At 41.3% G+C, this 144,179-nt stretch overlaps 2 protein-coding genes and 1 long non-coding RNA gene across 5 annotated transcripts in view; 2 read left to right on the top strand and 1 right to left on the bottom strand.

Annotated features, from left to right (window-relative positions):
- CDK17 (cyclin dependent kinase 17) overlaps positions 1-55,322 on the top strand; it is a 167,361-nt gene extending 112,039 nt beyond the window's left edge. For all 3 annotated transcript variants that reach the window (XM_054028505.1, XM_054028525.1, XM_054028515.1), the window contains 14 exons: positions 5,831-5,964; positions 31,694-31,819; positions 36,532-36,588; positions 37,919-38,033; positions 38,673-38,767; positions 40,812-40,874; positions 44,198-44,321; positions 48,153-48,273; positions 48,821-48,918; positions 49,265-49,370; positions 50,313-50,355; positions 51,985-52,075; positions 52,626-52,703; positions 53,152-55,322. In XM_054028505.1, coding sequence (XP_053884480.1) covers positions 5,831-5,964; positions 31,694-31,819; positions 36,532-36,588; positions 37,919-38,033; positions 38,673-38,767; positions 40,812-40,874; positions 44,198-44,321; positions 48,153-48,273; positions 48,821-48,918; positions 49,265-49,370; positions 50,313-50,355; positions 51,985-52,075; positions 52,626-52,703; positions 53,152-53,189 — 1,289 coding nt within the window. In that variant the 3' untranslated portion in view covers positions 53,190-55,322. The remainder of the gene's footprint in view (positions 1-5,830; positions 5,965-31,693; positions 31,820-36,531; positions 36,589-37,918; positions 38,034-38,672; positions 38,768-40,811; positions 40,875-44,197; positions 44,322-48,152; positions 48,274-48,820; positions 48,919-49,264; positions 49,371-50,312; positions 50,356-51,984; positions 52,076-52,625; positions 52,704-53,151) is intronic.
- Positions 55,323-62,951: 7,629 nt separating this feature from the next.
- Positions 62,952-125,817, bottom strand: ELK3 (ETS transcription factor ELK3). The gene is made up of 5 exons (XM_054028496.1): positions 125,416-125,817; positions 95,348-95,556; positions 76,591-77,388; positions 69,265-69,387; positions 62,952-64,640 (listed from the first exon to the last, which is right to left on the bottom strand). Exons 2-5 carry the CDS (start codon positions 95,552-95,554, stop codon positions 64,542-64,544), a joined length of 1,227 nt encoding a protein of 408 aa, XP_053884471.1. The 5' UTR covers positions 95,555-95,556; positions 125,416-125,817; the 3' UTR covers positions 62,952-64,541.
- Positions 125,818-136,616: 10,799 nt separating this feature from the next.
- Positions 136,617-140,978, top strand: LOC128830644 (uncharacterized). The gene is made up of 3 exons (XR_008443628.1): positions 136,617-137,123; positions 138,828-138,923; positions 140,546-140,978. It is a non-coding gene; the product is annotated as an uncharacterized LOC128830644 (long non-coding RNA).
- The last annotated feature ends 3,201 nt before the right edge of the window (positions 140,979-144,179 follow it).

Genomic DNA, 144,179 nt, shown 5'->3' with positions numbered 1-144,179 from the left:
CACCATGCAAACACAGAATAGTAAATGTAAGCTCTTTGAGTCAGGGACCAATCTAAATAGACAAAGGCTGGGGCAGGGGGTATAAAACAGAAGCAGAGTGAACAATGTGAGGTATCAAATGCTCTGTTAGTTCTGTGGTGTATATGTGTATGGAGGTTTTTTTGGTGAGGGGGAGCTGTGTTAGTTAGGAAAGGATCAGCTAAATGGAAAGAAAAGGGGATAGGTCAAGGGAAAAGGGGGCAAGAGCGGCAGGTATGGGGTGAAGAGATGGAGGGTGGGGGAAAGGTTGGAGCAAACAGGCAATCGGCACAGGGCAGAGAAAGTCCAGTTAGAACCACAGAAAGCTTTTTGAATATTGCAAGTATCAAAGGTCCCTACCTTGGCTGCTTCTGCTCCTGGCAGCAGGAGTCTCCAGCTGGCTCCATTCTGCAATTTTCTCCTAGGTTCACAAGGGGGAGGCACCCCGTAGTGCCCCCTATGCATGCAGTGGTATCTCCTCCACAGTTCTGAGTCCAAGAGGATGCTGAGGGGATAGGTGGCACTAGCTCAGTCCCATTTCACCCCTTCCCCCCTGGGCAGCAGTCCACGCTTTGGTTTCTTCTGTCTCTACTAGCTGGAGTCTCTGGCTGGTTGCTATCTGCACTTTTGCAGTGTCATGTTTTTCTTGTGCTGTCCCTATTACTGTAGCAGCAGAGAAGTACTGTACATCATGGTAATCAAATAGCAATTACTTTTGTGACCTTTAATTGTCACACTGCTATCACAGAAGAAGCACCATGCAGGAGTTACCCATCATCTGCATGGGACCCCAGTAGGTCCATATACAAGTTTGTCAATCCTTTGTTTGAGTGAGAGTTTCCTCACCATACAGTAGAATTTAATTAATATGAACTAGGTTTCCGTTCCATTTCAGAGAGAGAGGGGAATCCATTAGTTTTGAAACTTTACTAATGGAAAGCACTGCTCACCACTCTTACCAAGTTACCAACTCAATTTGTCATATCCTTGTTATTGTTTAAAAAAATAAACAACTAATTGAAAGGTACGTTGGTTGGTTAGTGTATCTTGGAAGGAATCAAATGTGGAAGTCAGTGACTTTCAGCAGCCGGACGGAGGGTGTAATAATGGAAGCTTGAAAGAGGGTGTCATGACTTACTACTGACTGATAATGGATATTAATTTAGCTCAGTTGGTAGAACTTTCCCAGTTCAAATTTCTTCTGGGATGGATTGCTTGCAAATTAAATGAGGGTATTCCTTCCTTTTAATTGCACTTCCTCAATTCCCATCCTGTATCCTAATTACTAGTCTTTCATGCCAAGATTTGATTATCAATTTAGCTGTTTTAATATTTCATTTGCTTATTTACAATTGAGTATGTACAAAAAATTAACATGAATAGCTAAATAGAGAGTTGCTGCAGATGTCAGTGAGCCCAATCTGATAAAAAAAAAATCCTATTTCTATCACAGAAGTCTTGAAGACCATAGATGCTGGTTTTGGGACATACCAACCTATTCAGAGCAAAGGTTAGCCCAAATAGGTTATATAGCCCAATGTTATTTGATCACCTTATGAAACTTGTCAAATGCATGCATACAGAGTGATAGTTAAGGTTAACATTAACATTCCTGGCTTTTCTAGTTTTAAAACCTCAAATGTAAGATTGCAGTAATTTTTTTATTGAACACACAAAAAATCCTCATTTAAGGGTTTTATTGACAAAAGTATGCCTTTATACCATAATATAACAAAGCCAAGGTTTTCAAAAATAGAAGCCTAAAATGTTCATATTTAGGGCATGTCTACACTTACCTCCGGAGCGATCGATCCAGTGGGGGTCAATTTATCGTGTCTAGTGAAGACTTGGTAAATCGACAGCCGAGCACTCTCCCGTCGATTCCGGTACTCCACCGGAGCAAGAAGTGTAAGCGGTGTCGACGGGGGAGTGTCAGCAGTCAACCTACTGCAGTGAAGACACCACGGTAAGTAGCTCTAAGTACGTCGATTTCAGCTACGCTATTTTCGTAGCTGAAATTGTGTGACTTAGACCGATTTAGCTCGCCCCCTCTCCAGTGTAGACCAGGCATTAGGCACCTACTATTTTTATTAATGACATGGAAGAAAACACAGTCATTGGTGATAGTTTGCAGATAACACAAAATTTGGTGGAGTGGTTTGAAAAGAGTAGGTTACGGATACAGAGCGATCTGGATCACTTGCTAACCTAGGCACAAGCAAACAGTGTGCCTTTTAACATGGATGAATGTAAATATATACATCTACGATCAAAGAATGTAGTAGGTTATACTTATACAATGGTGGACTCTATCCAGGGAAGCAGTGACTCTGAAAGAGATTTGGGATCATGGTTAATAATCTGCTGAACATAAGCTCCCAGTGTGATGCTGTGGCTAAAAGGGCTAATGCAATCCTTGGATATATAAACAGGAGTAGGAGTAGAGAGGCTGTCTCAACTCTGTATTTGGCACTGGCGCAACTGCTGCTGGAATATTGTGTCCATTTCCGGTGTCTGCAATTCAAGAAGGATGTTGATAAATTAGAGTGGGTTCAGAGAAGAGCCACAAGAATGATTAAAGGGTTAGAAAACATGCCTTACAGTGAAAAACTCAAGGAGCTCAGTCTATTTAGCTTCACAAAGAGATGTTTAAGGGGTGGCTTGATTACAGTCTAGAAGTACCTATGTGGGTAATAAATATTTAATAATGGGCTCTTCAGTCTAGCAGAGAAAGGTATAACACGATCCAGTGGCTGGAAGTTAAAGCTAGACAAATTTAGACTGGAAATAAGGTGTAAAATTTTAACAGAGTAATTAACCACTGGAACAACTTATCAAAGGTTGTGGTGGATTCTTCATCATTTTTAAATCAAGATTGGACGTTTTTCTGAAAGATCTGCTCTAGGAATTATTTTGGGGAAGTTCTATGTCCTGTGTTATTCAGGAGGTCAGTCTAGATGATCATAGTAGTCCCTTCTTGGAATCTATTGATAATTATGAAAGTTCTGAGACCAACAGTTATACTGCAGATAATATTTTCAATAATGCCTTCACATCCACAAGCAATAATTTTTCACATAATTCATTATGGACTGTTTTAAACAAAAAAGCTACCAACTCACCAGAAGGAGTGATATATAGAGCCCTACAAATCCATTGATAACCGCTTTACATCCACAGACCATTTTTGTGGATCGGTTGTGGATACAGATTTTGTATCCATGCAGGGCTCTAGTGATATATATTCTACGGATATGTCTATACTGCAGTTAGGCCACTGTGGCTGGCCCATGCCAGCTGACTCTGGCTAAGGCACTCGGGATAAGGGGCTGTTTAATTGCAGTGTAGATTGGGCTTGGGCAGCCAGAGCTCTGGGGCCCTCCCACCTTGCAGAGTCATGGAGCCTGAGATCCAGCTCAAGCCCAAACGCCTACACCATAATTAAACAAACCCTTAAACTGAGCCCCACAAGGCCGAGTCAGCTGGCACAGGCCAGCCTCAGGTTTTTAATTGCAGTGTAGACATACCTTCACAGACTCATGAAAGGGGATTAACATGGACTGAGATGCTTGCTCACCTCTTTGGAAAATCTAGCTGCTGATTTAGTTGCCTGATTATGTAATTAAGATTCTAACGTTTAGGCATCCATTTCTGAAAGTCCTGAAATATCTTTAGCTCACAACAAGGTGCCTCTAGGTTTTGAACCTGAGGTAAATATTTGTCAAATGTTTCCTGCATGCTACCTCGTTATGGAAGAAGAGCAGCTCCTTTACTTTCATCCAGTCCAAATCATGAAGGTGAAATATGACTGTGAACATACCATAGTAGCTTGGATTTTATTAGAATCCAACTTATTCATGCATTTCCATATCATTGCTAAATTCATCCCCAGGAGACAGTTCATCTTCATGTCAGTATCATGTTTTTTATGAATCTGTGTGTTTCACTGAAGCACTTTAAGCCTAAATCCACATTCTATTTTGTGTGTGAATCAGCTACTCTTTTTATACCAATTTTCTATCCTGTAAAAGGAACTATAGCAGGGGTTCTCAAACTGGGGGTCAGGACCCCTCAGGGAGTCACGAGGTTATTACATGGAAGGTCGTGAGCTGTCAACCTCTACCCCAAATCCCGCTTTGCCTCCAGCATTTATAATACTGTTAAATATATTAAAAAGTGTTTTTAATTCATAAGGGGCGTCACACTCAGAGGCTTGCTATGTAAAAGGGGTCACCGTAAAAAAAAAAAAAAAAGTTGGGAACCACTGAACTATAGAGTCTCCTGGTCTGAAGAAGAATTTGATCTTTTCAAAACTTCAGTCTTGGCAGGTTCTGGTCACTCACTCACAAATTCTTTTCTAGGATATGTTCTGGGACGCCTTTTATGATAACCCTTACTTCTCCCAGAGAAAGGCCAACTTTCCAGCACACTGATAGATGGAGCATTCTCCCATCCTTTGTCTTCTATATTGTTGTAATAATTTAGAATGAAGATCAACAATATCTTCTAATATTTTGGGGTGAGATTGAACAGAGTTTGCCTGGCTTTTTGAGATAGCAGAATTTTGCCTCTAAAATTAAACAATTTCTGGGGGGCCCTCCAATTCTCTTTTGTAGTCTGGGGAAAATCTGTTCTCAGGTTATCTTTTTGTGTGTTTTGTTCCTAGATTCAAAGAGGCTGCCTCTCTATCTTTTGAGACACATCCTTTATTGGATTGTTTGTTCCCTAGGATTCATTTGGGCACAGGCATTTTTACTATAGATCTTGGGAGGCAGTGGTGGGCTACTGGATCCTTTTCCAGGTTCAGTGTCCTGTTGGCCTTCAGAAGGAAGCTGCTGCTCTCCTGCCTCCCTTATACCTCTCTCTTCTCTCTGTCAGTAAAAGCATCTTGAACTACTTAGTTCTTTGCCCCATTTCCCTGCTGGAGCTGAGCATTTTTGGCCTGGGAGATATAGCCATTGGTTCATGTCTATTTTTTTAGTGATTTTTCTGTAGGGGCTTGAGAGACAAATATTTTATGCAGTTTACATAAAAATTGCACACATCATTAAAATAGGCAGCCCATTACATAAATCTTCCCCAAGTGAATCAATTTCAATTTCTCCTTCCCCACCCTCCAAGAAATACGTAATTACATCAAGTTCTCTGCAAAATCCATTTATTCATCCTAAATCTGTATTTAGGCACCTGAACAGAACTGGCCTGATCTTTTCAGAGGTTCTGAGCACCTGAAGTTCCCATGCTTGGACTTCTGAAAATGAGGCCACCCGTTTTTGTTTTTTTTTTCCTCTCTCTTTAAATATGGATTTACATGCCTAATGTTAGGCACACACATTTGAATATTTTTGCCTTAGGCATCACATTTTCTAACTAATGAGGTCTCCGATTTTTCTCTGAACTCTCAGGATTTCCCTAGAAAATGGAATTTTCCTGTTCCAAGAATAGCACAAAAAATAGAAGTGAAACAAGCTCAAGAATTTGAGGACTCAAGGGCTATGGGGTGGGACTGGAACTATGTCCGTCTTTGTGTTTGGAACATGGATAGCACATGGTGGGTGCTACCACAGCTTAAATTAGAATAATAATGGAAAATTAATACACATTTATGTATATATGCATGGTTTATTGGGAAAGTATTTTTAAGACTTTATCTTTTTATGCTATTTCTGAGCCATAAAAAGAGAATAGCAAGAATAGTATTGTGATAGTGAGCCTCTAGATCTGACAGGAAGCAGTACATAATAAAGGTTACAATGCTTCTCCATATATAAGATTTGTTTAGAAGAATAATGATTGACTTTCTTTCATTTAGATATAGTACATGAAAATCTGAAAATGGGATCAGATGGTGAAAGTGACCAAGCTTCTGGAACATCATCTGATGAAGTCCAATCTCCTACAGGTGTTTGCCTCAGGAACCGGATACACAGACGGATCTCTATGGAGGTAATCAGTTTTCCCATAAGGACCCAGTAAATTAGAGCCATGGGAATTGTTTAAATTGCTTTATATAACTGCTTGTTTTCCTGCCAGTTCACTTTAAAGCAGATGTTTGTATTCAGCATATGAGGTTGTATGATAACAGTAGTCATGACATTAATTTTTCTTCCTGTTTGTCAGTCCTGGAACTTGAGTAGATATCCCTCACAATGTTTATAATCTGTTCAGTACAAAAAATTAAATATTGTTTTTTAAAAAGCTTTTGATTTTTTTTTTAGAAAAGCAGAGAATCCATTAGCACACTCTCTTACATACGAAATGCTAGACATTTAGTGTAGGATTGGTCTTTAAAGTGCTGGGAGATCACATGAGAAAGGCTTTGCAATAAGTACAGGCATTCTAGAAGGAATTGAGGTGTTGGGAAACAAATGAAGAAAATGTGACCATTAGATTCTGAGACATTCTCTTTATATGTTCAAGTAGACGACTTCATATATCACTTTTCAGGCTCTTTCATATAATGCTGCTTTCTAATCCATGTGAAACTTCAGAAAGTAAACACAATAGGGATGTTCCTGACTGTGTCAGCCTTTTTCATTCTTCCTGTTTTTAGTGTACGGAACCTTACAGGACAGTAAACAAAAGGAGGAAAAAGTACTTTATGAATAACTGTGCACATAATTTCCTTTATTTATGAGACTCATTATGAATACTAACCACCCTTGCACTTGCTTTGTTGCCCTTTCCCCGGGCAAAAGATAAACAGAACTTTTCACTTTTTTTTTTTAAATAAGTGTAACAGCTTTGATTATAGTAATACCATTTTGGCTGGAATATGTAAAGTTATTTGACTGGTTTCATTATAAAAATCTATTCTTGGGGTTTTAAATCCCCATAATTTTTTTGAAGCATTATATAAAATGCAGGAGTTTGGAAAATATTTTTGGATTATCTCTCACTGAGTTTGTGTGTCAAAAATAAGTACTGCAAGGCATTTTGTTGTGTTTGTATTATTCTTCATTTGCACTGATTAGTTCATTAATCATCACACACACTTTGTGGAGGGAGTTATTTTGTCTTAAAAATCCTTAATGTATTTGTTGTTAGTGTTGTAACTTTATGAGCCAAGATTAGGCCCGATCCAAAGCCCATTGAAATGAAACAATTAATTTAGGCCTGGTCTGTACTAAAAAATTAAGTTGGCTTAAGTATGTCGCTCATAGGTGTGAACCCCTCCTTGAACAGCGTAGTTTAACCAATCTGACTCCCAGTGTAAACAGCACTAGGGTGATGGAAGAATTCTTCTGTCGACCTAGGTAACAACTCTGGAGGAGGTGGATTATCTGTGCTGACTAGTGAACCCCTCCTGTTGACATAGGTAGTGTCCACACTGAAGCGCTACATTGGTGCAGCTATGCCACTGTAGCATTTCAAGTATGGACAAATCCTCAGAGGGCTTTGGATCAGATCCATTGTGCTTTGAGTTAAGCAGAACACAAAATAAAAACAGTAGTATAAGAATTTACATGTAGAAGACATTAGAGAGACAAGGTGGGTGAAGTAATATCTTTTATTGGACCAATTTCTGTTGGTCAGAGAGACAAGCTTGCTGACTGTTTCCCAGACCTGAAGAAGAGTTCTATGTAAGCTTGCAAGTTGGTCTCTCTCACCAACAGAAGTCGGTCCAATAAAAGATAATGCCTCATTGTCTCTCTCATATCCTGGGACTGACATAGCTACAACCGCACTCAGGTAAAAGATATGACATGCTGGGGAAATCTGGAGGAGGGAGAGATTTTGTTTAAGGTTTATTAATACTATTGTTCATTCTTTTATTTCCTGTTTTCTCCAAAATATTTTTAAATAGGAATTTCCCATATGTAGAGCCGCACTTCTGCTAAGTTTTCACAACATTCTTTTTGAGTTTTACCTCCTCTCCCCCTCCCCCGCAAACCTTTTAACAAAATAAACGGCCCTGTAATAGCTTTTAGCTTGTACAACAATTGTAATATTATACTGTCTTAGAAGCTTTGAAAATATTTTTTCCTTTCAGATTGTCAGTTCCATCTGACAAGCATTTGTTTCCTTATTTTTCTCCCAATTCCAAATACTTGTTTCTAATGCAGCTGAAACCAACATGATGTGGTTTATTTCTTTGTTGACTGGCACAATCAGAGAGGTCAGCATAGTTCAGGCAACTGTTTCTATGCATCCTGTGAACCAGACTTTCCTCCTAAAATGTTACAGTAATGACATGGTGGTTTTTAAAGATAAGTTTTTTAGAGTGACCTTTTGTAACTAAAGAACAGCTGCTGAATTTTAACAATGATTTTAGCTCTGAATTTCCTTGATTTTTGTGAGTTAATGTTAGAAACTTATGTTTTAAGTGTACTTGTTAAGTAGTGTTTGGAAGGGGGAAGTTTTTTTACTCCATGTTTATGCAGTGCCTAGCAGAAGGGGAACCCTTTGGGCTGCTATAACAACTGTGGTACAAATTGAAATAAACACTCCCATGCAGGGAAACTTTCTGTTAAAAATTCCAGTGGTGCATTTTTTTGTTTGGTTTTGTTGTTGTTGCTATATGACTCTGACAGGCTTGTAATAAAGATTTGTAATTACAATACCAAATCTTGCTTGCCTTACTTGTGTGAGCATTTCCAGCGAAGGGCTCCTTCATGTCCATAAGCTGAACAGGATTTGACTTATGGAGTTTACTAAAATCGGTAGTATTAATTTGATTCAGTGCCCGGAGAAAGGGAAGAGAAGCTCTCAGTCTGTTTTAGCAGTTATATTCATGTAGGTTGACCTGCATCTCTTTACTATGCCTGTAGGTAATAGCAAATTCAATTTTATGCATATTTGATAGACTAGAACAAACAGAGTATCGGAGACATTCAGCATAATTGAGATCTATTGCAAATTATATTCATATGGTCACACTATTGTTTACAGGAATATATTTAATAAAATATAAGCTGATATTTCTCTCCCCTCTGCTCTTTCTAATGAAATTTGGGGTTGGTATTCTCAAACTGAGCACACCTTTCTATTTTGTGCAGTTGATACACTGTGTAGTTGTAATATGGTACATAGTCTTTCATAAATATAACCTTGTTTGTTTCTGTGTATCAAATAGACAAAAGCAGTTCTAGGTTCTTAAAGTAACTGATCATTTAAGGCTGAGAATCTGGACTGACAGGCAGGCTGGCCCTTTTATTTTTTGTTAAGGCTAGAATGTCAGCTCTTGTTTTTCAGACTTAACTGTGAATTTACTCTAGTGTTGTGTAGTTGCACTATATATTTATATGCAAATTAGCCATCCATCATGAAAACAAAAGATATATTCTATGCATGTTTACTGGAAAACATGTGCAGTCCAATACTTAGTGCATATTAATAGTGAACATAGCTAACATTTGAGATGTTTTCCTGTTCCGATTATAAATGTTTGCATAAAATATATGTTAACAAATTTAATGTTGCTGATTGCTGGAGATTTCATTGGCTGTACTGTTAAGCAAGCAGACCACCCCACCACTGAAGGAGATAATTAACTGAATACAATAAGTTTTCCTGTAATCATAATAGGATTGGTATAAATATGCTGTGAATATGACAGCAATTAAAATTCAGTAACAAAAATTCACATCTCCCCCTTCATATTAGAATAGTCATTGATCTTGGGTTGAGTCATCACAGCTTGGGATCAGGTGATAAAATTGTTGCTCTAATTTAATTTAATTAAAACTAAAACCATCAATAAGGTTTTGACACATTGGGAGGATAAGAGGGGCAGGCAGATTCTCTTGCCCAGGGTAGTTGAAACACTGAGTTCAGATGTGCAAGGTTGACTTTTATTTTTATTGATTTACATATGCAAAGATCTGCCTAGAAAGATACAAAAGGGCAGAATATACAGTGCAAATATAACCTGCAAATCCATGTAGAATACTTTATTTTATTCAGCACCTCAATGTATGTAGAGATATGTTTATCTCTAAACTTGGAAAAAATATATGACAACTCTTTGGTGAAAATGATAAAGCAATATAAAGTAAAGAGAGAAATGTGAAGGAAAGGAATGCATATTATTATATTACTATCTTAGATCTGAGAGACCAGAATCTGGTCAAATAAAAGTTCACAATGGCCACCTTCAAAATTAATATGTCTCCTGCCTCTAAAAGGGACAGGTCATGTGCTAATAGGTTACCAAGGGAGGTTGTAGAATCCCCATCACTGGAGGTTTTTAAAAACAGGTTAGATAAACATCGGTCAGGGGATGGTATAGGTTTACTTGGTCCTGCCTCAGCGGGGTGGACTAGATGACCTCTCAAGGTCCCTTTCATCCATACATTTCTGTGATTCCCTTGAAAGCAAGCAACAAAGGGGTTACCGTATTGCATCCAGATTATAGATGACCTTAGGCATTTTTGGTCCTCTGGCAGTTGAAGGACATTCTTCAATTAAGAATGACTTACTAACACCTCCCATTCAAATGAAATGCCTGTAAGCTGCATGGAAACTTTTAAAAAACACCATAACAGAGGCTCAAATTAAATGTATACCCCAAATATAAAAAAATAGAGGACCAAAAAAAATGCTACTATGGCTTAACAGTAGAGTAAGTGAGTTGGTTAGAAACAAGAAGGCATCCTTTAAAAATTGGAAGTCAGATTCTACTGAGGAAGATAAAAAGGAGCATGAACCCTGGCAAGTCAAATGTAAAAATATAATTAGGCAGGCCAAAAAAAGAATTTGAAGAGCAACTACCAAAAGACACAATTTAACAGCAATATTTTTTAAAAATACATCAGAATCAGGAAACCTGTCAAACAATCAGTGGAGCCACGGGACAATTGAGGTGCTAGAGGAGCACTCAAGGAAGATAAGACTATTGCAGAGAACCTGCAAGAATTCTTTGGATCAGTCTTCACTGCAGAGGGTGTGAGGGGAGAGTCCCACTCCTGGGCCATTCTTTTTAGTTGACATCTGAGAAACTGTCTCAGTTTGAGGTATCAACAGAAGATGGTTTGGAACAAATTTATAAATTAAACAGTAATAGGTCACCATGACCAGATGGTATTCAGCCAAGAGTTCTGAAGGAACTCAAATGGGAAATTGCAGAACTACTAACTGTGGTATGTAACCTATTGCTTAAATCAGCCTCTGTACCAGATGACTGGAGGATAAGTAATGTAATGCCTTTTTTAACAAAGGCTCCAGAGGCTATCATAGTAGTTACAGGCTGGTAATCCTAACTTCAGTACCAGGCAAATAGGTTGAAACGATAGTAAAAAACAGAATTATCAGACATATAGGTGAACACGATTTGTTGGGGAAGAATCAACATGCCTCACTAATCTATTAAAATGTTTTGAGGAGATCAGTAAACAAGTGGACAAGTGTGTTCCAGTGGATATAGTGAACTTTGACTTTCAGAAAGCCTTTGACAAGGTCCCTCACCAAAGGCTCTTAAGCTAAGTAAACAGTCATGGGATAAGAGGGGGGTTCTCTCATGGACTGGTTAAAAGACAGGAAACAAAGGATAGACGTAAATGGTCAGTTTTTGGGGTCCCCACAGGATCTATACTGGGACCAGTGCAGTTCAGCATATTCATAAATGAGCTAGAAAAAGAGATAAACAGGGAAGTGACAAAGTATGCAGGTGGTACAAAATTACTCAAGATAGTTAAGTCCAAAGCTGACTGCAGAGAGTTACAAAGGAATCTCACAAAACTGGATGACTGGACAACAAAATGGCAGATGAAATTCAACGCTGATTAAGTAATTCACAGTGAAAAACATAATCCCATCTGTACATACAAAATGATGGGGGTCTAAATTAGCTGTTACCACTTAAGAAAGAGATACTGGAGTCATTGTGGATAGTTCTCTGAAAACATCAGCTCAGTATGCAGCAGCAATCAAAGAAGCTAACAGAATGTTAGGAGCCATTAGGAAAGGGAATAGATAGTAAGTCAGTAAATATCATAATGCCACTATATAAATCCAGGGTATGCCAACAGCTTGACTACTGTGTCCAGTTCTGGTCGCCCCAACTCAAAAAAGATATATTAGAATTGGAAAAGGTACAGAGAAGGGCAACAAAAACGATTAGGCATATGGAACAGCTTTCATATGGAGAAAGGTTAAGACTGGGATAATTCAGCTTGGAAAAGAGATGACTGGGGATATACGATAGAGGTCTGTAAAGTCATGAATGGTATGGAGAAAGTGACATAACACAAGAACTAGGCGTAACCCAATGAAATTAATACGCAGCAGGTGTAAAACAAACAAAAAAGAAAATACTTCTTCACACAATGCAGTCAACCTGTGGAACTCATTGTCAGTTGATGTTGTGAAGGCCAGACGTATAACTGGATTCAAAAAAGAAATAGACTCATAAAGGCTAGGTCCATCAATGGCTATTAGCCAAGATGGTCAGGGATGCAACCCCATGCTGTGAGTATCCCTAAACCTCTGACTGCCATATACTAACATACAAATGTTTTGAAGATGATGGCAGTCCTTCAGAGACCTGGTATCCCAAAAGTTAATATGGTTCAAAATGAAATGCAGGGCTCTGTGGTTTGCATAAATAAGCAGGGAAGCACTGTGCTCTGCCTCCTGTGTTGGGATATCCTGCAGGTGTTGGAATGGACTTTGTCTCACAAGGCATTCCAAGTTATCATGTATCTAGCAGGGAAAGAGAATACAATCACTGACAGACGGAATTAATCCTTAATAGAGCCTCACGAGAATTAGAACTGGTGGATCAGACCTTTTTTCCAGTGGGAGACAGCACAGGTGGATTTCTCTGCCACATATGAAAATAATGCTATTGGTCTTTTGCTCACGGCACTAAAACACCTTATTGGCAAGGGGAAGGAAACTTCTGTATGCTTTCCTACTATTCCCTCCATGTAGCAGAGGTACTTGCAGTGCTCACTAGGAGCATATGTTTAATGAACCTGTTAGTCCCATACTGGACTAGACAGATATGACTCTCAATGTATTGCTGACTACTAAAGTCTATTCCATTAGATAGAATTTAGCTTCGTATTGTCTCTTAAGACCAGGGCACATCAATCTGTTCCAAATTCTGAGTCTGCTCCCAACAGGATAGAAAATCCATAGGTATGGTATATTTGAACAGGTGGTTCTCAAAAGCCATCTACCAGAAGACTCTGTGATTCCAAGTGGAAAAACTTTGCAGTGTAGTGTAATCAAGCCTACTTTGAGACCCCTTTACTTGATTCTCAGAATCTGCTGATCTACTTGTTTCACCTGGCTGAGTCTAATGTAAGCACTAGCTATATTTGGCAGCTTCTTCAGCCTTTCATGAGCTAGTTGAAGGTAGACCAATATTTATGCAGCCTTCTGCCATCAGGTTCCAGAGGGACTTAATACTTTTGAAACCCTTAATTTAAAAGCTCCCTGTGTCATAGGATATTAATGTGGCCCTGACAAAGTTGATGGAAACTCCTTTTAAACTATTTGGCTTATGAGTTTAAGTTCCTTAGATGAAACATCTTTTTCCTGATGGCAATGACTTCAGCATGCAAAGTGAGCAAACTCCTGGCCCTAGTGACCCATCTTTTACTAGATTTTTGCAAGGGTAAGTGTAATCTCATCCAAGATTCCTCTCCAAGATGATGTTGGAAATCCAATTTAAAGAGTCTTGTCATCCTTTCAACATTTGTCACACCTACATTTCCATCATAGAGAGGTCCTTCTCCATATACTCAATGCCAAAAGGTCCTTGTGTTTCTGTTTGATGATTAGAGCCCGTAGGAAGATCACCAGTTTTTGTTTTTGTTTGTTTTGATGCCAACACTGTAGGCAAAATCATTACTATAAGGATCATTGCCTAAATGGGATGTCTTAAAAGCCTGTCACTTTGCTGTGACCTGACTGGCCCGAGACAAGGAAGCTATATGTAAGGCTCATTTGATTCAGGACAAAGTTGCAACCTCAGTCTTCCCTTTCAAACACAAATGTCTGTAAAGAAGCTTCATGATTATCTATCTACACAATATACAAAATTAATATTTGGATGCATCCTGCAGGAGGGGATACTATTGTAGACGTGGTGATCCAGAACTCAGAAGATCACTGATGCCAGACTCTCCCATCCCCAGAAATTTTCTTCTATTTTGAGAAGTTCCATGTTTTCAGTTGGCCAATTTTTGCACAAGATTTTCCTTCTGTTTCTGCCATCTTGAATGTTGTGAATTGGCCTTGTTATTGCTTCTTGTTGCAGTTTACTCTAATTTTTCTTTTGGGACATCTGTTGAGCTTCTTGTTCACTGAGAATGAGAATCTTGCCTAGAAGAGAAGAAAGAGGTATTTACTTTCTAATTCTTTCAGGATTCTCACTTACCCACCCACCTCCCTTCAATGTTTGGACCTTGCCTTTTTTGTGTTGTTTTATTTCTCTAAAATCTTGTTTTAATTTTTTCTCTGAAGCATGTTTTTATCTTATGCTGATCATCTTGCCTTGTCTTTTCTTTTTGGGAACTTTGCCTCCCACACAATCACAGGAACTGATAAGAATATTCAGAGTCAAGCGCTTAAACACAGCAAGGGATGGCACATCATGCCTGGATTGTTTTTTACCCTGCTACGACTGCCCTCCTAAAGTCAGAAACCTTAAGAACTTAGGAAGTTCAGCCTGATTTGTGATGAGGAGCTAATACCTGAATTTGAGAGAATCCTGCAATATAATTTAGTCAGAGAAACACAACTACATTTTTTTTTTCATTTTCTTTTCGTTGCATTCATTTGCATGGAGTCTGAGCTCCATGAACTTACTAAACAACAAAATAATAAAAACCAGTCCACAGCATCCATCAAAAACTGGGCACAATTTATAGCAAAGGTTTAATGTAATTCTGGATTTTTTAACCTTAAACTGACACTTGTAATTGAGCTTTATTGCCTACATTTGATCAGAGTTCTGGTATTTTTATATAGTGTACTATATAACTTTTTCTCTGATTAAAGCCTAGATCATTGAATTAATTGAGGGAGCTTGTACTTATGGAATGCAGCTTCTGAATGACTGATTGATGTAAGCAGTTCCAGTCATATTAATACCAGTTTGTTACACAGTGTAAGCATATATCTATTAATCCAGTGGCTCTCAAACTTTTTTTACTGGTGACCCCTTTCACATAGCAAGCTTCTGAGTGCGACCCCACCTTATAAATTAAAAATACTTTTTTATATATTGAACACTTTATAAATGCTGGAGGCAAAGCGGGATTTAGGGTGGAAGTTGACAGCTCGTGACCCCCCCATGTAATAACCTTGTGACTCCCTGAGGGGTCCTGACCCCCAATTTGAGAACCCCTGTATTAATCCAAATCTGTGAATTAAAAAGAAATGAAAGAATCTCTCTTCCCCGCAGAATGAATATGAAACCGTGAAATCCTTGCTGATCTTAAACACAAAAAAGAAACTTACAAGAAGTGGAAGATTGGACAAATGACCAGGGAGGAGTATAAAAATATGGTTCAGGCATGCAGGAGTGAAATCAGGAAGGCCAAATCACACTTGAAGTTGCAGCTAGCAAGGGATGTTAAGAGTAACAAGAAGGGTTTCTACAGATATGTTAGGAACAAGAAGGTGGTCAGGGAAAGTGTGGGCCCCTTGCTGAATGGGGGAGGCAAACTAGTGACAGAGGATGTGGAAAAAGCTAATGTACTCAATGCTTTTTTTTTTGCCTCTGTCTTCATGAACAAGGTCAACTCCCAGACTACTGCACTGGGCAGCACAGTATGGGGAGGAGGTGACCAGCCCTCTGTGAAGAGAGAAGTGGTACAGGACTATTTAGAAAAGCTGGACGAGCACAAGTCCATGGGGCCAGATGCACTGGATCCAAGGGTGCTAAAGGAGTTGGTGGAAGTGATTGCAGAGCCATTGGCTGTTATCTTTGAAAACTCATGCGATTGGGGGAGGTCCTAGATGACTGGAAAAAGTCTAATGTAGTGCCCATCTTTAAAAAAGGGAAGAAGGAGGATCCGGGGAACTAAAGGCCAGTCAACCTCACCCCAGTCCCTGGAAAAATCATGGAGCAGGTCCTCAAGGAATCAATTTTGAAGCACTTAGAGGAGAGGAAAGTGATTAGGAACAGTCAGCATGGATTCACCAAGGGCAAGTCGTGCCTGACTAACCTAATTGCCTTCTATGATGAGATAGCTGGCTCTGTGGATGAGGGGAAAGCAGTGGATGTGTTATTCCTTGACTTTAGCAAAGCTTTTGATACAGTCTCCCACAGTATTCTTGCCAGCAAGTGAAAGAAGTATGGACTGGATGAATGGACTGTAAGGTGGATAGAAAGCTGGCTAGATCATCAGGCTCAATGGGTAGTGATCAATGGCTCCATGTCTAGCTGACAGCCGGTATCAAGTGGAGTGCCCCAAGGGTCAGTCCTGGGGCCGGTTTTGTTCAATATCTTTGTTAATGATCTGGAAGATGCCGTAGATTGCATCCTCAGCAGGTTTGCAGATGACACTAAACTGGGAGGAGTGGTAGATACGCTGGAGGGTAGAGATAGGATACAGAGGAACCCAGATGAATTAGAGGATTGGGCCAAAAGAAATCTGATGAGGTTCAACAAGGAAAAGTGCAGTGTCCTGCACTTAGGACGGAAGAATTCCATGCACTGCTACAGACTAGGGACCAAGTGGCTATGAAGCAGTTCTGCAGAAAAGGGGGGTCACAGTGGACGAGAAGCTGGATATGAGTCAACAGTGTGCCCTTGTTGCCAAGAAGGCTAGCGGCATTTTGGGCTGTATAATTAGGAGCATTGCCAGCAGATCGAGGGACGTGATCATTCCCCTCTATTTGGCATTGGTGAAGCCTCATCTGGAGTACTGTGTCCAGTTTTGGGCCCCACACTACAAGAAGGATGTGGAAAAATTGGAAAGAGTTCAGCGGAGGGCAACAAAAATGATTAGGGGGCTGGAGCACATGACTTTTATGAGGAGAGGCTGAGGGAACTGGGATTATTTAGTCTGCAGAAGAGAAGAATGAGGGGGGGATTTGATAGCTGCTTTCAACTATCTGAAAGGAGGTTCCAAAGAGGATGGATCTAGACTGTTCTCAGTGATACCAGATGACAGAATAAGGAGTAATAGTCTCAAGTTGCAGTGGGGGAGGTTTAGGTTGGATATTAGGAAAAACTTTTTCACTAGGAGGGTGGTGAAGCACTGAAATGAGTTACCTAGGGAGGTGGTGGAATCTCCTTCCTTAGTGGGATAGCTCAGTGGTTTGAGCATTGGCCTGCTAAACCCAGGGTTCTGAGTTCAATCCTTGAGGGGGCCATTTAGGGAACTGGCGTAAAAATCTGTCTGGGGATTGGTCCTGCTTTGAGCAGGGGGTTGGACTAGATGATCTCCTGAGGTCCCTTCCAACCCTGAGATTCTATGATTCTAGAGGTTTTTAAGGTCAGGATTGACAAAAGCCCTGCCTAGGATGATTTAGTTGGGGATTGGTCCTGTTTTGAGCAGGAGGTTGGACTAGATGACCTCCTGAGGTCCCCTCCAACCCTGATATTCTATGATTCTATAAAAGCATAGTTGATATTGGGTGTTAAGCTGCACATAATTGGACTTAAAAATCTTATTAAATATATTGCTAAGAAGAAACCATTAAAAATACATATTTTTGCCATTCATGTGAAATTTGTTCAGACTTAATGGAGACTAGTTTTGACTTTGAGATTTTTAAATATTATATATAGCTATTATTTGAGGGATATTGGAGTAGTTTTGTTTCAAGATTTTTCCCATGTCCAAGCAAGTAAAACCAAAAGTGTGTGTTTGCATTTTGAGTTTCATTTAATTATACTAAAGTGGCCACAGTTACTTGAGATGTTGAAGGTACCTCCTTAAATTCTTTGCAGCGAGGCCTTTGCTTAATTGACTTTTGCTAGTATATATTCTAACAGGAAAGTCTGATTCTGGTGTTATAATAGAAATTAAAACTTTTGGTTCTTAATACTACAGTAGAACCTCAGAGTTACAAACACCTGGGGAATGGAGGTTGTTCCTAATTCTGAAATGTTCATAACTCTGAACAAAATGTTATGGTGGTTCTTTCAAAAGCTTAAAGTTAAACAAGCACAGAAACAATTTCCTTACCTTGTCAAATCTTTTTTTAAGTAGTTTACATTTAACACAGAATTGTACTGTATTTGCCTTTTTTTTTTTTTTTTGTCTCTGCTGCTGCCTGATTGCATACTTCCAGTTCCAAAATGAAGTGTGTGGTTGACCAATCAGTTCGTAACTCTGTTGTTCGTAACTCTGAGGTTCTACTGTATCAGTACTTTCTGGGAATAGTTTGACAGTCTTCTCCTAAGATCCTCACATCCTGAAGCCAACAAAAAAACGAACCCAGTATATATTGGTTTATAAATTTGCAGGGGAGTGACAGTTTTTATGTTGAGTGGGTCATTCTTAATCAATTACATTTTCTAAGGAATGGTGTGAACTGTGAGGCTGGGTGACAAAAGGTCTGAAAAATTGGTTCACTAAGCATATAAGTGAAAATCGGAAGTCATAATTTAATTAAAGCATTCAACATCTCTGAGTCTTTAGGACCTAATTCACAAAAGCATCCTTATTCAGGAAGGGCACCTCAGCCCATGCTTAAAGTTACTACTTTCTTGAATTGGGGTCATAGTTTGTTAGGCTGGTTGGAGAATCATCCATACGGACCTGAATTGATTTGCATGGTGATGATAATTTGTAGATGTTTTTTTAAATTTTCTAGTGAGATTAATTCAGAAATTACATAACCGTCTAAGAAAATAACCCAAATATGTGAGGTCCACGACCACATATTTGAATTATTTAATAATTACTGTGTTAAAAAAGAAGTGGGCTTCAGAATATAACTTTCATGTATTTTATTTCATTTAACAGAACATTCAGTAGTTGCATTTAATTTAGCTGGTGCTATCAGCAAAGTGAAGTCATATATGAGATCTAAAACAATCAGTTGTAAATCATTCTGTGTAGGAGAAAAATTCATTTCCTATATGATGGAAGTGTTAGTCACTACCTTTAGTTGGGAGTGTGCCTGACCTGGGAGGATATTGTAGTGAGCCAATGTAGTGTGATTCATGTTTCACCATTTCCTGAAGCCCATGGTTAGATAAGCATTGTATAGTTACTCATTAGATGCTTTTATTTATTTGGCTTTTTCAAAAATTAGAAAATACTACTCTCTTGTGGATTTATTCATCATTCTGGAGGGGAAGTATTATCTAGATGTTAGCTAGTGTCAGATCACTCTTAATGAGTATCATATTTTCATTGCCTTCCTCTATACCAGTGACAGATATTTGTTGTGCTTTTAAATTATTATTATTTGTATTACAATAGTGCATAGAAGCCAGGGGCTAATTGTGCTAGGAACTGTATAATGTAATAGAGACTAAATGGATGGATGGATAGATTTAAAAAAAAAATCTTGCAGTTGGTCACAGTAAAAAGATTGGGCATTACCAAAATATAAACATATACCAATAAGACAACAATTTGCATAGACAACCCTCCCAAGATATTAAACCAATCAACTAAAATGCCTATTTAACAAGTTTTTTTTTTTTTTTTTTATAAAAAAAACAAAAACACACACAAAAACCTCTGAAGATTGCACATTGTCTGGAATGAATGGTTTTTTGTATGTGTAGATTTTGGTTTCTCATTTCAAGGCTGCAAAATTTACTAAGTCTAGAGCACTATAACTAAACAATAAAAAATATCTGTAAATCTGTTCTCTGTGGTAGTCTTTTCTGCTAACTTTTGCCTCTAGCAAATTTATTATATGTCAGGTTTCTTTAGATAATCCATTTGGCTGTATGTTTGCCAACTCTGTCATGTTACAAAAATGCAGTGAAATTTGATGAGGCAGCCTTCAAAAACAACTCAATACTGTATAGGATCATAGCAAAGAATAGAAATACGGTATATGTGTGCAGAAGTATGATATAAGAACAGGAGTACTTGTGGCACCTTAGGCTTCTACATTCGTGTCTCGTCTCTCATTTGTACAAATAAATATTTTTCATTTGTTATTTTGCTTTCAGTCTGCATAACATTAAATAGCATATGGTATAGTATGTCCTTTTTTATTTGTAAATTGTTCTGGGTGTGTGTAAATGTATATAATAGAAATAACCAGGCTTTTAGGGTCAGCTTGTTATGAAGTTGAACCGTGTAGAGTAGACAAATTATTATGTAGTTTGTTTAATCTCATTAAGTGTTCTTCAGTGAACAAAAGCATTACTGAGCAGCTTGTGGCTGCAGCTGACATGTTGTCTTGCTGATACTAGCTCTAACTAGTGAGATGGCTGATTCAGGCTGATACTTACGCCCACAAGAGAACAAATCATTTTTGTTTGACCTATTGTTGATTACTTGGGCAATCATACTGACATCTATGGACTTGAAAGTACAATTCTTTTTCTTGGTGGTGATGGTAAAAAGCCTCAGTGATCAAATCCCAAAGTTCATCCTGAAATGTGAACATGGCATTTCATCTATTTGCTTGGTCTGCCAACATGCACTACAATGGTCTGGAAAATAAGTGCCTTATCTGTCTGATTACTGTATGTAGCCTAGAACCCCAAACAGTAAGAATTGGGACTCTAAAGAAATTACCAATCAAAGGCAACATAAATCTCTTTGTTTGAGACTAGATAGTTTTGGATAGTTAGGCATTTTCTTCCATTAACTTCTTCCCTATAACTTGGTCCTGCTTTTATTTTCACCTCCTGTTACGTATATGACAGGAAGAATCTTGAGCATTGTTACTTTAAAACTCCAGTTGTGAGCACACCCGTGGGAGGCACAAATGAAAGGAACAGTGCTGAAGAAATACTGTGTCATTCTAGTAATTGAGAAATTGACAGCATTTGCAGCCCAGTGTCTCTCAGAGAAGATTATTCATTATTGCCTTCTACCGCCAGTCTAACAGCAAGCAAAAATTTGCAAGCTGGTACATTGGTGGAAGACAAAAATGAAAGTAGGCTGGCTTTTCGTTTCTCCCCCTTCCTACTTGAGATGCAGCATGTGACATAGTGGGAGTTGGAATCCGGAATTCTGCAACCATGTGACTCTGTGGTTTCCTTTGTCATTTTGTTAATAATATGTAATATTTCTGATCATCAATAATGTCTTCTGCATTGTATAAAACAGAAAAACACTGTCCCCATTCTAAAACAAAGTACACAGGGTGATCAGAAGATACTTTAACATAACAGTGCATCTTTTAAAAATTAAATATTTTACACTAATAGCATATTCTAATCTATAGATTTTAAAGCAGTCCAAGTAGCTCTGTAAGCTTTAGTATTTCTTTTTTTACAGATGGGATAATTGAAGCCCATGACAAGTCTTGCTTAAGGCTACATGGTGAATTGGCATAAGTCAGAAATATAACCCAACTCTTCTAACTGCCAACCCTATGCTTAAAAACAGTTTAGCACTGCATCTTTGGTAGATTAAAGTTATTAGACTTTATGGAAGTGTGCATATTTGTGGCAGGATTTCAATGACAGGCAGGAAGCCTGATCCATTAGGTGAAAGGGAGAGATTTCCCAGCATAAAGTGCAACGTAGAAGAAGGCTCACAGATCCAATTACGAGGATAGTTGGGAAATTTGTGCTGAGCAGGGACAGGGGGAATGGAGATGAAAGAAGCAGTGAGGAAAGGAGTCGGATTGTATATAGCTGAATGAGAAGTAAAAGTTTGAGTTTGAGAAGGAAGGCAAGAGAGTGCCACTGGTGACGAGACTCTTGAGAAGGGAGTGTCCTGACTGAATGGCCTATGAGGAAGTTGTACAGTATGCAGTGTTGTTGTAGCTGTGTTTGTCCGAGGATATTAGAGAGAAAAGGTGGGAGGCAATCTCTTTTATTGGACCAGTTTCTGTAGGTTAGAGAGACAAGCGTTCAAGCTTACACAGAGCTTCTTTGAAGAGCTCTGAGTAAACTCAAAAGCTTCTCTCTCTCTGAACAGCAGAAGCTGGTCCAATAAAAGATTATTACCTCATCCTTTGTCTCTCTAATATGAGGAAGTTGATATTCAGAGTAGCAGTTTGGAGTGACTGAAGAGAACACAAAATGGGAAAGCCAGAGAGGCCAGGTTTTTTCTTTCTTTTTTTCTAACTTGTTTGAAACTACAGGAGCTGTCATTTTTTATATTGCCTAACTAGAATGCTGCACTTAAATCATCACTGCAGATATACCAAGTAGGATCAAAAACAAGTTTTTCAGCTTCATACACCCCGAAGCAAGGTATTCTGGAATAACCCGGGCAGATGTATAAGTCTACAGCAACTTGTGAATTTAACATTATTGAAAGGCAGATCAGAGAAATAGCTTGGTATGAGGAACTCAAGTATTCAGGAGTTTTTATTCCAGACTAGGTACTGCTGGGATAAATGTAATTTTGGTGCCCTACCAAATATTAGAAGTGGTCTGTCACAGTTCAGGGCAACCACACCTGTATTTCCACTAATAGGGAACACACTTTCAGGCATCCAGCTCCTCAGCTGTTGCCTCTCATGGGTGGAGATGCACATCTATTTCCCTTCTGACTGGAGTATTTCTGGGCTGCACAGTTCTCTGCTTATACTGTGTTGTCTCCAGCAGAGACAGCCTGCCCAAGCAGAACATGGTTATTGTCTCTTTAGAGATGGTTAACAAACGTAAATGCTACAGTTATAAGGTACCACACAGAACTTCCTTTGCAAGCCTACTTTATTTTTAAGGTAAAAAGCATCAGAGAAAACATATTAAAAACAGTAAAAGAAACTACCCAACTTAATAGAGTTAACCCCCTACCCTAACATGGATTCTGGCAGGAGCAGTTCTTCAAACCCCAGCCCCGGGGGGATTCCCTGTGGTTACAAGTTCATCACAGCTTCAGCTCAGAATTAGCACCCCCACGACATGTTTGGTCCACCCTTTATAGAGTTCAATGGGGTTTGATCTGGAGTTTCCAGGAGCAGGTAATTAGTAGACAATGGGTATCCTTCCCAGGGTGTAGCTTGACAGGGGAAGTGGGTCACTTGCATTCCTCAGGTACTTCTGGGAAATCCACTTCACAGGTATTGTTCCAAAAAGGCCTTTGAAGTTCCTAATACCTTCCAGCGATTGCTTTAGTCAGTTTCCTAGAGAAGGTACATATCTACAATTCCATAATAACACATACACAACTGCATTTTTAATACAATACACTCCAAAGATGTTAAACTTCATTCAATAAAGTTTAACTTAATTCAGTAAAGTTCATTCTAGGTATTGCAGGATATTGTCGGTCTGTCACAATCTACACTTAATTATTGTTACGATTCTATTCCATTGTTAAAGCATGATTGAGAATACACACAATGCATGAAGACAGGAAATGCAAGATAAGCAGAGGGAAGGGGGGGAAAGCGCTCCTTCATATTGTTACCTTTAGTGAAACAACTGGCATATAGCATGTTTTGGAGATAAATTCAAAGAAGAATGCATAAAACAGAACACACTGTTGCTCATGAGCGCATAAATACATGCTCTGGTTCGCCAGTATATTACCATCCAGCAAACTTAAGTGACGCATCTTTTGAGAATCACTCAGATTTTTCTTTTAAAGTACAGTCAATCTGTAGTGAACACATTTTCTTCTCTTTTTGTCCATGATCAGCGATTGCTTCTGAATTTATTATTTGTAAGGATAGCCCCATAATTTTAAAATGTTCCTCAGCCTGATCATTTAAAACAAAATTAGACTAAGCACTACTTGTCTGTAATAATACCATCAGTGGGTCTCATCTTGACACCAGACCAGGCTATATAGATTTGTTTGAGTGCTGCAAGAAAATAGAATTAAACTGAATTTTAAAAAAGGTCAAAAAGTAATTTAACTTTTTAATGTGAACTGTTAAGGCATACAGGGCTGGAAACTGAGAAGAATTGCTGAAACACCGCAACAAGAACATAATTCAGTATTTCTTTATATCAAAAATCCATTGACAAATATAGCAGATCTATTCTTAACAGCTGACCTGTTTCCAAACCAGACTTACTGGCCAGTATGACTTGTTCAGTGATAAAATATCCCTACGGATAGTTATGGAAGAATCATAATTGAGGAACTATCATCTTCAAGCAATAATATCTGGCATACAAATTGAAGTTAGTTAAAGGTGACATGCAAGGAAAATGCCATTACATTAACCTCCTAAGGTGAAGATTTTTCATTTTATATATAGCATTCATAATCTACATCTTGTCTCTGAAGTCTAAAATTTTGAATACCGGGTGTCTGGAAGTTAGGAATTAATTGAGAATATTTCTGTGCTCGCTGTGTAGATGGAGTAATCTATTGCCATCTTTTAAAATACTCTACGATCAGATGAATCTTGCTTTAAAAATAAATAAATACATACATAAATTCATTTATCCATCCTGAGATAGGATGTCAAATTCTGGTTGCCTTACCTTTGAAATTATAGCAAAAGTTCAAAAGCTGAAGAGAGAGGATGTGAAATAGGTTACAGAGAGAGTGGAACTTGTATGATGGGAGATGACTAAAACTGTTTTAACATTGTGTAATGGAGATAAGTTTAAGGAACAAAATTAAGGTACTCAGAATTATAAAGAACATAGGGAAAACCATCAGTCCCCCTGTCATTAACAAAAGAAGGGGGCAGTTAAAATTTAAAAGGTAGAGCAAATATTAAGGCAGTGATTATTTAGCATCCACTAGATAGCTATTGATCTTTCCATACAATATTTAAAACTTGCGAAAGATATATATATATATATATCTTTCTTTTATATATAAATGAATAAATTATATATATATATATATATATATATATATATATATATATATATATACAATATTGCTTTTGGAAGTTTAACATATTGAGTAGGAATTTGCTTTTATTTACTATTGGACAATTTCACATATAAACATCAAAATAATGTATTCTTAACAGATAATAGTGATTTTAAAACAGAAGAAAATGGAAGTATTTTAATTCTCCCTCACCTTAGAATTGTTTGCTTACATATTGGATACATATTTCATTACACAAAATCCATGTACAGATAAAAAGCCACAGTCAAAAATAAAAAAAAAAAGGTATATTTTTGGTCACTTTTGTGTTTTCTTTTAGAAAAATTTGCTGTTTAGGGACTTATGTGTATAAGGGAGGTGGGTTTTTTTTTTGTATTGGTATTTTTCTGTCTGAGTCAGTCATTAGCCTTCACATGAGTACTTACTTACAAACCCATGCTACCTGTATTAAGTATTGTTGGCACACTGTACACCAATTTAAAGTTCACAGTTCAATAAAGTTCATTGAGACTAAGAGTCTCGTAGCTCCTGGTTTTAAAAAAAGGGGTGGGGGAGTAAGAGAGCAATTTTTTAAAAGTTCTCTGCAGGTGTGTTCTTGTAACTACTATACTGAAATATTTTGTTTCCAGTTCCATGTTCAGCTCCCTTCTCTGTCAGGTGTGTGTATGGTGGGGGGAATTGAATCCTGGTCTTCCCCATCCTGGCTGAATGCCCTAAACCACTAGGCTAAAAGTTACGTACTCCTGGGGGGCATTCTGCGCCACTGTGTGCAAACAGAATTCATGTCCCCCGCAGATTTTTTTTTGCTTCCCGGCAGAAAAATGACTTTCTGAAGGGGAAGCAAAGTGACGCCACAAGACTGGTCATGCATCCCTTCCAGCAATGTGGGTGTGTCGCTTCAAGTGCCCGGAGCAGCTGGCGGAGAGGTAAATCACTTGGCGGGGAGGGATGCCCTGACTGGTGGCTTCTACCCAGCACCAGGCTCAGCTGCTAGCTTCCTCTTTCCCTGCAAGGAGGGGCTGGGGCTGGGTCAGATGCATCCCCAGAAACCTCCCCCAGCTGCAGGAAGCTCCGCACCCTCAGCCCCACCCCGCTTCCTTCCCCGCTTGCTCCTCAGCCACAGGGGCAGGTGGTCACTGTATGGAGAGCTGCTGCCCTGTTCATCCAACCCCCATGCATCTGGACCCCCCGTACCCAGCCAAGCTTCCCCCCTGCACCCAGAACCCTCCCCCCCACCAAGACCCCCACACCAAATCCCCACCCCACTGAACCTCACCCCCTGCACCCAGAGCCCCCTGCACCCAGACCCCACCCCCACTGAGACTCAACCTCCCCCCCCGCCTCCAGACCCCCCCCATGAGCCTGCCATATTCCAACCCCCACCCAGACAAATCCCACCCACCCCCTGCACCTGGACTACCCTGACGAGCCTGCCACACCCACCCCAGAGCCCCAACCAGCTGCACTGAGACCCTCAACCCCCTAAGCCCCACTCCTCCAGCACCTGGATCCCCCCCCCACTGAGCCCCCAACCACCTTCACCTTGACCGCCCTGCAGAGTCCCATTCCCCCTGCACCCACCAGCAAGTCCCTGTGCATCCATATCCTCCACACACACACCTGGACCCCAATGAGCCACCCACACCTAGATTGCCCCACACAGAACCCTCTCACCCTACACCTGGATCCCCACACACTATTCCCCTCCACACTTGGATCCTGCCAGGCTGAGCCTGCTTGCCCACACCCGGATCAGTTGTGCATGACTGTCCCTCTCACTTTCTGGGACAGGCCTTGCCCTTGCGCTGTGTCAGGATCGGGTGCAGCTTTACTGCCGAGTCAGTGTCCTGGGGCGGGGGCTGTAAGATGATCTCTCACCTCTGTGCAGCCAGTAGCCTCTGCTCCCCATTGCTATGCTGGAGCCTCAACATTTATTTATTGACAAATAAAATATGCAGAATTTTAAAATATTGTGTGCGGGGCGAGGGTTGGCGCAGAATTTTTAATTTTTTTGGTGCAGAATTCCCTCAGGAGTAAAGTTATAGGGGAAGGCACCACCACCATCTCCTTGTTTTGTGAATCAAGCCCTTTTAAAAAATATCTGGAAACAAAATATTTTTGGGTCACACTTTATTGATTTACCAAAAATTCTGAAAAATTTCAGATTTGGTTTGAAGAGAACTGAATTGGGGGGTACGGGGGTTGAAACTGCCAGTGAACTAAAACATTAGTTATTCACCCAGCTCTACATGTGACTGCTAATGGGACAATTTCTGGGGATTGGGAGGTGTTGTGAGAGATACTGGAGGTTGGCTATATGGTGGGATGTCTGCTCCCTCTTTCCCACACAAATCTTAGCTCTTGGTTTGGCAGTGCTGCTTCAAGGCTGCATAACTAGCTGTGAAGCACCAGTTTTTGTGCTCCGAAGAAGAGTGCTGTGTAGGAAGGGAAGGAGGGATAAAGGGAGGGCAAGAACTTCTCTGTGTCAGGTGACAGTAGAGCAGCAATAGCAGGCATAAGAGAGCTGCTTCCCTTCCCTGCATAAACTCCTGCTTGGATTTAAGAACTGCAGCAATATTTCTGCTTTTCTTCCCCTCTCAGCTGGTAGAATGTAACTAGCTGAGAATGCCTTCCCAGCACCCACCACTGAGTTGTGGCCCATTACTTGAAATGCCCTGGTCTACAGTTTCTTAAGATATTTGCTGTCCAACAGCATCACTTAATAGGGAATAGGGTGACCAGATGTTCCGATTTTGTAGGGACAGTCCCAATATTCTGGGCTTTTTCTTATATGGGCACCTACTCCTCCCCCCCCGCTTTCGTGATTTTTCATATTTGCTGTCTGGTCACTCTAATAGGGAACCAATCATAAAAGAACACTTACTATAGTAATACTCAGCCTTACTTTCATAAAGTCTGTAGGTAATTCAAAATAATCTGACAACCTGCCTCTGTTAACCAGTATGAGATACTATCTATTGAATGATTACTTGACTTTCTGAAAAACCTAAATTCACCAAATATAATGCTTGTGGAAGATGACATTTTAAAAGCATTGGAAAATTAAATTCATGAAAATATTCTGCTTCTGTAGGTAAGATCATTGGTAAATCTTGGCTTGTTTAGAATCCAGTGCCAAGAAGGCATTACGTGAAGTTGAATGCTTCACCCTTCACCCCAGGTGATACACCAACCCATCTTTACAGTGCTATATAGAAAAACTTTGACCCTTATCACCAGAAACTAGCAGGAGATTGTATCATCATTATCAAGATTTCCGTTTATACCAATACAAATGTAGATTAGTAATAAAATTATCCAACGCCTTTTTAAAACCTAGTCATAATATTTAATTTAATGATTCACCGGAGTAGTTCATTACATGGGCTGATCTACACATCATGTAAACCTTATTTTTTCTAAATTTAATTATGTACAAAAAGCTGTAAAAATTTATTTAAATTGTAGTATCATGCACGATCAGCATGGATTGAACTCTGCACCTACAGCATGGACATCTACCACTTAAGCTACAGGACTGTGTTAGCTGGCAGCAGGAGTACGCTGTTATCCCAGAGGGGGAAACGGTGGACTATTAATTCTATGAGCTGGGTCTAGGACGTGTTTGGGGAACCCAGCTGAGCTCTCTTCTCCTCTCTATCCTTGAAGCTGGGGAGTATTTGCCCTACGTTCTGCTCCTGGAGAAGGGAGAATGAAATACTTTGGCCATATGCTGGATCCTGGATCTCTTGGTCTAGTCCAGTGGTTCTCAACCAGGGGTACACGTTCCCCTAGGGGTACGCAGAAGTCTTCCAGGAAGTACATCAACTCATTTAGATATTTGCCTAGTTTTACAACAGGCAACATAAAAAGCACTAGAGAAGTCAGTACAAACCAGAATTTCATACAGACAATGACTTGTTTATAGTGTTCTATATACTACCCACTGAAATGTAAGTACAATATTTATATTCAAAATGATTTATTTTATAATTATGTGGTAAAAATGAGAAAGTCGGCCATTTTTCAGTAATAGCGTATTGTATTTTTAAGTCTGATTTTGTAAACAAGTAGTTTTGAGGGGGGGGGGTACACAAGACAAATCACTCTCCTGAAAGGGGTACAGTAGTCTGGAAAAGTTGAGAACCACTGGTCTAGTTCTCTCCCCTGTGTTCCCCAACCCCGATGAGCCAACAGCTCCCACACATTCCCAGTACAGTATGTAATGCTATGGCTGCAGCTGCTGCTTTGGTGGCAGGGTAAAGCCTTCTCTTTAGAGTGTTGGTGTTTGGTTATTATTTTGGCATGCTGCCAAAGTCTGCCTGTGGAATGCAAACAGCAGTAAGGAAATGGTGATTTTTTTTTTTTTTTTTAAAAGAGGTTTATAATTGAGGTAAGCCCAAATGGAATTTCATAGGACAATGAAAAGGCACTTCTCTAGCTCAAGGGTTTCATCCCTGCTGATTTTTCAGTGTTCCTCTGCAAACAATGGAAGCATCAGACCTTCTTAAAAAGAGGTCACAAGAATCGCTTATAGTGTCAAGTGTTAGGTTACCTAAGTATAGGGGGTCACCACCAGCTCCCACTATAATTAACTAATTTCTTTGTTGTAAAGTTCTTTCATGCTCCCAAAAAAACAATAGGCAGTGTTTAAATTGCCAATGATATCAAAATTATTGAATATCAAAGCTGAAAATTATTCAAGAACTGCAAAGCCACAATCTTGATATTTTGTAGAACTGAAGCTTGAAATGCTGGTTGACATTTCAGTCATCTCCCACATTCAGATGCTCAGCAACACTTCATTTATTACAAATTGTGTGCCTAATTTCATACTTCTGTTCAAAATATTAACACATTCATTTTGAGTTTTCAAACTATGTCATGAAGTGGGTGTTGGGCATAATCCTCACTCACTACAAAAGTCTAGATAAAGCACATAGCATTATATCTCATTAAGGGATTTGGGGAGTGAGTGAAAAAGAAAGAGGCCTCCTGGATGTGAGCCAAGTGCCAGAAATTCAGGCCTCAGTGGCATCTCATTGAAAATGTGCAAATCCACTGGCCACAATATATAGCACATGCACAAATGTGAGTCAGTCTCTGGCATGCATTGTGGTGTACCTATCCCTATTGGAAATGCCATGAACTGCTGAGTTTCATGCAGCTTTCTTATATATTTATTTCAGGATAACATTATTCTAGGCATGTAATACAAATACAGTATAAACATTAAATCCTTCCCAAGCCAACTAGTTCATCAAAACTTCAGCTTTTAGACAATGTGAGCATATAGGTAGGCTTTGCAGCATGCCCTACTAGTCAACAGACCTTGCCTTTGTTGAACCAAGGGGAGGAGCAAATTCCCGAGTCAAGAATTCTTCACTAAAAACATCCTGCTGCCAGCAGTGTCATTCTTGTTTAAACCTGGAGGCTGTTAGCTTTATTGTCTCATCTTATCTTCACCGTCTGCTGTGGAAACACATGATGAGCAAGGGAGTCTCTGAGGTACCTAAGTTAAAAGCATTCAAGGTTTTTGCTCTGCACAGCCAAGAGCACTGGCTCCTTTGCAGGGTGTATCTAGGTAAATGTGCAGCTAGTTACTGAACATAGAGTTGTTTACCCTGGGTAAACCCTATTTATTTGACAACAATGACTTTATTTTAGGAGATACTTATCTGCCCTTGTTGTGTATCTCAGAATCTCCTTCAAATAAATCTCTGTGGTGGCAACTGAGCAACTAAAAAGAATAATTGATGTCTCATTTTCTGATATATTTAAGTTCAAAACCAAACTGAAAACAACCTGTGAAAATCTATATCTCAGAAATATCATGAATTTCTATTTCAAAATTTGCTCGATATAAAGGCGTTTTGACCCATACTAGCATTGGCTGATGATTCGGGGTTCCAAAGAGGATGGATCTAGACTGTTCTCAGTGGTACCAGTTGCAGTGGGGGAGGTTGAGGCTCGATATTAAGAAAAACATTTTCACTAGGAGGGTGGTGAAGCACTGGAATGGGTTACCTAGGGAGGTGGTGGAATCTCCTTCCTTAGAGGTTTTTAAGGTCAGGCTTGACAAAGCCCTGGCTGGGATGATTTAGTTGGGAATTGGTCCTGCTTTGGGCAGGGGGTTGGACTAGATGACCTCCTGAGGTCCCTTCCAACCCTGATATTCTATGATTCTATGATAGCTTTCTAAAAGTTAACAAAGTAAGGAGAGCTTAACACAGTAAACTGGGAAATGTATTTTTGACACTTTAAATTATAATTGTCATATGATTCAAATAAGGTAGGTGGCCATTTTGCTGAAGTGATTCTATTTGCCACACTGTCAAGGTAGGAGCGGAACGGATGAGATTGAAAACCAATTTCTTAAGTTACTTTAATATTTAACAGAATAAAAACAGAATAGCTAACTCTTCAGTCTACGTAAGGGGCACTTTTTGTTTTTGTTTTTATGAAAAGGGATTTCCTTACTAGTCTTGAGTCTACCTGTTTTTTACATCATAAATTATTGAAACTGAAAATATTTTTAAAAATCTCAATTACTTTTTACCATTTGTATTTGTTTACTTTTTATGTTTCATTCAGCTTTTCCTATGACAGTAAATTAGTCAGTTTCTAGATCAGTTTCTGAATTTTCTGGATCTCCTTTCGTAGCCAGTTGCTGAAGTGTTTGAGTTATAAGTATGACAGGAGAATGTAATTTTTTTAAATTAGTAAACTGTTTCCCTTGATTCTTTTTTTAATTGTAGAAATACCTCAGTTGATAATCTTTGTAAAGACTTGTTTTAACACAGCCTAATTTTGAGCCCTAAATTGACCTGTGTCCTTTTGACAATATTTACTTATTTCTTCAGGATCTGAACAAGCGCTTGTCACTGCCTGCAGACATCAGGATACCTGATGGATATCTAGAAAAGCTGCAGATAAACAGTCCACCATTTGATCAACCGATGAGTCGACGTTCTCGTAGAGCATCACTAGTAAGTTTCTGTTATCTCTGCTTCCCAAACAAACCTGTTCTACTTGAAAAATGTCAGTTCCAGTCATATCTCTGCATACCATGTATTTTCATATTATATATTGTTTAACTCTATTTGAGACTACAAGGTGCTGAGTGCAGCCAAGAGATGCTGAGCACCCTTTACTCCCTATTGAAATTCATGGGAAAGCTCAGTAACTTACAGGATGAAACTTCTAAATTTTTCTCTTCCAGTTTTCTTTATTTCCATTTTGCAGATTTTTCTCACCATCATTCCTCACTAAGGGCCAGAGCCAGCATTCATTGAAGTCAGTGGTAAAATTCCCACTGACTTCAGTGGTGCATATTTTATCCCTAAGTTAGCGCAGCCTAAGGGGAAAACATTTTTTAATCATAGAGTTTGAGAAGAGCAAAACTCCACTAGGAAGTCCTCTGTGAACAGTTGCTATGAAGATCTGTGTTACCTGTTCACCAATTAGATACTAATGACTGCTATACAAACACACATAACGCATGTTCTTTTGGAGTTCGGCAAATATGGTGATAACAAATGTTCTTCTTTTCCCACTGTTATGTTGACATGGTGTTCTAGGTTTTTGTTTTATTTAAAAAAATAGATTCAAGGTTAGTTAACAAATCAATTCAAATAAAGCATGCAAAATTACATTTAGGTAACTTCTTTTTTTTTTTTTTAATGTATTCTTTTTGGGGGGAGAGCTCTGTGTTTATAATTGTGGTATTATTATAGATCCTACAATTTGAATTGGACTTAAGAGTTATAGTTCTGTCTCCTAGGAAATGGACTATTACTTCATTTAACATAGGCCATCAAGTAGCCATCTGAAAAGTAATAATTTTTCAGTCATTACTGATCTAGGTTGGATTCTGACTATTGACCCAGATATGAAAGACTTTCTATCCCATTCCAAACCAGGCCATTATCAGGAGCATTTTTAAGCATAAAAAATAAAGAAAGAAATTGAATAGCTTTATAAATTCTGTTTGCTGATTTTATTAATTTTCTTGCAAGAACATTCTGCTTTATTTATTAATTAGATATGTGAAAATATCTAAATGCCTCTGCTGAGTTGATGTAATTAGCTATGTAATACCTTTGTTTCAATACTTGGTAGATCATTAACTATTTATTTAAGTATTTTGGAGTTACTGTTATCACATCTATGAGCAATACCGTCCCCTGGTAACTTTCTCTTTTCTGAGGTAACAGTGTACTGCAGTAAACGTTGAAGGCTTGGATTATAATATTTAGTCTTATTTTTTTCTCTGCATCTAAAATTCATACTTATTATATGTTAGCTCTAAAGCAGTCTGGTCTAGGATGCCCTCTGCATTCTAGAATGAAAATAAGAAAAACAGTGCCCTCTAATGAATATAATATGTATTTGAAATGGTACGTCTGTCACAAGTTGTGGGGATGGATTGTGGAGGTGTTGGGGGTTTTTTTGTCTGTTTTTTTTGTTGTTGTTGAGGTTTTTCTCTGTACTTTAAAGATATTGTCAGGACTTCTAGGTCTAAAATGAAACCTGCCAGCTGCATTTTGGTTTGTGGGCATGCAGGTGCTGCTTTGTCCTTCCACTCTGTCAGTCTGCACTGCTCTCTTGAAATGAAATGAAACCCAGTTCTCTGAGGTTGTGACTGAAAGGTTGCCTGGAGAGTAGTAATTACAATTTACATATGTTGCATCCTTTGTTTTGAAAACCGATATATGTTCAAGGATTAGTAGAAATTTAAAACAAATACGATGAAGATTGGTTGAATTTTAGACCTGGCTGTGCCTCTTCCAAATCGTACCACTGACATTATTGCAAAATTTTAATAGTTTTGTATAATAGTTCATTTACTATACTAATGTGTATTGACAGATACAGTATTGTGAATGGATACCTTCAGTGCATCAACTATTAAAATAAGAGGCTATAAATAGAATTTTGAAACCTGCATATACAAGTCCTGATTTGCAGACTTGTATTACAGCAAAACTAATTTACAATTAGTAAGTAGCCTAGGCACCCTTTGAAGGAAAAATGAAAGCTTACTATGTTTAAATATTCTTTCACTGGAGTTTTTTTCTTTAGTGTTGTTCCGCTAAAATATACCACAACTGGTGCCAAACCATCTAGGCAAGCAAACCTTGGATATTGTTGAATATCTGTCTTGACATATCTACATTACCCACCTTCTCCTCTAGCCAAGTGGTGGATTTTAATTAATGCTAGAGAACATGTGTCTTACTCTGATAGAATGCTGTATAGCATTTGATCTTTATACATGATAGCCTAAAGTCAAACTACTTTCAAAAAAGAGTTTAATGCAACATACATTAAATTGGGTAAGTAATGACATTATGTTAACATGTTTCCACAACTGGTAGAACATCCACACTATCTCCTTAGAGTACTAGTTCCTATATGCTTTACAGGGAATGTAATAATGGGACAAGGTAAATACCATTCCATGATCCCTGACACTGCTTACACTGATCTGCATTGTAGCATCATGAATATTGTAATACAAATGAGTAGGGGGCAGATTAGGTATCCCTGCCTCTGGTGAATGCACTTGTATTGTATTGTTGGCTACTCTAGATTCTATTCTTAATTAAATAATTGGAGAAAAAGATAGAGTAAACATTGTAAAATCTGCCAAAATGTACCCAAACTCATTATGTGAATTACAGCCTCGTAGCCTCCAAACACTCAGGTTATTTTGTGAATTATCCCTTGAAAGTGTTTTTAAATGCTAGAAACTGTCCATAGACCCTAACACCAGCAACTGGGCTTCATTTCTTCTGCAGTATAGGAAGTGGTGACCTGAAGTTCCTCCTCCTTTTTATTTCCTGCAAAACTATATTTCCTGTACAGAGTTATGAGAGGAATGAACATAAGATTTATAATGGAAGCCTGGAAGCCCTGTAATGGAGTGGACAAAAAACACATGCTGGTCTGTTTGGGAAATAGGGGATGAAGCTAGCTCCACCTCACAGCACCTGCTACAAATACCAAAACTGTGGGGAAAGTCCCTCCAGCTGGAAACAATGAAAAAGGAGACTTCAGAGTATCACTTCCCTGTCAGAGGAATCTTGAATCTGAGACATAGAGCTGCCCTGAATTAGAAAGTGAAGAAGCAGCCAAACTTAGGAAGTAGGCTTGGATCCGATGTTACTACCCTATTGATCATTAGTTTGTTAATGAAGTCAAACCCCAGGAAGAGCTGAGTTTTGACACTGCAGAGGCTAATTTATACGAGCCCATTTTAAATGTCTGCATTCTGGCCCCTTTTGGGCCAGAGCAGTGTAAAGTGGTCTTATTGTAAATAGGAATTACCCTACAATGACCACATTATAGTTACTTGTAGGCATCAAGTAGATGAGTAGAGAAGGGAATTGAAAGAGAAGTTAGTGGGCTTGCAGTCCAACTCGTGGGGGGCATTTGTTGGAGATGTGGACAAACAGTGCATCAAGACTTTGCATTGGCAAAGAGGAGGGGTCAGGGCTGGCAACATGCAAAGAGACAAATGTGGATAAATAGGGCCAGGTAGAATTATGCAGGTCCTAGAAGGCAAAGACAAGAAGTGGGAACTAGATGTGGGAGGATTCAAAGATATGGGGTGACACAGCCAGATTGAAATGTGAGGATCTTACTGGCAGTGTTTGGTACGGACTGAAGTGGGACAAGGTAGGTGTCAGGGAGGTCAGAGAGGACATGGCGGCAGTAAGCAAGCCAAGTGATGGGGGCCTAAGCAAGTGTTTAGCAGGAAAAGACGTGATCTTAAAAATGTTTTTGAGGGAGAAGCACGAGGATTTGGATATGGTGGAGGTGGTAGAGCAGTCAAAAATGATCCCCATGTTACAGGCCCCACTGATGCTGTCAGCAGTGACAAAATGGGGAGAGTAAAGAGAGTTTGGGAGGGAAGATAGGGTGGTCAGTTTGTACCTTCTTAAATTTAAGTTGATAGCTGACTAGAGGTGATGTTAGGAAGGCATGCTGAGCTTCAGGATTGGTTCTTTGGAGACAAGTCCTTGTAATATGATGTGCTAAAATAATTCTTAAAACCTAACAATTTTATAAAGATTGCTTCACCACTGACCGTTAGAGGGGTGAAATATTGGAACGGCCTTCCAAGGGAAACGGTGGGGGCGACGGACCTGTCTGGTTTTAAGATTAAGTTAGATAAGTTTATGGAGGGAATGGTTTAATGGTAAAACATATTAGCCAAGGAATACCAAGCAATGGTAGATAAATAGTATAATGGCTAACAGGGGTCAGGCTGGAGACTCTTGCCTACATGCTCGGGGTCTTACTGATCGCCATATTTGGGGTCGGGAAGGAATTTTCCTCCAGGGTAGATTGGCTGAGCCTCTGGAGGTTTTTCGCCTTCCTCCGCAGCATGGGGTAGGGATCACTAGCAGGAGGGTCTCTGCCAATTGAAGTCACTAAAACACAGGATTGGGGACTTCAACAGCAGAGTCAAGGGAAGGGGTAGGGACGGTTTTGTGGCCTGCAGCATGCAGGGGGTCAGACCAGGTGATCATAATGGTCCCTTCTGACCTTAAAGTCTATGAGTCACTTTAGGATATTTTATTAAACAAATGTTTTTAGTTTGTTGAATAAGTGATATATATACAGTGAAATACTGCTCCCGATTAATTTTTATGTTTATACTAAATGTACCATCTTTTTGCTTGCATTACAGTCAGAAATTGGATTTGGGAAAATGGAAACTTACATCAAATTGGAAAAGCTTGGAGAGGTTTGTATAATTTTGTTCAGTAGTGATTATCATTTTGACAATAATAAATGCTTTCTTTACTTGGAACTTACTTATATGTTGACTTTGGTTTTAAAGTTGAACTACATTGTATCTACATATTTGATAGAGCTCTTTCGTTAAACTAAACATATATGTTAATACACAAAGCAATGTCACTATCACTCAGCTTGTCAATATACATATGTATATATGCATACTGTTACCAAAAACGAAACAACAACAAAACACCACCACAACCAAACCAATTAGTTTCATAGAGCTTGGGAAAAAGCAAAACTCCACTAGAAAATCCTCCTCTAGAAAATCCTATGAACAGTTGCTATGAAGGCCTGTGTTGCCTGTTCAGCAGTTAGATACTAATGACTGCTATACAAACACACATGCAAAAGCACACATATATTGTATACTATGTTACTTGACTTTGCAATTATGAATCCTCTGTTTTTGAGATGCAATGTTTCAGCCCTCTCCAAATGCCTATCATTTAATTCAACTCCTTTTATTTTGGATAGCTCTATAACCTGATGTAATGTTACATATCTTTGTGAACATGTTAATAAATATATAGGGTGATGGTCTGCATAGATATGGATTTATTGTATTTCATTTTAATTACTCTATACTGTAATGAACAATACAGGATATGTAACATTTCCCGAGATGATACTGTCCCTTATTTTTGATATTTAATATAAACTGATTGTAGCAATCTTCTGAAATGGAATCTCTCTCCAGTACCCTGTATAATTATGTAACACATTTTCTGGGTGTTTTTTTGAAGCTTATATTGGACTAATGAAGCAAATACCAAAAGATGAGCTTAATAATCCACACTGTCCATTAGGTCAGCAAAAGTGAAAAATTGCATTTGTTTTACCTGTCTTCTCCTGTGAAATTAAATGTATAGTGAACATATTTTTATTCTTTTTGATAGCTTCTTTTCCGTTTCCTTGACATATCTTAAAAGGTTTGGGCCTGACTTTCAGAAGGTTCTAAACTTGCAGCTCCCATTGACTTCATCTAGGTTTGAGAGTGCTCAGACTCTCTGAAAATCAAGGCCTGTGTCTGAAAGTCATTGATGAATTATGCTTGTGTCCAAAAAAAAAAAAAAAAGAAGAAGAAGAAAAAATAAATTGAGTTATTTCCAGAAGCTGCTGTTCCCAAAATGAAACTAATTGTAGGACCTGTCATAGATCTTATTTGTTTGGGGTAGGGGTTTTGTGTGTGTGTGTGTGTGTGTGTGTGTGTGTGTGTTGCGCTTTCTATAAAAGAAAAGTTTTAAATGTGTTCCTTTCCCCTTACCACATAGGGTACTTATGCAACAGTATATAAGGGAAGAAGTAAATTGACAGAGAACCTGGTAGCTCTAAAAGAAATCCGACTGGAACATGAAGAGGGGGCACCATGCACAGCCATAAGAGAAGGTGCGGAAAATATTTTTTTCCTTTTATTTAAAATATATTATTAACTGAAATTATACCGTTTGGCCAAAGAATTGATGCTATTCTCGTGTAAACTGGATATTACAATAACTAACACTATTTATCATATGGAGTACTGCAATCAAGTTAATTGAGTTGCAATTTTGAGACACATTTCAAATGCATTTATTTCATGGACTGTAATTGTGTTTTCAAATAAATGAAGCTTTCTAAGTGTTAGAAATTATTGAGGCTTTTATAATTTACTGTTAATTATAACAGAAGCAAACAACTTTCTGGAGTTTAGAGTATATAACATGACATGACTAACTTGTGCCTGAAATACTGTCTGTCCATATAGTGTATGAATTAATTATAACTCTGCAGTTCAGTGGTGGTACATGGTCTTGTCTGCTTCACAGTGTGCCCTAGATGAATTTGTGTTTTTAGAATTTTCTTATGTAAATGAATGGGTTAACTTAATGCTTTATGAAATATTAAATTGTGAAAACTAAATTTAAATTACCATAGAAATTAAACAAATAACTAATAAATTTGGATTAATTAGTAATACATTTACTCCTTAGTTTTCCCCTCAAGTCCTATCCTTAAGCTTTAATTTTCTTTTTTTCTCTTTTACAGTGTCATTATTAAAAGACCTAAAGCATGCAAATATTGTTACTTTACATGATATTGTTCACACAGAGAAATCTTTGACTCTCGTCTTCGAGTACCTGGTAAGCATTAAAACAATAATAAAGCTTTACATTTAATGGATCTGTTTAGAAAGTCTTATTTAATTTTCTACCTAGAGAAACACAAACACGATTAACTCTGTGGTGCATTTTAAAAAATAAATAAATAAAGGACTTGATATTATTCTGTCATCATACCATTTTCCTACATATAATCCAGTGGAACATCGAAGCAAGTAGTATATTTCACAGAAAGCTAGTTATGTTGTCAGACATAACATTCACTGTCAAATTGTCATAAATTGCTTGGTATAGGTCTGACTTATGGGTAATTATTAAGAACATAAGAACGCCCATACTGGGTCAGACCAAAGGTCCATTTAGCCCAGTATCCTGTCTTCTGACAGTGGCCAATGCCAAGTGCCCCAGAGGGAATGAACAGAACAGGTAATCATCAAGTGATCCATTCCTTGGCGCCCATTCCAAGCTTCTGGCGAACAGAGGCTAGGGACACCATCTCTGCCTATCTTGGCTAATAGCCATTGAGGGACCTATCCTCCATGAATTTATCTAGTTCTTTTTTGAACACTGTTATAGTCTTGGCCTTCACAACATCCTCTGGCAAGGAGTTCCACATGTTGACCATGCATTGTGTGAAAAAATACTTCCTTTTGTTTGTTTTAAACCTACTGCCTATTAATTTCATTTGGTGACCCCTAGTTCTTGTGTTATGAGAAGGAGTAAATAATACTTCCTTATTTACTTTCTTCACACCAGTCTGATATTATAGACCTCTATCATATCCCCCCTTAATCGTCTCTTTGCAAAGATGCAAAGTCCCAGTCATATTAATCTCTCCTCATATGGCAGTCGTTCCATGACCTTCACCATTTTTGTTGCCCTTTTCTGAATCTTTTCCAATTCCAATATATCTTTTTGTGAGATGTGGTGATCACATCTGCACGCAGTATTCAAGATGTAGGCGTACCATGGATTTATATAGAGGCAGTATGATATTTTCTGTCTTATTATCTATACCTTTCTTAATGATGCCCAACATTCTGTTTGCTTTTTTGGTTGCCGCTGCACATTGAGTGGGTGTTTTCAGAGAACTATCCACAGTGACTCCAAGATCTCTTTCTTGAGTGGTAACAGCTAATTTAGATCCCATCATTTTATATGTATAGTTAGGATTATGTTTTCCAATGTGCATTACTTTGCATTTATCAACATTGAATTTCATCTGCCATTTTGTTGCCCAATCACCCAGTTTTGAGAGATCCTTTTGTACCTCTTTGCAGTCTGCCTGGGACTTACAAAACTACTCAAGATAGTTATCATCTGCAAATTTTGCCACCCCAATTATTATACTTCTGGACCAAAATGCTCACTTAAACCAAGATTATGGATTGTAGAAGAAAGTGGACAGAGAATAAAATAATTGCAGTATTATGTTGAATGATATTGGTACTGTGAGGCACCTAGCATACTTGTAGGTGCTGTAAAACAATAATAGTATAGAAATAACTATTTTACATTTCTTTTGAAACAGAGCTGTTAAATATTATGGCCTACATTTTCAAACTTGAGTACCTACAGTTAGACACCTAAGTCACTTTCCTGCATGATACAGATTGATAAATCATATTTTGTTTTAGTTTTTTTTCACTCCATATTACATATGCATTTGCTGAAGTTATTCTAACCATATGTCTGGTAACTGTGATGGAACATCTAAAGGTGTACTGCACAGAATTAATCAAAACTTAGTTCTCTTCCAAATAAAGAGAATGAGTAATAATTAAAATTGAATGTAACATAGCCTTTGGGAGGAAAAATAAAATGTTGTATAATAAGTAGAACTGATCTGAAAATGCTGGGGGAGTTTCTGGCAGAACATTTTACTTTCTTTATGGGGGAGGGAGTTTTCTCTCTTTGGGTTTTTGATTTTTTTTTTTTTATTTGATTAAAAACTCAAAATTCTCCACTGCACACAGATACTTTTTGTGAAAAATTCCATTGAATCAAAAGCTCAATTTTCTGTCAAAAAACTGTTTTATATTAAACTGTGGTGGTTTTTTGACAGGACAAAGACCTAAAGCAGTACATGGATGACTGTGGTAACATCATGAGTATGCACAATGTAAAGGTGAGTGAATGTTTGTTAATGATAATGATTGATTTCAAATATTTTTTGTTCTAATTTTAAAACCACAGGGAACTTACAACTTAGTTGCTCACAACTGCTCTTTCTGATAATAATAGATACAGTCATATTGAAGAGTTTAATGACACAAATTATGGCTTTAGTAAAAGTTGTGTTCTTTTTAAAATATTTTCCTATTGGGAAATAAGATTTTTAACAGAACAGTGTGTCCTCTTTAAGGACTGTTATATCCTGTTCCAAGACCTAGGCCATGTCTACATTACAAAATTATGTTGACCTAACTTACGCCAGCATACAGCCACTACAGTTATTAAATCACTTGTGTTTGTGCACACTTGGCTCATTACGTTGGCGGTGCGCATCCTCACTGAGAGCACTTGTATCGACTGTACTGTCACTATGGGGCATTGTGGGATGGCTCCTGAAAGCCAGTGCCAGTCGACGTAAGCAACACAGTGTCTACACTGCCACTGCATCGACCTAATTACATCGACCGTGATTCTATGCCATTCATGGAGGTAGTGGTACTAAATCAGCATACAGAGAACGTTTGCCGGCTTCTTCACTTCCACAGCTAGATCAACACAAAGCAGCTTACATCGACCTAACCGTGTAGTGTAGACCAGGCCTTAGCCTGTAGATCAGGCATTCTGAGACTTACGCTTTCTCTGGCATGATTGCGTGACCAACATGGGGATAAGTCCTTCTGTGCAATGGGAGGGGCCAACTGACATTCACATGGTGGGGCTATAAGATTTTTTTAAAAAACCTGTAACTCATTCAAGGGAGAGATCTCCAGGGAGCACAAAGACTCTCTTGTAATAAAGTCATAATGATGGTAGGCCAAGATTCAGGGACAGCCCTTGAAAGCTGTGGAGAATCTTGTACCAAAAGGAGGAGGACTGTAGTTTCTAGAAAGGAGGGCAGCAGAGAACCATGTTCCAGAGGGCAAAAGACTGCTATCAGAAGGGCTGTGGATGGAGCCCAGGGAACGGCTAGATGTACTGTGTTCCACTCAGAAAAGAGCCAAGTAATAGTAGGAGCAGGGAAGGAACCTTATTCTGTTGAACCCAATACTGTAAAACCGAAAAGAACTGTGTGTTTAAAGGGACTTGGGACGAAACCACTTGTGCTTGGAAGGGCCAAGGGAACTGTTCATATTATTTTGCACAATGGTTTAGTAAACCAGGCCCCAAGAAGCCAGAACACTATTTTGAAATGCCTTGGAGCGAGAAGGGAAAATGGGGGAAACTGAAGCTGAGGTAACAGTGTTGCCCAGCCATGGTATGGCTTATGCTGGACTATAATCAGCTTAATTATTTAACAATATGTAATTTGTGTAGAGGATGTTAACTATTCATCGAAGGTATGTGGGGAATAGTTCTACTCCTGTTGACATTGAATGGAAGTGTACTTTAAAAAAACAATGAGGAGTGCGGTGGCACCTTAAAGACTAACAGACTTATTTGGGCATAAGCTTTCGTGGGTAAAATATCACTTCTTCAGATGCAAAAAGTGTATTTTGTTACTTTGCAAGTGGTTGTCCTAAAAAACAAAAACAAAATCATGCATGCACACACATGCAGGGAAAATTGGTTTGATACTTGTACAATAGTTAATGGCACAATTGTGGATGATGACATAATGTACAAGAATAACATTTGTTTACATGTGTTTCGTGCACATTCCAGCAGAATTGTTGTCCTTGTTTTTGCCTTCACGTTATATTGTAAAGTCCTTTCTTTGTTGAAGTACTGTAGGTTTCGATTTGGATATTGGTTACTGTTTGTCGTTTTGTCTTTTTCTGTTTACACATTAGCTTTAATGTCCTTTGGAGGTGAAATCAATCGTCAACCTGCTTTGCTGTCTCTTTTGGGAGAGAGTGAAGGGGAAAATTCTTTAATGTAAATTCCCATACCTCCTTTAAAGAGAGATTGAAAAAGATGAAGAGGACATGTTAAAAAATCTTAGATGAACATGAAATGAAAGATCTTGCAGCATGTTTTTATAGTTTGAAGCTAACCTCTTTATAACTATCTGTGAGTGCCTTAATGGCCATTTATAGCCCTCCAACAATATAGGCATAGCTAGGTGAGGCAGGACTTAGTGGCCCACAGCCTGCATTTTTAACATGCATAGTCCCAATTTTTCTGCCCCAATGGAGATAATCCTATTGTGATATAAGCAAACTGAGGTTAGACAAATATAACCTGGAGCTTGCCTGTTTGTATGGATTTTGTGGAAGACTTGGGGGTGTCATCTGCTACAAAAATAACCCATGTGTTGGAAAACTGTGTTATATAAAAACTTTCTAGTATTTCCCTTCAACGGGACTAATCATGATGAATCTGTCATGCTGACTGACCTTCTGCTCTGCATAAGTGTCTGCTCTACATTTCCTAATCAGTAATCTTCTATCTGCTCACTCCACTTCACCAGACTAAGGATTGTTGTGGGACAACTGGTGCTAGAAGTAGCTACCTAGAAGCGCCATGCTCACACCCAGGCACTCAACACATGAAGCAATTGCAAAGCAGTATTTATTTATGCAATACCGCAGGAAACTGATGAGGTTGCTAACTCCTAGAATTGTGTGTGGGTGTAGTTGCTCTGTGCAGTAATGTCCTTGAGTGTGGACCTACTGTTGCTGGCTTGCCAGCCCGAAGGACTAGGAAGAAGCATAGAGGGTGACACACTATATGAAGATGCAAACACCGCAAAGGGAAAATATCAGACACAACTGGTGGAGCATAATTTCCCCAATTATATTTCTTTGATTTGTTAATGTTTAGAGGTGTTGTACCTAATTGCTTCTTCTGGTAGTCACTTTCCCTACCATACAATAAATAAATTGACTTTACATGGTGGAGTGCAGGAGTAGAGTTGCATTTGTAAGAGAGAGATCTATAGCAGAAGGGAATATCAGTATGGTAATTGAGAGTGTTACATGGAAAGATGTTTAGAGTGCAGTAGTAAATGCTTATAATGTAAATAGCCACTTGATTCTCTTCTATTATATAGAGCAAATCACTCTCAAAATCTTTGATGTGCTAAGTGTTTCATAATAATGTTGTAGCTGGCTGGCATAAATAGGTCTTACATCTTTAAACAATAGTTATGATATTCAGAATACATTAGCATGGGAAAGTGACTTGCTTGTGTAAGAAGGTTTTTGTCTTGCTTGCAATATAGCCATGTAATTGCTGCTCTGATGGCTCAAAACCTGCTGTTAAGGGAAGAGTAACATGCCGCTTTGCACGTTTGCCCATGAATATTTTTGAAAGTCTAATTTGTTTTTCTTTTAGCTATTTTTATACCAGATTCTGCGTGGTTTGGCCTATTGTCATAGGAGGAAGGTGCTACATCGAGACCTGAAGCCACAAAATCTACTCATTAATGAGAAAGGAGAACTAAAACTAGCAGACTTTGGTATGGACTGAAAAAAATAATTATTTTATTTGAGCAGTGTTTTCTTGACAGAGTTACAATTTTAAGAAAATCTTGGAAATAAACCAAGATTTATAAACCAGTAAACCTTGTTGGACCTAGAAATCATATGGGGGTAGGAGTGTTTATGTACATAAACCATTTGTAAGCAGCAGGGAAATTAATCACTGGAAATACACATTCACACCATTTCTGTGTATATCTTTATCCATTCCAAAGGCTGTTACTGAAGCCAATATTGTGTAACGCTGATTAGCTTTATATAGCTGGTGAGATCCTGTCTTCCTTTTTTTTTGCTATTGTGTTCCCGTAAAGGGAAAACAATACATTATTTAATTGAGATCATTAGGCCAGCTCCATGCTGCCAGAGGGTTTCTATGGCAGCTGGGATAGATACCTCCAGTGTGGTGCATACTAAGCTGTCACTTGTAGCATGAGCTGTCCTGAAAAAATAGATTTTTAAGTTCATTGTGTGCTGGATACCCCTATTGGTCAGCTCACTGAGGGAAGTCAGCCCACATGGTTTAAAGCTGCTGGAATTTCAGGTTTACAGCTCATGTCTGACTTTTTGAAAGTCATCCAGATAATTCTTTTTTGTTTGTTAATCTGGTTTGGGTAAGAGTTTGATTGTTTGGCTTCAGCATTGCTGGTTTGTTGGTTTGTTTGTTTGTTTTTTAATTTGTTTCAGCATCCAACCTGAACTATACCTCAGCCTTACAGCTCTTTCTGTGCCTCATATATGGGATACAGTGATAAGTGTCATAGTTCTTCCTATATTCATTCTGTCTGCCACTTCAGTTTCACACATGATCTGTTAGTAGTTTTGTTACCACTCGCTTTTATCTGAGAAGGACTCTTATACCTGCTTTATGATCTTTTAGTTGACATTTTAAATTAAGTTAAATCATTTTTTCTCTCCAGTATGTGACTTCACATGTTCACTCCTCATTGGTTTGTTTTATTTTTTTCTCCCACAGGAATTGTACCATGTTTTCAGAATAAAATACATTATATTCAGTTACAACTCAATCCCCCTGCCCCCGACACACTTTCTCTGGCCATGGCAGCAGCCCTTTGGAAGCAGACCTGTGTAGGGCTTTGTCTATACCACTCAGCTTTTAGTGACACGGTTGTGCATCTACAGCCCTGCCACTAAAAGCTGCACACTGTAGCTGCTGTTTGTTGGCAGGAGAAAGCTCTCCTGCCGACAAAAACTTTCACCCCCCACAAGCGGCAGCAGATTTGTCCGCAGGAGAGCGCTCCTGCTGACAAAGCGCTGTTTCCACCAGCACTTTTCATCGGTAAAACTTTTGTTGTTTGTGGGGTTCCTGAACAACAAAAGTTTTGCATATGAAGTTCCAGTGTAGACAAAGCCTAATTGAACTGTAATTAATCTTTTATATCACTAGCTTTCAATTTGGTAGTTAGGACCCCTACCCTACCTTTGTTCCCTTTCTCTGGTTTTCTGATGAAGTCAGTTTTATTAGTAATTTGTGATTTCATCCTTGGACATCAGGAAATATTCCATATCAGTTCCTGTGGTGTTTCATTTGACGCAGTGGGAACCAACAGAAAGGATTTGGTTCAGAAATGCCTCTGAGGATGACTGATTGCACATAGTTGAATGTGAAGTCATATGCAGGGAAAAGATGAGAACCCTCTATCTAGAGCCTATATTTGTGTGCAGGTGGTCTGGTTCCTGTGTATTGAACTGGAAAGCAAAAGTAGGACTTCGCAGTTTATTGGTCATCAATATGGTATATGTGTGAGTTGAAGTGTCAGCTGAGAATGAACTGAGTTGAGATTAAAAGTAACATTAGTGCTTCCTTTGAAACTTGTGATATACAGGCCAAATAATCACCACAGGGCTCAAGAAACTCCGTGAACTTTATCTTGCAGAATTTTCCTACAAATAACTTTGTTAAGATGATGGGGAGGAGCATTCACCACCTGGTGAATTGCCAGAGGGTTTGGCCCTTCTAACCCATGGATGTTCTAAGATACTTCCGGAAATTCAGTGAGCATCTACAATGGATTGGGGCATTCACATGGATTCTATTGCTATTAGCCATTATTCTCCATCTCAGTAAAGCTCCACTAGTAGCCATGTTACCATTGGTTCCTCACCCACACCTGGACAAAAATTCCTCTGAAGGTAGCCGTTGCCAGTAGAGAACAGAGGGTTGCCTAAGACAGTGCTGACATGGTCTGGCATTATTACTCTGGGAAGTCCCTTTGGACATGGAGGGAGAGAGCAGTTTTCCTGTGGCTCCACCACCTCATTGCCCAACCATCCCCCTCACTCCCAATGTCACAGAGCTCCAGATGAGATAAAGCTTAGGGGATTCCATAGACTCAAGTGCAAGATGATGTCACATTGAGTCAATGTGCCCTGCTGCTGATTAAATGTGGATTAATCTCAGCATGTTTTGCTCCTTTTTCCTGCCTCAGTGCTTGAAAGAACAGTGGGCATTATCTAGTCCTATATATTTAAAGGTGAATCACAGTTTTATCGGAAAAATATTGAGCCCTATAAATATATAATTAATTATCCAGATTGGGAGGATAAGAAGTGCATTTATCAAGTATGTTATGCTAAACTTGCCTTTTCATAATTCTTCAATTCTATTAAAAAAATTTCTTAAGCAGTACAGTACTTAACACTGCCACTACCCTATGCCCTTATTGTACAGGAGTTTCTGATAGCTATGATAGCCCAAAATTTTAGTCTGACTTTATTTTTTTTATTTTTTTTGAGGGTGACTCCCCCTCACCACCCCATCACTATAAGAAGGGAAGGGGGCAGCCTTTGTACTGATACTGTAGATCTGTGAGTTCTCCCTGGTTGAGGTCCTTAACTGAGCCATTATCCAGGGAGAAATGCTTTGGGGACAGCCAGCCATTTTAAAAATTCTTAATTTACATGCTGATTTGATGTGGTTCTGCCAGATTGGGGTGTCAATCAGTCTCAAGGGCTAGAGTGCTCTGTTGATTTATATCCCCAAAAGACAAAAATATATTTACAGTGATGATAACTGAAATTTATGGAAGCAAGAAAAATGCTGTTTGAAAAGTTATTAGGGTTTGATTTAAGGATATTTACTTTGTATTTTTTGTTATATGATATTGACAGTTTGTGTTTTAACAGTTATAAAGCTTTAACTTTTTGAATCTCAATGTCTGGTGTCATTAAATAATTGTCTAACCCCTCCAATGGGTGAGTCCCTTCATTTCCTGCAACAGTGAAAAGTTAAATCCATAAAAACAAAAATAAAAAAGCATAACAATAACCATCAATATTGTCCATCAAAATGATTTTAAAAAAATTAAATTTTGCTAAGCCTAATTATAGCAATATTTTACATTTATTTCAAAAGTGAAACACTTTAAAAAAAATTTTGGGTTGCTGAATGATAATATCCTGATCTATCACGTCACTTACAAAACACAAGCACTTAAAAGTAAGGAAATTAAGACCATTGTAAATCTTACACTGCCCACATGATAAGCAAATTATTCTCACGTATAAAGTAATGCATATTTCATCACAACACAACCACCTTCACTCTGAAAGAATGCTATTCCTTTTGGATAAGAGATAACGGATGTTGTGAATGGTCAGTATGATTTCATTCATTTTTAAAATGTTTGCAATAATGTCACTGCTTTGCACCACTTAGCACTGCTTCAGACTAAAAATGAGGAAGCCAAGAAAGCACAAACAAAAGCAAATAGATGTATACAATATTTTAATTGAGGGAAATGGTAGATACCATTACAGAAAAAACACATTACATTTTTATTTTTATGAAGGTTTGGCTAGAGCGAAGTCTGTTCCTACAAAGACCTACTCCAATGAAGTTGTCACATTATGGTACAGGCCACCTGATGTTCTCCTTGGATCTTCAGAATATTCAACTCAAATTGACATGTGGTAGGTTTCTTTTGGTCAGATTTTAATTTTGTTCATACTCAAGTTGATGTGTTATAACTGTCCGTTAATTCTTGTAACGGAGTATAACGGCTCCCTCAGAATTTCAGACAACTTCTACAGGGTTACATTTAAGATATGATAAATAAAATTGCTAATAAAGAAAGTTGCTAACAATGCATCAATAGTGCTAACAATGCGATTCAATATTTAAATCCAGTTTGACATGATGGCATTATGATATTATATTGATTAAATATTTATTTTAAATGTTTAGTTTATCAGTAGTTCCCTTTGCTTTGTGTGTGTGTGTTTTGGAAGGAAAATATATAATGTATGTATTGCAAAGGTTTTGTTCAGCACTTGTGAACTGTTTGGCTGTTGTTTTCCTCATTTACATCAATATTTCCAATAGAGGCATATAGTTTATGGCAAATATTGTTAATCCACAAAGATATTGAGGAGCTGAATGTTTTAAAAGGTAAGTTTTTTTTAGTTTATTTTTTTCTTACTTACTTATTCATCTTTCTTTTTCTTTGTCTTTATAAAGGGGTGTTGGATGCATATTTTTCGAAATGGCATCTGGAAGACCTCTCTTTCCTGGTTCAACTGTTGAAGATGAACTGCACTTAATTTTCAGACTTTTGGGTAAATTGAATATTGTTACCAATAATATTACACTTGTAGATTTACTTCACCCTTCTAAGAGAGGATTTTTTAAAAAGAATTTGTAACTACAAGGTACAGAGCAGATCCTTTTTCTATAGAAAGGGAATAAACTTTGATGTTGCATTTAGGTGAAGATGAATACAACGTTACTCATTTTGTATAAGGTTGAATTGGTACATTTTAAACAAAATGACTGAAGTTGGAAAACAGTCGTCCCTTTTTGATGGTGATATGTTACAGGGCTAAATGCTTAAAATTTATTTCTAAGTCTTGCCTATGATTAATATAACTTGTATAGATTTAATTTGTTTTGATTTAAACACAGGAACTCCTTCTCAAGAAACATGGCCGGGCATTTCTTCCAATGATGAATTTAGGAACTACAACTTTCCCAAATACAAACCACAGCCTCTAATCAACCATGCACCAAGGTATTTTATGTTTCATTACTAGAATTTCTACTTGTACAGTGGCTGCTATATTTTTGTGTCTGTGCACCTATTTTTACACAAGAATAAGTTTCCATGTGTACTGTGCTGTTACATGTTAACTATATGTCCCTTAAAAGACCACATGTCAAACTATCTTGCTATAGGCTGAAGTTAATGGTATCTAGCAGAGTTCATTAATTTGAGATTTAGCACTGCTGAGTTCCTGATTACTCAGAGCACTGTAAATCCAAACACTGAGACTCAATAGTGGCATATATAACTATAAGTGTTATTTATAATGTCTACATAGTAGGACTATTCACATTGCACCTACTGAATTCCCGAAGTCCTGTCCCATCATGTGGTAGGATTATTGTAAAATCTGGGAAGAATTCTTTGATGCAGTCTCTTCTGTGGTGGTTCTAAAGCCCTGGTTAGGAATCTGAAGAGTCTGTATCTAGTACATTTCAAGTATCATTGCCATAACTGAACTTTTCAGCAAAGCCAAACACATGATGGAGCACATTTCTTTTGATTGTAAAGAAACATAGTTTTGCACTCTTGCTCTCCTATCCAATCAGTGGGTTTAGGTTTTAAAAACTATTGGGAAACAATAAAATTGCTAATGTCAGGACCTTGTCAGCCTATTGAGTCACAATCCAAGGGTCAGGGTCCTTCTCTATCTCCCCACTGATTTATCATCAGTAAATTCTACAACTCGTGTTCACAGTCAGTCTTTTGAAATGTTGGGATATCTTTATGTACGTACATATGCATATACACAAACACACAGAAGATGTTCAGGTGTAAGTATTACTTTAATTTTTAATTAAATTAATTTTGTTTTGAAGTGGGATATAATCTTATGAAATCCACTCCATTCTAACTCTGCACTTATGAATATTGCTCACTAAACTATTTGGTGTTTTTTGTTATTTCTAGGCTAGACTCCGAAGGAATTGAATTGATAGCAAAGTTTCTTCAGGTAAGATGCTTTCCATGTTTTATCTCTTTTAAAATGTATTTTTGGATTCCTTTTTAAAGGCTCAAATCCATAAAATCAGTTATATCATATATGCAGTTGAAGTTTGACTAGGGCATTAAGTATAGTTGATGAGAGGTTCACTGTGTGTTGGCTAAGGCTAAGATTTTTTCAGTTACTTTAGTAAAAGTCATGAACAGGGAATAAACAAAAATTCACAGAGCCTGTGAACTGTCAGTTACGTTACTAAAAATAACCAGAGGCAGGGCTAGGTATGGGGGAGGAATGGAGTTCCATTGGGGGGGTGGGGCTGACAGGCTGAGCCCTCCCGCCATGGCAGAGGGCACAGCCCCGACTCCAGTGGCTGCAGTGGGGGGGCGCAGCCATCGGAGATACAGACCTTGCTCCAGAGCTGGCTCAGCTGCCAGGCAGGGATGCGCAGCCCTACTGCAGCCCCAGCCAAGTCCCGGCCGCAGTGGTGGGGGCACACGGTCCCAGCTGCAGCCCCACCAAGCCCGGGATGCTGCGAGGCTGGGGTGCGCAGGCCCGCCAAACCTGGGAGGCTGCAGGGCTAGGGCACGCAGCCCCCATCAAGCTTGGAATGCCGTGGGGCTGCGGCACACAGCCCCAGTTGCAGACCCCACCAAGTCCTGGACAACGCCGGGCAGGGGCACACGGCCTCAGCTGCAGCTCCCGGAGGAAGCCGTGGGGCTAGGGCTGCAGGGTCCTTGTTCCAGCCAGCACCTGTTGCAGGGGAGGGATACACAGTCCCGCCTCCTCCTGAATCCCTAGAGGCCACGGAGGTTCAGCAAAGTCATGGGAATCCGTCACTGCCGTGACCTCTGTGACTAAATCATAGCCTTAGTGGTGGCTAACTGAATGGGTTGTAGTCCACTTACTCCCCAAGAGTTCAGGAATTGTTCTCTAATTTTACATGGCCACATTTTTCTTTTCCTGGCTTTTATAAAATAAAATGTAATCCATATAGCTGAATTCTCACTACATTTGTTAATAATTAAAGCTGAATTCAGCAAACCTAGGCTTGTAGCACATAGTGAACAGCAAAATGAGCCAAGGAGAGAAGAAGGTTAAGATACCCAAGAATCAGACTAAAATCTTAAAAAAATAGAATGTAAAAAGAGAGCATTTAGGTACAGTAATTTTATTATACATATGAATTTAATAAATATGGTATGTGAGATGAGTTGAAGATATTCTGCCTGTACTTAGTATAATATTAAGAAAGTTGCACCCTGCTGCTGTATCTGTCTTTTATTCAAACACTATCTGCAGCTCGTGCCTGAAATTGGTTCTTGCATGCTCAACAAGTTTTCTTAGTAAAATAAACTCATCATCGTCTTTGGGGTCCAAAAATGCAAACGCAAAACAGTTGAGTACACTGTTATGGATCAGGAGTTTGTGTGAAATCCTCTTCAATAGAAAGTGCTACAGTGTATTCCATGATGTTGCAAAATCTTTTTTAAAATCTAAGTGTTAGAGAGACACCTTATTTCATTTCAGCTCACTATGAGCATATACAAATAACCCAATTTCAATCTTTTAATTAATTGTCCTAGAAAAACTGTAAGGAAAACGAAATTATATTTTTGATTAAATCCTTTGTGTTAACAGTATGAATCTAAGAAAAGAGTTTCGGCAGAAGAGGCCATGAAACACGCATACTTCAGAAGTCTAGGATCAAGGATACATGCTTTGCCTGAAAGTAAGAGAAATAAAAAAGTAGTAATGTGCCATTGACAGTGGTTGATAATAAAATAAAGATATTAATAGTAGCACGAAGCATTATCTAAATTAAACTCTAAAAATACCAAAGATCTTTTGACATGGTGCGTCGGTATTTAAACAGATAAAAGTATGTTACATGGGTAACTTTCTTAGGCAAAACTCTGAAAGACAAATCAACAGCATAAATTCAAAATATAATGGATTTTCTATTTACATGAGTTGTTAAAGAAATTTTTGTTGGTTTGCATAGAAGAAAAATATAGTTTATAATGAGTAGATTTGTGAGTGAGACTTTTGTGTGTCTTGTTTTTACTCGCAGGGTGCCCACTTCATGAAGAAAACTCATGAGATATCAAGGCACATTAGTGGGCTCAGATATTTATCAGCATTTTAGGGGAGGTAGTTTTATCTATTCCAGATGAGGATGCGCTTTTTCCAGATTTATGCTGGTGTAACTGAGAATAGAATTTTGTCATTAAAATTTAATCACATTTGAGTGCAAACTTAATTTTCTTTTATTGTTACAGGTGTCTCAATATTCAGTCTGAAAGAGATTCAGTTGCAGAAAGACCCTGGCTTTCGAAATTCCTCTTACCCCGAGACAGGTATGGAAACATTCATCATGGTATTTCTCATGTTTTCAATCTAGAGTGCTGTGCTAGATGCGCTATAAACTGAAAATAATGTGTAAAAAATTATTTTTGTGAATATATGGAAATTATTTATTCAGATTCATAAAATACATATACAGTTAAACATACAAAAACAAATGAGTTTTACTTGAGATGGGAGGGGACAAGTAGCATGAAAACTGCACTTAAAAACAGTCACTGACTGACTGCTGAATAACTTACCTGATGCACAATGGAAGGAGCACCAAATATATTGCGGCAAAGGACAGAGAATACACTGGACTGCATTAGCAAGAGATTTAATATAGGATCAGATATTACAGCAAAGGACACTTATAGAAACACATCTCAGGAGAGTGGTGTAACAGTGTGTGTTGTAAGAATGCTTCAGTTTTTTAACAGAATTCATGTTATGTTTTAGCACATGGGAAGAACAGAAGGCAGAGCATGCTTTTTTAAAGGTGGTAATGCAGTTTCAAGCCCAAGAGTATCTCATCAATCAAGGACTCAGAACTGAAGTTTCTTTCGGTGGACTTGGAATCTCAGTTTGTCTACACTGTCCTCTTCGCAGTGGAGTCTTTTTATTTCCAACATGCAGATTATGTTTTTATATTTGTTGTCACAGTGTGACAATTTTTTGTACAGTTGGTTTTAAGGTCTCCTCTGCCATTAGAGCCAGTAGGTTACAGCTATTGATGTAACTGTAGCTGCAATTTTTGTGCAGAACTGAGAAACACAGTGCATTATTTATTGCGGAATCATTGCTGCTAAATAACTACTGTCTGTATAGTTAACACAACAGTTGAATGCCTGAAAAAGTTGCAATGGCTTTAGAATATGTGAATGCATCTGTTTCTCTTCATAAACTGTTTTACTGCTGCAGTTTTGTATTTTTTAAACTGCAGTGTTTCCTGGAATGTAAACATAGCTTTGCTTGACTATAGGTGAATCATCTTTAACACTCTAAGTTCATAGCACTTAATTCCTTATTTAACATTGGCAATACAGTAGATGAAATATTATAAAGCACGTTTTGTTTTAAGAGAGTTGATTCAAACAAGTGAATGGTTATCTATTATTTGCTCTCAGATCTTATATCAGTTACAGGTAAAGGAGATGGGATGATAAATTTTGTCAGGATTTACTCTGATTGAAGATATTTGCACATTATTGTGCATATGGTTCCTCCTGATGCAATGACTTTTTTACCTGATTTTTAACCTAGTTAGAAATATAAATAGTAAAAAGATCATTCATGTACATTATGCCCTGTTTTTCTTTTGAAACTATTTTTGTCTTTACAAGAGAACAGGATGATTAATTACAAGAGCATGGGAATAATGTCCCATTTCCCACCCTCTTGTTGCTCCCTCATTACGACATTACACCTCTACCCCGATATAACGCGGTCCTCGGGGGCCAAAAAATCTCACCGCCTTATAGGTGAGACCGCGTTATATCGGGTTCGGTCCAGTACTGGCAAGAGCTGGTACACCGTGCCGGACTGGACTGGCTTCCTCGGAGGTGATTTAAAGGGCCTGGTGCTCCAGCCACTGCAGGGAGCCCCGGGCCCTTTAAATCACCGCTGGAGCTCCGGCAGCGGGGCTCAGGTGGGGATTTAAAGGGCCTGGGGCTCCCCGCAGTGGCCGGAGCCTCTGGCCCTTTAAATAACCGCCCAAGCCCGGGCTCCGGCAGCTGGGCTTGGGGGGTGATTTAAAGGGCCTGGGGCTCCATACGAATTTGGATATAACACGGTAAAGCAGCGGGGCTCGGGTGGCACTTTAAAGGGCCCGGGGCTCCCCGCTGCTTTACCATGTTATATCCGAATTCGTGTTATATCGGGTTGCGTTCTATCGGGGTAGAGGTGTATTCACTTGAAATCAACTGGAAAGATGCAAGTACATACTTGATAAGAACTCACTATATACTACAGACATTTGAAAACATGGGAACTTAGAGGGTTTTTAAGATCTTAGATGTTATCTGTTTACCAGAGATAGTAAACATGTTACTACTATGCTTATGCATCTCAGTGAGTATCATAAGTACACCCTTGGTAATGGTAACTATTTTTAAGCATTTGTGTTACCTTTATGAACTTATTTGTTTAGTGCATCTTAAAGAGACTGTAAATCTTTATTGGTATATTTTGAAATGGTCATGTAAATCTTTGGCTGGTATATCATGAATATAGTCATAGATAACTTAATTTTTTCCTGACATTCACTGTAAAACATTCAGGGGTCCTACCATTTCGGTTCAGGAAATCTTGTAGTTTATTGTTATTTAACAGTATTAAGTGAATTTTTGTATATTTCATTTTAACTTTATTTGTGAATAGTGATTGTGGCATGTTTGGGAGCGTTTTATTAATATTTCTTGATACTGGTAAATTTAATTGGGATTTTTTTTTTATTTTCTGGAAGAGACAAACTCATGTGTAATGGTGAATATTGGACCACTACTGCTTTTCAGCATTTGTAAACTGGTTTTATGTTAAAGAAACCCTGTAGGCCTAACAAACTGCTGTTATTTCTAACTGACAGACCTGTATTAATATTGTACTTTTGAAAGTATAAATATTATATGGAATTCCTTGGTTTTGTTTTGAAGTTTATAATTACAAGGCTCTGTGTTGTTAAAATATGGATTTGGTGAACTGCAGTTTTTTGGGGAGTTGTTAGTACATTTTTAGCCAGCTCCATAAATAGCAGGGCAGATTGATTCTAAACTTAGCTTATCACTAACTCTCATAACATTGAAGCAGTAGCAGTGGCATCAGCCAGACTCTTCAGTAACTGCTCCTAGAAGGGATTTTACCAGGCACAATGGCCTCATTGTAATTACGGAGAGTTCAGTTCTTCAGTTAAAGGAAACATCCCACGGATGTCAGGTAGGCGTTTTGCCTAAGACTCAGGGTCCAATGCATATATGTGCCTCCCATTGATCTCAGTGGGAGAGCTCTAAGTACGTCGAAGGGCAGAATTTTCCTGCGAGGAAGAACTGAAAAGATTGTCCCTAGATAACTTATATTTTTGTACGTTCAGTATTGAAATCTGATATAGACTGCAGTGTATTAGTAAATTTTGCAGAAAAAAAGACTGAAGTGTCTTGTATCTCCTAAGATAGATATCAGAAGAAACTGTCTAGTTGTGGACATACGAATTAAACAAGATTTGGAATAAAATGCTCTATGTGGAGACAGTAGGAATTAACATTAATAAGACTACCATTTTAAATTATGCCTAGATGACAGTCATAAGACTAATAAATCAAAATTTGGCATTCTTTAGTGATTCAAGGGTAAGAACTTTTTATCAGTAAAATGTTTATCTAAGTTTGGAAGCTTCTTGTGGAGTCACAGCTGGCACCTCCATAATTAAGGATGAGTCATTTTGCACTCAAAGCAGGAATTCATTTTCTTGCTTATATATGAAAAATACAGTGTATCCTCCATAAAATCACTACAGTTACTTTGAGTATAGAACAATTTTTCTGAGAATTTACAAGTGAATCCATTAACTATTTTAGGAGTAAAAAATAGGTTCTTTACAAAATTTAGTATTTGGTGTCAGGCTTTTTTTATTTTTTGGCCCAAATGATATTAATAACAAAATTATTCAGTTTCCTTAAATTGTCCGTATAGTTTAAACTCACTGACATATTATGCATAGGCTAGATTTGAAGGGTTTTATTTAGAGTTAAGACATTTTTTCCTGTTCTTCATTATTAAAATTTCTCCTTAAGCAGGAGCTGAAGAATGTTGTAGTACAGAGAATTCCATGGTAGAACTGCCTGTTTTTCAGAATGGCTGACATCTCCAATTGTGCTTGATGGGATTGAAGACAGAGGCTCCCTCAGGTGGACATTTTGAAACGGGCATTTCTCTTTCATTGTTCTCAGTGGGACTTTTGTTCCTCTTTGCCCCCTAGCCACATAGGCACCACCATCTTCATAAGAGCATCTTGGCTTCATGCTCTTTAAGAACTATGGAAGAAGGAGGCCATTTTGAAAGAGGGCAGTTTTTCATGAGTTTCTCTGAAGATTTTATACAGCAGCCTCTGCTGCAAGCTGAATTTGCAGTTATGAAAAAATTACCATTAAATTATATTTATTTTCAAAAGCAATCTGTTGCAACAGGTCTGCTCAACAGAGAAGGTGTGCATGTTTGTGGGCACGTGCAGGGATAGGTGAGATTTATGACATAGGGGGAAATGTACATGTGTGTACGCACGGACGTGAGAATGTAGGGAGATCTGGAGAGGGCAGGAGATAGGAGGAGGAGGAGAATTAGGATGTATGAGCTGGGAAATACAAGGAGGTGCAGAAAGGGAATTTGCAAAACAGAAAGGGTACAGTTCAACTACTTTGCACTGCTCTAGTGAAACAATGCATGTGTAAATCCAACTTTGGCTGCTTTATTCTGCTCCACAGTGGCATAAAGCAGCCAGGGTTTCTTTTTGAATTGGCCTATAGAAGTTAAAAGGAGCCTATAGAAGTTAAAATTTAAAAATGTATTGACATACTCCACATCTACAGATCATTAGACACATGATAGCATCCTTTTAGAGTTTCTTGTTTAGAATTTATGTATGAAAGTTGTAATTTAAAAAAAAAAAACAAGAAAATTCCTAGACCAACAAAAAAATGTTAAGATAGAGTTAAGAGTGAGTACATTATCAGTAATTTAGGGCAAAGTGTATTACAGGTATGTTGTAATCATTCTAAAATCAAGTATTATAAATCCAGGAAATTCAGAGTTAGGCTTAAAAGAAATCCAAAACAGTTAAGGTATGGAAATACAGATAGGGCATGCAAACTACCTTAAGTTTGCTCTGTACCATGGGGGAGAAAAAAAAATCTAATGTGTCTTAAAAAAACAATTTAGCCTAATCTGAGACCACAAAGTAAAATAGTTTAATCATATGGTTATTGAATGGTGTCATTACAGAGCAGAGTTAAGGTTGTTTGGGTGCCCTGTCTCTTTATTTCAGTACCATAGTTCTTTTAAGTTTAACTCTGAATTTCCTGGATTTATAATACTTGATTTTGGAATGATTACAACATCCCTGTAACATGTATTACCTTAAATTAGTGATATGTGTTCTCATCCTTAATTCAATTTTTACATAAATTTTGCCTGGAAAATTTTTTAAATTTTTCAGTGCAGTGACCGACTTGGTTTTATGTTTAATACTAACAATACCTGGCAGTTACAATTTTTTACTTTCTTCAAAGCATTGTACTTTTAACTGATGGATCCTCACAGCACAGATATGTAAGTGATGATGGGGGAGATTTTCCAAATGGTAGATAGGAATCTGTGTCTTTTGAAAATCTCACCCAACAGCTTTCTTATCTCGTGAGTTAGAGAGAACTAGCGATTTGTCCAAAGCCACAGAGGGAGCTGGTGTTGGAAGAACCAGGATTAGAGTTTGGCTGTTGTAGATTCATAATCCATTGTTCTGTCACTAGAACACACTGCCCCTCTGATGCCTTCATTGGCAGATAGAAAAGAGTTTCTTGGATGTGGAAAACGCTTAATTTAAGATTTTCCACACATTCTGATATATTCTCTAGAATCCCAGGTCCACAGCATATGACTACAGTCCCCTTCAGAATTCTTAAACTTAGTTCTTTCTTTCCTTCTGTCATTCTTTCTTTCTTTCAACAGCTCTCTCAGGGGCACACCACTGTAAGGCAATAAATGTCCAAGACTTTGCTGCATCCTCTAGAATCTAAGCTTTCATTTAAGAAATAAACATCTAATCCTCCTCATGTCGATAGCATTCACAGTGCAACTAATCAAACGTTGGCCTTGTTCAGTCTGCCTGCCACATACTGAAACAAATTATCTGCAAGAGAGCTGTGAACTCCCTTTATTCATTGTAATGGGGTATTACTGCTGAATCTTAAATACCAAAACCGTTAACTGGAAGAGTTCTCTTCTTATTGCTTTTTCCTCCATTGCCTTGCAGACCAAAGCGGTGCCAGCTTGCTTCTCTGTCTTCAGGCTGTAAACAAACCAATGACTTGAATATGTCCATCCTACTGCATGTTTTAATGGCATTAGTTTGTTTTCAGAGAGAGTTGCTCTTTGTTTTGGTTTATTCTCTTCCTCTTCCCTGTGCTGCTCCTTAGTCTGCAGGTAAAGAGGAAGCTGTTCCGGACACCTCTTTTAGGGGTAGTTGAGGTGTGTTTTATCTCTCTAAGCAGTCATGGGATAAGAGGGAACGTTCTCTCATGGATTGGTAACTGGTTAAAAGATAGGAAACAAAGGGTAGGAATAAATGGTCAGTTTTCAGAATGGAGAGAGGTAAATAGTGGTGTCTCCCAGGGACCTGTACTGGGCCCAGTCCTATTCAACATATTCATAAACGATCTGAAAAAAGGAGTAAACAGTGAGGTGGCAAAATTTGCAGATGATACAAAACTACTCAAGATAGTTAAGTCCCAGGCAGACGGCGAAGAGCTACAAAAGGATCTCACAAAACTGGGTAACAAAATGGCAGATGAAATTTAATGTTGATAAATGCAAAGTAGTGCACATTGGAAAACATAATCCTAACTATAGGGGTCTACAATGATGGGGTCTAAATTAGCTGTTACAACTCAAAAAAGAGATATTGGAGTCATTGTGGATAGTTCTCTGAAATCATCCACTCAATGTGCGGTGACAGTCAAAAAAGAGAACAGAATGTTGGGAATCATCAAAAAAGGGATAGATAAGACAGAAAATATCATATTTCCTCTATATAAATCCATGGTACGCCCACACCTTGAATACTGCATGCAGATGTGGTCGCCCCATCTCAAAAAAGATATATTGGAATTGGAAAAGGTTCAGAAAAGGGCAACAAAAATTATTAGGGGTATAGAACGGCTTCCATATGAGGAGAGATTAATAAGACTGGGACTTTTCAGCTTGGAAAAGAGGTGACTAAGGGGGGATATGATAGAGATCTATAAAATCATGAGTGATATAGAGAAAGTAAATAAGGAAGTGTTATTTACTCCTTCTCATAATACAAGAACAAGGCGCCATCAAATGAAATTAGTAGGTAGCAGGCTTAAAACAAACACAAGAAAGTATTTTTCCACGCAATGCCCTGTCAACCTCTGGAACTCCTTGCCAGAGGGTGTTGTGAAGGCCAATACTATAATGGGGTTCAAAAGGGAGCTAGATAGATTTATGGAAGATAAGTCCATCAATGGCTATTAGCCAGGATGGGCAGGAATGGTCTCCCTAGCCTCTGTTTGCCAGAAGCTGGGATTGGGTGACAAGGGATGGATCACTTCATGATAACCTGTCTGTTCATTCCCTTTGGGGCACCTGCCATTGGCCACGGTCAGAGGACAGGATACTGGGCTTGATGGACCTTTAGTATGACCCAGTATGGCTGTTCTTATGTATAATTCTTATGGAATGGGCATGAGACAATCTGAAAGCAGCTACTGGGAAAAAGCAATAATATTCCTGGGAGTTGGGAGCCCTTTCCTATAAGAAGCCATCTCTCAAAGCCCTCCCAAAGAAGGCTGTATTACTGACTGCTCTGGAACGCACAACCAAGGTTTGTTCTTCTTTTCATTTTAAGCAATAAATTGTCCTTCGCTGTGCTCCACCCCTTTTCACCCCATAGCAGTGGGCCTGCACTTCCATCACAGGGGTTACTGCTCTCAAGGACTACGTAGCCAGGAGAGCGTTGTTCAGTAAGTCACTTTGTTTGGGACTTAGCATTCTAATGAGAGAGAACAACATGTTTAAAGCTGCAATCTCCAGATAGATTAAGGGTAGGTATCATGATACATTTAGAATGTCCTATCTCATAGATTCATGTTCATTCCACAAGACACACAGCAACCTATCCATAAAATACTACCTGGGCCTTGTTTGTTCTTTTGCTAAACAAATGCTTCTTTCAGTCACAAGGTCCTGCAATTTTTTCTGTATAACTGAAGGCACCTACTTGTCTCTAAGGGCTGGGAGTCAGGAGGGAAAAAATGCATAATTCTGTCTTCAGGATGTTGGCAGAGAAACCAAATAGTTGTTGCCACACTTGTGAAAATTCAGTGGAATATCAGCTAACAGGAATAACAAAAATTTCCTAATTCCAGATCATAATAGTCTATATAAAGTAAATAAAAGCACCTCTAAAATAAAAAACAGTTTGGCCCCAAAATAAGTTTGAATACATGTATAAACTTGCCTTAAAAAATCATGCTCTAAGCCCATTGACTTACCTAATAAAAACAAGGGGAGAAATAAGTCAACCTATTTCTGTTTTGATGAAAACATAGCTGCCTCACCAAGTAATCTCAGAGCCATCCACTGTCATAGAAATGTTGACTATTCCACGCATATTTATTTATTAAAATTTCTATGTGATTTGAATCTACATTTTAAGAGATACTCGTTAATAAAATTCAGTAGAAAAGCATCAGCGTTTTCCTTGAACCATCGCATACCGAAAGAAGGCTAGTCTATTTAGTAAGCATAAAAAGTCCATCTTCTGGTTTGGGAAGGTGGACAATAAATCCATGTGAAAAAATGGCAATATGATTCTGTGTATTATCCTTCATGTGCATCTTTCTGATATAACACAAACAGTAATCAGAATTCTTATTCAGTCGACATTTTGACCAATTTGCAGGCCAGACAGTACAGCACACTTTCATTCTGCTAAGCTATTTTTGATCAAACTTAAACTAAATCTGCTAAGCAATAACAAATGTGCTGTACCATTATTACTATGTTTACTTGTTACTCTTTGCCATTAAGATATAGGAGGAAATACAAGCACCTTATGCCTCCAAGCCTCTCCTCTTCAAAGTTGCCTACATCATGTTTCACTTGGATCTTTCACAATAATTTCACTGCTGAGTTTTTGTCCAAAAATAGGTATTTCCTGGCATCAAAAAACCCCTAACCCTGCAGTTTGGAAAGTGTACAAGACTTCACAATTTCTTTCAAAAATGGTTGGTTACTTTCCAAGATATCAGATCCAGCAACAAGGAAAGAGATACAAACTAATGAGAATCTGGATTTTCCTCTTGTAGGAGTCTGTTCTAGTCTTTGACATCAGAGAGTCAATAAAAATATACTCCCTCCCACAATTTTACTCTCAACTTTTGCAGAGTGGAGTTTGACAGCACTTTTAATATATATTGTATTTTAATTGATTGAGTTCTAATACTCCAGGAAATATCTTTATTTTGTGAGCTAAAGAAGATGTGCATCCTCATCTTCTTTGACATCTGATTCTTCCCTCCGCTATCCCAGTGTAAATCAGTAGTAACTCCATTGAAGTAGTTACAGTGGTGCACAATGAGAAGAGAATCGGTTCCAGGATTCCCAGCACATGGACATTGTACATATGTGACTTAATTACTGAAAAGTTCCAAGCATCTGAGAGGACACATATATTAAAAAAGAAAAGGTTTGATACAATAATTTAATCTGTAAACTCCTGTAGTTTAATCTCTGATGCCTCCACTTAATTTTTCATGCGTTTGACCCAACCGTTCAGCTTGGTTTGTTTGTGGCCACCTTTGTTTTCAGTCTGTTTTCAATTTAGCTAGCCTAAAACTTGCAGGACATTTTGTGTAAGATTCTCATTGCTGTGGTCTGTCATTGGAGTCCTTCCTTTCTAGATGTACATAATGGTGCCTATTGGGGTTCCCAAATGCTGAAATGCACAATGAGATTTTTTTTTTGTGTGCCCCTTGGGTATATATTGTTTTGTTTATAATCACTGCTACTTTACTTAGATATGGCCATTTCTATTTCATTTCACTAAGACTGGTCTACACTACATAGTTAGGTTGTTTTAACTACATCATTCAGGGCTGTGAAAAATATCATGCCCTGTGGTCATTGTGTCAACCTAGCTACTGCCTCTTAGAGAAAGGTGGATTTACTCCAGCAATGGAAAAACCCATTCAGTCACTGTAGAAAGTGCCTATGCGATAGCAGGGCAGTTGTGCCACTGTAGTGTTTTTAGTGTAGATGTACCCTTAGACCATGTGATATGCAGGAGAGACAAAGGTGGGTGAGGTAATATTTTTTTATTGGACCAACTTCTGTTGGTGCAAGCCACACAGAGCTCTTCAGGTCAATAAAATGCAGGAGTCATGTTGGGTTGCAAGACCATGGAGCCTCAGGAAGGAGCCTGCTCTCATCACACTCCCTCGCCCCCAGAAATGGCCTTTAAATATCAGAACTTTACTAATAAAATGTTTATTTAGCACCTTTCATCTTGAAGGATTGCAAACCATTTTACAACTAAACACATGCATCACCACTGAAATGCATCCAGGCAGACAACTGGCACACAGTTCACTTCATAAAATGAAAGAAAGAGGCCAGTTACAAGGACAAAACCCACTATTCACGCAAAAAGTGCTGTGGGATCTTTATTGACCAGCTGTAACAGAGAGGATCCTCGTTTGGGTGTTTTGTTTTGTTGTGTTTTAAAGATCTCATCTGAGAGATCCACACAAGATACTGCACACAACCCAATTTATCTACCTTAAAAGACAAGGTTTGTGTCAGCCCTGCCAAGTTTGGAATCTGTGGTGCGATGGAGTCTAGGTATTTCTAACCTGACACTTTGAGATGACTAAGCCGCCACCACCTCAAGCTAGAGTGCATGCTTAATACATGAATCTTTAGGTTGTATACAGATAGTGATGCAGCATTACTTATGAATCCACAATTCTCAAATACTTGATGTTTCCACATATACAATCCCATGAATACGGTAGGTCTCTTTACAAGCACAAGGTGTTAATTTAAAGTTCTACAAATTCCACAGCTTTGGGGAAAGCCTCATATTCTGACAGCTAAGTAGCTGAAATATTCTTCCAAGGGAAGCAGTGAAAGGCATTTGGAACAACTGGACAAAGCACTTGGAAAACCAACAGAGGGAACAATCCTGCATCAGCCAGGAGAATGGAAAGTACATGATGGGTCTTTTCAGCTGTTACTCCAACAATTCATAAGCAATTTATGAAAATAATAGGTATTGAGTGAGTCCTCTTTCTCTGCAGACACATTTACAAAATACCATTAAAACATTTTATTAATGTTCAGGGCCCAATCCCTCCCTGGTGTAACTCTGTGAAAGTCAATGGAGTTACACCAGAGAGGAAAGTGGGCTTCAGCATCTGTCTAGCTATGGCTTCGTTATTCTTAAATGCATTTCCTGGACATAACATTTATTATGTTCTTTCAGTTTAGCAAAGAAAAATCATACGGCTATTTTTTATACAATTTGGAAGCACTTAATACAAAGTTACATGAATACACTGCATCATTATGGCCTATCTGTGAAAAAATACTGAAATACTACCATAGGGCTGTTCAATACTAGTTTTGTCTTTCAACCTTTATCTTAATACTAGAAAATATATAAATCATTTGCATAACATTATGCAAAAGAAGGCACAGCCGGTTATACTTTACACAAGCACAATGCATAATATGCAGAAAAAAAGGATAAAAAAAGCTTCACATCCTTATTAGATACATTGTTGAAATCCATTAAGAAAAGTACTTCATCAACAACAGTGTTCAACACTTGAGAGCTATGATAAACAAAATTATAATTCACTTAATGCAAAACAGATTTTTATATATATAAAAACACTGTTTAAAAATGCTAACATAATAAAAGTAGATCCATGTAATGAAAAGTGCAAACCAAAGAAATGGAGGGTTTCACAATGTCCTTCTCATGACACAGGAAAAACTAACCCATGGGAATGAATGTATTAAATCAGTTAATGAGTCCTTAACGTGATGAGACGTCATCAGGATTTCTGAGCATTTGGAGAAAGCAGTACTGGAGAAGAGGCCCCATCCAAACTTGGGATTGGTACTGGTATGTGACCATTTAGCAGAGTTGGAAACTGCAAGAGGACAAAAGGTAAAATTCATTCATTATCTCAAAGGATTACTGCATATGCACTCAGCCCCAGCAACTGAACCCAGATGATTTTCCTTTCAAAGGTTGTGGTTCCTAAATGACCAGCTTTGATTCAAATAATAATGAGTAACATTTATTAATGAAAGGATGATATTCTTTTTCTTAAATGTACAAGAAAATATAGCTAGTTAATGCTACAAGACAACTGTCATCAGCTCACAAAATTGAGCAGTATGAAGAAAGATTTGTTGATCGTTATGCATAAAGGAAGAATGTTCTGTAATCTTACAAGACATTAATTAACACCTCTGCATTTTTAAGGTGTCTGAAAGAGATACGCAATGAAGATTCTTGCAAAATGAAACTGTAACCTCAAGATACAGTTTCATCTGTGGGGAGGAGGGAAATATATAAGCCTTCAAAAATATTTTGAAAAACGTATGTGTGTATTCAGTAGAATCTGTCAGCTATCTACAAGGGACCCTTTGTCATGTGGCTAAGGGATATAAGTATTAAGCATGTCACATTTTCAAAGTGCTGTGCAAAGAATATTAACTAAGTTAATATACCAGTATATTCTTTGTACACCCTTGCACCCTGATTGCAGCTTATTTGCACTTAATGTATGTTGACTGGTATTTAAGATTAAGACTAGCGAGGGAGCTAGGTAGGAAAGTAGGATAAGTCTGCTACATTAGACACTCAGAATTAGTTTTTAAAAATGTGTTAAAGACTATATTGGCCTATTTTATGGCCAGACTTAGGTCCTGATTCTATGAGGCGTTACTTAAATGGGAGTGCTGAACACCCTCAACACTCAATTGATTTCAACAGGCACTGAGGTCACTGCACCTTAAAGGATTAGGCCCTAAATACTGAATGACCCAGTCCAAAACTGCCACTTTGTTAAAACTGAACAGCTACATCAAACGGGGTGAGTGGGTGTGTAAAAAATATCTACTATCTACCGCCCCCCACAGGACAGAGAGCGAGCAATCCTAATTGCCGCCGTGCTCTACTATGAGCTCCAGGTTTTAGCTAAAGATTGTACTTTTTATCATTCAGTTTGAAATTTGAAAAGCATCGATCCATGTGATCAGCACTGGGCAGCAAGGGTCAGTGCACCATGCTGAAGGCTGTATCAAAAGTCAGTACTGGTTTGTTTCCTGCAGGCTTTCTTTTTATATCAGCCAGCCAGCCAGAACAAGAGTCACCACCATGCCCCTGGAAAATCTTTTACCTATTTGATTTCAACTAATTACAGGGGGTGGGAGGACTCCAGTTTCCTGTTTCTATACTGTAGGTTCTTCAAGAGGGATATGTAACCTAAAATGTCCTTCATGTGGTTTCTAAGACTACAAACCATCCCTCTTTTGTTATAATAATTGGCTGTCTCACTAGGCAGGTGAGGTGCTGAAACTACTATTATGCAAAATGTGCTGATTTTACTGTAACCTCATTTCCCTACCCTTTTGTCCAATTCTTCCACCTGTTGTGTTTTATGGATGAGATGGGAGACTTAGATGGAGAGATCTCTGGGGCAAGGACTGTCTTTTCTTCCCCACTTATTTGTATGGTGTCTTGCACAAGGGGGCCCTGATCCTTGATTAAGTTCTCAGTGCTACTGTAATACAGATAATAAATAATCAAAACCAAGAGAATAAAATAGTTTAACTGGGATCACTGGGGCAGCTGAGATTTCAATGAAGTTTGATTGCATTCCCTTGGGGCTTTATTTTCGGATAAAACACAGTTATGTACAAATCTCTCATTGCCCCAGTTATGCGGTAACTTTCAAACTAATGATGAAAATCTAAAGTGAGTTTAATTACATTCTAGTAATATTGCCACAGGAAGATCTTCCAATTAGGCCAAATTATGTAGATAAACTGAATGAGGCAGAATTAACTGCAGATTTCAGTGGCACTTTTCATTTTCTCCGAGGCTGAATGGGCACAATTCTCTCCCCACACACTGGGATGTGGGAGTTGCTTTAGCTGTGTATGTATTCCAGTGCTGTACTAGTGAGGCACTTCATGGCCGCTCACTTTCACAACGAAATATAAAGAGCCCTTCATCCAGGAAGAGGCGTGTGCTTCACATTCCTAGAAGTGATTGCTCTCGCTCAACATGGGGTGCCACTGTCTGCCTCAGTATCCAACAGCCTTCTGCTATGACGACGGTCATGTCCCAAAGGCACGGTACGTAACACTGGAAGAAGCAGGGGTCTAACTAGAATGCTAAGACCCTTCTCTTTTCTCCCCTTTCACCCAACATAGTGTAGTCAGCACTCCATCCTGTTACCACCTAATCCAGTCTAGCTATTAAGGGGTACGTCTACACAGCCTACAGCAGCATGCCTCCCAACCTGGGTCTGTAGAAGCCCTTTAAAGTCCACTCTCCCCCCTCAGCTTCAGAGCTCAAGCTCCAGTCGCTACACAGCTGTTTTTAGTATGCTACTGAAAGCCCTACAAGCCCAAGTTTGTCAACCCATGCTGGGAGGCTTGCTGCCGCGGGCGTGAGATGACCCAGTATGGGCTGTTAACGAGAACTACCAGATCCATCTGTGTACAGTAGCCTCAGTAACAAAAAATCCCTTTAGCTCTTTAGGGCAGAGACTTTTTTCTTGTGTGTTTGCACAACACACAGTACATCTGGGTCCCATCCTGATTGAGGCCTCTGGGTGCTATGGCAATATTAATATTAAATAATTAATTCTAGCCAAGTCCTGCCTGTTCTCGACTATGGAAGATGCTACACACCTGGAAAAAAGAAATTGGGGCCTGGTCCTGCTTCCGTTTAAGTCAAGGGCCCCGAAAGAGAGAGTCAATCAGCTTTAGGAAGCATTACTCTCAGACCCCCACTACTTTCAGGGTTTCCGCTTCCTGTTTAAGCAAGCAATGAACCCTCAATGGGCACAGAAATGTGTTGGTCTGAGACCACCTTTTCCTTAGGGCATGCAGCCAGCTCTTTTTTTCTTGACTTCTAGATTTGCTAGCTAGAATTCTGAAAGGTGGGTTTGCCCTTGCAGATACACAAGTAGCATCCCTAGTCTGGGGAGAGTTTTACATGTGCAGGTGCGTGAGACAGGAAATAGCCAAGACAGGATCACCTGGGGAAGTCTGTTTTTGTAGTGAAAAAAAAACTCAGACTCGGTGGGTTAGTTCCATTTCAGCTGCTGTTGACACTTCCTATTTGGTTTGTAAATTAAAACTTTATGCACTACAGATTTGTCACCTTGGCCTTTTTTCTGAACCATGCGTTATTCAGATAAGGCCCTTTGGGTCTGTCAGATGCGACAGATCCAAATCCACTTTCACTTCCAGTTGTCACTGTAGGTTACTAGATGCACTTGCAGTCTCATTACAGGACAAGTCTTGGATGCTTCCGTCTCAAATTAAATGTCTGGATGTTTCCAATCGTGTGCAAAATGATAGTACAATACAAATAAATGAGTTTATATGAGGTGAAACAAAGAGCCCTAGGACTGCTGTACATAAAGTCACATTATAACTGAAAGGAATGCCTGTAACCCCAGTGTGGCACTGGAGTATTTGTGGTCATATCACTCCCAGGCCTTGTGATTCTGCTGTATAATATGGCCAGTCTCTGGGAGTTCAGGGGTTGGGTCGTCTTTGTTTCCCATCTTCCATATACTGTGTCGGTGCTGATCTGCCTCAGCACTTGTGGGATTTCATTCCAGGGCTTTTCCTTGCATTCTTTAGCTCTCTATGGATCACCAGCTTTCTTCCTGCCAATTAACTGATAAGTATTTTTTTCCTGTGCCCTGTTGAATCAGCTGATTGGCAACGGCTCCAGTTGGCTGGAGTGTGGAGGAGCTGATAGCCCCACCCTCTTTCCAATTTCTGGATGGATACTGGGGCTTTGAACAGCTTGTATTCCACAGTGATTTATTCATGTCCTTATTGGGTTTTGTGTGGTGCTCTTCACTGTGCAATCCAAATTGCTCTCGAACATTTATTCTCACAACATCCTATGCTGCAGAGAAGTGCTGTTATCCCCATTTTACAGATGAGAAACTCTGGCAAAGAGGGATTAAGTGACTTGTCCAAGGACACACATGAAACCTATGGCAGAGCTGGGAACTGAGCCCAGATCTCCTGAGTACAAGGCCCGTGCATTACCCACAAATCCTCAGTGACAGGCACCTTCACATGACAAAAGGATCAATTACTGCCTTCTGTACAAGGCTAGACCTTGGTTTGCATGATTTTTCCAAAGCCTTTTCCATTGCTTTCCCTCCCACCTTCAACAGCTACAAGGCAGTCTCTTTGCTCTGCAGTCTCCTTCAGAGGCTCTGAGGGCTCAACTGTTCTCAGCTAGGGCCTTCAGCTTTTCTTTTTCCCATAAAATATCTGCTATGTTCACGTTCCATGAGGGATGTTGCCCAGGAGATTCTGACAGTGTTACAGTGAATCTAACTCTGCGTGTCCCTTTTAAAGAATGCCTGCTAATGTCAATATTTAGTTAAACTACTTGGAAAATTCAAAACCAACATGTGCAGGATGTTACCCTGATGTCTTTTCAGTATGTGCGCCAAAGAAAGCCACCTTTAGAAATGAAATGTGTCCACAAGAAAAACCTACCTGGAACAAGGTGTTTGGTCCTTGTAGCCTGGCAGGACTCAAAGGAGCTACAGGACTAAGGCTGCTCCAAAAGTGAATGCTAGACAGCAGTGGACTTGGGGTCAACAGTAATCCATTTGGGGTCTGCAAGACAAAAATACCAAATGTGTGCCTTGAGGCAGAAGACAATATGGGTTGGACCGTTACAGCTCCATCGACATTTTGCAACATTATGAGGTTTACCTCCCACTAATCTACTGACCCTGTCAGAACAGTAATTTAATATCCCATGCTATAAAATGATCTCCTTTTCAGAGTGATTTTATTGCCATTCAGGTTTGTTTAAGAAGATTCAAAACAGACCCACATGATTTGATGCATATCTGTATCACAGTGTTACAATGCCATGCATACCTCATTTTAGACACTGCCTATCAATGTAAAAATCTAATCTCTTTCAGAATAATGTTTGTTTTTTTGTAGACTAGCAATTACTCGCACTGGCTAGATCTTTTGGACAATTAACCCAAGAGTGTTTGGAGTCAAAAGCTAGGCTTTGAAGCTCACTCCCCTAGCTGGTGCTTCTCTTTCACTCTGTTTGAAAGAAGGCTTGACAAAGTGGCATTGTATTGGTTTCTGCAGTGAAGGGTGGGTTTACAACCAGAGTGACAGCTAAGGCTCCAGAGAATGCAACTAATTCTATGCTAAGAGTCTAAATCCATAGAACTAACAATCCATGGATTTTCTGTGCTCACAGATTGCTATTTGCAGGGTCATGACTCGGATACAGAGCTGTGAGTCTTCTCATAGTGTTTTCAAAGTGGAATTGCAGGCTGGACACAGTAAAAATGCAACTGGCAAGCAGATTTCTGCGTTTAAAGAAAACGAGTCTAAAATCATACGTGCCGTTCTGTATCCAAAATAACGTCTATAATTCCAAATAAGAAAGTGACACAAGTGCTGTGCTAAGCTTTGAACACAAGGTTTGAAATACCACAGCTAATCTTTCTCACACCCAGGCCCCAAATTAGCAAATCACGCCTTTTCAGGAAAGGATTTAAGCACGTGCTTAATCTCATTGACTTTAATGGAACATGAGCACATGCTTAAAATTGAGCCTGCGCTTTGCTGAACAGGGAAATGTTTTGCTGAAGGGGGGGGGGGAGAGCTGGCTGTATTTACAACATTTAAAACCTTTGGGGGAAGGAGAAGAATCTCATGACTCCTTGCAGGGAATTAATGTCCCCCACTCAGTCAATTTACATAATCCTACGTGTCTCATACAGTTGTGGCTGTGGCCAAGGGTATAAACTTTGCCCCCCTAAAGGGTCTCATTTGAGTTTGTTCAAACTGTTTACTGTCACATCTGTCTTTGCATGCGCGCGTGCACACATTGTTGCTCAGACACCACAGTTAATGGCACAGTAAAAGACCCTAGACAGAGAGAGACCAGAAGTCAAGGAATTTTAAAATCTGAATGATGTATTGTTCGTATTGTGGTGATGCCTAAGGGGTCTGTGAGGATTAGAGTTCCATTGCACCAGGTGCTGTACAAATCCACAGGAAGACTCACACCTGCCCTGACATACCTGCAATCGAATTCGAAACGAGCCTAAAGGGTAGTTTAGCAAACAGTAGCTGGGAAGGGAAGAGTGGGGCAGGAGATAACCGTAATAAGATCACACAGCGACCTAGGCTAGCAATGCACACAACCTGAGAGCCCCAACCTATTGGAAAGGTGGGTCTTTAAAAAACAATAGTCTAATCTATATTCAGTGGCTGATTTCTCACATGAAGTGGAGCTTGTGGAAAGACTTTGAAGGAGCAGGTAGTGGCCTTACGGTGCTCCATGCATAAGGGTTAGCATGGAGGAAAGCACAGAGATGTTTGTGGGAGAAATGGACAAATGGAAGTTGAAGGCCAGCGTCGTTGGCAGAGCAAGGGCGTTACATCAGAGAGAAAAGCGGATGAGATGGGAGTGGCGAACTTGTGAAGGGGCTTGAAAGGAGATGGATGGCAAGACGCCTGACACTGGATGCAATGTAAAACTGGGAATCACACAGAGGTGAGCTTAGCAGCTGTGTGCGTCTGAATTGGGGAGGGGTGTTGGGAAGGCCAAAGCGGGAGGAGAGTATAGTGCTCGTGTCATGAAGTAAAGAGGGGGGTCTGAGTAAGAACTGTAACTGTGTGAACAAAGGAGAGGTCAGGTTTTGGAAATGTTATGGAGGAAGCAGCAGCAGGATTTGGACACAGCCTGGATGGGCCGGGCCAGGCCAGGAAAGGGGAAGAGCAAAGATGACCCCCAATTATGGTGCCTGCATGTCAGTGAGAATCTCAATAGTGATGTCAAGAAGGACAAAGCAGATGAGGGAGTGGGAAGACGATGAAGGGTGGAGACAGACATTCAATTTTGGCCATGTTAAGTTTAAGCTTATGTCAAGACATCCAGGAGGAGATGTCAGAGAGGGAGGCTTATGTGCAGGATTGGTGGGAGGGAGGCAGATAGGCGGGTAAGGAGCTAGAAGGTAGAGTTTACCCGTCATTGTAGATGTAAAAATGGTAGCTTATGAGCTTATGAGACCACCAAAGGGAACGGATGTAAAGCAAGAAGAGATGGGGCAAAGGATGGAGCCCTGCAGAACCCATAAACAGTGGGTGTAGGGAGGACAATGACCCACTAAAAGAGATGATAAAGGAATGGCCCGAAATGCAGGTGGAGAACCATGTGAGAACTTCATGATGAAAGCAAGGGTGGGCAAGTTTTAGAGGAGAGTCTGATCGATGGCCTCCAACGCAGCAGGGAAGTCAAGGAGCAGGAATATGCAGTAGAGAGAAGGAGATCTGGCTCTGGGAAGCATAGTTTCAGTGGACCAAAGCAGAGGAACATGGAGGACAGGATTGTGTGACCAATACATTTAGGGGTGAAGAGAAGAAGGGAGTTGAGGGTGGCCACTGGATAAACAAGTAGGGACAATGTTCTTTTTTTGAAGATGGGGATACCAGAGCAATCATGTCCTATGAGGGAGGGAAGCAGATGAGAGTGAAATATTGAGAACAGTGTGGGAGAAGAAGAGCGGATGGAATGATTAGATGGAAAGGTGCTAGAGGAAAAGAGCAGGCAAGAAACCCCAGGGTTGGTAACAGGAGAGCATGTTAAAGAAATGGAATAAGCCACCCTGGATCTTACTAATAGCAGGTTGCTAGGTGCTGTTGCTATTAGCACAGATCCAACAGTGTTGACAAGGCCAAAATATATATGGACGCGTCCTCTCTCAAGGATGCAGTAGCCTCCAAAGCCACTATAGTCTCCCTCATAGCCACATATTTGCCAACTCCCTCCCCTCCCCCATGCCAATTTCCTCCCCTCATCCCAGGTAGCACGCGGAAAGCCCTTGTGGAAGTAGGCTGTGCAGAATGTAAGGGGTCTGGGCTCACCAAGCATGTTCCCCAAATCCTGCACTCCCATCTCCCCATGCAACACCACACCAGCCCCACCGTGCCCATGGCCCTTTACGTCTATGGGGCAGGGGGTAGCAGGGTTTGCCCCTTAAAAGTAACTCTGTCCACTCACAAACTAAACATTTCTCCCTTTTTAAGAACAGCTAATAATCATGTACACGTTGGGTTGTTTCAGACGCCGGCATGAGTGGTGCTGTTCCCAGGCTGTGTTACTATCTGATAGCCATCCTCCTGGAGTGTATCCATGGGGATTCAGGAGATATGGCAAACGATGTAACTGAACTAGATCAGGATAAATGGTCAGAGATCTATGTTCTTAGGGTTCTGTAAGTTAAAGGCCATTGACTTGAAACCAGCTATCTCTGCAGCCAGAACCAATATAGTTCAGCGAAGTACACAGTATTACGCAGGCTGAGCTAGCTGTGAGGTCTTGGGACACTGTTCTGAATAAACCCCACATCTGCTTTTACTTCTTCCCAGAGAACCTTCTTAAAAGAGTATATTAGCAGCTGTCATGATCCAGATGACAATGAATACCCAATAACCCAACACCTTTTTAAAAAGGTTCTTTGGGAAGAAATAAAGAGCAAAAGGCAGGAGGATGAGCTTATTCAGAGTTGTGTCCCGAGGTCTGATCCCTAATAATGGATGCAGAGAGACCCCATTTCTCTGAAGTACGGTCCCTAAAGAAGGGCTAGTACTTAAAGAGAGATTTGAAACTGAGTTGTAACCCAGTCCGGTCAATCAATACCTTAAGGTGCCTGACAGTAGTACTAAGGTAAAGTCCACACCCTGTGAAGATCAGAGCACTAGAGTTGTCACTTTCAGCTGGAGCCAGGAGCTAGCCACAGTAAGGCTCGAATTTGGTTAATATTTAATACAAGAAGTGCAGGCTGCATTCCAGTCTTCATATGACCGAGGCCATCAGACAGCAGCAAAACCACAGGAGGAATTTAAGGTGTAAACAACAGAACAGAATCACCTGTCCTTAAATTACATGTGGAAACTGATATACCATCTCATGTTATGCCCCCACTGGCAATATAATCAGTATTGTATTTTAATCCTGCTGGGATGCTATTATCCCAAAGCCAGTAATAACCACACTATCTATCTCAGTCGTAGGAGCACTGCTTTAAAAAAACATTTCAAATTAATGTTATTTATTGTACAAACAGCACTATAGTGAGGAAGAGCAGAGCTCCCACCTTCGCCCCAAAAAGGAGCAAAGTTGGTGTAACCCTTACTAGCACAGGGCATGTCACATCATGATAGATGACCCCTACAGAAGTTACCCCTTTAGCTAACGTGCTATAAGGTTTGTAACTGTGGTGCTAAAGGGCTCCGGCCCTGCAGATGATGAATGTGAAGGGAAGGGCTGTTGTGTACACCCTCATTTCATACGTTAGGAATCAGTATGTTGTAGAAGTTACGAACTCTGAAGCAGATGCCTCAAGAAAACAGACCTAAATCAGCTTTCCCCATTTTCCAGAAAAAGGCAACAGTGCTAGCAAAACCAAAAAGATAAATAATCTGCAGAACAAGCGATGGAACTGGGCAAAATACTCAAATTTTGTTGTTATTTAAGCATTCCTGTTTTCGTGTTCATTAAATGAAATTCCAAAAAAACCTCTATCAAAAAATTGTACCAATTCCTTTTTGCCTTTAAGAGCAAATTTTCCCAATATCTTCATGTCGCTTTTTTCTTTTTGAAGTTGAGTTGGTCCTGTTTGGTTACAAAAGTCATAAGGTCTTCGTTATGGTTCTCTGATTGGCTGAGCTTTTTATTTATGTGCTCAAGAATAGTTGTTGGAAGCCATTTTGAATCATTTTCTCCGAGGAAGTGGCTGCATTTTGTGAGCTCTTGCTGAACCGTTCAAATGCCCTGTCTGACTTCTAGAGTTGGGAACAGAGTGCATATGTCCTTGACTGTGTCTAGTCCCTATGTGTCTCTGAGATCAGAATCTGGTAAATAAAATGTAGTCGGATGTGTAGCACTTGCCATTCCCAAGTAAAATGAGATGAATTGCAGCGTGCCATCCTAAACTCTAGATCTTGTTACTTTCTATTATAACTTTACTGTTACCTAAATATGGTTGATGTATTTTGTATTTTATTATGTGCTCAATTATGTCAAACTTCTTAAAGATGGAGGATGCTTTTTAAACAAGCCTAAAATTGATTGTTAATACACAGGAAACAGCTACCATGCTCCAATGATGCTGCCAAATGTCTGCAGAGCAAATGGCCCCAAAGAGCACACCGCGTCTCTCACAGATGCATTCAGTCTCTTATAGAGACTGTTAAGAAAGATGTGCTGAACTGTGGAATAAACAGATGGAGAACTGAATCACTGATGTGTTTGTTAATGGACTACAGTCAGTATCAATCAAGAAGAGGCCCATAGTCAACTACAAAACAAACCAGGTTCTTTCTAATTTTTCCTTTTTGAAAATCTTGGGCGTAATAGACTATTTTATAGATAACAAGGAAGCGAAGTATCCAAAGAAATAGTGAATGAATGGACCAACAAGGAAACAAATCAAAATGGCTCTACTGATTCTGGGTATGGTATTAGATTAAAGTAGACTTGCAATGGACCTTGCTTTCAATCTGTGCCATTCTGGGCCTGGTATGGTTTATTTGTCCATTTTTGTGCCCTGAAAGTAAAACATTTACCGTGGTTATTACCACAGCTAGATACTCTGCATGCTAGTCAATGCATCTCAGTTCTGGCTTGCCACACTCCAGTTCTTCCTGCTAACTGTACTTTATGCTTGGAGTTTTTATGATGTGCACAAATGACAGGCAGAGACAAACAAGCTAATTTTCATTGGAGACCCAATCTTAAATCATTCCCTTGTGCCCAAGTACTGCAGGGCTCTAATAAAAGGAAGGCATAATATCTGGTGAATTCAGGATAAGGCTTAAATCATATCCCTAGATTTCCTTGCTTTTGTGAGTGAGTTAGCCACCCTACCATTTATTGTTTTATTTTTTGTTATATATTCAATAAATTTCACTTAATATTGATTGCGTGAACTTTTATTCCTATAGTCTTTCTTTGTGCATATTTTTACAAATGAATTTCCTCTCTAATTTTACTGTGGTGCAGTCAGACGCAAATAACCTAGCATGATGCAAGCACTAAATCATCTGCTTCTTGCTGACTTTCCTCTTGTCCTTTGAATTATTAGGTCTGTCCAGTGACATTATTTTTAGTGAACTCCACCTTCAGGACAACTATTGTTCAACACTGACACTCGTACAATTGTGTAATTAGTTAACATCCACTTTACAGTGAACAGAAACAAATGGGTATTTCTTAGGCTCATGCAGAAAGGAGACTGCAGCAAATGCTTTATGAACCTGTAAGGCCTTTTGAAATTGAAATTGGCTTAAGAGCCCTTTCTTAGAAACCAATTAATTTGATCTGCTTTGAAAGCTAATGAAAATGTCACACTTTATGAATGGGTGCAGCAAGTGGTACTAAAAAAATCAGCCAAGCATCCCATGACATACACATCCACGTTTTGACGGAGTAACTACGTGTATTTGTTTCTTGGCCTTTTCCTCCTTGTTCTGCATACCTTGAAACTGGTTTTAAACGATAGCTGATTGATGTTAACAGCTGCCCCAAGTGAATGTGTCGTTATCCTTCCACCCACTCGGTGAACTGTAATTACTTTTCTCCACATTACCTCTGGGCATGTGTGCAAGAAAGGACTGTACTTTCCACATTTTATATAGGCATCTCCTACACCTTTTTTCCTTCCCCCCTTTTCAATGTGAAAGTCACATGAACATAAAACTGATCCTTCATTTAGTCTTGACCAAATTAGAACCTATTTGTCCAAAACAAGAGTATATTAGACAGACATATCTTACCTGTGCAGTAAAGAAAGCTGGAGTCAGGGATCCCGAAGGAAGTGCTGGGCTGTTGAGGGCGATGGAACCGATATCGGTGCTGGAAAGAACCATGGGCGGCGCTGAGATTTCCAAGCCTTTGGGTTTTTTAGCCTTTGGGGGAAGAGATGGAAATTTCGTCTTGGAACCTGAAGAGAGGTTCAGAGGCTCAAGAGAATCTGAGTCATGGCAACTGGACTCAAGAAAGAGGCTCCTGTGATCTGAAGGGAGGGGTGAGTGAGGAGACAGAGACGGAGACCGTGATGAAGACGGCGAAGTAGTAGATGAAATGCTGGCTGTGGTAGGCAACATTAAAGAAGATATTTTAGCTGACACTGAAGAGGTGAGAAAAGCAGAGCCAGCTGCTGCTTCGGACGTCGATGGCAATGACACAATGGGCTTCATCACTTGCTTGTCTGTTTTGTTTGTCACAAATCTTATAACAGTCCTGACTTCTTCCACCGGTGTGTTTCCTTCCGACTTCTCCTCCAGTTTTTCTGTTTTGATTGGCTTGTGAGTGTCTGGCTGGTTCTGCAGGGAGTTGATGGTGAAAGAAGAGTACAGACCAGAATGGATATATTCGTTACGGCTTGTGCTTTTCAGAGCTGACACATTGTGCTTGTGCTGGTCTCTGCCCTCGGAAAGCATCTTACACTCGCTGTCCTGCAGCAAGAGGCTCTCTCTGCTGATTTCCACAGCATGAGGATCCATTTTCAAAATCTCAGGAAAGGAGACAAACTTGTACACAAACTTCTGTCCAATCACTTTCTTGATGATGTTCTGTGAATACAAAACCACAGGCTAACAAGGTTAGTGATCTGGATACATGGAGTGCATTATTATTGTTTTCTATTTGTATTATAATGCCATGGGGCCATAGTTATGAACCACGACCCCATTGTGCTAGTGTAACGCCGACAAACCCCGGTTGTGGGCGGGTGGGGATCGAACCAACAACTTGCTGTTAGCTAAGGCTGTAGAGCAGACTCATAATCTCTCTCTAAGTGGTCTCAGTGCCACTAGATGGGACAGAAACCACACCCAGGACGTGTGTGGGCTACACTAGGCGCTGTACAAGCACAGAACAAAATACAGTCCCTCCCCAAAGAGCTTACGGTCTCAGTATAAGACGAGAGGAAACGGATGGATCTAGATAGCCAGGGGGTACAAATAAACAATGAAACAATCGTTTACATGGTTTCACATATATAGGCTGACATTGCTCTTTGCTCAAAGTCAGACAGGCATTTCAGTGAGTATTCAAACTCTTCCTTTCCTTAGGCCTGATTCCATCCACCTACCTAAACATTTATGTTACACGCCTCCTCATCACATCGAACAAAATTGCCATCTCTACAATATACACGCCGCAACATGGATTAATCACCTCTCTCTTCCCCTAAAGCAGCTCAGAAATATTTTCTTTCCAATGGAAAAAGAGCATTCTCAGCACCTTGTAGGTTTGACTTCCTCCGCCTTTAGATGGGCTGTCGCACTGTAGAAAACTCAGCTGTAGCTCTTGCAATCCCTAGATCCATGATCTCTAAGGGTTAAGCTTTCCTTTCAGATATTTGCAAATTATAAAACAAATGTAAGCATAGTCTGGATGAGCTCTCCCCAACATCTAGTGGTGAGCTGTGGGGAAAAAACTTCAGAAGCTGATCTCGTTTGCATGGAAACACACACCCTGCCTAGGTGCTCATCATGATGGGATTGCTTGCCCAAATGATCACTTCTGGCTGGTGTTGGATCCCCCGTCTCCTTGTTATTAGGGAAGGAGTAATAAAGGCTTGTTGTGTGAACCGAGGGCAGCAGAACTGTACCTGGCATATCCCGATGGAGGGACTCACCCTCAACTGAACAGCACTCGCTAGACAGGGGACATGGGTTCCAAAGCCCCATGAGTTGAGAGTGGTGTGGGCCCTGTTTAAGGGTTGTTGATGCCACTTGACCATTCCTCTCTCCCATTTAGACTCAACTGAGAGTCTTGTTACAGGTTGCAGAACTGATCACTGATACCTAGATCTAAGTATTAGACCTACTTTGGAACAGTGCCTCTATTGGAAGAGACTGCACAATGTGCACCAGCAGTTAGGTTCCCCCACTAACAGCTGAAATCACTGAGAGCTGTGTTAAGTGTGTGGGGGGGCCTGAAGACATCTTGGTGAGTGGCCAGCCAGGCAGCTGGCAAAGAGGCATGGCCAGCAGGGAGGCTGCTGGAGAGGGCCAGAGCACAGCCCCGCAGAGGCGTGGCAATCGAACATTGGGGTGACAAGCAAGTGCTCGAGCAGTGCAGCGTGTAAGTTGCCTCCTTACCCTCCCCCCTTCACACAGGGTGGGAGGTGAACTCTGTGGATGAACCTCTGAACTCGGGGGCTGCATGGCCAAGGACAGCAACTGTGAGTGAGGTACAGAGAAGGGACAGGCACATTAAAGGGACTTTTGGGTTGCTGGACTTAAGACCCTGAGGAGAAAAGGACACTGCCCAACTTACTTGGTGGTGGGTCTTTTGCTCATGGTTTGTGTTTATGAACCCTAGATGCGGTGTTTTCCCAAATTAATGCTGAGTTACTTCCCTCCTTTTATTAAAAGGTTTTGCTACATTCAGACTCTGTGCTTGCAACAGGGCAAGTATTGCCTCTTAGAGATGCCGGGGGGTGGAGTGTAATTGTCCCAGGTCACCGGGTGGGGGCTCAAGCCGGTTTTGTGTTGTATTGTTGAAAAGGAACCCCTAGATACTGAACCCGGCCCTTGTTGCTGCTGGCTCCACCTGGCAGAAGAGTTACACATACAAAAACCCATGTTCAAATTAGGCATAGCCCATTAAACCTCTATGCCTGCATATATGTGCTAGTGTGCAGGTTTAGCCTCTATAGTCTTGTGCCGCCAATTGACAATGATCACACACCCGTCAGCAGTCATGAAACATGAGCTAAATTTGTGACAAATGCAAATGTTTGCACAGTCTTTGATGTCACAAACAAGTAAAATTACCATCTCAGCTCAGAGGTGAGTACAGGGAAATCTTTTACTCAGACACAAAACAGAATAGAAACACACACAAAAAATCCCAGCTATGTAAATTGTTGTTAGTACAACTGTTTGCTTTTCTTCATATTTGCCCTAATGAAATAATTTACTGGCCCAATCACTTTAATGTTTCTGGGGGTTTGACTTTAATGAGGTTTGGATCAAGCCCTAAATCTACTGATGTGCTTTATATCACAGGGGTAGCCATGTTAGTCTGTGCATCTGAAGAAGTGGGTTTTTTACCCACGAAAGCTTATGCCCAAAAAATCTTAGTCTTTAAAGTGCCACCAGACTCCTCATTGGTTTTGATGTGCTTTTGCCCAATTATACAACATTTTAGACCTACAAGGTCCTTGTATGAGCTCATATGCAGTTACATTATGGTACCAGATAACATGGGCCCATGAAAAGGAAGAGAGCAATGTGGGGGGGGAGGGGAGGCAAAAAAACCTAACTGGCTTCAAAACTAAGCTTGGTATGTTTCTGGAGGGGATGTATGAGGAGACTGGCTACATGCCATTGTAGGCAATCTGTGACTGCTAGTAGTAAATATCTCCAAATATCTCCAGAGGCTGGTGATAGGACACTAGATGGAGAGGGCTCTGAGTTACTACAGAGAATTCTTTCCCAGGTGTCTGGCTGGTGGGTCTTGCCCACATGCTCAGGGTCTAACTGACTGCCATATTTGGGGATCAGGATGGGATTTTCCCCCAGGTCAGCTTGACAGAGACACTGGGGGTTTTTCACCTTTCTCTAATACAGGAGTGGGTGGGTGAGGTTCTGTGGCCTGCAATGTGCAGGTGGTCAGACTAGATGATCATGGTGATCCCTTCTGACCTTAAAGTCGATTGAGTCTGAGACCTCCATATACCTCCAGTTTATGAGATCTCCATATCGAGGAAGAAGAGAGGGCAGGGGCACTTTTTCAGATATTTCAGAAGTGAGTTTTTGTTTTCTTGGGGTCCATGGTTCTTTGACAAAGGATTCTCCCCTTTAAAAGCCTTTTTGGGGAATACCCCTCACTCGGGTGCACAGCTGTTTCTTATAAGATAAAACTGCTCTGTGGTAAGTAAAGTTGAATGTGAACTTACATTATTCCTGTAAACTTAATTTCTTTTTCAGTCAACCATAAATATCTATTCCAAGACTTGGCAAACAAAGTCTCAGACCACTGTTCTCTTTCATTAACTATTTGTTTTGTTGGTTTAAAAAAGAAATTCAGCCTTAATTCCTATTTATGTATCTAGATTCTTACATGGCTTCCATCACTGTAGGCTCTGAAAGCCTCATATACATTAGCAGATTTATCCTCACCAAATCCCAGTGAGATAGGGCACTGTTATTATCCCTGTTTTACAAATGGGGAGCTAGACACACAGAGCAAAAGGGACTTGGCCAAGTTCACAGAAGGAATCTCCAGAGCTGGAAATTAAATCCAAATTTCCCAATCTACTCCTGTAACCGCAAGCCCATGCTTCCTCCAGTCTGAGTTGTACGTGAATCTGTCTACATAGATGAAGATGATTACACAAAGAAGTTCAGAAGATATTTGGAATCTAAATGCATGTGTGTGTTGATTCTCCTGGCTTCATTTTAGGACTTGGTTTATGTTTTTGTCTGCTCTGATGTAGCTGAAACATCGTTCTCAGTTTTACTTCACTCTGACTCAGTTTTACACCTCATACTAAATTTTTGAATTACTTAAAAAAAAATATAAAACTCAAGACTATTCCCAGAATATAACTACTTTCCCCCCCCAACATTTTAATTTAAAAACATCTACTTTTGGCTCCTAAGGGTTTGTTGCATTTAGAATTGGCAATGGATGTTGTGCTTGGAAACGGACTCCCAGCACAAAAAGATTAAATAAAGTTGAGAGGCACTTTACAGTGGAGCAAGCTTGAAACAGGGAAACATTTCTATAAACAGCCATTGAAGGGGCTGGTGATTTTTATGCTTCTTTTGCTATTATTCAAGATAGAATTGTTTTAATACAGGGCCCTTTCAGTGCAGCTTTCTAATCTGCATGAGCCTGCAACGAAGTCCTAATAATTAATGATGGGCAGAGCTTAAAAGGTTGAGTTCACATACTCCTCAAACATTTTGGATGCTGCTTTGAAATGCTCAGCCTAAAAACCCACTATCATAGTGTCAGGGAAAATAAGAATGCAAATTAATTAGCCATTTCTGAAACACCATTGTCATATCTGTAGCCAGAAATGCGCAGATTAACCTTAGCTTTTCTTCACCTTCAGGTTTCCTTGTTTGTTTGTCACTGGCTATGTCCCTTCCAGAAATATGAAAGGTATATCAGACCAGACTCTGAAAGATGGGCGGCAAGGAGATTATCAGCCTTGGCTACAAGCGCTAGCCAAATGGTTTTCTTTCAATATCAGATGGCAAAGGCGGCTGCCTTTGTGCTAATGTCTGCTTCTGCTGAGTTAGGTAACTGTTCACCATGATATCAGAAGAGCAATCACATGCACTTGCCTCATCTTCTGTTTAAATTTCGGATAAATTACCTCAGAGAGAAAACTTGCTTTTATTCACATCTGCTGACCTAGCCATCAGGGTGGGTTAGTGCTAGAGAGGGTGCAGTATGAATAGGAGTAACTGTTGTGTTAGTGTAGTTGGAGGAGTAGAAAACAGGTCCAATGACAGCTTCAGTGCCTCCACTTCCTCAATTTATGAACTGTCTATTGGCCTTATCAGGAGACAGCAATCTCTCTAGTGTTCAGAGCATGGTCTGGGAGCTGGGACACCAGAGTTCTAGTGGCAGGTCTGCAACTGGCTTCTTGAGTGGCTTCCATCAAATCACTCGGCCTCTTGGTGCTCCTCTTTCCTCAGCTGCAAATTAGGGATTATATAACGGTTACCCAGCTTTGTAAAGTGGGTTGAGATTTTTGGATGACTAGAGCTAAGAAGATCTATGTCTGTCCATGACTTTGTGCTAGAATTCCAACCACGTTAGGGAACTCTGTTAAAACATGACTGCACCCTCACCATGTTATAACATGGTTTGAGTTTTCCTGTGCATACCAGACAAAATCGTATACTAAGCAAGAGAAGGGAACCTTGTTAGCATAGTTCTTTTAATGTGGTCATAATTTGATTTGGTTTAGTCTATGCAGGCAAAACTAAACCACTTTATGATATGGTTAGGACACAACCAAGTTGTGGGTTCCCTAATGTAGCTGGGATTCTACTGTAGAAAGACCTAAAGTGATCGATGAGAGCTGTCTGTCCATCCTGATAGCTGCTAGTATCTGGAGTTTACCCCTATAGATAGCAGGTTTTTTTCCCCTGGGAGCAAATGTACAAACCGTTTTGATGTGAATATTGGTTTGATTGACGTCTGGATTTTTCCCTCATTTTGTTTGTTTTCATTCTAACGGATGAGTACAGAGAATTGTTCAGCAGTAACTTCTGTAATTTGAAACCTTAAATGATAAGAAGTGTTCCAGCACCATCCTTTGATCAGAATGAAGAACACTGCTATTGTAAATTATGATTCACTGACTACTGCTTTCTGCACCAGAATATTATTAGAGTGTGCGTATGCTGGGTATGCAGCTAGGTGTGTGAGTATGTTTGTCACATTGTATTTTATTACTTTTTTTTTTAATGTTGAATTCTTTAGCAGATAAAATTCGTTCTGATTGTATCTTTGGAATGAGCTGACGAAGTGGAAGATTTTTACTTAGCTGGATTTAGACAAAACTTGGAAGCAAATGTGTGTCATGCGTAACACTGACCTCACTCAACTTTTCACTGTCAAGAAATCTTGCATGAATAATTTAAGACAATGGTTGCAGTCATGGATGTGAGTGAGATTGGAATCTGGGGTATTTGCTTTATTGCTGCTATTACCTCCAGCTAACAAGCCACCCTGTGCGGCAATCCAAACATTCAACAGCTATTCCATTTGATGATGAAGATACTTAACTGAGTTTTGACAAAAAGAGCTGCTTGCTGATTCTAGCAGAGTCCCAATTTAGCATTAGCAGCAGAAGTGCCCGTGCCAGCCCCAGAAACAGTAGTAGTAAGAAGGTACCTCCCCACAACATTCTTTGCACAACACTAACCTTCCTCTCTGTGCCCTCCCCTCAGAACTACGGACTATCAGAGGAAGATGCATAACTGTGCAGTTGGTTGTCCTAAAATCAATGGTAAAATGTATTATGTTACACAAGGCCTGTCTGTGCACATGTAGTGATCATTAGTTGTTTTAAATATGAGGTAAAGCAATGCTGGGAAAGAATTTTCTGCTTTGGAAAGATATCCTGGTTCCAGTTATTTACTTTTTCCACTTTGTGTTATCACGGGACCTGGGACCGCACACAGCCCCTGCCCAAAAGAACTCACTATCTTAGTATAAAGCAATCGATTGCAGATGGCTATAGGCACACTAGGTATGAGTATGGGTATCTGTTCATATATTTAATCCTGCCTAAGCATGGGGGGGAGGGACTGGATGATCTCTTGAGCTACCTCCTCCCATATATTTCTGTGATTCTATCAGCCCCCTTCCTTCCTCCCCCCTTCTCTTGCTGTGTCTGGAAGACCCACTCCCATTTCTTTAAAAAAAAAAAAAAAAAAAAAAAAAAAAATCACAGCCATCCACAGCCTCTTCCTACCTCGCTCCCTTCAGCTCCTGGCTCTCACAGAGACCTGGATTCCTTCATCTGACACTGCCTCTACAGCTGCCCTCTCTTAGGGAGGCCTCTCCTTCTCTCTCACTCCCCACCCTGGATCAGACCATGGGGAGGGTGTTGGGTTTCTCCTCTCCCATTCCTGCCACTGTCTCTCTCTCCCACCTCCCCCTTCCCAATCTTTCTCTTCTTCTGAACAGCACTGCACCTGACTCTTCTCTCCTTTCCCACTCCATGCTGCTATGATCTACTCTCCACCTAACTCCTCCCATCAGCCTTCCTCTCTGATCTCAACTACTGGATCTCTCTCTCTTCCTCTCCTCACAATCTCCCACACTCATTCTTGGTGACTTCAACCCCCATCTGAACCCTAGCTGAATGTTTTCCATGTCATCACCTCTTCATTCCACCTGCAGCCCTAGTCCTCATTGGGGGAGGGATAGCTCAGTGGTTTGAGGATTGGCCTGCTAAACCCAGGGTTGTGAGTTCAATCCTTGAGGGGGCCATTTAGGGCATTTTGCTCATTGGGGCAAAAATCTGTCTGGGGATTGGTCCTGCTTTGAGCAGGGGGTTGGACTAGATGACCTCCTGAGTCCCTTCCAACCCTGATATTCTATGATTCTGTGATTCAACTCTCCCACACACCAACAGAGCCGTTCGCTTGACTTGCTCTTCACCCCGCACTGTTCTTTTTCTGAGCTCTCTTCTGCTGAGTTCCCCCTCTTTGACCATCATCTGGCCTCTTTCTACATACCCCATGAGCCACTGCTCTCACACCTTGTCACTCACCCTTTCTGTGACTTGCAGTCCATCAATGTCTATGACATCTTGTCTGCTCTGAGCTCAGCCCTCTCTTCCATTGATACAGTTGTTGATTCTCTCCATACATCCCTCTCCTAGACTCTTTTGCTGCTCTCCCATAGCCAGATAGGCCCTGCCAACCTCCAGCCCTGGCTCCCCACCCCAAATATTCGCTTCCTCCGCTTCTGCTCTCATGATGTAGTGCAACTCTGGTGGAACTCCTGTAACCTGGCTGACTTCCTCCACTACAAATTGGTTCTCTCCTCCTTCAGTTCTAGCATCTTCCTAGCTAACCAATTATAATTCTACAACTTAATTGACTCCCACATCCACCATCACAGTCCCCTTTCACTACCTCTGACTCACTCCTCAAGCCCTCCCCTTCTGCCTCCACTGCTTTCTCTGCACAGGTTCTTGCTAATTTCTTCCAAGAGAAATTCCAAGTGACCTTCCCCCCTCTCCTCCTACAACCCTCTTCCTCCCCTGTCACAGATGCAGAAGTTTCTCACCTGCTTTCCTCCACTAACTCCTCCACTTGCCCCAATGGCCCCATCCCATCTACTGATCTCCCTTGCGCCCCCTCGCATCCCCTACTTTACTCTTCTCCGTAACCTCTCGCTCTCCTCTGGCTCTTTCTCCTCACAATACAAGCATGTTTTAGTCTCTCGTATTTTTAAAAAAAGCCATCCTTGAGCCAATTGGCCTTTCCAACTATTGCCTCTCTCCTGTATCCCTTTTACCTCTAAGCTCACTGAACGCAATCCCTGTCAGGCATTTCCCTCCTTCAATTCAATCCCTCTTTTTGTTCTGTTTGCACAGCCTCTAGCACAATGGGGCCCTGGTCCACGAAGTGAGCTCCCAAGCACTACGGTAATACAAATCATCATCATCCTAGACCCACTCCTATTCTGCTTCCACCCCCTGCACTCAACTGAAATCAAAATCGCTCATGACCTCTTCCTAACCAGGACTCCATCCTCATCCTTCTTAACCTGTCAGCTGCCTTCAATACAATCAACCATTCTCCTCTTCTTGAAATCTTGTCCTCCCTTGGCTTCCATGGAACTCTGTCCTCTCCTGGTTCTCTTCCTGCTTCTCCTACCTCACTCCTTCATAGTGTCCTTCAAAGGATCCTCCTCATCCACCCCTCTTCAGTTTTCTGTAGGGATTTGTCAAGGACCTGCTCCTAACACAGCACCCTCTTGGAGTGTTGCTGGGGCTGTGCACTCTCTCAGGTCCAGTTACTCCAGTGGGATGCTCTGTAGCACTCTGGCAGTGATGGGTTCTCAGGCCGTAGGCTGAGCCCTTCTGGATACTTCTCTCCCTTTCAGAGTTCTGGGGAATACACAAACAGCTCAGTAGCCGCAAAAGAAAAGAGAGAAAGAAAAAGAAACACACAGGCTGTCCCAGCCAAGACATTGGCCTCTCTTCCTTCAGCGGGGCCCCGGGTGGGCCACAGTCCAACTCAAAGCAAAAATTATAGGAGACAGCCTCCCCTCTTCAGCCACATTCCTTTTAGGCCAGGGTGTGGACTCTGCTTGCTACCAGGCCTCTTCCTGGGAGTTGGGAAGCTCAGCAATCAGCTCCCCTCTCACAGCTGCTTTTACTGAGCTGAGTGTCACGCTTGTAAACCCCTCCTCCATTCCTGGCATGACTTGCAGGTGCAGCAGGTTGGGGCTACTCCAGCCCAGAGCAGCTCCTTAACCCCTTCTAGGCTGGTACAGGGTTTATAGACTCTCTCATTGGGTACCTTATCTTCTCCATCTTATCTGTGGCTAATCTCGCCTGCAAACAGAAATTCAGCTACCATATCTATGCTGACTCACATAGCTACCTCTCTTCTCCAGACCTGTCTCCTTCTGTCCAGGCTAAAATCTGAGCCTGTCTCTCTGACATCGCCTCACGGATGTCTAGTTGTTAGGTCAAGCTCAACATGACTAAAACAGCACTCTGAATATCCTCCCCCAAGCCCTCCCGGCTACAGTCTTTCTCAATCACTGTGGACAAACCCACCATCCTGCCTGTTACTCAGGCCCATAACCAGGGTGTCATCTTCAAATCAGACCTCTCTCTAGGCCCTCATCTCCAGGCTGTGTCTAAATATTGCCAATTCTTTCTACACAGCATCTGTAAGATACAGCCTTTCCTATGCATCCACACAGCTAAAACTCTTGTCCAGGATCTCCTCATCTTGATTACTGCAACATCCTTTTCTCTGGCCTGGACCAATGTAATCTTGTCCCAGATATCCATTCAGAATGCTGCTGCAAAGATCATTTTCCTAGCCTGCCGCTTTGACCATGTCACCCTCCTGGCATCCCTCCGCTGGCTCTCCTTCTCTTTTGCATCATACATAAACTACTTGTCTTCACTCTTCACGTGCTTTCACTGCCTGTCCCCACATTATCATATCTCATTCACTTCAAAACCTCAGCTTCTGTCTTTGATCAGCCTGTGATACCAGTCTCCATTGCTTGCTTTTAAATGTTCAAACAAGCTTTCTCCCAAGCTGTCCCTCACATTTGGGAGGAACTTTTTGGTAAACATCTGCGGAGCTACCTCAGTATCCTCCTTCAAATCTTTCCTTAATACTCTCCTTTTCTGAAGGGAGCATGCTCAGTTTCTCTATGGGGATGTTGCGTGTGTAGTTGAGTCACTTGTAGAAACTGGGAAGGGATGGAGCATGCTTAGTGAGGATGGAAACTTCAGAGATTTTAGTTGCTAAAAGACATAAGGCTGGTCTATACTGGGAACTTACATGGTATAGCTCTGTCGCTCACCGAGGTGAAATATCCTGAGAGACATAGTTATACTGACCTGACCCCCAGCGTGGGCAGTGCTAGTGGATTACCTACACCAATGGGAGTGTAGGTATTATCTACATTGAAGTGCAGCAACTATGCCACTGGAAGGGTTTAGGTGTAGACATACCCACAGATCTCTACTGAGCAAGTGTGAACTGCAATTTTTCAGAGGCTTACAACTTGTCCAAATTTGGGGAGATTTTCACAGAGGTGGCAAAAGGCAGATCCCTGCCACAAAGGCCAATCCCTTACCACATTTCATGTCCCTGCTCCAAAGTACAGGGGCCCAACCACTGTTCAAAGTCACCTGAATTTTTTAACATGGTCAGAAAAACAGAATTTTCCCTGGTGTGATGGGGTATTCACTGCACACAGGACCGATGGGGGTTAAGATGGCCAGGTAGGCCAATTAATCCTCAGGCTGCACTTAGAGGAGGAACCAAGGAGCAGGGAGCTAATTGAAAGCAGGCTCAGATAAGCAGGAACGGGCGGGGCCTATAAAGCCAGGAAGCTGGCAACAGAAGGAGGCTGCTGCTGGGAAAGGGCAGTAACTCCCTGAAAAAAGGAAGCAGTGTTTGGAGGCTGCAGAACGTGCAGGCTGCAGTCACTCCCTGGAAAGAGGGAGGAGGGTTTGGAACTGGTACACCCAGAGAGAGAAGGGGAACCAGAGAGCAGGATGCCATCCAGGGAAGGAGCAGTGTGGACAGAGAGAGGAAAGCCCACAACTGCTGGGCTGAAGGTACTGGAGTAGTGGGTGGGCCGAGGTTCCCCTACAAGCCACCTAGGACATGGCATAGACTGGCAGAGCAGTGAGCTGGAAGACTGTAGAGAGAGACTTTGGTACCCCAAAAGGGGGAACACTAAGTGACCTAGCTGGAGGGCTAAGTCACAAAGGAGATGCTGTGGGTCCTGGAGCATGAAAGGAGCCGCAGACCAGAGAGAGTCGGAGCAATGCTGTGCAAACTGCAGAAGGGAACGTCGGCCTCAAGAGCTAATCCAAAATGCCAAAGGGAAAAGGATTTAAATTTGCCAATACATGGAGGTTTTCACATGCATAAAAGTAATAGCTGATGTTTCTGACAGGCAAAAATGTGTAAAAGCAGGAACATCCTGTCAGATCTGCATGAAGGGTGAGTACACAGTGCCCTTCTTTAGCCGTTCCTTTTCTGCTGGTGTTTTGTTTGGATGATAGGAGACAAGACTTTAATTTGAAACTCCAAAATTTAAAAAGAAATCCAGTGAACCTGCTCCCACAAGTTCTAAAGAGGAACCAGGAAGTCAATAGATTATCAATGCATATTTAGCAACTATAACTGGGAAATCAAATGACAAACAATACAATCCACAACACACTTCTCCTGAACTGTTCTGTATGTGGATTTTTATACAATTCCAGCTGCAGCCCTTAACAGCACATCATGGTTACTCTCAAAGTCATGGCTGATGAAATTGCTGTCAATTGTATTTTTTTTTCTCAAATACTGGAATTAATTCACATTTAAACTCAGATGAATCATTTGATGAATTTTAAGACACCAGTGTTGTTCCCCCCTCCTTCCCCCCAAGCAAAATGACTGAGCCAATAAAACTGCCTTCATTAGTGAGTGGTCTTCACTTCCTTGTGACGACCAATTTTAAAAATACACCATGTAGCACTAGCTTGGTTAATGCTGTTAACATTAGCTGTGTGGGGGTGGAAGTTGCCCAAAGACAGAAAAATCCATCCTCACGTGCTAGCCTCCTATCTAAATGGCTGGTGGCTTTTGTCACAAGTTGCGGAGCACGTGCATTCTCTCCCCACCCTAGTTTGCAGGACCAGCAGGGTTGACAGTGGGCAGATACTGAAAAGCCCCTCCAGATAAAGGGATGCCAGCCTCAAGCCCTGCAGATTATGCCCAGCAGCTCCCACTCTGAACCCTCCTGCAGCCACTCCCCAGCCATGGCACCACAGCAGATCCAGTGCTCGAGCTGGTATTGGGTATGAGTACGGAGCAGAGTCACAGAGCACACAGCAGCCGCTAAGACACCAACAAAAGCACTAACTTCCATCAATTTATCCAACAAATCAGCCCCAGTCGGGGGGAGAAGTGCAATCTGCTTAGTATGGCTCCCTCCCAGCCAGAGTAAATATGAGGAGAAAAGGTGTTTGGTACTTGGCCCTCCCCTGGTTCGTTAACATTTAATCCATTACTTACTGACCTTTCATTGTCCCCTGAAAAACTGAAATTGCTTATCCAGAATTACTGGTTCTTCAAACTCTGCAGCAGGCTACCCTGCCTCTTCTGCTCCCTGCCAGCAATCTACCTTTCCCCATTGCTTCTGAATGAGCGTAACAAAACACGGACATATCACCTGCTAACCTCTGGCTAGCCCACAGAGAGAAGTCTCTCTGCTGCTACCAGCCAGTAGAGTCACTCCTTTAATTTAAATAGCAGTAGCCCATGGTTTTGGTCTGGGGTTCAAACCCTGCTGCTGACACATGGGGAGGAGGCATCACTATATCAGCATCTTGGAAGAGGCACATAGGAGGTACACACAGTCCTCCTGGAGGTGCTGAGTTAAAGCGTTTGGAAAGAGAAAATATATAGCAGACAGCAAGCAACAAAGGGAGGATGGATTGACTGAAAATATGACAACTTCAAATGTCATGAAGAAAGACGCACAAGAGGGGAAGGGATGCAAGTGAAGGGGCACTGTCACATAAAGGGGCATTATATTTCACTCACTTGGAGAAAAAAGGATTTGGAGAGAGAGCATTACCAAGAAGAAATGATTTGTCTCTTATATTCAAACAGCATAAATTCAGCCACTTACTGTATTAAACTAATGGCTTTATTCGGCAGAAGCCAGGCTCAAATGGTTCACTCACCAGCAGGCACTCTGTGTGCATTGATCCTAGTCAAGTTTATAAACTGAGAGGCTGGAGTCAGATAATGATGTGAATTTCCCCATGCTGAGCAGGAGCCTTTAGTACTTAGTGAGGGAGAATTCACCATGCTGAGTGGTTAGAAAATCATATCCGTCTACAATAGAATATCCTTCTGTTAATCCTTTTGTGCTTTCCAAGCCGCCTTCAAAAGGTCTTAAGGAGAGAAAACTTAAATGGCCCTGACTTCTTCTCATTGAAATCCTAACATCTTTTTATCATAGTAGTTATGGCTTTAGAATCCTACACTGAAGATGTTTCACAGCCTGTTAGAAGGAGAACTCCTTCAGAGTTCTTGTTTAAGCAACAACAAAAATATCAATCTACCAAATCCTGTTCAATACATAGAAAAAAATTTGATTTCACGTCCAGTGACTGGATTTTTGGATGTTTTGTTAACTCTGCTTGCACAGCACCTAACACAAGGGGGAATCCCTGGGGGTTAAGGTAACACAAATAATAAAGGACAACATACTTTGAGCTCAATTCGGCAATAAATTAGTCTGATTTACCCTGCCACGTGTAACAGGCAAACCTGCCATAATCATGCTAAATTTTAGTGTTAGTCACTGCAAGGTATAATCTCATCTCATTTAGCTCCTGAAAATCAAGATGAGAACAGACCAATAAGCATAACTATACTTGTTGTAAAAAAAAAAATTAAAATTAGCATTAACCCTGCGTAGTGAGCCGGTGTGGCACCTCTCCGTCTCCGATAGGGCCGAGCTTCCTCCAACCCCAGCGTGGGTGGAGCCACCGGGTCCGGGGCCCGCCCCTCCGAGGTCACGGCCCCGACCCGGAAGTATAAAAGCCCGCCGGCAGAGCTCAGTGAGGCCCAGACCGCCAGAGAGAGCAGACGTCCTGGGCCGAGCTCCCGCTTGGGAGACAGCCGCAGGCCGCCTGCTACCCCCCCCCTGCGCCGGTCGAGCCTACCTCTCGCCAGGTACCCCGAGGAGAACTGGCCAAGCCTGCCCCGGACCCGCTACCCCGAGGAGGACTGGCCAAGCCTGCCCCGTGCCAGCTACCCTGGGGGAGAGCTGCCGGCCCGGCCCCCAAGCCCCGCACCAGAGGAACCGATGCTGCTGGACTGGCCCGAACCCGGCATCGCCAACGAGGTAGGCCCCGAGGGGGAACATGGAAGTAGCCCGGGGGTAGCCAACCCCGGTCAGGCTGCAGAGGCCTGTGAGCCGATGTCAGTGTGTTTCGGTCAGGATACCCCACTGACCAGCAGCGGCAGTAACCGCTGCTAGGGCCCTGGGCTGGGACGCAGTGGAGTGGGTGTGCCTGCGTCCCCCCCTGCCACCCCCACTCACGGGTGGCAGGCTTCCCCCTCACCCAACACTCAGGTGTAGGACCCTGGGCTTACCCCAACTGGTTGTCTGCTCAGCCCCTGCACCAGAGGGCCTGAGCTCCTTAACTGCTTGTTTGCTCAGCCCCTGCATCCAAGGGCCTGAGCTGTGACTGTTTGTGCCCCACCCTGATCCAGGGCCGGGGCCTGCTTAAACTGCTGATTAGCACTCAGCCCCTGCCTAAGGGCCTGAGCTCCCTGAACTGCGGGCTGCTCAACCCCTGCATAAAGGGACCTGAGCTTTGACTGTCTGCACTATAGTGAGCCTGTGTGGCACTCCTCCGTCTTGGAGGGTAGAGCCCCGGCGCGACCCTACTACACCCTGGTTTTGCAAACATTGTAGGAAACAATAAGAATAATAAATATGAGCCCACTGTAAAAAATCAAGAATTTAGTCATATAAAGAATAGTGATCCTGAAATAATACAATTAATAGTAATCCAAGAGTAGCTGGAAAAACAGTAGTCTAACTTCCAGATAGGGGAATTGTACTAGATATTTTAATGCCTCCAGCATTGTGCTGTGCAATAAGTCCTCCGGTAATTTGTCTTTCTAGTATCTCGTCACATAGGAGAGTTCCCCTCAAGCATTCATCCCTCTGCTATACTCAGTTTATCAAATACAAATTCTGTTACCCTCTGTTCTCTTCATCTCCGCATACTTTATTCTACTGCTGCCACATCTTACTTAGCCCAGGAAAGTGGATGACTAGACTGGACACCAACTGAAAGGCCAATAAAGTACTTGCTGTAGCACTGTTTACCCCAATGGTGACCTTATGACCTTCCCAATATACTCATGTGGCCTGGTTTTCAGAGGTACTGAACATCTTTATCTCCTGTTGACCTTATCTGAGTTGGTGAGTGCTCAGAACTCCTTAAAATCAGGCTAAAAATGTGCCTATCTGACTTAAAAGCTCTAAATAACTCCAAGTAACAATATCCAAGATGTTTCTATTTAGGATTTCATTTTGACAGAGTGGTTGAACAACATCTTTACCCAGCTACTCAGCAGGTATTTTGGCACATTATCAGCAGTGAGAACACTGGGCCAAATCTATGCCTACATTCTCTGTGTGAAGCTGACCTCTGGGGATGTTGACATACGCTACAGAATAGCATAAATACATACCAGCTGTCAACTGGAAGGTATTATACTCTATAAGATCACTGAATTTCCAGCACAGATACAAGGGTCAAAATCTAAGTCGTATGTAAGTGGATGCCACATCCATAGAAATCTTTGGCTCAAATTCAGCAGGGAGGTAAATGACGTAAGTTGGTAAGTACGCACATATGAGTGAGTGCATGGAGTATGTCATAACTTGGATCAATTTGCCATTTAGATGGTGCATAATTTCATATGTGATGGGGGAACAGCAGGAAAAGCATGATATGTAAAGCTAGAAAAGCTATAGTCATACTAGAATGACAGGTTCTGAGATTCTGCAAATGGATGCAAAGCTCTTCTGTTCACAGGCTCCACCCCAGGCCCTGCCCCCGCTCTGCCCCCGCCCCACCTCTTTCTGCCCCATTTTGCCCCCGCCCTTGCTCTGCCCCCTCCCATCCCCAGCGCCTCCTGCCCGCTGCTGAACAACTGATCCACAGCAGGCGCTGGGAGGGAGGGAGGGGGAAGAGCTCATCAGCGGGGCCACCAATGGGTGCTGAGCCTCCACTATTTTTTTCTCGTGGGTGCTCCAGCCCCAGATCACCCAGGGAGTTGACCCCTATGCTTCTGTTAACCCACCCTGTTATCAGTTCAGTGTAAATTCTGCTGACTTATTTTATATGGTTACTTCTACCAGAATATAAGAGAGGTGGATATGACCCTCTGGTCAGAGTGAATGAGAGGCAGAGATAGCGAGAACGTGCAAGAAACCCTAGGAACAGCTAGATTTTGAGCAGGAAGCTTGGGCTGAGGTTCATGCTCTGTCATTATGATGTGGGAGATCAATAAAGGTAACACCGGGAATGGGAGTAAGTTTCACAGTCTGCAGCTTGTGCAGGCTTTACCTGGAATGGGGTGAGACCACCACCTGCTCACACACGTTTTATCTTAGACAAGGCTCTGTCTTTTTGTTCTGTGTTTGTACAGTGCATAGCACAATGGGCTCCTGGTCCATGACTGGGGCTCCCAGGTGTTACACAATACAAATAATAACAACAATAATAATGCACCTTGCTGTTAGTTGCTTTTCTTGTTGTAAGTTACACTTGTTCTGCACATCCGTAAAAATGTCAGCTTGGTGCATGTTGCAGTACTTTACCACTTATGTCTGTTTTCTAACCAAATTACACTCAACATGTAATCTAGCCTATTACTTAAATCAACACAGAGTTTCACAAGATGATTTTACATAAAATTTAAATACTACTTAAGAAAAAGTGGGCATTAACTAGTGATCAGTTACAATGAAACTCCTGTGCAGTACTGTTGCATAGCCACAGGCATTCTAAACGTGTTTCAAGAGATTAATGTTCACTGCATTGCAAACCAAAGGAATTAGGGCCCAATCTATGAAATGAATTGAAAGACGCCCTCCCCTCATTGATTTCAATGGTCAATATATGCCCTTAATGACTTGCCATTTACTGCACACTGTCACTGACATTTCTTAAACTCAAAACGTTTTGTAGAAATTATAAGGTCAGACTACCAAATTATTGGCCAAAAACCTCCTGTGTGTCTCAATCACGTGTGTCCCTTAGTTGGCTTTGAAAATCTGAACCTCAATGTTTAAAGTGTGTGTGTGTGTGTGTTCATTCACCATTTTTAAAGTTAGCCTGGCAGTGAAGCCACTATTATAACTGTCATAATTACAGCATTGCTACGCTCTACAACTGATCTTCCCTGGAGAAAATCCTAAATATGCTGTGATAACCAGTCTCTCTTTATAATAAACAGCCATTTTATTGTCGTCAACAGTTATAGAGGGTGTTGGCCAAAATTTCTCCTCCCCCCTCACTCCAGTATTGTGCAGTGGTTTACTGAGTGCCAATTAGTTGTCACTCCACCCAGAGGTGGCTGCCTGCAATGGTGCTCTTTTTATAAAGTTTGTTTTGGGATCTTTAAGAATGAAAGCATCTACATAAAGGCAAAATATTATTTGCATCTCTCAATTTAGTCTATACCGTTTTGCTTCTATTTACTTAATCTGCTTCAGAATAATAACCGTTACCTTGTCATAATAGTATCGGAGAGCTCTGCTTAGCTTGTCATAATTCATATTAGTTTTGTTTTTTCTGAGTCCCCACAGCTTGGCCACCTCTTCTGCTTTGAGTAGCTTGAATTCCCCATCGTTGGATGTCCAACAGATCAGGTGCTCGTGTTTCTGATCCAGCAGCAATTGCAATAGGAACTGCCACAGTGTGATTGCACTCTCCATACCTACAATGGACAAAAGACAACACTGTGTGAAAGGCATTCAGTAGCACAGATTTAGGCTCCAGGTTCATCTCAACCCTAATCTTCATGTAGGATTCATTCTACATAGCTAAAAAACAGTTTGGCAAAGGAAGGTGCAAGGCACTAAAAAATAATTCTAAGCACAAAACTACAGAAGCCTGGGACTCCCATGTCGTAGTTCTAGTTGTAACATTCTTTTTCGCTAAAACATACACACCAGAGTAAAGGGAAAGTCAAACACTCTGCATGTGCTTCACATAAACACAGTGTCATTTCCAGGCCCTTAGCACTTCCCATTTCAATTCCTGCATCAGCCACCACCCTCTGGCCTCCTTGTTCCCACATTGCTCCTTTATAGTCCATACGAAACATGGCCCATATCCACTGCATCATGTTTAAACTTAGCCTCATTTACAATGCCCTCCATAACTGCCTCTGCCTACATAATCTCACTGAATCACTGTAACCTCTCCTCCACTAATGACTCCAGTCTTGATACTACATCAACCTGCTTTTCCATCTCTATGCTGGTTCCTGCTCTCAGAATTCACTCCCAGGGTACTACCCTCTCTTCAGGAAAACCTCCTGATACTGCAAGGACCACAAGAAGGGAGTCAGGAATTAAATTCATTTTTCTATTAATTTAACTAAACATACATGCCGCTGTGAGGTGACCTGCCTTACCATAGTGACTGCGTAATCATATTGCTGTAATCCCTCTCCTTCCTCACCAATCCTCTTTCTCTGCTGCTTTGTCACCTCCTTTGTTGCGTCATGTCTGCAATGGACTGTCAGCTCTTTGGAGCAGGGACCATTTTATCGGCAATGTAAGGAGCCTAGCACACTTGGGAAGTGTAAAATAATTCCCCCAAAGTGATTCACCTTAAACATTCCATCAGTTACGTAAGAAGTATTTTGCCCTTCAGTTTCGCAGATGGAGCTGGCAGCTAGGAGAAAAATTTCAAAAGTGCCCTAAGTCAGTTGGAAGAGTAAATCCCATTTAAAAAGTGATTTAGGCATAGGGTAAAATTTTCAAAAGGGGCTGAGGGCTTGTCTATGCAGGAACATCCAGAAAAAATAATCCAAATTAACTAAAAATGCAAATTTGAAGTGGATTAATTAAACCACATTAAACTTCCGTCTGAATACCCTCATTCATAGAATCACAGGACTGGAAGGGACCTCGAGAGGTTATCTAGTCCAGGCCCCTGCACTCATGGTAGGACTAAGTATTATCTAGACCAGTGGTTCTCAAGCAGGTTTCAGGGGGTCCATCAAGCATGGCTGGCATTAGACTCACAGCCCGTGGCCTTGAGCCCCAACACCCGGGGTTGAAGCTGAAGCCTGAGCAATTTAGCTTTGCAGTTTCACCTGTGGCGTAGGCCCCCAGGCATTGCCCTGCTTCCTAGCCCTTAATGATGGCCCTGGCTTTTATATGGAGAAAAACAGTTGTTGTGGCACAGGTGGGCCGTGGAGTTTTTATAGCATGTGGGGGGGGGGGGGGGGGAGGCTCAGAAAGAGCTTGAGAAACCCTGATCTAGACCATTCCTGACAAGTGTTTGTCTAACCTGCTCATAAAAATCTCCAATGATGGAGATTCCACAACCTCCCTAGGCAATTTATTCCAGTGTTTAACCACTCTGACAGTTAGGAAGTTTTTCCTAATGTCCAACCTAGACCTCCCTTGCTGTAATTTAAGCCCATTGCTTCTTGTCCTATCCTCAGAGGTTAAGAACGATTCTTCTCCCTCCTCCTTGTAACAACCTTTTATGTACTTGAAAACAGTACTCAATTTTTTCAATCTTCCCTCACAGGTCATGTTTTCTAGACCTTTAATCATTTTTGTTGCTCTTCTCTGGACTTTCTCCAATTTGTCCACATCTTTCCTGAAATGTGGCACCCAGAACTGGACACAATACTAATCAGCATGAAGTAGAGCAGAAAAATTACATCTACTGTCTTACTTACAACACACCTGCTATTACATCCCAGAATTAAAGTGGCCTTAAATCACTTTCAAAGTGAGTTAAAGTAAACTGAATTATGCCACTTTAATTTTGAATAAAAGCATCATGCAGGGATTAAATACAGTTTAACTAATCCACTTCAAATTCACACCTTCAATTAATACATATTAATTTTTGTGGGTGTCCTTGTGTAGACAGTCACTTCCTCTTATAAGACCCTGTCTTCTATTGCTTATATCAGGGGTAGGCAACCTATGGCACACATGCCAAAGGCACGTGAGCTGATTTTCAGTGGCACTCACATTGCCCGGGTCCTGGCCACCGGACCAAGGGGCTCTGCATTTTAATTTAATTTTAAATGAAGCTTCTTAAACATTTTAAAAATCGTATTTATTTTACATACAACAATAGTTTAGTTATATATTATAGACTTATAGAAAGAGACCTTCTAAAAATGTTAAAATGTATTACTGGCATGCAAAACCTTAAATTAGAGTGAATAAATGAAGAGTCGGCACACCGCTTCTGAAAGGTTGCCGACCCCTGACTTATATAGTAACAGAAGAACTAGGGCATTTCAGAGAGTCCATATTCTGATTTGCCATATGTGTGCACACATTTAAATCAAGATTCAGGATTGTTAACATTGAAGGTCAGGCTATTTTTACAATCAAAAATTCATTTTCAATTGACCTTTAAACTAGAAAATGAATAAGCAAGATTTTTCTCATTTTCAGTAATTTTGAAATTTGTCAGCATGTAAATATTCTCTCTAACCATTGGTATAAGTATCAGGGCTAGTCATTCAAGCTTTTGTGACTGCTGCTCTAGGTATCCAAATAGGATAATTAATTGATATCCCTAAATCAGGGGGAAACAGGAGTGGGAAAGCCACTAATTCAATATTTTTTCTTAGCACTTGCTTAATTGCTTGTTTAATTCTGACCTTGTTTCACATATCTGATACAGATATAAGAATCTCCGTATTATCAGGTTAATTGGATTTTTAGGAGTATCCATTATCTACATCTAAGTCCAGCAAATGAAATTATCTCCAAAACAAAATTAGTAGGGTTTAGATCACTAAGGTTCGAATATTATTCTACGGTGCGGCCAGTGTGTTTATCAGGCTTACGGCTCTACAGTTCTGTTTGGTGTGACTGCCACAAGGTGGCACAAGGCTTCTAGCTATTCAACCATGTCAGACTCTATGTACCCCTATAAGCAGTTCACTGATCTTTAGGGTTTTCCTCTTCACTCATATACATCAGGGTGTTAATTAATGTTTGTTGCTTTTCACTCACTAGAAAAGCAATCCACTAGGTCCTATGATAAACAAAATGAAACTCTGCACGTAGAATATTTAATGACAAAAATAAATAATTTATTCTTCACCAAAGTTAATTTACTGAGTCAGCTAAAGATACTGGAGAATTTAGTGAATATCTTTAGGGGGGAGGCAAAATAGAATTGGGAACTTGCTTTGGTCTAAATCATTTCAAAGCACACACACCAAAAGGGGTTTTCCAAATTTATCCATGTTCTTATGACTGCAAAGGCCTCATTTATCCATTACATTTGGAAATTCAATTTGAACACAAAAGGCAACTCCCAGATGTGCAATGTAACAATAATATAGTCTACGACAGAGGACAGTGGTCCACAGGGAGCCATTCCACTCTCTTCAACAAACCAGTATTTAATTTAAATGTAAAAGATATATTTTGAATTAAAGGCACAGTATTTATTCGGTTACATACATTTTTATGCAAATGGTATGTATTTTTATATCAATCCTTTTTTATCCCATGTAGGGTAAGAAAAAGGGTATAAACACATACAGATATTTAAAGTTACATCATGTGCCTTTAAAGCAGATATAATCTATTGGATAAATAAGTATTTAGCCTTCCATAGTGGATTTATCCAAGACATTCTGGTTAATCATGTAACTCTATTCATCTGACTCTCACATGTATACACTAGCCACTGGAGTTAAAAAATGTGTTTATTTTATTACACAGGGAGCTGGCTCATAATCATATTGTTACAAATACATTTTTATTTGAGTATCAGAGGGGTAGCCGTGTTAGTCTGAATCTGTAAAAAGCAACAGCGGGTCCTGTGGCACCTTTGAGACTAACAGAAGTATTGGGAGCATAAGCTTTCGTGGGTAAGAACCTCACTTCTTCAGATGCAAGTAATGGAAATCTCCAGAGGCAGGTATATATCAGTGTGGAGATAACGAGGTTAGTTCAATCAGGGAGGGTGAGGTGCTCTGCTAGCAGTTGAGGTGTGAACACCAAGGGAGGAGAAACTGTTTCTGTAGTTGGATAGCCATTCACAGTCTTTGTTTAATCCTGATCTGATGGTGTCAAATTTGCAAATGAACTGGAGCTCAGCAGTTTCTCTTTGGAGTCTGGTCCTGAAGTTTTTTTGCTGTAAGATGGCAACCTTTACATCTGCTATTGTGTGGCCAGGGAGGTTGAAGTGTTCTCCTACAGGTTTTTGTATATTGCCATTCCTGATATCTGACTTGTGTCCATTTATCCTCTTGCGCAGTGACTGTCCAGTTTGGCCAATGTACATAGCAGAGGGGCATTGCTGGCATATGATGGCATATATAACATTGGTGGACGTGCAGGTGAATGAGCCGGTGATGTTGTAGCTGATCTGGTTAGGTCCAGTGATGGTGTTGCTGGTGTAGATATGTGGGCAGAGTTGGCATCGAGGTTTGTTCCATGGGTTGGTTCCTGAGTTAACTTACCCACGAAAGCTTATGCTCCCAGTACTTCTGTTAGTCTCAAAGGTGCCACAGGACCCTCTGTTGATTTTTATTTGAGTTTCTCCCTTATAACTAATAATATACAATATAAAGAAATATCCTGCACAATTTTAGTTTACATCTGGTGCCTCTTTGGAATGACAAAAAGCATCTGAAATCATCAACTTCTTTTACTCTGGGAAATTAAAAATAGCTTAAACTGTGTTAGACTTTTGTAAAACAAATCTCCTGGGCTAAGACCTTGAAGACAGAATTTCAGTTGAAGAAATTAAAAAGGGCAAGAGGTTCTGAAAACACCAACACAACCTTCACAATCATGATGACATAAGTCATATTACTAGAATAGTTCAGACATACAATGTGCCTTTCTTTGCTTTTAGAGCTGGACTACATCCTCTTCTCTATATCAGAGGAAAGTTTAATTGGACCTTAACTGGTTTAGAAGTGTGTTTTGTTGCAGCACCTTCCTGACCCTTCAGCCCTGACCAAGAGCATGTATTATAGGTGGTGCAGATAGTGACAATTATAGCTAAGGTTGCCCAACAGTTTCCATTATAAAACCCTGTTTCCAGTTGCTTGTAACTTTCACAAACAAACTGTACAGGCTGAAATTTTCCATGCCGGGTGTCTGCCTCGGCTGATTTTTTTTTTTTTTTTTAAGTTTTAAATAAAATGGGTCAGCTGTTTCCAAGGACGTAGTTAAGGGAGAATATATGGAGCTGTGGAAGAGGAGGAAAGGACAGGGGGTAGCAGCAGGGGAGGGGATAGGGCAGGGAAAGGCTGGGGGAGACAGAGTCCGAAGGGTCTGCAATCCCTAGAGAACATTCCCCTGCAGAACCTGGAATAGTCTCATCTTTCCTTTGCTGTCTAGCAAATAATTGTGAAATCTACTGGCAAAGCATAGGTGTCCATCTCCTCTAGTCCCAGGGTTCACATAAAAGATAACTGCGTTCTACTACTACCTGTTACTCCATTAGCTCAAGTAATACAGAACTGTGCTGTGATCTATAGATCCCAACCCTGCTGTTCACCCATATGCGGGAGAGAGGGATTCAATATGGTTCTACGATACTTTTTTTTTTTTCAATTTGTTTTTTTTAATCTTAGGAAATTACATCCAAAAATGCTACATTAAAAGAATGTTAATGTTGCAAAGCCAAGCACCAAAATGTTAGGTTAGTTAGGTGCAACCTTAATTCAGTCCCCTTGTGCATACGCATTATGGTACAGTTTTTAATTATATGATCACATACTATTTTTTCCACAGGATCCCTGCCTCTTTCAGTGCATAGGGTGGACTGAAGCTGTTGTCTGTAGGACCCTGCTTCATTTGTTGCAGAAGCTGGAAGGTGTGTAGTGAATGAGGCAGGGAATGGCAGGAAGAGAACGGACAGTCTGATGGTTAAGGCAGTTGAATGGTGCCCAGGAGAAATGGATTCTATCCTTGCCTCTGCCACAAAGTTGCTATGTGATGCTAAGCAAGTCACATATGCCAATATATTCACAGGTGGCCATTCAGTGTCTATTCCTTATATTCTGGGTACCCAATTTAAGACACCTGGTGTCTGATTTGCAGAAGTACTAAGCGCTCACAACAGCAACTGAAGTCAACGGGATCTCTGCGCTGAACATATAAAACACTATAAAAAAAGGCCAAATGTTCAGATTGGTCACACAAAATTAGTTAACACTGTTACAATTTTGGCTTCCGTCTCTGTCCCTCAGTGGCCATGTGTAAAATGAGCATAATAGCACTTCACCTCTCAGGGGTGCTGCAAAGATGATTTCATTAATGTTCATAAAGAACTAAGATACAGTACAGTAGATTCCAAATATCAGCAACCCTCGGTGGAAAGCCAAAAGTTGCTATTAATCGGCGGTTGCCAATAAGCAAAAAGAAGGCTTGTGGGGCTGCAGCTCCACAAACCTGCCTGCAGTCAGTGCTCAGCAAATCCCAGTGCTTCGTTCCAGCGCTGCAGCCCTGGAAGGAAGCGCTGGGGCACTCAGAGCACCAACCGCAGGCAGGTTTGTGGAGCTGCAGCCAGGGAAGGAAGCATTACGGCTGCACAACACCTCTCCCTTCACTCTCCGGACCACTGAAGGCCCAGGCTTGGTACATCCATGCACTTCCATCCCTGACTGCAATCCCACTAGCCTGCCTGCGGACAAGGCTCTCTATAGGAGGCGGGGGTACTAGGATGCCCGGACCCACAGTGCCAGTGTGGAACACAGCACAAGGACAGCACAGTGAGAGGTACCATGCAACCCCATGGGCCACCTGCACCCTGCGGAAAGCCACCCCGTCTAGCCTCCCGGCTGCCCTGCCTGCAACCTGCCCGGGTTCCACATGTACCAGCGCTTCCTCCCCTGGCTGCAGCCCTGTGAACCTGTGTGTAGCCTGGGCTTTCCACAAGAAGTTGACAATAGCTGGCATGCCTGTCGCCAATATCCAGACCAATTAACATTCTAGTCAACTGGATCGAATCGGTTCCAAGCAGAATGTTCCTATTTACAGAACGTTATTATTAACAGGGTTGCTATTAAGCAGAATCTAGGGTTACCATATTTTAATTTAAAAAAAGGAGGACATTCCACAGGGCCCTTCCCCGCCCCCAACCCCGCCCCAACTCCACCCCTTCCCTGCCCCCGCCCCTTCCCCAAAGTCCCCACCCCAACTCTGCCCCCTCCCCTGAACGCTCCGCCCCCCTGCTCCTCCCCCTCCCCTGCTTCCCGCCAATCAAAATGTTCGCAGGAAGCCTGAAACAGGGAGGCAGCAGGTAAGCTGGGGCTGGGGCGGGGCGCAGCCCAGTCCGGCCCCCCCGGCCGAGCGGCTTCCTCCGGTGGCCCGCCGGCCCAGGCCAAGAGGCTCTGGCCCCGGTGTCTCCCACCCGGCTCGGCTCCGGCCGAGTGGCTCCGGCCCACCCTGACCCCAGCGGCCCCGGCCGAGCACCACCAGCCCCAGTGGCTCCAGCCCCCGGCCGAGCAGCTCCGGCCCCAGCGGCTCCGGCCCCCGGCCGAGCACCGCCAGCCCCCGGCCGAGCAGCTCCGGCCCCAGCAGCTCCGGCCGAGCACCGCCGGCCCCAACGGCTCCGGCCCTCGGCCGAGCAGCTCCGGCCCCCAGCCCCAGCGGCTCCGGCCCGGACTCAAGCCCCACGACCCCTCCCTCCCTATTTTCCCAGACATGTCCGGCTTTTGGGGATTTCCTCACGGACAGGGATTTGAGGCCCATAAAGCCGGACATGTCCAGGAAAATCCGGACGTATGGTAACCCTAGCAGAATCTATTTTGCTACAATGAGAGCCCACAGAAAAAGTGGAGGAAATGAATAGAGCTGGTTGGGAATTCTCTGTCAGAATCATTTTCCAACTGAAAATGCAGTTTCTCCAAAATCAAAATTTTTGCTGAAAATTTTCAATTTTCTGTCAGGAAAATCTAAATGAAATATTTCATTTTAGGTGGGTTTGACCCAAATTGGAATGTCTTGGTTTTTTAACTAAGCCGAAACATTTTGTTTCAAATCATTATTTGTCCCCCCCTTCTTTCCTATGGGCTGGACTCCCTGGAGAACTACACCTTCCAATAATGCAATGTGTATTTCCCCCTGATTGACCAGCATGGTGCATCATGAGCAGATGGCTCTAGGTGCATTACGGGAGATGAAATCAAGCCAGGAAGCCTAGCCCAGATAGGAAAATGGTGGCATTGAGCTCCCAAATTACAGCTCCTATGAGGCAATGAGCCAGTATGGGACAATGTAGTTTAATATTGAACTAACTGGAAACAAAGCATTTTGATACATTTTGATTCTGGCAATGTCAATGTTTAGTTTCAATTCAAAATGTCAAAACAAATTTCTGAATCAAAATTTCACAAAAAAATTCAACTTTTTGTCCCAATTTGGGGAAAAAACAAATGCAGAACGGTCAGAATTTCCCATGGGAATTCCTAATTTTTCTCAGCAAACCTAGAAATTAATAATTTTTTACCCAATGCAAGGTTTGAATGGTGTGCAAGAAATAATGCCTGGGCCACACACTGAATGATGAGTATAAAAAGAAATACTGCCATTTCAATGAACAACATCTGACCTGGGCACTGAATGAGTCAGAGGCTCTGTGGAAAATATTGTATGTGATCAAATAATTAAAGAATGTATTATAATGCACAAGGGGGCTGAATTAAGGTTGTACTGGCAACCTTAATTCTGGCATTCCTAACTTTTGAGTTTTTAACTTTGCAACCTTAATGTTCTTTACATGTAGGGGTTTTTGATGTAGTATATTTGTGGAAGGGACATATCCACCCAGTAATGTCAGAAGTATTAGGTTGAGCTGAATATCTAATAATTTTTCCCCCAATGAACACAATCTCCATTGATATAAATAATTATTGGTATAACAACTGATTGCCAAAAAATTATACTTGGAAATAGAATATTTTATGGCAAAGGAATAAACTGTATAAAAGAGGGATCCACAAACTTCTCAAACAACTATCACAGTTTACCAGACTAACTGAATGAGAAATGAATAGGTGCACGGCCCAAGGCCCAAACTTGAGGTTTACCACTAAGATAGGAAGAGGAACCTAGAATACCAATGCCGACACTATGTGCCAGTGATTGGGAACCTGCTTTAGAGTACACAGACAGAACTTTGATAAATATTATGAAAGATGCCCATCAAAATGCTTATTCCCAGAAATGCTCAGGACATACAACAGCATTTATTATATATGTATACATATACACACACAAAACCCACATCTTACAAGAATGTTGTTGTCGTCAAAAAACAACCATTAGAAACACAGGAAATTCAGAATTAAGGTTAAATTGAGCAGTCAACTTATCTTTGTTTAAATGTTAATGACATGAACTGGGAGGCAGAAAGTAGGATACTTTGTGGTGATATTAAGATCTGTGGGCCCTGTGATAGGGGGAGCTAGAAACTCTACAGAGTAATTAGGAGGCAGAAAGCAGGAAACCCTGTGGTGTTCAGGAGCTCTCCATATTCCCTGGCTTCACAGCTGATTTACCTAAATCTGGCCCCTAATCCCAGGTTCTCCTGTTTCTTCTAGGTTCCATGCCTTCATTTTTTTTCTTCCACTCCCAGGTTTGCCTCTCTGTCGACTTTCTAGGGCAGTAGGAGCTGCTGCAGATCTTAGTAAGTCCCTAGGAACTCATGTAAACTTTAAAGTCCATGGACATGATTCTGCATATCCACTAAGGTCAAAAGCAGCTCCTACTGACTTTAGAAAGTCTATTGAGGCCTGGGACCGGAAGCAAAAATCAAGGTAGGGAACCTGGGTGAACAGATTAGTCAGGGAGGTTGACTGGAAAACCACAGGAGCTGCACAGTCTGTCACAGGCCAGTTAAATCTGCAAAGCTTGGAATGGCTCACAGGGGTCAAATATGTACATGAAAAAGATTAAAACACAGGCCTAGCCAGAGCAGGGAAATTAATTTCACTAAATACATTAAGAAATTACCAAATCCTTTTGCAACCAGACCAGCTGCAAAACATACAACTACTACACACACACCCAGCCACCTCTCACCCTCCCATGCACACACGTGCATTTATGTCTCATACAGGAAAGTACTTGTTTTGCAGGCACACGCATTTCTCTTTAAACAGATGTCTTTCTTCTTTTCAACTGGTCTGGAAAATGAGTGTGATTTTTTGTGTGTTTATTGCCTTTGTATCCTAATTCTGGCTAAGAGCACGTTTCTCTGAGCAGAGTGACGCTGTGCATTGTTAGGTCTCTCATTCACGTTAGCATTCAGCTTCCTCTATTTCTACAGGTTACAGGCAGGAAACTGGAAAATGGGCCACAGGAAACCTGGCCTCCTACATCTGTCCCAGTTTGTAATCGCAGCTCTGGTTTTATTTTGCTCAGTGTCTCAGGTTTGTTTTAACCCTTGAGATGATGACTGCATTAGCTTGCAAAAGAACATGGCTAATTTGCTGTTAAATTACATTATTTTGGTAAGAAGTTTTTTTTTTTTTAATGTAATTACTGGATACAAGAAATGATGAGAGAGTTGCGTAAATTTTTTAAACAGTACAATGTCTAGCAGGGAAAAAAAATCATTATGCAAGTTTAAAGAGAATTCATTTTTCACTGAAATGACCAAAATCTTTTTATTGTAACTAACATTCAGCGCTTAAAATAAATGAATATTTTTAGAGAAAAATACAGAAAAATGTAATTTCTAGCTCATTTATCTTATCTATATATTTTCAGTGTATAAACCTAGTGCTATGGTGAACATCTATATTGAAAGTTAACAACTTTCAGATGCTTTGCTTATGCCAATTTTTTTTTAGTTTAATTGCAAACGTAAGAAACATGCTGGTTGTGAAAGAGAAAATTAATTTTAATATTATCAAGAACAATATTTTTCAGGTATATTTGTTTTACATATGACTCCAGATGCAAATTTGAGCTGATGTTGATTTTGAGACAGGTTGTATTTCTAGAATAATTAGCAAAATCATTACATTTTCCCCTTGATATTGGTTTGTGTAACAACCAATAGATCGTGAGAGGTTAAAGAAAGTGGCGAGTACTATCCAAACGGCTGCACAGGAACATTGTAAAAGAAAAAGGCAAAGTCTGAGTCAATCTTCAAATTATATTTCTCAACAGTTATGTTTCAAGGATGACAAATAGGATGTGGTTCGTGAAAAGTTAGCATTACTGCCAAAATGAAGAAAAAACAAATATCAGTTTGTTTACTTAGAAATTCTGTCAAATATTCAACAAAGGATATCTTACTACTAATTTAACTGACCTTGAAAAAGTAAGCTTGCAAGTAAATGTATAAAAATACGTGTATTAACTTGATGAAGAACTTTCTCTGGTAAATGTCAATAGAACTAACTTGTGCTGCCGTACCCACCAACAGCACTTTAGGGAACTCTTTGTACACAATATAGTGGGTTGGTAATTTTTCCATATCCAGCAACTGGAAGGTTTCCTGCTAGAGCATCCTCAGAATTTTTCTATTGTGTTGAAACTGCAAAAACTTTCTAAATCAGGACTTCCTCCTATTATATTTTAGAGGTGTCTTTCTGGGAAATGCAGATTCAAGTCAAAAGGTAGGAATTCCTGCAGCACCACCCAGTGGAAACATTAGAAAAAGTTAAAGATTGACCCAACACAGAAGTTCTGAGATGGCTTCAGAAGAGCAGTAATACTGCCACACAATTAAGGTGTTTTAAGGGTGTGTCAAAAGACACATAGGGCTTTGTTGCCTGCAGTGCTTAGCAGTATTACATGAGATAAGCATGCTTCACCACTCATGTATAAGCAACTAAATAGTTTTTCCTTAACTTTTATTTTTGTAGGATCTTTTAATAAGAAATTAATTTAATTTAATAATTTACAGAGCGTCTTTCTCCCCCCCCCCCCCCCCCAAAAATCATCACCAGTCACTTTGGGCTCTGTACAGTTTATCAGACAACAACAATTAAAACAGCACAAAATAGACAACAGCAACTCCAAATACATTATTAAATGACAAATCTACATAATTAAAAAGGAAGGATACATACATGGGAACTATATCAGTTGCAGAAGAAAGCACTTCTGATAAAGCAACATCTTCAATAGATCTTTAAAAGTAGAGAGGGATGGACTGAGGCAGATGTCTGAGTTCCACAGGCTTGGTCCCTTGCCACACTGAGGTGTGATGACAGAACCCCTACGATGTGACCGTCTTCAGAGTAGAGACACCCAAAAGGGTAAGCCTCAAGTAGCCGCCTTAACAAGAATGGAATATAAAATCCTTAACATGAGGGAATGTGGCCTTTTCCTCCCTGTTAAGGGCTTTAATAAACAATTATGAACAGGAGGCTGCCAGGCAACTCTCCAAGACCACATTCTACAGGCCACTATCCTCTGATCCCACTGAGGAATACCAAAAGAAACTACACCATCTGCTCAAGAAACTCCCAGCTACAGTACGGGAACAAATCTACATGGACACACCCGCAGAACCCCGACCAGGGGTATTCTATCTGCTACCCAAGATCCATAAACCCGGAAACCCTGGACGCCCCATCATCTCAGGCATTGGCACTCTGACAGCAGGATTATCTGGCTATTTGGACTCTCTCCTCAGACCCTATGCTACCAGCACTCCCAGCTATCTTCGAGACACCACCGACTTCCTAAGGAAACTACAATGCATTGATGTTCTTCCTGAAAACACCATCCTGGCCACCATGAATGTAGAAGCACTTTATACCAATATTCCACATGAGGATGGACTACAAGCTGTCAGGAACAGTATCCCTGATGAGGCCACAGCAAGCCTGGTGGCTGAGCTTTGTGACTTTGTCCTCACCCACAACCACTTCAGATTTGGGGACAACTTATACCTTCAAGTCAGTGGCACTGCTATGGGTACTCGCATGGCCCCACAGTATGCCAACATTTTTATGGCTGACTTAGAACAACGCTTCCTCAGCTCTCGTCCCCTAATGCCCCTCCTCTACTTACGCTATATTGATGACATCTTCATCATATGGACCCACGGAAAGGAGGCCCTTGAAGAATTCCACCTGGACTTCAACAATTTCCACCCCACCATCAACCTCAGCCTGGACCAGTCCACACAAGAGATCCACTTCCTGGACACTACAGTACAAATAATTGATGGTCACATAAACACCACCCTATACCGGAAACCTACTGACCGCTATACGTACCTACATGCCTCCAGCTTCCATCCAAGACACATCACACGATCCGTTGTCTACAGCCAAGCCCTAAGATACAACCGAATTTGCTCCAACCCCTCAGACAGAGACAAACACCTACAAGATCTTTATCAAGCATTCGTAAACTACAATACCCACCTGGGGAAGTGAGGAAACAGATTGACAGAGCAAGACGGGTACCCAGAAATCACCTACTGCAGGACAGGCCCAACAAGGACAATAACAGAACACCACTGGCCATCACATTCAGCCCCCAGCTAAAACCTCTCCAGCGCATTATCCACGATCTACAACCTATCCTGGAAAATGATCCCTCACTCTCACAGACCTTGGGAGGCAGGCCAGTCCTCGCTTACAGACAACCCCCCAACCTGAAGCAAATACTCACCAGCAACTACACACCACAGCACAGAAACACCAACCCAGGAACCTATCCCTGTAGCAAACCTCGTTGCCTACTCTGTCCCCATATCTACTCTGGCAACAGCATCAGAGGACCCAACCACATCAGCCACACCATCAGGGGCTCATTCACCTGCACATCCTCTAATGTCATATATGCCATCATGTGCCAGCAATGCCCCTCTGCCATGTACATTGGCCAAACGGGACAGTCCCTCCGCAAAAGAATAAATGGACACAAATCGGACATCAGGAATGGTAACATACATAAGCCAGTAAGTGAACACTTCAATCTCCCTGGTCATTCTATTACAGATTTAAAAGTCACTATCATTGAACAAAAAAACTTCAGAAACAGACTTCAAAGAGAAACAGCAGAACTAAAATTCATTTGCAAATTCAACACCATTAATCTGGGCTTGAATAGGGACTGGGAGTGGCTGGCTCACTACAGAAGCAGCTTTTCCTCTCCTGGAATTGACACCTCCTCATCTATTATTGGGAGTGGACTACATCCACCCTGATTGAATTGGCCCTGTCAACACTGGTTCTCCACTTGTGAAGTAACTCCCTGCTCTCCATGTGTCAGTATATAATGCCTGCATCTGTAACTTTCACTCTATGCATCCGAAGAAGTGAGGTTTTTACTCACGAAAGCTTATGCCCAAATAAATCTGTTAGTCTTTAAGGTGCCACCAGACTCCTTGTTGTTTTTGTAGATACAGACTAACACGGCTACCCCCTGATACTTAATAAACAATGTTTTTAACTATTTCTAAGGCTAACCCGTACACAGAAGTGCATAAATCTATAATGGTTCCAAACATTCACCTTGGGATAGATGTAAAATGAATACAGACTCCTTATGTTTCCTTCATCTGCTCATATGGTGTACATCTGTGGCATGTTGGCAATGCACTAGGTTGCAATCTAAGGGACTTCCAGGTTCAAAGGCAGCCCTGTATCTTTATCCTCCCTGTATGAATTTTTTTGTTACATTTTTGCCTGTGTCAGTGGGGCTTAGTTATAATTATTTTGTTCCGTTATATAAAATCTTTGAAAGTCTCCATTTTAAATGTTGAAAAAATATACGTGCTAGTGGGAAAACAGCTAGATAAAGGCAGTGTAAACTGCCATGTATTTAGATATTTGTTTGCAGGTGCAGATGCTACTTCTGAGGAGTTTACTCAACATATCCAGTGACGATTCCTCCTAAAAGTAAATATGACTTCTTTACCGGTGAGCCTGTACTTTAACTAGTGTTTAAAAGCTTCAAATTTTGTGACAAGGTACAGAAACAGAAGCGTTTATAATCTATATTGATGACTACAATGAGGAGATGCATTTTTAATAAGTTTATCAGTAGAATCATAGAATACTGTAAATGTTCCCTGTATATCTACTGCTATTTTTATACAATATTTATTTTTATTTTTAAACCAATCCTCCACTCTTAACTGACTTGTCTTTTACTAGAAACTCAGGAAAACGAACAGGTCTCTTAATACTGTGGATAGAAAAGGATCTGGTCAAAAGGAAAGGGAATGCAATTCTAGTAATTTAGTTTTGGCTTAGTTTGAAGGTGAGACTGAGACTTGAACCACAGTGAGGTGATGGGCAACATATGTTGGCAGACTTAGCTAACCCTCTTCTGTAAATTGAATTTTCAGAATGTGTTGGCTTAGGAAAGATGAATCATAACCTGCTTGTGCTATTTTATAATTTTATCTGTGTACTTACTCGTTACACTGGGATTTAGTTGTATGATTAGACTAAAAATTGCATGGTTTGATTTAGTAAAAGGCAATCTGTGTACATATATAGACATTTGCATACACAGAGTGTCCTGAAAAATAGCTAATGTTCCTTTGATAGCTATTATAGACTAATCCAAAATCATGAATCCCTTATTCACATTGGTGAACAGTTACTCACAGGAGTAGTCAAGACCCACAGTTGCTGGCTTCCATAGGATTAGTCCTGTGACTAACTGTTCACCAGAATGAGTAATGGGTTCAAAAACTATCCCTAAATTAAGAATCACTGGTATGTACTCTCATGTATCTCAAATTCCAAGAATATTAGTTTCCTTCTCCCTTTCTCAGATACAAAATTGATCCATAAAAGTTCTGTAATGTCAAAAGCTATCCAGGTTCTGGTTTGCTCTAGTGCAGGGGTCAGCAACCTTTCAGAAGTGGTGTGCCGAGTCTTCATTTATTCACTCTAATTTAAGGTTTTGCGTGTCAGTAATACATTTTAATGTTTTTAGAAGGTCTCTTTCTATAAGTCTATAATATATAACTAAACTATTGTTGTATGTAAAGTAAATAAGATTTTTAAAATGTTTAAGAAGCTTCATTTAAAATTAAATTAAAATGCAGAGCCCCCCGGACCGGTGGCCAGGATCTGGGCAGTGTGAGTGCCACTGAAAATCAGCTTGCATGCCGCAGGTTGCCTACCCCAATTTAGTGCTAATGCTGAAGCCTAATGAAATAACTAACTTATCTTTTAGTCTGTACCATTTTTCACATACCTAGTACGCTGGTAAGACCTACAGGTATCACCCAGCATCTTGTCTCTCACTTCATTCATTAATGTAAACACTAAAATAGCTAGTGGGCTATAAGTTACAGTTTAAGGTGAATGTTATTTAAACAAACAAAAAAATCTGGTCATTGTCCTCCAGGGTTGGTAATATCCTGTATACTTAAATCAATTCCCATGGTTACTGCAAACTATGAAGAAGAGAGGGAAGGAGCATCACTTAAATTTTTGCCACAAACATCACTGTAGAAAAAGTGCCTAAATAACAAAGCTTTAGAAATGACATTTGTTCACCAACTAATCTGTTAACATCTCTGCAGCTTCCCAGGACACACAGCCATCATCCTTTTTGTTCTGTCTATTGCATCAGGTCACTCTCGTCAAATAAGATCTAAAGACTATAGCCACTATCCTCACGCCTCACCATGCTGCATAGCAAAAGGCGATGGATGCCACCTTTTTACTCCCCCAATCTTGGAGCTGACTGGGGATCAGTTGAGCCACTGTTGTATATTAGAGCAGTCTGGGGCTGCTCTAATTTGCAAACAGCTTTAACTTCCATGGCACCTGCAGTAAACAGAGATTGCTGGAATGAAGCGGTGCTATAATTAGGCTCCCTATACCAGCCCTACTCCACTGAAGGATTCTCCTCAACTGACCATTTAGACCAGCTTTAAGTCTGCTCTGAGTCACCAAAATAGGATAAAGCAGTCTTCATAGAGGCCAAGATCTGACCCCTATATCTAGAAGCTAAACTCAGATTCTGATCTCAGTTAAGCAAGTGTAATCTGAAACTACTCCTCTGAAGTCAGTGGAATTTTTCCAGACTCCACTAATGTAACTGAGATCAGAATTTGTCTCTCTCTTCTATATACCTTCTAATATTATTCATTCTTCTATGGCATTACTGTATGTTTTGCTCGGAAAAGCTGATTGAAGTACTTAGATTTTAAACTTTTGGAATCTGTTTGTCCTAGCACAAAGGGGGCCGCTGAACACCATTGAGATATAAATTGTTTAATAGTTGTAATACATACCAGGACCTTTCTCTGAAAGCTCAGGCTGAAAGATACTCAATTAACTCTATTTGTAAAGAACAGACTTACGATAAAGGAATATGTGGAGATATTACAGTGAAATGCTGCCACCAGAGAAATGTATATTGTAATAGAAGTCTGTTCTGCAGATGTATTAGCATGTCAGTTGTTTCACAAAACTAGCAGGGTGAAACTTTTACAATACCATAGTTATATAATTTTAACAAATATCCTAAGTAGATGATTGTACAAATGTAAAAATACTAGGTTTTAAACAAATTCCTATTTATGTTTTGTTTTTGCCAGTACCCCTCTACCCCGATAGAACACAACCCGATATAACATGGGTTCGCATATAGTGCGGTAACCCCAGGGCTCCGGCAGCGGGGCTCGGGCGGCACTTTAAAGGGTCCGGGGCTCCGGCTGCTGCGGGGAGCCCCGGGCCCTTTAAATCACCGCTGGGGCCCTATAAATCACCGTTGGAGCCCTGCCGCCACTACCCCGGAGCAGTGGCAGTGGGGCTCGGGTGTCAATTTAAAGGGCCCTGGGCTCCCCGCGGCCGAAGCCCCAGGCTCTTTAAATCACCGCTGGAGCCCTGCTGGCGCTGTCCCGATATAACGGGGTTTCACCTGTAACGCGGTAGGGATTTTTGGCTCCTGAGGACCGCGTTATATCAGGGTAGAGGTTTATTTTCAAGAAAACTTCATCTTGCATGATGGCATTTTGCACAGAGCTAATACTTAGCACATCTTTTATGTTAACACTTAGAGAGCCTGTTATACATTTTAAAATTATTTTAAAGATTGAAAATCATGTGCTTGGGGAGACTGTGACAATGATTCATTACGTGACTTAACAGAATTTTTGTTAGCAGCTAACACTGTTGCATGTTTAAAAATAAATGAAGAAAACATTTTAAAGGACCATGCATACTGGTAGGAACATTGTGAAGGGTGAGAGAGACAGGAATTTCTCTGTTATTACTCTTGCAGTTAGGATGTTAATACACCTGAGGTACAACATTAAGATAGTACACATTTCAAAAACCCCAGAAAATGACTCAGGGTTGCTGCTCTGTATTTGGAACCCTCTGATATGGAATAATACATTGGCATAGACAGCCCAAGACAAGGTGGAAATGGTTCTGTTCCGTGAAACAGGATTTAGGGAGCTCATGCAGGGACCAACGTCCTCTGCACACCGTGAAGCTGCTCCGCATATCCTGACACAAGCTTTTGAACAGGACTATGACACACCAGGAAGCAGGGCCGGTGCTACCATTAAGGTAAACTAGGCGGTTGCCTAGGGCGCCAAGATTTGGGGGCGCCAAAAAGTGGTGCCCCCCAATTTTTTTTTTCAGTGTTTCTGGGCTGGGCTGCCGGTGGCGTGCTGACACCTGCGGCTCAGACTCCCTCTCCCAGCGCAGCGTCCACTCCATGCAATTATTGTCATTGCCGGCGGGGGTGGTGTGCTCAGGGAGGGGGCGTAGCAGAGGTGAGCTGGGGTGGGGAGCCCTGCGGCAGCTCCTCCCACCCGCGGCAGCTCCCCACCCCCCCCGGCTCGGGGAGTCAAGCGGCAGCTCCCTACCCCAGCTCACCTCTGCTACGCCCCCTCCTCGAGCGCACAGTCGCTGCTCCACTTCTCCCACCTCCCAGGCTTGTGGCGCCAAACAGCTGATTGGCACCACAAGCCTGGGAGGGGAGGAGAATTAGAGCGGGGGCGGCGTGCTCGGGGAGAAGGCGGAGCAGAGGTGAGCTTGGGTGGGGAGCTGCCGCACGGCTCCCTGGGGGGGGGGGAGCTGCCACGGGGGGGGGCGCCTCAGGGCGGGAGGAGAGCTGCCGCAGGGCTGGGGGGGGTGGGGGGGGGTGGGGGGGTTGGGGGGGCGCAAGGTGGAAGTTTCACCTAGGGCGTGAAACTTCCTTGCACCGGCCCTGCCAGGAAGACCTTTGGCCTCTGTAGGGTAGGGGCAGGCATAGGAGTGTCAGGATCTACTCCAGTCCCACTAAGGGCTGCACTAGCAAACACTTTATCATGTGCTTAACTTAAAGCATGCAAGTAGTCCCATGACTTTAATAGGAGTACTCACATACTCAGAATTAAGTATGTGTTCAAATACAGTTGCAAAGCAATTTGTGGCCTGAAGAAGGATTCCTTCTCCCTCATCTCAGGAAGAGAGTTAGCCGTATCTCTGGGGCATCTCTTACTTACTGCTGCTGATTAAATTTGGGGGGCAAAAGAGGAGCACTTTCTGTGCTGGGAGTTTGCCATCGAGTTTGATAGGACTCCGAGCTGGTTGCTGTGTTTTGAAATCTAGACTTGGTTGTTGACTGTCCTGCTAAATTGCCCTGCAGTTAGGTAAATTAGTGCCTCCTTTCTAGCAGGGGCTCTTAGAAGTGAGAGCAGTGCAGTTTTTAACTGGATGGGGCAGTGATAAGAGGTGACTGAGAGAGAGGGGTTGAGTAACCCATTCCAGCTGTGTTTGGGGCCCAGTCTTTAAAAAGCATGCAGGCTCCAGTGGCTGGTGAGTTGAAGGCAGCTTCAAGACTAAGGGAGTTCACCAGTGGAGGAAGGCAGGGCTGCATCGTTATTTTATTTTCCCCTTTCCTTAACTTGCAGGTACTCTACAACAGTGGTTCTCAACTGGGGGTATGTGTACCCCTGGGGTACAGAGAGATCTTCTAGGGGATACATCAACTCATCTAGATCTTTGCCTAGTTTTACAACAGGCTACATAAAAAGCACTAGCAAAGTCAGTGCAAACTAAAATTTCATACAGACAAAATGAGAAAGTAAGCAATTTTTCAGTAATAGTGTGCTATGAGACGTCTATATTTTTATGTCTGATTTTGTAAGCACGTCGTTTTTAAGTGAGGTGAAACTTGACGTGCGCAAGACAAATCAGATTCCTGAAAGAGGTACAGTAGTCTGGAAAGGTTGAGAACTACTGCTCTACAAGGAAGAACCTGCCATGGGATGGAAAATGGCATGTCACCAACACCACCACTTGCTCTTTCTCTCTCCCTGCATCTGTGGGGGTCCCCCATCAGACAGGCATCCTAATCCTGGAAGCGTCCACCCAGGCCCGGGCTTTGACCTACTGGGACTGAGGCCTGCATGTCCCTATTGACGAAAGTCTGACAGGGGAATGACTGTGTGCGAGAGGTGTCTGTTGGTGGAGTCCCTCGGGAAGCAGGTAAGAAGAGCTGCAGGAGGGGGTGCCTCATCAGTGTAGCATCCAGGAGTGTGAGGACTTCATCGATAGGACACACTTGGAAACATCTAGGATGGAGGATGTTAGCCAACTACAGAGGACTACACCAGCACCAGAGGAAGAAGGAAAACTGGGGCTGTATAGGGAGGAGACTGGCTACTGGCCACCTTGAGTAACAGACAGTGCTTCACCCCCACCCAGGTCCATTGAGGTGAAGGAACTGTACATCGTACTGGCAACAGGACACAAGGAGCAGACTTCAATGCCTGAGGAGGAGGAGCCACCTGCCCCCAAAGCTGGGAGACTCACAGTCACCCCACCCAGGAGGAGTAGGTGTAGGGTGCTGGTGGCTGGGGATTCCCTTCTGAAGGAGACTAAGGCATCCATCTGCTGACCTTACATGATTTCTGCGAAGGTGTGCTGCCTGCCTGTAACCCACATCTGAGACGTTACGGAAAGGTTGCTGAGGCTCATCCATCCCTCTGACCACTATCCAGTGTTACTCGTCCATATGAGCACTAATGATACTGCTAAGTATGACCCTGAGCACAGGACTCCAGAAGCAAGAGTGAAGGCATGCAGATTGTGTTCTCATCCATCCTCCCGATGGAGAGTAAGGGGCCAGGCAGGGACACACGCATCCTGCAGATGAATTCATGGCTATGCAGATGTTATTGATAAGAGGGCTTTGGCTTCCTCGACCATGGGATGCTGCTCTGGGAAGAGGGTCTGCTGGGATGGGATGGGGTCCACCTGACCAAGAAGGGGAAGAGCATCTTTGTGCACAGATTCACCAACCTAGTGAGGAAGTTTTAAACTAGTTTCAAAGGGGGCAGGGGACAAAAGCCCACAGGTAAACATAAAAAAAGGCGACCTTAACGGAGAGTTAGATGTTGGGGGGAGAGGGAGCATGGAAAATTAAAATAGGGTCATAGAAGAAACAAGAGGGACATCAGCAGAGGAATTTCCTCAACATCTTAGATGTACAAATGCAAAGAAAATAAACGGGAAGAACTGAAAATATTAGTATATAAGCTAAATTATGTCTTAATTGGTGTCACAGAGACTTGGTGGGATAAGTTCCATGACTGGAATATTGTTATAGAGGAGTATAGCTTGTACAGCAGGGGTCAGCAACGTTCGGCACGCGGCTCGCCAGGGTAAGCACCCTGGTGGGCCGGGCCAGTTTTATTTACCTGCTGACGCGGCAGGTTCGGCCAATCGCGGCCCCCACTGGCCGCGGTTCGCCGTCCCGGGCCAATGGGGGCGGCGAGAAGCGGTGTGGGCCGAGGGATGTGCTGGCCGCGGCTTCTTGACACCCCCATTGGCCTGGAACCGCGAACCGCGGCCAGTGGGGGCCGCGATCGGCCGAACCTGCCGCGTCAGCAGGTAAATAAAACTGGCCCAGCCCGCCAGGGTGCTTACCCTGGCGAGCCGCGTGCCGAACGTTGCCGACCTGTGTTGTACAGGAAGGACAGGCAGGATAAAAAGAGAGAAGATGTTGCATGATACATCAAGAATATGAGCTTGTTCAGAAATTCAGAAGGAGGTCAGAGCAGACCAATTGATGTCTCTGGGTAAAGACGAAAAAGGTAAAAAGTAGGGGTGACATCATCGCAGAGAGTCTGCTAAAGACCACCAAATAACAGAAATATCCCAAACACAAGATCCAGTAATAATGGGGGACTTTAACTACCCAGGCATCTGTTGGAAAAGTAATATGGCAAAACGCGGAACTTCCAATAAGTTCAGGAAATGTATTGGGGACAACTTTTTGTTTCAGAAAGTGGAAGTAGTAACCTGGGGGTCAGCCATTTTATACATGATTCTGACCAACAGGAAGGAATTGGTAGCAATTTGGAGTGAAAGTGCCCATGAAATGATGGATTTCATGATTATAAGAAAAGGAAGGAGTAAGAGCAGCAAAATAAGGACAACAGACTTTTAAAAAAGCAGACTTTAACAGAGAACTGGTAGGTAAGGTCCCATGGAAAGAAAATCTAAGAGCAAACAGAGTTGAGGAAAGCTGGCAGTTGCTCACTGAAATAATATTAAAGGCACAACCGCAAACTATCCAGATGCAAAGGAAAGATAGGAAGAATTTTAAGAGGCCAACATGGCTGTAACGAGCCCTTTAACGACATAAAAATCAAAAAAGAATCCTACAAAAAGTGGAAACATGGACAAATGGTGTAAAAAACAAATAGCACAAGCACATAGAGACAAAATCAGAAAGGCTAAGGCACAAAATGAGTTACATTTAGCAAGGAACAAAAAAGGCAATAAAAAGAGGTTCTTTAAATACTTTAGGAGCAAGAGAAAGACAAAGGAAAGTGCAGGTCCTCTACTTAGCAGGAAAGAGAGCTCATGACTGATGACATCAAGATGGCTGAAGTGTTTAATGCCAATTTTGTTTCAGTCTTCACTAACCAGGTTAATGGTGACCAGATACACAACACAATTAATATTAAAAACAAGGGGAAAGGAACGCAAGCCAAAATAGGGAAAGAATAGGTTACAAAATATTTAGGTAAGTTAGAAGTATTCAAGTCATCAAGGCCTGATTAAATTCATCCTAGGCTACTTAAGGAACTAAGTGAAGCAATCTCAAAACCATTAGCAATTATCTTTGAGAACTCATGAAGGACGGGTGAGGTCCCAGAGGACTGGAGAAGGGTAAACATAAAAAGGGAGAACAAAGAGGACCGAAAGGAAATAGGTCAGTCTGACTTCAATACCTGGAAAGATACTGGAACAAATTATTAAACAATTTGTAAGCAAGCGTGGCTACGCAGGCTTAGCCTGGGGCACAGAATCTAGTCCCTAGTTAACTTTTTTCACACAGTTTATGGATATACCTCCTTGAAGTATGTAAGCATCAGTCTATGATAAAGCAGACTGCAAAAGCATCGGTAATGCTAGTGGGTCAAAATCAGATATGGTATTAACAGGTGTAACTCCACTGGAATTGATAAAAATGACTTCAGTGAAGTTCTGCCTGCTTACACCAGGGTTATACTTGGGCCATTTTGTTCTTAAGTACATCATTTAAGTTAAAGCTGCTACTGAAGTATGTAGTTTTAGAATAGACTGGGAGATACTGGCCATCTCGATTACAGAAGCTGAATAGACCAACAATTTCAGGATAGATTTCTCAAAAACAACAAGGAGTCCAGTGGCACCTTAAAGACTAACAGATTTATTTGGGCATAAGCTTTCGTGGATAAAAAACCTCACTTCTTCAGATGCATGGAGTGAAAGTTACAGATGCAGGCATTATATAATGACACACGAAGAGAAAGGAGTACCTCACAAGTGGAGAACCAGTGACAGGGCCAATTCGATCAGGATGGATGTAGATGAGGAGGTGTCAATTCCAGGAGAGGCAAAACTGCTTTTGTAATGAGCCAGCCACTCCCAGTCCCTATTCAAGCCCAAATTAATGGTGTTAAATTTGCAAATGAATTTTAGTTCTGCTGTTTCTCTTTGAAGTCTGTTTCTGAAGTTTTTTTGTTCAACAAGAGTTACTTTTAAATCTGTTATAGAATGTCCACGGAGGTTGAAGTGTTCACCTACTGGCTTTTGTATGTTACCATTCCTGATGTCCGATTTGTGTCCATTTATTCTTTTACGTAGGGGCTGTCCGGTTTGCCCAATGTACATGGCAGAGGGGCATTGCTGGCACATGATGGCATATATAACATTAGTAGACGTGCAGGTGAATGAGCCCTTGATGGTGTGGCTGATAGATTTCTGAATTGCATGTCCCACTATAATAATTTTAAAAATCAGAACTTCACTAGAACACATGGGGTACATATACTGGCATTATATGATACTGAAATAATCAGTAGTCAGTGGGACAGTGATGTTATTGAATGTAGTGCTTGTTACAGGAAATTTTTGTTGTTGTTATATTGCTTAGAAAAACAACAAAAGTATTTTCCAAAAATGGATCCACGTAAAATCTATTTTTAAAGATAAACCATTTAAAAACTTTAATTATGGAGAAGTTACCATTAGATATAAAAATGTAAACATAACCATTTAAGTAAATGCTGACCAAAGACCAATATGCATATTGTTTTAGGAAAGTACACACAAGGTATACTGTGTGTCTCATCTGGTTTGTTTCCATACATTTACCATTTTATTTTTGTGTGTAGTGAGCTGGACTTTCTGTTCCTACTTCCCAACATTCGGCTACAAATCATGACTAACTCTTAAATCATACATAATTCAACAAAATACTTCAACATGAGAACAGATATGTTCAGTCTTTCAAGAGCTCTCAACAGTCTCAAGAATATTAACTGATTCATTAAACAAGCTACAGACCAAGAAAACATCTGCCTAATGATTCAGGGTTATATGATTCCTTACTGTGGAAACCAGTGAGGAAAAACTCCATAGAAAATTACGACTACACATCAGTAGTGGGACCTACAGAACAGTGTTTTCAAAAGTACATTAGCAGCAGCCTGTTGTAATTGCCATTGGGTGGGGTCACAAAAGACATGTAGCAGTTGAAAACCAGCAGAAATCTTGTTGGAACTGGCACATAATAGACCTATGTCCTGGACTCAATCTGGTGGCTCTAACAGAAATTCAGAAGTCAATATTCAGACGCAAAGTAGATTGGAATAAAACCACCATAGGAAGGCTATGTGGATTGATAATCAGTCCAGATTTCAAACACATCCAATAAATCATGCCTTTATGTGATGGACTGGTTGATCAAACAAGTCTTTTCCCATCTCTAGTTTATCTTATTCTGTGACACAAGACTCTTTGGCCCACAAATGACCACAAATGGATATTCAAACTTCTTAATGATTTATCACTAACATGTATTGCCAACTGATTAAGGCAGGCTTAGCTTAGGGTCCCTTTTTCTTAGGAAATTACACTTTCTACAGATAACATGCATCATAAATAACTGTGTACTAGGCTTCCTCCTCTGTTAGCAAATGCCACAATCCCCTTTTTCATCAGTAGCCAAATCCTGAGTTACTTGAAAGTCTGCTTTTCATTCTCCTGAAACCGGCATGACATCATGTAACTGCATTTCCCACATCTAAGAATCTGCACCCATATTTTTCATGCATCTTTGTTACTTAGCTTCCCTACACATGATGCACTGTATGGGAGCATATGGCCCTTAGCTACTGCCTGGGGCTCAGTGCATCTGTGTGAACCAACAAATTAATGTATCATTTTCATTGTATAATAATTCTCTCATAACAAAAAACATTTAAATTCTGTTGTACCTCAATATCAGGTTTATAAAATCACTTGATTGCTATTACCCTCCTATAACACTCCTCCATCCTACACACACTCCCTGAGTTGGCATCCATTCCAAAAATGGGATTACAAGGTGAGTGTACAGCTGACACAATCAAATTTACTGTATAAAGAAAGACAAAACTTCAGCCTTTGGAGTAAAATACTTACTTTATAATCATGACTTAAGTTAAATGAAATACCATCAACTGAATGGAGTAAAGCACACTATGAATCAGTGAGTAGTAAGTCTCTCTAATGATTGAAAGTAAAACTGATTGTATCTCTAGAAGTAAAGAATGGGTAGGTGTGTGTGTGTAGTGTTTTGTAAACTTATTTATAAGGAGGATTATTTATTTTATTTATTTGAGATTGTGCTATCTGTCTTGGTCTACTACATGTAAGTGATAATGTGACATAATAAGGGTGCATGGATTCCCAGGGTGTAAACTTTTTTTTTTTTTTTTAACATGGTACGGCTCTTGGAAATGTTTCAGTTTATAAATACTCGGAGAAAAACCAAATGTATGCAACTCTGATAGTAGAAATATTAGGTAAATATAAAATGAATAATCATTGTAGGTAATGATCTATACTTTTTTCTTAATCACTTTTTTATTTTCCAATCAAAATATTTAAGGAATGAGATAATATTTATAATATATACATATACAAAGCATTTTTATAATTTAAGGGGAATTGCATTATTCATGAGTGGAAGAAAATAAAATTTGGACTTTTTCTCCCCACACTTGAGTCAATGTATTTTATTTATAAAACACTTATGGATTGTGCTTTACTGTTTAATTCAAATATGTAGTACATACAACTGATATTATTATTTTCATGTACATCATTATGAAGGCATCAAGATGTTTTTACTTATTCTGAATTAAATTAATATAATTAACATATACTCTACATATGTGTAGTCTATATAGATGCAACAGATGGGATTTTGAAATTCCAAAAATGTTTACATAACCCTGCTAATTAAACTAGAGTGTAAATTTAACAAACAGAGTTCATGTTTAATGTTAGGGACAGTCTAATAGGACTTTTGTTGTCACAGAATATTCACTGGATTATAACTTGAATTTTTTGGTTCCTACCCAACAGACTTTGAAATATTAAATGTTCCCAGTAATATGATTATCTCTTGAAAACTCGGATTTTCACTGAAAGATGAACTATCTGAAAAGAGAAATAACACTTACTGTCTGAAGATCATCTTTGATAGCTGACCAGGAATTAGACATTTTCTATGTTTAATATATCTCATCTCTAAAGTTCTTGTATGACCGCGTATGAAATGAATGTGTGTCTCGCTCTGGCTGTAGTGGGCAGTAATCCACCAATGAAATTGCTTTGCAATGTGGCATTGGTCAAAAAGCTCTTCTATACAGAAAACTTAGCACAGGATGAACACAGAAAGTAAAGGAAATACTGAGGATCATCTCAGGTAAAGACGTGTTATTATTTCTTCATTCAATCATCATATTTTTGCACAGTATTTAGTAGCTAAAAGGTGTCAAATGAAGTCTTTCATGGCATTACCATGTTTATCATATATATCTTTCTTTTACACACTTTTTGCTTTTTGGATATTTCTTATGTCAGAAAACGTGTCTAAAACTTCATTTTTTTTTGGTATATTCTTTGTTTGCTCCATGCTCCCTTTGTACAACTTCTTACTTTAAATTGGACAGTAAGCATTTTTGGGGGCAGGGAGAATATCTTTCTGTGTGTGCAATAGGGCACCAATTTTGAATAGAGCCTTTGTGCCCTACTGCAGAAGACACATAAATAATAATAAAGCCACTCTACAAACCACATAAGTTAAAAGGCATAAGCATGAATTAGATGTCAATTTAAAATTAACGAAATAAAGTGACAATACAAAAAGATTCTGTCCTTTTGTTCACTCCACAGTTCTAATGTACCCATCACCATAGTGTCCTAGCACCTACCAGCAAGAGTGTAGTTTTTATCTGAAAAAATCTATGCAAATCCATAAGATCATCATAGATGTCTGGAACATGTTTAGCTAAGTACAACCTCCAAAATATCCCTTTTTTTCATGCAAACCCTCACAACTATCAAATATTTGTAAATTAAATTTATGCTTCAAGTTCTGAAACTAACCAAGATTTTGCAAAAGCAAAATATTAGATGAGTAATGCCTTTTTGTTAGAAATTAAAATGACACCACTACCTTTTTTTAAAAGTTGAAGACCCCATGATTGAAAAGATGCTGCATTGAATAAACTGGTCTGAGTCCTATACCCCTAAGTAAATAAAGATGTAACTTCTCTCCCTTTCAACTGCAGTGGTAGAAAAGCTGACAGGGCTTCACAAAACCCTCCTGTGTTAGGGAACGGAAACTCCTAATGAGATTAGTTGGTGTGTGTGCAGACATTACTTAGCCATGACTAAATGGGCTCTCTTCCTGCAGCCAGTGGAAAATTCAGGGAACTTTTTCCCCCTGCAGCATCAGAGTCCCTCTAACCTTCAGCAAAGCCAGATCCAAAAACAACTCTCCACTTTCTTTCTTTCTCTCCCCCCGCCCCCCAGCCCCAGTGAAATGTATCAAAATGGGCCAGAAGGGCTTTTGGGGAGGGGGGGACCTGAGGGGGAGGGCAGAGAGGGGAACTCTGAAGACTACAAAGGAAACTGTAAAAAGAGCAAACACATAAACCTGAGAAGGAGAAAACCACAGAGTTTCTTTGTGAGCTGCAGTGACTCATTTTCAAGATGTTGTCTGCTGCCAGTTTCAAACCGGAAGCGCATGGCAATTAGTCTTGCTGTTTCCAGACAAGCCTGAAACTCTCCCGACACTTTTTTTTAAAATCCCCCCTTTCCAGTTTCTGCAAGAACCCTCCTCCCCACCCAGCCCCCTTCATCCCTTGCAGGGGCGGCGGGGATCGGCACACACTGCCCCAGCGCCTGGGCGTGTTGACAAACACCCAGACCCCTCCCCCAGTCACTATTATGATTATTTTAATTTTAAAAATGGCCCACGTGGCCCTGCAGTTGGGACGCCCTGGGCAGCGAGTGAATGCAAAGCGCACCCCAAAGGGCTTCCTGGGCAGTCAGTTATTTCTGTCTCTGATTTATGCTCCCTCCCCAGAGAGCCCTGGCAGATGGTGGCCCCCTGCCTCTCGTCCCAGGCAGACCCTGACCCCTTCCTCCCCCCCCCTCCACTTCTCTTTCCCCTTGTAGAGCACTCGCCCCTCATCTCCTTCCCCTTTTAGACAGGCAACTATTCCTCGTCTCCTCTCTCCCTTCCCCAGCCGGGGCAGGCAGTGCCCCCCTGAACCCCGAGTCAGACCGTCACTCCTCTGTCCCCAGACAAGCCAGTGACTCCCCCTTGTTCCCCCCAGACAAGCAGTGACACCCCCCTTGCTCCTCCCAGGCAAGGCAGTGATCCCCCATTGACCCCCTCAGGCAAGGCAGTGACACCCCCCTTGCTCCCCTCAGGCAGGCCCCCGCCGTGCTGCCAGGTCTCCCTCGCGGGGCTCCGGGCCCTGCCCCCCGAGTTACCACCAGGCATTTAGAGAAAATAGTTTGCTCTGGGTTCCTGCCACTCGTTCCCTTGCACGGACTGCCCGAGAAGCTGATGTCTCCGCACCCAGCCCGGGCCCCTTCCAGCCACATTGTCCTTTATCAGCACATTAAAGGCCAGAAGGGAAACACTCTGTGTGGTGCCTATGGGAAGAGCAGCCCCTTGGGCCCCGCAGCGCAGCTGCATCCATTCTCCTATTTGCCCGTCTCTTAAAGCCTGTCTGTCTCCCCTTTGCTCTCATTCCCTGCCACCTTCCCAAGCCCCCAAAACTTTGCAATTCTTAGCCCGAGCTCAGAAGCACTTGTACATACCCAGAGCCTGGTGGACTTTTCCAATCTCTCCTTGTAGTTTAAAGGGAGCTAGGTAAAATCCCCTGGTTTTCCATGCTGACAGTCTTCTGCAAGCGCTCTGTTGCTCTTGTAATGAGATCCTGGTTTTTTTCTTTTTTCTTTTTTTTTTTTTTTCTTGGTTGGTGTGTATGTGTGTGTGAGAGCAGGAAGTTGGAGCAGTCAGACAGAGAGCCGGCTCACTTCCTTTCCTGCATTATTCCCCAGGCGGTTTGCAGTCTGTGTAAACAGGCTTTTCCTCCCCTCTCCCCTCTCTCTGGCCGCTGATGTGCAGCATTGCTGTAATATAAGACACACACATAGTAAAATGGTAACGGTAACTACACACACACACACACACACACACAAGGAGCTCCAGCAGCTCCCTCTGACCTCCACCTCTTCCTGTTCTACACCCCAGGGGAGGAGCTTCAAACAAGCTCAACAAACTGGCCCGTGAACAGCCTCTACTAAGAGCATAAGGTGGCTTTGCAAAATAATCAGCTTTTTCAAAAACAGTGGCTCAGAGCTGTTAAAGATGAACACGACCATGTTAATATTATTTATTAGTAATTATTACCACTTGTTAAGCATCAATAGTGCATTGAGCACCCTACAAGACACTGAGGAGACATGGCGTTTGTCCTAAGGAATGTGCAGTCTCCAGATTTGATCTGCAAAGCACTGAGCACCCTCAACTTCTGTTGATTTCAGTGGCAGTGTCAAGTATTCGGCACCTTGGAAGAGGTGCTGACCACTTCTCGGAACTGGACCTTAAGTTGATGGAGACCTCAAAATACATAAACAACACCAAACATATCTAGTGTTAAAAACAAACTGGAAAAAGACAAACAAACCATATTTAAATAGTGAAAGTGTACTCAAAATCTGGATTGAAAATCCCAAATCGGATTCTATGGTTTTTGGTTTGGCTCATTATAAAGCCAGGCCATTTGTGAAATTCAGATCTGGGTTCAGATTTTGAACCTATTTGAGGATGTTCAGAACTAGGGTTTTGGTTCAGACTCATCTCTATTAAAAATAATAAGCATACACCATTTGGAGTTTAAATAATCTTTCCATGTATTGCATGTGTCTGTCCTGTACTGTCTGTTTCTGATGTTGATCATAAACTTCTTGAGTCAGGCCCCACATCTTCTTCTGTGTCTGTACGGTGTCAAGCACACATCAATGATACTCAGTAAGTAATAATTATATATAAATTAAATAAACACTGCCCTGTAACATCTTTTAAATAGTCAAAAGACTGAGCATTCAAACTGGGTAATTAGATTTCAAAAATGTTCTTGACATAACATTATTTGGATGTTATCTTATTTTTGCTTCCTATTTTTGGGTTTATGGCAGCTATATTAATGGTAGATAATTGGAGTCAAAGAAACTAACAGGGAATTGTCACAGTTGCCACTGAAAATTAGTCATTAGCATCTTGACATTTGGGCAGATTGTAGGCTTTTCAAGGAAAGTAGGTAGGACTCCACATTCTGGTCCCTTAATGTCACACATACAAGAGCATTGGGTAAGGTGAAATCTTTTCATGCATTAACATGTAAAAGTGTCAACTGTTGAAAAATGCCTTCTGAGATCATATGGAATTTTAGAGTATGAGTTTGGAGGTCCACTGAAATCTCATGAAGTTGATGGGGTGGAAATGATGAAATGTTGGTACAACTTTAAATAATTTACCACTTCCGGAAAAAATATGCATTGGGCATAGCCTTTACTTGTTTTAAGCACTACTGTACATTTTTAGAACATAGTAGTCAAACTTCATTTGAGAAGCATACATGAAAACATGTATGCAGGTAGATAATCAGGATTAGAGTTGGGTGTGCAAGGGAGGGGCAATATATAAATATATCAGAGGGATAAATACAAGGGAGGGAGAGGAATTATTCCAGCTTAGTACTAATGTGGACACGAGAACGAATGGATATAAACTGGCCGTGGGGAAGTTTAGGCTTGAAATTAGACGAAGGTTTCTGACCGTCAGAGGGGTGAAATATTGGAACGGCCTTCCGAGGGAAACGGTGGGGGCGAGGGACCTGTCTGGTTTTAAGATTAAGTTAGATAAGTTTATGGAGGGAATGGTTTAATGGTAAAACATATTAGCTGAGGAATACCAAGCAATGGTAGGTAAACAGTATAATGGCTAACAAGGGTCAGGCTGGAGACTCTTGCCTACATGCTCGGGGTCTTACTGATCGCCATATTTGGGGTCGGGAAGGAATTTTCCTCCAGGGTAGATTGGCTGAGGCCCTGGAGGTTTTTTGCCTTCCTCCGCAGCATGGGGCAGGGATCTCTAGCAGGAGGGTTCTCTGCCAATTGAAGTCACTAAGACACAGGATTTGGGGACTTCATCAGCAGAGTCAAGGAAAGGGTAGGGACGGTTTTGTGGCCTGCAGCATGCAGGGGGTCAGACCAGATGATCATAATGGTCCCTTCTGACCTTAAAGTCTATAAGTCTATGAGTCAGGAAGATGGCACCAGAGTCATGGCACCAAAGTCAGGAAGATGGTTTGCTGAAATTTGAGCGTGCCAGAATTCCTCTTCTTGAAGTTATGATATGTTTCATTCATTTCTTCTAAGATCTGGGGCATGGACTTTCCAATGCTATCCTGAATTGTTTCTTTTCCATGGTGAAGCAACAGGAGGGAACAAATTGTTTCAAAAAAGGAATTACGTCTCCAAACAAGCAAATGATTTCTTTTCCCTTTCAAAATAATGTTCTGCCATTTAAAATATTGGTTTACAAGTTAAAGTCCTTTGTTCACCCAAATAACAGTCTAGGAAGTCTAGATAAAGACTCCAGGCTGAGAGAAAGATGTGGTTGGACACTGTATGTGGGGTCTTAAAGGTAACATGTGAAAAATGAAGACAAAAGTGTGGGACTTTTTTGTTTACTGAAAAAAAGTGATCATGATTTGTTTGAAGCACAGAGATTTGAGGAAGTTCTGTGGGCAGTGGAAAAACTCTGAGGTTTTAGATGGGGTCATTGACACAAATAATACAGGTAGATATTTGTTGGAGAAAAATCTTTTTTTAAATGATTTGTTTGCAGGGCCGGTGCAACCACTAGGCGAACTAGGCAGTCGCCTAGGGCGCTAAGCGGTTGGGGGCGCCAAAAAGCAGTGCCTTGGTTCGGCAGGGAGGAGCTGCCTTCCGGAGGACTGGAGAGCCAGAGCATCGGTTTGCGGGGGCAGCATCCCCGCTCCATCGCTCCAGCCAGAAAGTAGGTCAGGTGCCACTCCACACGGCTCCCAGAAGCAGCGGCATGGCCCCCCTCCAGTTTCGACGCACTCCAATGGCCCCCTCCCGCACTCCAATGGGGGCTTCAGGGGTGGTGCCTGTGGATGGGGCAGCATGCAGAGTCGCCTGGCCACGCTTTCGCGTAGGAGTCGGAGAAGGGACATGCCGCAGCTTCCAGGAGCCATTTGAGGTAAGCGCCACCCTGAGCCTCTCCCCATGCCCCAACCCCCTTCTCCAGCCCTGATCCCCCTCCCATCCTCCGAACCCCTTGATCCCAGCCCAGAGCCCCCTCCTGCACCACAAACCCTTCATCCCCAGCCTCACCCCAGAGCCCACCCCCCCCAGCTCAGAGCCCCCTCCCACACCCCACTTCCCACCCTCGCCCAGAGCCCTGAACACACTCTGAACTCCTCATTTCTGGCCCCACCCCAGAGCCCACACCCCCCAAACAGAGCCCTCACTCCCTCCCGCACCCCAACCCCAATTTTGTGAGCATTCATGGCCCGCCATACAATTTCTATTCCCAGATGTGGCCCTCAGGCCAAAAAGTTTGCCCACCCCTGCCCTAAAACATTGATTCACAAGTAAAATATGGTGAATGAGGGACAATGTTTATTATGCTATCGAAGGCTTTATCTGGTATAAAAGTAGTTGCCTAGGGAAAGGTGTCCTAATGGCACAGGTTTAAAAATACTAGCGATGTACTAAGGTAACCCACTGTCAGTGTGAGTTGCGTGTCTCCATCTGGTCCACAGGAGCTGTGTCTGTTACACCGCCAACAACAAAACCTCGCTCTTTACTTCAAGCTGTAGAGATTAATTCTTTCTTCTCTGGAGTTCCTGGTTCAGAGCTCAATGTTGGCCTAAATGGCAGCTGTCAAGCTAGCAAGAGAATAGATTATAACTAGTGACTAGCTCCATTGCAACTGAGTAAGACATAATACTGCTATTAGTGATCTGCCAGCTGGAATTCCCAAACTGATGGGGTAGAGTGAACCCAGGCAAAATATATGCACCCCAGATGTCTCTTAAGTTCCGTTTGTCTAAAGACAATCAAACTTTGCAAGAAGCCAACTGTTTAAAGCAGCCCCCCTATCCCCCGAGTAAGAGTTTCCCCTAATGCAGTCCCAAATGTACAATGTATAATTCTTCTTCATTTTTATTAGACATCCTTAATTAAGTAACCAATTTGTGTCTGTCCCTTAAGACAGATTTCACTGTGTTTTTAAAGTTGACTATAAATCTTGTGCATTCCTGTAAGCACCCAATCCTTTATTTATATACTAAAATACAGCCAGTTTTACTGTGATTCTGTTCTCCATTTAAACTCTTCAAGGATCATGTCGAGATCTGGGTTGGTACAGGACCTAGCACAATTTTGCTCTGACTTCTGGGCACTATAAGCGTGTTTTTTTCTTAAATCTATCATGATTCTATAAAAATAGCTAATTAGCTAGGTTGCAGGCAGATGAGGATAGTTGTCAATTTATTTATAATAGTTTTATAAATGCAAATATATAAAAAATCATATATATTGTATCCCTTACCCCTCCCCATTTTTTTGTGTTCATTTGTCTTCTTAGATTGAAAGTTTTGTGGTGCAGGGACTGTTATTTTGTACCTGCTTGTATAGCACCTAGGACAATAGGTTCTACAGTGATATAAATATTAAATAATAATACATCTTTTTATGTAATTCTAACCTGAACAAGTACCTTTCTGGTTACTGGGGTGTCTCCAAGAGGTTTTGGAATGTAGGCAAGTAGAATGTAATTGCCCAAGTTGGAATGAGGATCTAATTTATTTTGGGTTTTGTGCCACACCTGTCACTGTAATATCTGAATGGCTGACAAGTTGCATCAATAGTAATGAATGGTTCACCAATAGACCTGGGTTTTCTCTTCTCTTCAGCCTGGTTTACACTACAGGGTTAGGTCGAATTTAGCCGCATTAGGTCAATTTAAAAATGACTGTGTCCACACAATCAACCCTGTTCTGTTGACCTAAAGGGCTCTTAAAATCGACTTCTGTACTCCTCCCCGACGAGGGGAATAGCACTAAAATCGACCTTGCTGGGTTGAATTTGGGGTAGTGTGGACACAAATCGACAGTATTGGCCTCCGGGAGCTATCCCAGAGTGCTCTGGACAGCACTTTGAACTCCGATGAACTAGCCAGGTACACAGGAAAAGCCCCAGGAACTTTTGAATTTCATTTCCTGTTTGGTCAGCGTGGCGAACTCAGTAGCACTGATGACCATGCAGTCCCCCCAGAATCGCAAACGAGCTCCAGCATGGCCTGAAAGGGAGACACTGAATCTGATTGCTGTATGGGGGGAAGCATCTGTGCAGGCCGAACTGCGATCAAAAAGAAGAAATGCAAATATATTTGCCAAAATCTCACAGGGCATGTTGGACAGAGGCTACAACAGGGACACACAGCAGTGCTGCATGAAAGTTAGGGAGCTCAGGCAAGCCTACCAAAAGACAAAGGAGGCAAACGGTCGCTCCTGGTCAGAGCCCGATACATGCCGCTTCTATGATCAGCTGCATGGCATTCTAGGGGGGGACCGTACAACTATCCCACCACTGTCCGTGGACACCTGCAAGGGGGGAGTCTCACACAACAGGGAGGAGGATTTTGTGGATGAGAAGGAAGAGAATGCGCAGCAGGCAAGTGGTGAATCTGTTCTCCCCAGCAGCCAGGACCTTTTTATCACCCTGGAGCCAATACCCTCCCAACGCGGGATCCCCGACCCTGAAGCTGGAGAAGGCACCTCTGGTGAGTGCACATTTGTAACTACAGTACAGTGTTTAAAAGCAATAGTGTTTAATGTTTGATTTGCCCTGAAGAATTGGGATGCATTTGCAGCCAGTACAGCTACTGGAAAAGTCTGTTCACATGTCTGGGGATGGAGTGGGAATCCTCCTGGGACATCTCCATGAAGCTCTCCTGGAGGTACTCTGAAAACCTTTGCAGAAGATTTCTGGGGAGGGCTGCCTTATTTCATCATTCATGGTAGGACACTTTACCACGCCAAGCCAGTGTCAAGTATTCTAGAATCATTGCAGCACAAAGCATGGCAGTGAATGGTCCTGGGTTTTGGTCACATTCAAGCAACATTCGGTCTATATCTTTCTGTGTTAGCCTCAGTAGAGTGATATCATTCATGGTCACTGGGTTGAAATAGGGGAATTTTTGTAAGGGAACAGTAAAAGGACCCCGTTCATGCTGCGCTGTTTGCACTTGGCTAAAAGGGATCATCCCAAAGAATAGCCACACGATGGGGTGGGGGTAGGTATGTGCTGTGTATCTACCCGAATAGTGCAGCCCCACCTATTAAATGTGAAACCCAACCCATTGCTTGCTCTGGGAAAGGAGGGTGCTGCAGTTTGAAAACATTCCCACATGTTATGAAGGCGTAAGAAGCCAACCCCACGTACCAAAAGGCTTACCATGGCTGCCTGGAAACCGAATTCTGTTGCCCAGCTGTGTGTGATGTGTTACCATATCGGCAGGCGCTCAATATAAAAGGCAAAATGTGACCTTGTACCTAAAGCACATGTGCTGTCTGCTGTGAATTGCTTGATTCACTGTGAAAGAGTCTCCCTTTTGTTCTCAGAAATGTATCATCTTAAATTTTACTCTCCCTTTTTATCTCCCCCCACACGTGCAAATGTTTCTACGCTCCCCCATCATCTCCATCCCTGAGGTTATTGCAGATTAGAAAGCGAAAAAAACGCACTTGCGATGACATGTTTTCCGAGCTCATGCAGTCCTCCTGCACTGATAGGGCACAGCTTAATGCATGGAGGCATTCAGAGGAAGAGGCCAGGAAAGAATTAAGTGAGTGAGAAGAGCGGAGGCAGGACGCGATGCTGAGGCTAATGGGGGAGCAAACAGGCATGATGAAGCATCTGTTGGAGCTGCAGAAAAGCCAACAAGAGCACAGACCCCCACTGCATCCACTGTATAACTATATGCCCTCCTCCCCAAGGTCCATATCCACCTCACCCAGATGCCCAAGAACGCGGGGGGTGAGGGGGCGGCTGGGCGGGTGGAGGGTCTGGGCACCCAGCCACTCCACTCCAGAGGATGGCCCAAGCAACAGAAGGCTGTCATTCAAACAGTTTGATTTTTAGTGTGGCTACAATAAACAATGTGGCCTTATCCTTCCCTCCTCCCCCACCCCACCCAAGCTACCTTGTTCGAGCTCTCATTTTTTTTTTAATTAATAAAGAAAGAATGCATGGTTTCAAAACAATAGTTACTTTATTTCGAAGTGGGGAGGGTGGTTGGCTTACAGGGAATTAAAATCAACAAAGAGGGCAGGTTTGCATCAAGGAGAAACGCACACAACTGTCACACCGAAGCCTGGCCAGTCATGAAACTGTTTTTCAAAGCTTCTCTGATGTGCAGCACGCCTTGCTGTGCTCTTCTAATTGCCCTGGTGTCTGGCTGCTCAAAATTGGACGCAGGGTGATTTGCCTCAACCTTCCACCCCACCATAAACATCTCTCCCTTACTCTCATAGATATTATGGAGCACATAGCAAGCAGCAATAACAATGGGAATGTTGGTTGCGCTGAGGGAGGTCTGACCTACTCAGCAAACAGCGCCAGCGAGCTTTTAAACATTCAAAGGCACATTCTACCACCATTCTGCACTTGCTCAGCCTATAGTTGAACTGCTCCTTACTACTGTCCAGGATGCCTGTGGAAGGCTTCATGAGCCATGGGAGTAAGGGGTAGGCTGGGTTTCCAAGGATAACTATTGGCATTTCAACATCCCCAACAGTAATTTTCTGGTCTGGGAAGTAAGTCCCTTCTTGCAGCTGCTCGAACAGCCTGGAGTTCCTAAATATGCGAGCGTCATGCACCTTTCCCAGCCATCCCATGTTGGTGTTGGTGAAATTCCCTTGTGATCCACCAGTGCTTGCAGCACCGTTGAGAAGTACCCCTTGCGGTTCATGTACTGGTTGGCAAGGTGGTCCGGTGCCAAGATGGGGATATGCATTCCATCTATCACCCCACCACAGTTAGGGAACCCCATTGCAGCAAAGCCATCCAGTATGACCTGCACATTTCCCAGAGTCACTACCCTTGATAACAGAATGTCAATGATTGCATTGGCTACTTGGATCACAGCAGCCCCTACAGTAGACTTGCCCACTCCAAACAGATTCCCGACTTACCGGTAGCAGTCAGGCGTTGCATACTTCCACAGGGCTATTGCCACTCACTTCTCAACTGTCAGGGCAGCTCTCATCTTGGTATTCCTGCGCTTCAGGGTGGGGGAAAGCAACTCACAGAGTTCCAGGAAAGTGGCCTTCCGCATGCGAAAGTTTCGCAGCCACTGTGAATCATCCCATACCTGCAACACTATGCGGTCCCACCAGTCTGTGCTTGTTTGCCTGGCCCAGAATCGGCTTCCACTGTATCAACCAGCTCCAGTGCCACTATGATGTCCCAATTGCCACAGCCCGTGCTTTCAGGAACATCTGTGTCCATGTCCTCATCAAAATCCACCTCATGCTGGCGTCTCTTAGCCCAGTTCCGCATATACTCCAGGATAATGCACGAGGTGTTTACAATGCTCACAACAGCAGTGGTGATGGTGAGCTGAGCGGTCTCCATGCTTCCCGTGGTATGGCTTCTACACGGGTAACCCAGGAAAAAAGGTGCGAAACGATAGTCTGCCGTTGCTTTCATGGAGGGAAGGGTGACTGCTGACATGTACCCAAAACCACCCAGAACAATGTTTTTGCCCCATCAGGCATTGGAAGCTTAACCCAGAATTCCAATGGGCAGCGGAGACTGCGGGAACTGTGGGATAGCTATCCACAGTGCACCGCTCTGTAAGTCGATGCTAGCCAGGTAGTGAGGATGCACTCTGCCAACTTAATGCGCTTAGTGGGGACATACGCAATCGACTTCTACAAAATCGACCTAATTTTGTAGTGTAGACATACCCTTCCTCTTTCCTGTAGCTGGACAAATCTGAGCTTCAGCGCCAGCAACATTGGTCTTGCCAAAAAATCCCATGAGATCTTTATTGCTCACAAATGTCCAGGATCTCAGTTTTATATGTCATTTTAAAGCAATGAAAGTGCCACCTACAGTACCTCAATGGGGAAGCACTGGTTCTATATGCATGTTGTTTCAAAAGGACTGATTATATGCTGTTCCCATTGGAGCGTTATTTCTGTCTGGGCATTCTACTGAGCTCTGGAGAGTCTTGCAGAGCAGACTTAAGTAGAACTGCAACTCCTAGACTAACAACTATTTGTCTTAATTAAAATAAAGTTAAAACGTTGGACCACATTCTCAGGGACAGTAAAACCCTGCACGTTGCAGCTCACAGTGTTTCCTTGTAATCATTCTGTCAGAGAATAAAGAAGGGATAATTGCATCCCCATTCCATGAAACAAATAAGTGGAACACCAAAGAGAACTGGGGCCTTTGCACTGTTTCCTGGGTTTCCTCTTCCCCTATAGTAGCACCTTCAACAGTAAGTGTACAGCAATGCATTCTCTGTCGGTGGAGTTTGCAGGCCCAGAAGGAGAGTTACTGCTGGGTTTCAATCATAAATTTGCCTGTATCCTTAAGGGAGGATTCTCTAGAGAGTGACTGCTCCCCAGCTTTTTCCCTACCTCATACCCATCCCCCAAGTTCTGTAGTAGTCCTATCACATGGATTTGCAAACATGGGGACTCTGCAGTATTGTTATCAATGGGGATTGTGCACTGCTCTCCCACTCTCTTCTTCCTCTGGCACATTTTGTTTTCCTCTGTATTGTGTAGCAGAAAGGAGCATGTGACCCCATGTGTTTAGGTTAAAGCTGACACTCATATATGTGATTCATTTAGGTTAGCCTTCCTAATTATGTATTTGTAATGTATTGCCTATTGAATAGGATGTGATTGTCTTATACGTTATCATTTCAAGAATATTATATAGTGCTGTGTATTGAAGGACTATGAAGCACCTAACAGGATTTTCTCATTATGATTAATTTCTATTGAAACAGAGAGAGAAGATTCCAAGAATCTTAGAGGACCATGGAGTCTAATGAGACCATACTGAGTAACTATTTTAGAATCCAGCGAGCTTCTTACTACGGGCTCTCAATATGCTTTTCTGCACAGTTTCATCTCCAGGCTAATTAATTAAAACACAGGTTCAGGCTAGAACATTAGTTGCATCTCTCTGTTTTCTTTTACCCATCTGACTAATTCTAACCTAATCTCTTAATCTAACCTATTTTAACCAAGGTATTTCTAGTGCACCCATCACTCTGGTTTCTATGTATAATTAATCTCCTTTTATGTTTGCTGTGTTGTAGCTGTGCTGATTCCAGGATGTTAAAGTGACAAGGTGGGTGGTGACTCAATAAAGACAAAGGATTTATGGCTCATTATAACAATCTCTAACCCACTACCCCCGCCTGTGTCTTACAGCTACAGAGGTCTTAACTGCCCACTTCACCTTAAATGGTCTCTTGTTAATGCCTAATGCTAAACAATCTGTTCTGCCTTGTATTTATGTGTACAGGGGCATGCACAAGGGTGGGCAAGCAGGGGCACAGGGCCCCCCCCAATAATCGGCAGGGGCCGCAGAACTCCTCTCCCCCGGGGCTGTGGCAGGGAGAACGCTCTGCCCACTGCAGCCCCGGGGCTGGAGAAGTTTCATTCTCCCCACACATCCCTGGGGGAGAGGAGCTCTCTCCCTCTCCCCACCACAGCCCAGGAGCAGGAGGAGTTCTGCGCCCTTTGCTGGGACCCCAAGGCTGGAGGATTTCTGCATCCCCCACAGAGCCTCGGTGCAGGAGGAGCTCACTCTTTTCACTGGAGCCCTGGGATGGGAGGGTCCTGGGTCTGGAAGAGCTCTCTGCCCCTCCCCCACTTTTCTATTATGGTATTTTCTCCTAACATGTGATGGGCAAACTCAGGGAGGTCATACACGTATCCCCATAATGTGAGGTTATGGATGCACATGTGCCTACTTAGTTTGCACATGTTCCCCCCAGAAGGTTAAGGAGCCTGTATCTGAAGTGGATTAACAGTACTGTTTGTTGAAATGGTGACTATATTGCTGTTTATTTTTTGTATATGATGTATGTGTGTGTTGATATGGTTTAATGTGTAGAATATGTGTGTGTTCAATGTGTCCCCTCCCTAATGTTGTAAAATTTAAATTCCTGTACACGCCCCTGTATCTGTGACACTATCTTTTCCAGAGCTGAAGAGCTCTGTGTAAGATTGAAAGTTTGTCTCTTTCACCAGCAGAAGTTGGTCCAGTAAAAGTATTACCTAACCCTCCTCGTATAAGGGTATGTCTACACTTAAAAGGCTACAGTGGTGCAGTAGACAGGAGGGCCTCTCCCGTCGACAGGGTAATCGACCTCCCCGAGAGGCAGTAGCGAGGTAAGTGGAAGAATTCTTCCATCAAGCTAGTACTGTCTACATCAGGGGTTAGTATAGCTACGTCTCTCAGAGGTATGGACCAGGCCTAAGACTGAGGGCATGTCTATACTACAACCTTAAGCTGACCTAGGTTAGGTTGACTTACAGTCATCACAATAATTACTGCGGTGGCTGATGTTCACACTACCCTCCTGTCAGTGGTGCACGTCCTCACCAGGAGCGCTTCCACGGACTGAAGAGGGGCAGTGTGGGCAGGGGCGGCTCCAGTCACCAGTGCACCAAGTGCGTGCCTGGGGCGGCAAGCCATGGGGGGCGGCCTGCCAGTCGCTGTGAGGGCGCAGTCAGGGAGCCTTCGGCGGCGTGCCTACGGGAGGTCCGCCGGTCCCGCGGTTTCAGCGGCAATTCGGTGGCGGGAATGCCAGGACCGGCGGACCTCCCGCTGGCATGCCACCGAAGGCAGCCTGCCTGCCGTGCTTGGGGTGGCAAAATACATAGAGCCGCCCCTGAGTGTGGGGGCTGAGAGCCCAGGCTCTCAGCTTTGCACAGCTCCCGCCAGGAGCCCAGCTGCCCCCGGGCTTCTTGCCTCTCCAATCTTGGGAACAGGGGGGAAGCTGCCTGGGGCTTCTTGTCTCCCTGCTTGCAGCTGGTGCGGGGGAGAGGGGAAACCACCCAGGGCTTCTCATCTCGGACGGGGAGAGCCATCCCCGAGTCTGGTCAGCTGCTGAGCTCCCAGCAGAGAATGGAGAGCCCGAGGGGCGGGGGAGACAGCGGGCTCTGAGCTGGAAGCCTTGGTGCAGCCAGGCTCCCCGATGGGAGTGAGAAGTTGTGACCCCAGAGGGCAGCAGGACTCCCAGTGGGGAATAGGGAGCCAGGACCCCGGGGCGGGGGGCAGCAGGGCTCTCAATGGGGAACTGGGAGCCTGGGTGGCAGCCCGGCTTGGAGCGGAGACCTGGTAGCAGCCCAATTTGGGAGCGGAGAGCCGGGGTTTCTTATCAATTTCATGGCTCCAGTGTGAAATCGACAAGACAGCCAACAACCAGTAAGGCAGCGTCTACACTGATACGGCGTTGACCTAACTGCACCGACATAAGCTCTAAGCTTCTCGTGAAGGTGGAGTTATTATGTTAGTGTAGTAGGGCACTTACATTGGCGGAAGCAAGGCTGTAATATGTACACTGACATAGTTAGGTCAATATAAGCTGCTTTATGTCGACCTAACTGTGTAGTTTAGACAAAGGCTGAAAACTTGTCTCTTTCACAACAGAAGTTGGTATAGTAAAAATTATTACCTCACCTACCTTGTCTCTCTGATCTCCTTTTGCTGTTTTCAGATGCTTCTAGCTAAATGGAACACAACCTCTCTATTTCCACCAAGCATAGATTCCGAGATGTTTTGTAGTTGGATTAAATTGTGCAAACGTATGCTAACGTGTAGTTAGATTTTTATGTTTTCTAGCCTGAAAGACATTTCACTTTGACAGCCATTTTCTCCCTAACACTTTGCAATTGCCTCTGAGTGATTGTACATCTTTCTCTTCTAATGTATTTAATTTATTAATTAATTTTATTTATATTGATACAAGTGCCCATCCGTGCTCTTGGTAATGTATAAGCGTTAGGAAACATAGCATTTAAATAATAAACCATTTTTTTTAAAGTCCATCAACACAACAAAACAAGCTATTACCCATTCTCATTCTCCAGAACCATAACAACACACACCCCATACAGAAGACACTTGAGAAAAGAAATTTTCAGAGTGTTCTGAAGATCCCCAAATCTGGGCTTTGGTTGATCCAGGTGAGAAGGACATTCCAGAATCAAGTACCCCTCTTTGCCACATGTTTAAACCATGGAGTGGTTAACTAAAGTAGGTCAGCTGATCTTATCTGCTAGAGCTGGTCCTAAGGTAGTTAATATCCAAACTACTTAGGCTTTATCAGTCAAAACCAACACTTAAAAGTTTTCAGATAAATCAGTTGTTAGTCAGTATAGATTACTGATCAAATGCCTCTTGTGCTCCTTATGGGGAATGATGGAGATCAGCATAATATGACAGAGCTGCTCTTAGTACACTAAAAAATCAGTCCTTTAGGGAGGTGTTTTGTTTTGTTTTTTATTTAGAGAGGTAAATAGTTCGATCTACGTCAATCTTTTGACATTATACACACATTTCTCTAATTTAGTGCAATGTACTTTCTTCATGGTTTGAAGGGGTGCCTGTTATGCCTCATATTCTGCCTTTAAATGTAACTAAAATGTGGCATTCCTCTTAGGCCATCTCGGAGGGAAACTTAACTCAGAGATTATTTTGATGTCTATTTAAAAATTAATATAAGAACATCATCCATTTTTCCTACTTATAGTACAGATGCACCTACATCTGAATCATTTAAACATGATGTTATTTTGATCCTTCTAAATATTCAACAGATATAGGCCTACAGCCTGAACCTGATCCTATTCCAAAAGAGAGTACCAATCCAGCATCAGCCATTAAGCATCATTGTGTATACTATCTCAAGACACCTTCCCTACATGTACCCTAAATGTATATAAAGTGAAAACTTGATAAATATGTTTTGGGTTTTTTTTGTACTTTCTGCATACAGTCATGATCATAAGAGATAACTGATATGCATCCAGAATTATGGCTACATAAATATTAACTTAACATTTAGTTGCTGAGTGTTAACCAGGTATGGTCAAGAAATGCCACATTTCAATGATAGTCAACAAAATATTACACAAGAAACTTTCTTAATAATGTGTATGCAAATTCAGGACCTAATTCAGCAGAACACATAAGCATGATCTTAAGTATTTCCCTGTTCATCAAAGCACTTAAGAATATACTTTAAAGTTAAGTATATACTTAGCTGCTTTGCTGACAAGGGGTGAACTTAAGCACACGCTTAAATATTTTACTGAATCAAGGCCTTAGTACTTTATACAAAGCCCACTGAAGTTAATGGAAAAACTCCTATTTTCTTCAATTGGTTTTGGGGACAGGCCCCTAAGCAGTTATGGTGGAAATGTTCAAAAGGCATAATTTTGTTTTAGTGTCATGTGGAAATTTAGCCATTTCCTCTAATATGCTGTACATAATAGCATATATTTAGTGTATAATCTACATATATGCTGTTTTGACCCTTGGTTATTTCATTAAAATGAGAATATTATGCAAAAGTGTTTTAATTTTAAATGACTATTTAACATAACCTGCATAATTTATTTTTTTAATTATTTTGCGTATATAACAGAACAGAGATTACAGAGATGTATCAACACAAACTCATATATTACATGACATTGCAGTGTAAGGGTCCTAGAACATTTAAAGAGAAAAAGGAAATCTAATAAACTGTTGGTAAATTTTTTGGATGCTGTTTATGTTTGAACTTTTCTCCGTTTTCCTGTAGAAACTTCCGTATCCTGTTCCTGTGTCCCTACAAAGGTTTGTACAATGCAGTACAAGAAATGCTACATGGGCTGTACTCCACCTTTCTCCTTCCTGCAGGGATATCCTTTCCATGAAGAAATGTGAAAAATATAATGTTCATGTTAAAATGTTCTATTATTCTTTATCTCAGTCATTTTCTGTAATCTGCAATAGATGAAACTGACTGCATTTGCAATGACTCATTGATCTGATAACTAAGGCACCAATTCTACATTTTTGTAACATACTACTTTCTCAGCCAAATATAAATATAAAACCTATTAAAAAGTTGCTTGTTTACCACAGTCTTATCAAGAGTTCATGTCTAAGCCAAACAAGACAAGGGTGGGTTGGGTTTTTCTCTTCATTGTTTTAACTGAATTAACAGGAAGGGGGGGAGTCCTTTACCTGTCTAACACCAGAGCAATATTCATTAACTCCCACTTTTCCCTTGTCAGTCAAACCAGACTCTGTCTACATCCTTGTTGCAACTACACAAGAGAAGTTTCTTGATTTCAGTAATAAATAAGAATGTTAGAAAAGAACTTTGACCTGAGATCCAGTGCCTTAAATTATTTTAAAAGTCAAAATGTATCATTAAAAAATGCAAGAAACTTTTAGGCTCTTAGTCAATAGTCTATGTGTATGGTCCTAAAAAGTCAGTGCATGTTTTTACCATTTTACTGTACTGCTATCGGTCGAAAAACTTTATTTTATAGCCCTGCTGAGATTTCTATAGGTTTCTCATTTAGATCATTTAGCAGAACTTGCCCTGCAATAGCAATAAGTACAAACATAATCCACGCTGAAGAGTATTCATTTGTTGCCAGAGGGGTTTGAAACCAAAAGGCAAACTGATAATTCATTTTAAAAGAAGTTATATGTGCAAAATAATAGAAGATCTACAGAGCTGTCAAGCTGAAATCATTTAAAGGAGGGCAACTTAAAAAATGAGTGAGATTTTAAATGATTCACTGACACTTATAGCAAAATCTTTCTTAGTAAGATATTTTGAAAACTGTCTTCAAATTAATATGGGTCAAAGGAACATCCCTAAATGAGTGAATGTTATTGAGTCAAAATTTACTCTTTGCATCTGTAAAGATCATCAGTCTTTGATTTTCCGCTTCACTTTTTTGGTTAATATATACCAGGGGTCGGCAATGTTCGGCATGCGGCTCGCCAGGGTAAGCACCCTAGTGGGCCGGGCCAGTTTTATTTACCTGCTGATGCAGCAGGTTCGGCCGATTGCGGCCCCCACTGGCTGCGGTTCACCGTCCCGGGCCAATGGGGGTGGCAAGAAGCCGCAGCCAGCACATCGCTCGCCTGCGCCGCTTCTCGCCACCCCCATTGGCCCGGGACGGCGAACCGTGGCCAGTGGGGGCCGCAATCGGCCGAACCTGCCGTGTCAGCAGGTAAATAAAACTGGCCCGGCCCGCTAGGGTGCTTACCTTGGCGAGCCATGTGCCGAATGTTGCTGACCCCTGATATATACATTTTATGTATATATTTCTTTTCTTTTATACGTTAACAAATAAAATAAATATATGCATAAGGATTGAAATAACATGAAGAACAAAAACAATGATGTAACCAACAGAAATCACTGTATAAAACTTTTTAATATGATTTGTCTGATTAATAAACATATTGCAGTTTTATGTTTATTATATTCACATTCACCTTGTCGCTTGACTTTTCTTCTTATGACAAATGAGTCTCTTAATGCCTGTGCTGTAGAAAGAGAATATTACTAAGATTTAGTAAGACGTTTCAAAGACTAGTGCTTGAAAAAAATCCAATTGCGAAGAAAACTTTATACTGTGAAATTGTAAAATTAGTTAGGATGTTGTTTTGCAAAGTTAATCACAAGATCATAACTACTGAATAAAGAAAAAAACTCTTTTAATGTTTATTAGTAGCCATCTCTCTAAGGTTTACCAGCCCAGCTCAGAGACCACATTTTTACTGACCAAGTTGTCTGGCTGCATCTAGTTTTGATTGAGCTTTTTGTTAAAAGCTTCAAGCAATTATGTCTTTTCCCAAGAAATATAAATTAATTAACAGCTTGATTAGATTAGTTTTCTTTTTTAAAATTGTGTGTGTATGTGAAGACTTTATTGAGGGAAAGACATGTCAAAGAGATACGTTTTACATTTAGTTCTAAATGCTGTGAGGTCACCATCATTCTCATATCTCTTGTGGGACAGAGTTCCATAAGTTGTATCTGGCTCCCGTAATATTTGTCTCCCATTCTCATGAACCTCCCTCTATTAGCTGACAGATTCATTGGTCCAGAGAACATAGCTGTCAAGGGAGGTTAGGGTTGCGGAGAGACAAAAGGACTCCTGGTCTGTGGGCAGATGCCCTTGCTAATGTGGGATGTTATAGAGGAGGCAAGTTCTTAGATGTATTTCTTTCCTCCTATCAGCTTCACCTCCCTCTTGCCTGGATTCATCTTTAATCAGCTGCTCTTCATCCAGGTGCTGATTTTGGCTAGGAATTGAGGAAGCTTGAAGATGTAGAGTTGGGTACCATCTATGAACTACTGTCCCTTCAACCTGTGTTGTTTCACCTACTCTTCCAAAAGTTTCACATAGGTGTTGAATAGTATAGGCAAGAATGAGCCTTTTCAGTGAGTGCTCTGGAGGCAGATTAATAGTTGCTCATGATGATCCTGTGAGTTTTGTCTGAGAGGAAGGAAATGTTACTTACCTTGTGCAGTAACTGTAGTTCTTTGAAATGTGTGTGTGTATGGGTGCTCCACTTCAGGTGAGCATACGCCTCTTTAGCCCTTGATCGGAGAGTTCTAGCTAGCGGTGTCTGTTAGGCTCATGCATGCACCCTGTGCCTCCTCATGGCACATACTGAGGCTATATAGGGGTTCCTGGGTGAAATGCCCTCAGTGCCTTCTCTACTAAGCCATGCCCTAGGGAACAACCAAAGCAGAGGGGAATGTGTAGTGGAGCAGCCATGGGGTCACACATCCTGAAGAACTATATTACTGCCCAGGGTGAGTAACATTTCCTTCTTTGAGTAGTGTCCTGTGGGTGCTCTACTTCAGGTGACTTCTAAGCAGTGTCCCCAGAATGAGGAGGAATAGCAGAGATAGAAGCCCCCTTACGTCTATCAGTGTCAGAGATGAAGAGTCTAGGTGATTTCCTAAAATGCATCGTTCTATCCAGATAGTAGGCCAAGACCCTTCTAATGTCTGGGGTATGGAAATAGGATTCCAGCTGAGAACTAGGAGATTTTGGAAAAAATACTAGTAGATGGACAGCTTGGTTAAGATGAAACTCTGAAAATCTTCAGTAGGAACTTAGAATGTGGATGTAAAAGAGACTTTAACATTAAAGGCCATTGTAAAAGTGGGGATCTGGCATCAAGGCTTCAATCTCCCTGACCCTATGGGCCAACATTATGGCAACTAAGACGGCATAGATAAATGAAGTAGAGAGCAGGTTGCCCTTGGTTCAAATGGGGGTCTCATAAGGCAGTTGAAAGACCAGGTTGAGGTCTCAAGATGTAGTGAGGTGTCTAATGGGATGGAAGAGATTTCCCAGACCTTATAAATCTAGATGATACCAGGTGAGCAAAAATGGAGAATCCATCAC

Source organism: Malaclemys terrapin, chromosome 1 (genome assembly GCF_027887155.1).
Source record: "Malaclemys terrapin pileata isolate rMalTer1 chromosome 1, rMalTer1.hap1, whole genome shotgun sequence".
NCBI classification, from domain to species: domain Eukaryota; kingdom Metazoa; phylum Chordata; order Testudines; family Emydidae; genus Malaclemys; species Malaclemys terrapin.
The sequence above is the reverse complement of the archived record's forward strand: the minus strand, read 5'-3'. Positions and strand labels throughout refer to the sequence as shown.

Excerpts from the sequence above, each read along its gene's own strand:
- ELK3 (XM_054028496.1), bottom strand. The coding sequence starts at position 95,554 with ATGGAGAGTGCAATCACACTGTGGCAGTTCCTATTGCAATTGCTGCTG. Across the intron at positions 69,388-76,590 it reads CAGCTTTCTTTACTGCACAG|ACCCCAAATGGATTACTGTT; the intron begins GTAAGATATGTC and ends TTTGTCTTGCAG. Across the intron at positions 64,641-69,264 it reads GACCAAACACCTTGTTCCAG|TTTCCAACTCTGCTAAATGG; the intron begins GTAGGTTTTTCT and ends GTCCTCTTGCAG.